The sequence below is a fragment of the Aulonocara stuartgranti genome (genome assembly GCF_965226115.1).
Source record: "Aulonocara stuartgranti genome assembly, chromosome: 13".
NCBI classification, from domain to species: domain Eukaryota; kingdom Metazoa; phylum Chordata; class Actinopteri; order Cichliformes; family Cichlidae; genus Aulonocara; species Aulonocara stuartgranti.
This window is the reverse complement of record NC_138949.1, coordinates 17114005-17227065: the sequence shown is the minus strand read 5'-3', so window position 1 is coordinate 17227065 and position 113061 is coordinate 17114005. Positions and strand designations below refer to the sequence as shown.

At 41.6% G+C, this 113061-nt stretch overlaps 9 protein-coding genes and 1 long non-coding RNA gene across 19 annotated transcripts; 4 read left to right on the top strand and 6 right to left on the bottom strand.

Moving 5' to 3' along the window:
• Positions 1-1025: 1025 nt before the first annotated feature.
• On the bottom strand, positions 1026-13831 carry trim8a (tripartite motif containing 8a). The gene is made up of 7 exons (XM_082557693.1): positions 13332-13831; positions 12205-12793; positions 7178-7273; positions 6607-6840; positions 6340-6371; positions 2414-2529; positions 1026-2307 (listed from the first exon to the last, which is right to left on the bottom strand). The coding sequence occupies exons 2-7, from the start codon at positions 12772-12774 to the stop codon at positions 1667-1669; spliced, it is 1689 nt and encodes a 562-aa protein (XP_082413819.1). The 5' UTR covers positions 12775-12793; positions 13332-13831; the 3' UTR covers positions 1026-1666.
• Positions 13832-14796: 965 nt separating this feature from the next.
• sufu (suppressor of fused homolog) lies at positions 14797-25600 on the bottom strand. 3 transcript variants are annotated; one of them, XM_082557694.1, is made up of 12 exons: positions 25235-25600; positions 24753-24887; positions 24346-24482; positions 22081-22223; positions 21076-21161; positions 20510-20582; positions 19185-19341; positions 18976-19078; positions 18412-18546; positions 16453-16591; positions 16301-16369; positions 14797-16203 (listed from the first exon to the last, which is right to left on the bottom strand). In XM_082557694.1, the coding sequence occupies exons 1-12, from the start codon at positions 25381-25383 to the stop codon at positions 16114-16116; spliced, it is 1416 nt and encodes a 471-aa protein (XP_082413820.1). In that variant the 5' UTR covers positions 25384-25600; the 3' UTR covers positions 14797-16113. The 3 variants fall into 3 exon arrangements, 2 of the variants coding, with proteins under 2 accessions (XP_082413820.1, XP_082413821.1); XM_082557695.1 differs by having other exon boundaries at positions 19185-19338; XR_014280546.1 differs by lacking the exons at positions 14797-16203; positions 16301-16369 and adding an exon at positions 16741-16825 and having other exon boundaries at positions 16486-16591.
• Positions 25601-31377: 5777 nt separating this feature from the next.
• On the bottom strand, positions 31378-34935 carry mettl18 (methyltransferase 18, RPL3 N3-histidine). Its single transcript, XM_082556760.1, has 2 exons — positions 34711-34935; positions 31378-32429 (listed from the first exon to the last, which is right to left on the bottom strand). Exons 1-2 carry the CDS (start codon positions 34813-34815, stop codon positions 31461-31463), a joined length of 1074 nt encoding a protein of 357 aa, XP_082412886.1. The 5' UTR covers positions 34816-34935; the 3' UTR covers positions 31378-31460.
• Positions 34936-35183: 248 nt separating this feature from the next.
• On the top strand, positions 35184-40711 carry zdhhc16a (zDHHC palmitoyltransferase 16a). 4 transcript variants are annotated; one of them, XM_082556758.1, is made up of 11 exons: positions 35187-35321; positions 36229-36486; positions 37039-37233; positions 37330-37418; positions 37750-37778; positions 37889-38022; positions 38193-38276; positions 38376-38461; positions 39548-39671; positions 39817-39887; positions 40020-40711. In XM_082556758.1, the coding sequence occupies exons 2-11, from the start codon at positions 36253-36255 to the stop codon at positions 40120-40122; spliced, it is 1149 nt and encodes a 382-aa protein (XP_082412884.1). In that variant the 5' UTR covers positions 35187-35321; positions 36229-36252; the 3' UTR covers positions 40123-40711. The 4 variants fall into 4 exon arrangements, with proteins under 4 accessions (XP_082412882.1, XP_082412884.1, XP_082412885.1 ...); XM_082556756.1 differs by having other exon boundaries at positions 35184-35321; positions 38193-38461; XM_082556759.1 differs by lacking the exon at positions 38193-38276.
• Positions 40712-43243: 2532 nt separating this feature from the next.
• On the top strand, positions 43244-49973 carry ubtd1a (ubiquitin domain containing 1a). Of its 2 annotated transcripts, XM_082556661.1 has the most exons (5): positions 43244-43548; positions 43895-43981; positions 48113-48340; positions 48821-49006; positions 49125-49973. In XM_082556661.1, the coding sequence occupies exons 1-5, from the start codon at positions 43497-43499 to the stop codon at positions 49337-49339; spliced, it is 768 nt and encodes a 255-aa protein (XP_082412787.1). In that variant the 5' UTR covers positions 43244-43496; the 3' UTR covers positions 49340-49973. The 2 variants fall into 2 exon arrangements, with proteins under 2 accessions (XP_082412787.1, XP_082412788.1); XM_082556662.1 differs by lacking the exons at positions 43244-43548; positions 43895-43981 and adding an exon at positions 44999-45431.
• LOC309720083 lies at positions 49474-50980 on the bottom strand. The gene is made up of 2 exons (XR_014280405.1): positions 50893-50980; positions 49474-50564 (listed from the first exon to the last, which is right to left on the bottom strand). It is a non-coding gene; the product is annotated as an uncharacterized lncRNA (long non-coding RNA).
• A 62-nt stretch (positions 50981-51042) lies between these two features.
• Positions 51043-60932, top strand: rrp12 (ribosomal RNA processing 12 homolog). Its single transcript, XM_082556659.1, has 34 exons — positions 51043-51287; positions 52364-52587; positions 52706-52789; positions 52904-52980; positions 53310-53415; positions 53501-53617; positions 53768-53906; positions 54018-54145; positions 54239-54337; positions 54435-54526; positions 54612-54723; positions 54822-54922; positions 55032-55146; positions 55230-55372; positions 55450-55571; positions 55672-55736; positions 55835-55997; positions 56561-56715; positions 57207-57274; positions 57636-57729; positions 57842-58000; positions 58116-58196; positions 58282-58387; positions 58498-58605; positions 58697-58854; positions 58928-59019; positions 59124-59279; positions 59372-59544; positions 59637-59747; positions 59827-59873; positions 59965-60043; positions 60153-60220; positions 60311-60393; positions 60493-60932. Exons 1-34 carry the CDS (start codon positions 51149-51151, stop codon positions 60593-60595), a joined length of 3867 nt encoding a protein of 1288 aa, XP_082412785.1. The 5' UTR covers positions 51043-51148; the 3' UTR covers positions 60596-60932.
• A 1699-nt stretch (positions 60933-62631) lies between these two features.
• Positions 62632-88827, bottom strand: antxr1d (ANTXR cell adhesion molecule 1d). Of its 3 annotated transcripts, none has more exons than XM_082556300.1 (18): positions 88739-88827; positions 80439-80510; positions 80278-80349; positions 79856-79937; positions 79395-79425; positions 79247-79320; positions 78693-78761; positions 78523-78603; positions 78319-78379; positions 74749-74847; positions 72876-72945; positions 69651-69729; positions 69269-69364; positions 69133-69171; positions 68852-68950; positions 68602-68766; positions 67819-67899; positions 62632-63802 (listed from the first exon to the last, which is right to left on the bottom strand). In XM_082556300.1, the coding sequence occupies exons 3-18, from the start codon at positions 80343-80345 to the stop codon at positions 63491-63493; spliced, it is 1506 nt and encodes a 501-aa protein (XP_082412426.1). In that variant the 5' UTR covers positions 80346-80349; positions 80439-80510; positions 88739-88827; the 3' UTR covers positions 62632-63490. The 3 variants fall into 3 exon arrangements, with proteins under 3 accessions (XP_082412426.1, XP_082412427.1, XP_082412425.1); XM_082556301.1 differs by having other exon boundaries at positions 88677-88766; XM_082556299.1 differs by lacking the exon at positions 88739-88827 and adding an exon at positions 84375-84784.
• znf488 (zinc finger protein 488) lies at positions 86101-89561 on the top strand. 2 transcript variants are annotated; one of them, XM_082556302.1, is made up of 4 exons: positions 86101-86306; positions 87053-87272; positions 87645-87873; positions 87986-89561. In XM_082556302.1, the coding sequence occupies exons 1-4, from the start codon at positions 86296-86298 to the stop codon at positions 89080-89082; spliced, it is 1557 nt and encodes a 518-aa protein (XP_082412428.1). In that variant the 5' UTR covers positions 86101-86295; the 3' UTR covers positions 89083-89561. The 2 variants fall into 2 exon arrangements, with proteins under 2 accessions (XP_082412428.1, XP_082412429.1); XM_082556303.1 differs by lacking the exon at positions 86101-86306 and adding an exon at positions 86953-86962.
• Positions 89562-92339: 2778 nt separating this feature from the next.
• Positions 92340-96778, bottom strand: gdf10a (growth differentiation factor 10a). Its single transcript, XM_082556827.1, has 3 exons — positions 96219-96778; positions 93531-94684; positions 92340-93389 (listed from the first exon to the last, which is right to left on the bottom strand). Exons 1-3 carry the CDS (start codon positions 96460-96462, stop codon positions 93198-93200), a joined length of 1590 nt encoding a protein of 529 aa, XP_082412953.1. The 5' UTR covers positions 96463-96778; the 3' UTR covers positions 92340-93197.
• Between the last annotated feature and the right edge of the window lie 16283 nt (positions 96779-113061).

Genomic DNA, 113061 nt, shown 5'->3' with positions numbered 1-113061 from the left:
TTGGAACATCTGCTCTATGTTTTATTAATAACACACACACACACAGAGCGAGAAGGGACAGTGAACAAGGGGAATGCTAATTGGCTTACACACAAACACACACATACGCACATTGTCAGATTGCCACACTGTAACTAAACCTCAGCTCCTCTCACTCCTCTCCCTCGTGCATTTGCTGCTAAAGGGAGGCCGAGTTATCATGGAAGTGAAACAGATTTCAAAGAAGACAAAAAAACAACAACTAAAAAAACTAAAAGCAGACTGGACCATATAGGAGGGAGCAAGGTTTTATAACCTATAAATAAGTGATGTGCCTTACCATTGCTACTCCCCCCTCGACCCTGACTTTGCTGCCCCCACCATCCCAAGCTCGCTCCTGCTATCTCGCTAAATGGGGGAGGGGAACAATGAAAGGAGTATGAGTGACAGATAAGTAGATCCTCATTAAAACTCTGCGCTTATATCATCCTCCGCTCTAACCCTCCTCTCCTCCTCTGCATCGAGCTCTGGAAAATGATAGAGGAAGGGAGAGAGGAGAGGGAAGGTGCTGCTCATTGGTTATTCCTGTTCTCTGACCTAACTTGACAACCAGCTCCAATAACAAGACAAAGAGGGATGACACAGAGATTTTTGCCAGAGACCAGGATGCTGACAAGGAAGTGAACTGTCCTAAATTGGCAGATAATGGGCCTGCTGTGGGCCGCTCTGTAACCTCCTCCGCCTTTCAGTGTCTTTTTTTCCCTCTCTCTGTTTTACAAGCTTTGCTGGTCAGCAGCAGGGTCGGATGTACCACTGTAACACCTTCTCTTTATTTTTTGTTTTCATGTGTAACTCAGTGAGTCACCCTGGAAAAGCTCTTTACCCAAACAAATCGCACAATTTGCTTCTTAGGACAAATAGACCTCAAACTATAATCAGACACGGCGTTTAAAATAACCAGCGCGTCACCTGATTTAAAGTACACACTAGCATACCCAGCGGATTACTTTTGAAAACCAGTGCTCAAAATACAATGAAAGGTCATGTAATATGCTTTTTTATTTATTCAAAAGATTTTGGTTTATTCATAATCTTCTATAAAAAAAAAAAACTAATGGAAAAACCTGAATCTGGAAAAAAACAAAACATTTGCAGTCCAGTGTTTTTTTTTTTGTTGTTTTTTTCTAAAGCCACATGGACTTTGGAGTGCATGGAGAGGCTCCCTGCATGCTTTCAGCTGCAAACAGGAATTAATCAAGAGTTAGGAAATTGCAAGTACAATACAAGTGTGTTAACAGTCTCTTTAGGCACTGGAGTCTCTGGAGTCCCATGCCAGGACCCCTGAAGAATATGTCATTTCTTAAGTTTGAATGGATTTAAGACTACATTATTCACATTAGCACTTCCAGTCGAACTGAAACAGACAATAAATAATGCTTTCAAATTAGATCATTAGTACTGTCACTGTGATTCGGGGAGTAAACAGAGCTACCCAAGTTAACAGGGCATGTTCTCCCCAAATGGTTTCAAATAAATGTCAAGAGTGATTGTCATAAAGGTGTGTGGAGATATAATCTGGGGTTGCGTCTCTGAATCAAAATGGAAAGGAGAAAAAAAAAAGCAAACATGGAACTTCTTGATGCCAAACGTGATCTAATAAAACAGAACGGATGCTGATTTGGGTTTATTATTTGGTCCCGTAATGCTTGGTTGAAGACTGGCCGTACAGCCCATAGAATTCAGCATGTCTGGCTGTCTGCGATGTTTCCATCAGTCCCCTCATGGGAAAATGCTGCAGTGGCTGACTTGCAGGTAGAGGGGCATGTGGGGCAAACTCCTGAGAGGTCACAGAGGGGAAGGTGTCCGACGCTGGGTACGGAGGCCGGGCGCAAGCAGCAGGGGCCCTGGAGCAGCAAGTACACATCAGTACTTTCCTCCCTTCGTACACGGCTTGTTGTGAGGCACCAACACTTGAGAAGTGGGAGGATGGGAATATGGTTCCTGAGTGGTGGCTAGAGCTGGACCCTAGACCCACCATGTGATGGGCTGAAGTATCTAGGAGCCGACTATGACCAGGGCCAGTGTGAGGATTCTGTGAGAGGACTTCAGAGGCATATACAGATGATGCCCGGTGACCTTGGTTGGCCAGGAAGGGTTTTTTGCTGCTGTAGAGCAAAGGTGGAGGATTCTGGGAGTTTTCTGGGTTAGCCTCCAGGAACGCCATGCTGTATTTCCTCTTCTGTATTCCTGAACTAGTCCCCAACTGGGAGCTAGCAGAGCTGCTGTGAGACTGCACAATCTCCAGAAGAGGCGACTCATTGAACGGTTCTGAGAATGACAAGTAGAGGTAGGACAGAGAGATGAGTGCTAATTCTAATGATAATACATCTCTGAAAAACTCATCTATAGTTATTTTTCTGTAATTTAATCCTACCCTCCAGCATTTTTCGCAAGTTCTTCTCTTTTGTTGACAGGTCGGACAGCAAATGATGAGAGTGGAGCTGGCCCACTCTGACTGGAGGGATAATGCTATTCAGATGTGAGTTTGACCTGTAAAAAGAAACACAACAGTAAAATCATTAGTATCGAATTGTTAGAGACACTCTGCACTTTGAGATTTAAAAAATATAAATATTCTTTTTTAAAGTTGGCTGTGATTAAATTTGGACAAGATGATAGTGCTGCGAAGTTATCAACACTACCTTAGCTAGCTTGGTTATTTCCATTGGTAGCTCACTGCATGATTAAATAGGATGCAAAGTTTGACTGTAATCATTGCACCAGTTTAATCATTATTAAAACTGATACAGCTACAAAATTGGCTAAACAGACAAACCTGTTTTTACAACAGACTGTAAAAGTTCTGGTGCCAAAGGTTGGGCATTTTAAAACCCAGTTTGAAGTGGCCATTGTAAGAACTTTTTGGAAATATCCCCTTGTTGAGTCTGAAAACCAGTGACTTTCAAGTCTAAATGCTCCATCAGTTCCCAAAAGCAAACAAGCACCGACTCACCCCTAACGATAACATGTTGAAATGCTTAAGTTAAAAATAGTCCAACTTCTTTCAACAATAAAATGACTAGTGTGACTTTTCTCCCAGTAATAAGGTCTAGCAGAGTTAGAAGCTAATCTGCCTCAACACAAGATTTGCGAATCGACATGTTGAGCACAGACCTTAGAAAGTTTGTCAACTTCACCTGACTAACCACTGGTGATGTGAAGTCAAGATAAAACAATTTTCTACTTTGAGGGGAGGTCACTACCAATTACTGCACAGAATGGTGGTTATTGACATGTAAGAGCTCAGTAAATACATCGGTCGGTTAGCTATGCAACCGGAACCTGGCATGTCTGCTAGCAATCAACCATCAGCTTTAAGTGCTAATCACTTCCTGTGTAGATGCAGCTTTAGATGTGAACTAGCTGACACCTACAAATGAGATAACATGTTTTTACTGAAGTACGAAAAAAAAAGTACAGCCATGCTATACCTCTTGACATAATACAAACTGCAAACTTAATAATGGATGTTTGAATGTTTAGTCGTAACCACTTGTAGCAGATGGCTGCCCCTCCCTTAGCCTGGTTCTGCCTAAAGTTTCTTCCTGTTAAAAGGAAGTTTTTCCTTCTTACTGTTGCAAAGTGCTTACTAATAGGGGGTTCCTTCATTGTTGAATACTTTCTTGAGACAACTGTTGTTGTGATTTACATAAATAAACCTATACATGAATAAACCATCAATTGACCTGCTACTAGGGTTGCCAACTCCCTGAAAAATAAATAAGGGACACCTCGTGGCCAGGGCCGGGCGACCCAGTTGTCTTCACCCTTCCCAGTGTGGTGAATTTTCTAGCTCTTTTTTTGTGTGTGAAATTATTTTTTTAACCATTTGACTTGAAGTTGATTTAAGTAGATGCATATTCTATTCTTTGTGATATGAACACATGTGAAACAAATGATCATTTAGCCATTTATTTTTAGCTCAAAATGACAACATTAACACATAAAACAGGTCTCTTTCTTAAACAGAAGCCTGTCATGCTTAACTTTTGAGAATATAAGTAAATCTTTCTTTAAAAGAACTCTGTCCTGCTTAACTTAAAATAATAGAAAACAATAGAAAGAAAAATATTCTTGTAACAGTGCACATTTAGTGCATTTAGTACAATTGGCTTCAGTTGAGGTATTATTTCAGCTTTTCTAATGCTAATCAGCTGCTCCTGTTTGTAAACCCGCTTGTTCCCATGATTACGCATCATAACTCATCATCATTATTCATCTATGTATTACTTTTATGTATTAGTCATCAATTTGTTGTAATCATCTATCCTTGCAGTTGTTTATTACACAAAATAAATTATATTATCACACTTCTGGCCACATAGCGCTGATATTCACTGCACATGCCCATATTAACGTTTTCCAGCCAGGTGTTTTCCTTTTCCCATTCTTCCCTTTCTCTGAGGGGAACAAACATTGCTGCTCTAATGCTGGGCTCACACTGTGCGATTTTTGGCCCATTTTGAGCCGATTTTTGAGTGATCGGACCGATTTTGGCCTTCATCGTGCGTCGTGTAGTATACGTGGGGTAACGAGAAGTGATTAACACCTCACGACCAGCTCCCGATCATCAATCGCTCGTGAGGTTCTCACCACAGCCGCTCACACTGCTCGCGCGCAAACGTAAACGTTGGTGAAAAAGACGGCGCAGCACGGCTGTGCAGCGTGTGATCTGGACACAAGCGATGGAGGCACAACTTGTAGAACTTTGGAAAGCTCATCCGAGCCTTTTCGATGTGGCATCACAAAATTATCACGACCACAACAACCGTGAAAATAGTTGGATTTACATTGCTGCTCAATCACAGCTGCCTGATCAATGTTTTTCATTAGCAATTTAGCAAAGTTGATGGTAGTGGTGTGTCTGTGTGAGTGAAAGACAGAGAGAGCGAGCGACAGATTTTCTGTTATAACCTTCATGTTATGGAGGCACAGTGTGAGCACTCAGGTCGCATCAGAGCATCGGGCCGTATAGTGTGAGAGTACATCGTGACATACGAACTTCTAACCCCTGCGAGTCAATCGTGCAGTTTGAGCAGGAGATGAATAACGTGACTGAAAAAAAATCGCACAGTGTTTGCCCAGCTTTAGGTGTACTGTCATCCGAGACTTGCACCGCAGAGTCGGCGTTTGTTCCCCTGTTGGCCATGCTTCTTGTTGTGGTCATCTGTTGTCTTCCGGTATTTTCTCCGCAAGCGACCTTTCCTCGACCAATGAGATGAGCGGTAATCTGAATTGTCATACTCGAATTGTCATAAGTGTGCTGTCAGCTCATTGGTCACAAAGCAGGAGAGGGGCTGGGAATTATGTTTTCCAACAAAGCGTTAATTCCATAAACATTTATAGACTACTTTTGATTCTCACTGTATTACGGGACAAAGTGCGTCCCTTATTAGCTCAATACGGGACGTGTACTTTTGTTTCGAAATACGGGACGATTCCGTATTTTAAGGGACGGTTGGCAACCCTACCTGCTACCTGTAGCTAGCCATGAGGTAGCTAGCTACAGCGCTATGGTTAGGCTAATATTAGCATATTAGGAAGATGTAAGATGAGGCCTAAATTGTTGTGAATAAGACTATATACTGAAAGTCCCCGACAGCCAAAGATAAATGTCACCATATGGCAGAAAGAAGACTATCGGGAAAAACTTTGCAGCCAAGTGAACGTCTGAGGTGAACCCATCCACCTCAGACTGGACATCCACACCAAAATCATGCTGTCCAGGGGACTGTAGATCCATTGGCTGTAGTGTGCAGGGTCAAAGTTTAACTTGCTAAAAACACTATGCATAGTGCTAAAAAAAAGTTGTTGAGGCCAGGAGTGACAAATGAATAGTTAAAATCACTGCAGCATGTTAGAAAACTGTGAGGCTCACCCAGTCCCACCATTAAACAAGCAAATAACATGTGGCAAGGAGACAACCCCTCCTGCTTATGATCAGGTTTTTGAAATAATTCATCACAGAGTATTTTCCATTTATACATCATAGGGGAAACACATGGGTTTATCTGTTCTACTGCTGTTTTCTCTGACCTTTGCTTATATTTCGCTTGCTTGACCTCTGTTGGAGTTGTTGTTGTTTTTTGCCTGCTTTTATTACCAGTACACCCGCTAAAGCTACATTTAGCTAATTCCACTGAAAACAACGCAACAGTTGAATGTTGTACAAGGACATATTTGATAGTTTGGCTGTTTTTCTCACAATGAATAAAGATGATGATCAGTGCACTAAAAAGCTTGCATGAAAACATCACTGAGTTAGTCCAAAGAAATGAATATCTTAGAATAACTTCTTACCTGTCCATGAGGAGCTGATAAGGTTTTGTATTCTGAAATGAAAAAACAAAAGTTTCACGGGTCATTCCCACACACCTTCAAATGTCTCACTAACAGTTATTATAAGATGCATCAGGGTTTACTGCGCATGCTTTCATATCACAACATCATTTTATATCCCTCAAAAGTATCACTGTCTGATGCAGATGCAAGAACTGTGAAAAGGGGTCATAGAGATAAAGGTTCATGTTCGATAAATAGAAAAAACAATTTGCAGATTTGTTGTACCTTCATGAAATTCAAACTGCCTGCTTTTTGGAAGAATGTTTGCACTGAGCTCAGGAGTTTTTCTGCTTCGTGGCGCCTCTCGTTGAGCTGCAGCACCTGCTGGGAGTTCTTCCTCACGTACGAGTTGTAGGTGCTCTCCAGCATCTGCATGGTTTCAGCCTGGTTTGCTTCTAGCAGCGCATGCATCCGCTGATACTGGGCTCTTGCACGCTCTTTCAGTTCAGACACTGCATCCTGTGGTCACAGGATACACAAGTATGCACGTTTACACGCAGAAATGCATTTTTAAATGACTAAAAGTACTGATGTTAACAAACAGATACTACAATTTTTATTAACAGACACACAATTTTATGGAATCTATGCTGTTCTTGTTCAATATGAAAGTGGGAAAGTCGTTTGTTAAATCCATTTTCACTTTGCTGCACCTGCCAGTCATAGTTAAAGTTACATTTACCTTTGATTTCCCAAGAGTGAGAAACGGTAGAGTAATTTCATTACAGCAGACAAAATTATAGCACAAACCCCCATGCTGATAACATTCACATAACATTCGGAATTGAAAATGCACCTTCATCAGTGTCTTGTCTGACTCCAGCTTGTTGAGGTGCTCATCGATGTTCTGAACACGACCTTCCAGTCTGTCTTGCTGCCTCATTAGCATGGCCTGTGGAGGAATGACAGATAGGATGGATTAGATAGGCGAACCACAACAAGATGCCCTGAAAATTAAAAACAAAGATACCCATACATTTAGAAACTCTGAAAAACTTGAGCCTCGGCTGTGACCGCAGCATACCTAGCTGCTTTTCACGAGGCATCGAGACAACTTTCTCCACAGTCAGCTGCCAGCGACATGAACATGCATTTAGGCATTCGGAGAGCAAAGGCAAACATGGCTGCACAAATCATTCTCTGACTGCTCCAAAGTTTGACGCTGACCCTGCTGTGTCAAATGAGCTCCATTGTTGGGACAAGCTTACTTCCTCTGTGGGTACACAAGAGCCAAGAGCCAGTTAAAAAAAATCCACTGAACATAATCCTTCCCCATTTACTGCAGAGGCTGGGAATCAATCTGCTGTCACAGACTGACAACTAACTAGAAACAGGGGAGGGCAGGTAGACTTTTTAATGAACTGTTTCTGCATTGGAAAGGCCGCGTACCCAAATAAGAGAAAACCTGCTGTCATGGCAACAAAGTCTTGTGTATGTAGTCATATGTGAAATCTCATGTGTATGTAGGGAGCGGGGGTGCCTCACTACCCCCCCCCCCCCCCCCCCCCCGCACTTTCTCATTTTGCCACATGCATTGCTCCCATTGTTTGCATTGGCCTGTGTGTCAGTGACAGATTGTCATGTCTGTGTGCACAGCGCCGAGGTCTCCTCCCTCCCTCCCAATGAGCATGCACCCGAGAAAGGGGACGAGAGGAAAGGCGATGCTTGCACATGCCAAGAACGGATAGAAAGAGAGTGAGAAAGACATACAAAAAGAGAGCGAAACCAAAAGAAAAAGGAGAAAAAAAAGTTTCGCCCAAAAGAGAGAGAGATAGGGAGAATGAGGACATTCCTGTGGTCTCGAGTGAGTGAGTCTCAGGGTAGTCACATTGTGGTATCACAGCAACAGGCCTCTTCAGCTGCTTGCAACACTCACGTTGTGCTGTCTAATGGACATCCACAGGCTGGCCACTATAGTTTACCACAGTGAACACTTTCAACAGTGTATATAGTTTCAACAAAATAACAAAGAAAGACTCTAAATGGCATAAAATAGTAGCCAAATGTACCATAATAACTCACTTATGCTTGTTATCAGAACAGTTCTTTTGAGTGAAGAAGACTACTGATTTGTCCACCTAGGAAACAGCAGGAATACGTTTATCTCCCCTAACACTCAAAGGAAGCAGAGTGGATTATATGACATGTATTTTGGGCAGCTGAGAGTAAATGCACTGACATGGGAAAGACCCAAAAGTGGTATTTCTACTGCTTCAGCATATTTTAAGGCTGGCCACAAAAACTGACAAAATTTCTATCCAGGCACTCATTTTGGGACAGCGTAGTAGTCTGGTGGTTAGCACTAGTGCCTCAAACCAAGAGGGTTCTGGATTTGAACCTGGGGCAGGGCCCTTGTGTGTGGAGTTTACATGCTCTTCCTGTGCTTGTGCAGCTTTTCTCTGGGAGCTTTAGCTCTGCACCCGAAGTTAACGCCGCCTATACTGGCCCAGGACACTCTTCCAAAACATGCTAACTCTCGAGACTTCATTCTTGGTTAAATAAAGGTTTAAAAATATTACTAGCCACCAATTTTGCTCTGTTTTTAGTGTACTCCAACCCCTATTTGTCTTCTAACTGCTTGTTACTGTTAGCTAGTCTCTACATTTGTAAACTTTAATGTGACTGAGATACTCTGCTATTTGATGCTGAGCAGGCAGTGGACAGCTGGTTTCTCAAAGCTGTCTACAGCTGTCTCCTACAGCTGGAAAAGTAGTGGATGGGAGTGACCCAAATAAGTAAAACCGGATCAATTAACTGAAAGATGCTCAAAAGCTCAGCTGAACTGAGGGAACTGCCACTGACACTTGAGCTTCGGAGTCATTTCTATCAGCGACATCTCTAACATTACACAGTTTCTGATCCACGGTAGCTATAAAACTATCGATGAGGGAAGCTTTAAGTGCTGAGAAGGAAAGACACTGCATTTCGTTCGTGAATTAACTGCTGCATCACCCTGCAGTGCTGACTATGTTTTTAAAAAATTGGTCCCACAAGTGAAATCAAGAATACATTTTTATGAGTACAGCTTAATGGGCTGTTATACTGACACCTATAGAGTGTGTGTGCAGAAATAAAGTGAACTGTTGAAGTAAGCCCTATATCATACAGCCATGCGGGTGAATGTAATTAACAGCTGCACTTGCAGAGGTTTTCATATCATTCATGGAAAGAACAACAATAAGTTCAGCAAGGGCTGCAGCAAGCCCTGTACCACACACCTCGAAGACTATTCTTCTTAATTCTCCCAATTAAAGTTGAGGCACATTTCTATTAAGGACTTTACAGTTTAAGCATTATTAATGCCTCGTGTTGGTTCATGTTCCAAATGACTTGTCAGAGTCGTTATCTAAAGCTTTTGGTGGTTTCACCATAACATATGAAGTTCTGCTTTGTGCACCAACAATGAGATCACATATAGAAACCACGAGCACACTGTGATGTGTTCAGTTAGTGGATTTTACATGTTCACTAATGAAATGTTGTTTTGAGTGTTTTTCTCAGATGCAGCTAGCACTGAGCGCGAACACTTCTCGTGTAATTGGCAGGGCTTTACGTTGAAAATCAGCAGCGTAGTCTTTAATCCTGTTTCGCACAGTTGTAACACATCCTACACCTGTACTCCATCTCAACACCACATCTTGCTTACACAAGAGGCAGTTTAGTTAAACACTCCTCTTCAAACAACCTGATAGTAACCGTAACAGCTGACACTACCCTGCAAACTGGTGGACTTGTGTCAGTTGGCTGCCTGTGTTTCTTCTTTCCTTCACTTTTTCATGTCCTGCCTCCTCAGTGCCTTTGAACTTAAGACGGTGCACTGGTATTATTCATCACTTTGGTAACACGGCGCACACGAGCTCAGTGTGAATGCTGCATTGACAAAACAGGAAAGAGCACTTTGTTGGGTTATTAGTATCGTAAATGGTGCGTGAGCTGCTTTATGTGAGCTGGCTTCACATTATAGCAGCAGCTTTTCTGTGTCTTGATGCTTCTGCTCAGCAACTCTGTCTTCCTCTTTTTGTCGTGTTTCCTCCAATTCCTTTTTTTTGTCTTGTGTGTTTGAAATAGCACAGAGGGGCTGGGGCAGTGTAGCAGCATGAAAGCCTACCTTTATCAAGCTTAAGCCCGCCAATGATCACTTTCCCCACTGTCCTATTTAGGCATCCAGACACCCACAGGTTGCCAGGAAGCTCATGTTTAAATGAGGAGCCTCAGGCTCAATGAACAGAGAGCCTCTTTCACAATCAACTGACAACTATTCCCTACTTCTGATGTCAGTGGCCTGCCCTCAGTATTCTGGGTATCTGACTCACTCCAGCCCAGATACACGAAGCTTCAAACAGCAGAGCTTCCATGAGCGACGGTTTCCTGCTGAGGTGCCTGAGAAAGCCAAGGTGAGGTTGTGTGGGAGGGCTCCTCCTCCGCTTGTCCCAGGGAGAACATTACTATTATATTACGCTTCTTTTCTCATCTCGAAATTACCAGCATGTCTGCAAAAGGTTAATGTAAAAGTCTCCTTTGAGAGCCAAAGATAACTAAAAGATACAAACATTGCTACGTCGGTTTTGTGTCTTTGTTTATCCCAAAAGCAACAAGAGTGCTGCCCGGGGAATTTAAGACCAAAATAGACCACAGCTCTGCGAAGGAGAACGACCTCTCAGCAAATAATGACGAGAAGACACTGTGGTCTCGTATTACTTTAACAAATGACCCAGCACACAAGGAGCACAACAGTTTTTGCTATTAACACTTTTTTTTCTCAATAAATCACTGTGTATTATATGCCTGAAGGTCCAGGGATGGACAGTGTGACTCCACAGTGCAATATGCTCTGTGAAAATACAGTTGTGAAAGAACAGAAAGATGGCTGGGTGTGTGCATATGAGTGTGCACAGAGAGCAGCTGTGGAAAGGGCTGAACAGACATCTTTTGTCCCAATAATAGCTCTGAACCAGGGTCAACTGATTTAGAACTTACCCTGGAAAGAAATATGTGTAACTTTCCCCAAGTGGAATAATGCCTTCACTAAATAGTATCAAAAAGACGACGAGAGGGCAAACTGTAAAACAAATCTGCTTCTGATTGCGTCCATAGATAGGGAGGAGAAGGGAAGGAATGTGTTTAAGGTGTGGGTGGCTGTTTTTACACCTTGCTACTTGCGTTAGTCTTGAGAAAAGCAAAGAAACAGAAATAAAGTGAGGAAAACCCCACATGGCGGTGGCAGCCATGGCATGCTGGCCCTCGTTTCTTTACGCATCCTGAGGTCAAGGCTGCCAAGACACGCTCATTATTTAATTGTTGCCAATTCGTAACCAGATTAGGATCTATTTTGCTCTTACTCTCAATTCATTTCCACCTCTTCCTCCCTGCTAAATGTGCCTAAAATAGCATTCCAACCCTGGAACCCTGAAACTGATCAGCTAACATAAACAAACTACACGCGTTTCCGCCCCTCACCGCACATAGGTCATCGTTTCCGGTGGATGCAGATTGCATCACAGCACTTATCCGAAGGGCACAGCGCTGCTAATGGGAAGGCGTGGCGGTAAAGAGTGGGTGGTATGATCAAGGTTAAAAGCAGCGTGTGTGTGTGTGTGTGAAGTATGCCTATATATGTGTGTTTGTGTGCTATCCATGTACCCAGAGGGGTGGCTTTCACCTGTCCAGTCCTTTTACATCAGATTAAAGAGGAGGGAAAGAGAGAAGGCCTTTATAGACTAGCGAACTGAAAGAATTACCCATGAATTGTGTGCACCAAATGAAATCTTTTCATTGCCCTGTAGGAGAGTGTGTGTGTATGTGTGTGTGTGTGCGCATTTGTACCTGCATTTGTATGCGTTGCGTATCAACATCGCAGACTGTGTGTCTTTGGTTAGTGCAGTGAGAGATGCAGCAGAACGGACACAGAGCCACCTGCTCTTCCTCACAGTGGAGCAGCCTGTACTCCTCGTGACTGGGACAGGTCCAAGCGCTCAGCTCCTCAGCATCGACTAACAGGTGTCCCGGCGCCGCACACGGCTGCTGTAGGTGCGTCTGGATATGAGTTTGGCAGCAGGGCTCCTTACAACGCAGACAGACTTTCCGCACGGGCAGCGGGGGCCCTCGTCTGCAGAGGACACAGTGCAGCACAGGGGGGGCTTTCTCAGTGTTCAAAGCATTGAAGCGCTTCACTATGTTGGCGAGCTTGAAGTTCTTCTCCAGTGTGGGCTTCTGGTCGTAGTCATGGTTGCACTCTGGACAGCGGACCGCGGCGGTGTCTTTGGCCCAAGCCTCAGAGATGCAACCCTTGCAGAAGTTGTGCTTGCACGGCAGCTGGATGGGCTCGTCGAAAACATTCAGGCAAATGGGACACAGAAGTTCCTCTTCGAAGCAGTTTTTCCAGCTTGCATCCATGACCTCGGCTGAATCCAAACTGATGAAAAACAAAACAAAACAAAGGAAAGGCTTAAGAACTGGTTTAAATGAACCACTGCTTTTTAAAAAAATGAGCCTATTACAGTTTAATTTTTACTGCACTTATATTCAACTAAAATGGCACAGATTGGAAACAGGCCAAACCAACACACAGGGCACTGAGTTACAGGCTTATTAGGAGTGCATTACAGTGGCACAGCAATTAACAAATGAAGCTTAAAGTAAGTAGTAACAACCTGCTTTTCAGAGCAAAAGAGTGCCATTACACTGAAACCCAACACCAAATATATATAAATATATATAAATTACATTTCTTCATATTTCAGGGTAATGTTTGGCTTCGCTGGGGAACAGGACGACACAAGCTGTGGCGTTTTGAGAGCGAGTGGGAACTTGACACTGAACAACAAATGTGACTCTTGTCAAATAAACTGTTACACTGACATTTTATTACGCGAAGGCACTCCTCGGCTTTTCTCACAGCAACCCACAGAAACATAACAGATGTATTCTTAAAAGAAAAGGCGTAACGTTACCAACTATTTCTCTTCCATGTCGTCGGCAGACTCCGGTGCACCTATAATACCGTGGAGCTTGTCATCCAGTCCGCGGTGAGATCCTCGCTCCTCTTGCTTCAGATTACAGCCTTCTGTCGGTCGCAGCGCTCAAAGCCGGGATTTTATAAGAGTCCCCCTCTGGTTTTCTCGTCTGGTTTCGCTTTCCCGTCAACTCTTCTGAGTAATATTTTATGGTAAGTACAGGCAGGATAGTCACTCGTCGGAAGAGAGTGCAGTGCTTCCACACCGACCGACTGCCGACCTCCAATAACGTGACCCGTCACGGAGTTGATACACAGGCGGGGAGGAGCCGGTAGGAGGAAGGCGAATGAACGGCCACAGCAAACTCTACCGGACAGACTGTAAAAGACCAGGAGGCGTTTGTGTGGCTCTTCATGCTTTGAAGCAGAAGAAGAGTCTCTGGCTGGGACAAAGCAGAGCCCGACACCCCCAGCCCCAGGGGCCCGTGACAGGGTTGGTGCATGTGGGGAGGAAAAGAGTGGAAAACATGGGAAGGTAATGTGGAGTAGATTTCAAATTAGTCACTCTTTTTAGGTAAAAAATAAATAAATAAATAAATTTTAGTCTTTTTTTTTTCTTACATAGCGTTGTGAAATGTACAGTGATGAGTGTTAAAACTATGCAGTGACGCAGACATCCTGTAAAAGTGTAATATGAAGTGAGCGTGGGGGCCAGAGGCAGCCCTAGGTTGACTAATAAGATTAGACTTCTTAAGAAGAGTTTGCACAAATATTAACAATCTATTTAAAAGTATATTTTAATAACATCAGACTGTAAAGCTTATTTGGAAGTAAGAATCCCAGCCCGACTATCCATCCATCCATCCATTCGCTTCCGCTTATCCTTTTCAGGGTCGCGGGGGGCGCTGGAGCCTATCCCAGCTGTCATAGGGCGAAAGGCGGGGTACACCCTGGACAGGTCGCCAGTCTGTCGCAGGGCCAACACACAGGGACAGACAATCATTCACACTCACATTCACTCGCACATTCACACCTAGTGGCAATTTGGATTATCCAATTAACCTATCCCCACAAGCTGCATGTCTTTGGACGGTGGGAGGAAGCCGGAGTACCCGGAGAGAACCCACGCAAACACAGGGAGAACATGCAAACTCCACACAGAAAGAATTGAACTCAGGGGCCAGATCAGAACTCCAAAGAGTCCAGTCTGTCCAATTAGGCAACAGTGCTAACCACCGTGCCACCAATCCACGTTTGACACACCTGAAGTAGACCACCAGAGCTTTTTACTCTTCTGGGAGTCTGAAAGTTTGAAAATCGAAACCTAGACATAGCCATAAATAATAAATTTACTTAATTACTTTCAGAAAAAGTGTAATACTGTTGTTTTGCACGTTACAGGAAATCACAATAAAATAGAAAAAAATTATAAATAAAAATTCAAAAATAATGTTCCACAGTACTTCTGAATTAGTGTTCCAGCTTTATTTGTGTAAATACATACATACATACACACTTTAATGCACTTGGGATTACAATCAGCCAGTTCAGTCAATAAGATAGTGCTTAAAAAATTCAGTACAAAAAAAAAATCAAAATTTTATTTGTCATTCTGAATAAAAAAAGAAAACGGTAACATCATGTTTTATGAGTACATTTCTGTAGGAAAATGCTGTAGTAAAAGTAGTCTTCTTTTTTTGGCATGAATATGGAGTGAAATAACAGTATCAGAAAAAGGGAGTGAATGCAGCAGGCTCGATTCAAAATGATGTGTCCAAACAATCCAGGAGCTTCAGGCTGCATTGACAATCACGGAAAATATGTTGGGATTTTTTCCCCCCTTCGGCTGGAGGGAAAGGCACTGTGGAGGTTTACTCATTTTTAAACAGGTCCACTGATCCAAATCATATGTTACATATATGTAGGCACTGGAAACTGCACTTGAGGAGGCCATGATCACAGATTACAGTCTATTAACATCTACAACAGTGACACTACACATGGGTGTTGTGTGAGAAAACCTAACTCATTACTGGAGTTATAATCTTGGCACAGAGGAGCAATCGAGGTGGTTATACCTGCAGCATTTGCCAGGTACTTAAAAAGTGACAGTTAATAACAGGCTATGAGACAATGATTAACTGTCAGACTAGTGTTCCCGAAACATGAAACATTTGAGACAGAAATGGTTCAAACTTTGGCGTGACCACAAACATATCAGAGAAAAATGTCCAGCATTTGTAAATACTATACATATCAGCTCAGTTTAAAAACAACACTGATAAAAAATGTTTAAACTGGTTATTCTTCTTCCCTTTCGAAGGCCACCGGAATAAATAGAAGTGTTTTTGAGAACTGCTGCTCAGTTATTGCTTTAGACAGCATGTCAGGAGATCACAGGATGTATGCTCAACTACATTAGTGATGTATATTTTGAACTACCTGGAGGACTGACAGCATCCAGTTTGACCAACAGGATTGTTCTAACAAGCCAACCATCTGGACTGGCTGGTCTGATAGTCTCAAAAGCCTCATACAGATATTGTAAACAATGGTGCTAGTCTGAGAATGCGGTAACAGTCAGAAATGTTTAGTTCATCCCTCAGATTATCTTTTTGAGTGAAACAGTTGAGGCCAGCCACAGTGGGAACAACGTATCTATAAGCTCTGACAGCCTCTCAGAGTCCAGGGAGGTCTGCTGTTTCTGATGGTCCACTCTGGAAATGTTTACACGTCTTTTTCTTGGCATTTTCAAAAGAGCAAGTGTCTCTGTGTCAGTCTCACTGGAGTGGATTATCAAACACAGAGTCTGGTAGAACAGAGATTTTTAGCTTCTTTTCTGGCCAGCTGTACTCCTTTGGCAACTTTGTCTGCAGAAAGAGAAAACACATGCAAGGTATACCAGGCATGTAGTCACAGTGCCTAAAACTGAAAGTAAAAGGTAACCTGCAAGGGGTTTTTGCTTGCCTCATCACGAGTGTTGAGTTCCTGTAAATCCCCGAGCATCTGCTCCACAAACTCTTCAGTCAACAAAATCTATGAAAGGAGAACAGAATTTAGAAAATGAACTCATTAAACAGGAACGCAACAGCCAGAGGTCAGAGTTTCCGTGTGGGTACCTGAAGCCAGGGGCCATGGGCTGCATAGGGATGCTCTTCAGTAGCAAAAGCACCTTCAACTCCTGTAGACACAAAAGTGATGGCCGTGTCTCCGTTGATACTTTTATATGTGAAGTGTCTCCCGTGGAGCAACCGCCCCCTGTAAAAGATCAAACACAATCCATTATGAACTAACCACATGATTACACTCATAAGTTGTGTTTGTTTTCATTTATGTTTGCCATAAAACAAGATTTCTTATGTCATAAAGAAATTGCTAGTAAGCGTTTAAAATTTATAAGCTTTAACCTTTTATCTTCTGAACAATTTTTTTGTGGTGACTGAGGAAAGGCAGTTTGCCATTTTGCATCAGAGGAAGCCTTAAAGAACTGACCTGTTGAAGATAATAAATCAAGGTCAAAATGCTTGAAATAACCACGAGAATTAAACTAAATCTGTTAGTCGATGCTGAGGAGTTGAGTGCTTTCTAATTCAGAGAAATAACCGTAAACATTTAAAGTCAGTTAATTATTTAAATGAATTTAAATTAAGAGAAACACTATGTTCTGCAGTTTTCAATGGGAGGAATAGAAAAAAGATCCAAAAGATTTGTTTCATTAATATCACAGAGGACAGTTTGTAGGAAATATGACATAATCGCCCTTCATTGCGGTATCATATAACTGGGACATAACACTGTGTTCTCAACACATTTCTCCTCCTTTTACACAGAGCTCTCTCTGTACAGTAACTCTAAGCTTGTTCTCTCCTAAAAATGAGTTTAAAAATAAAGCAGGTTGAAACTGGTGGGAAAGAGACTTCCTATTGGATAGTCCGCTCAGTTGGCATTTTGTTTGGTTACACACATTCCTATAAATGTCACCTATGCCCCCCTCCCACAAAAAAAAAAAAAAATCCAGACGGATTGTAAATTCCACAAGTTACAGAGTATATCAGAAATCTTATTGTTTGCTATTGCAAGTTTGCCATTTGTCACTTCAGCATTAGAGGGAAATGGTACAAAGGAGACTTTCGACCGGATAGTCCGCTTAAATGGCATTTTCTTTGGTTATACACATTCCTATAAATGTCACCTACATCCCCAGTAAAAAGTAAACAAAATCCAGATATTACTGGACTGTGAATTCCAAAACTCACGTTAGAGGCAATAGCTGCATTCTTTTTGTCAATAACGGACTCCTTTCACCAAGTGCAGGCTCTCTTCTCTTTCTCATTTTAAGATTAACATTTTTTTTTCTTTTCAATGTAAGATGGCTGAAATGGTAAGGATTTATAGACCATGTGACTGTCATGAACATATGGAGGTAACTTTAACATTGAATTTATATCTGCTAATCTGTATTAATGTACTATCTTTGTCCTAAATCCTCTTCCTGCTGTTTGATACACTTCTTGCTGTGTAGGCGAGCAGGAAGGAGAGCCAGACATGCTCCACATGCTGTGTTGACAGCACTGATTCAGTTGCTCTGTCAATGTACACTAATAACCTTTGTTGACTTCTCTGTTTAAGAAAAGCTAGGAAATAGATGTAAAAACACCAAAACATGTTAGACAAATCTAGAGGATCAGAGTCTACGTCCAACAGTCCACTGTTAACAAATACTAAATTCCTGAATGTCACTTCTTTGATGTTACAGGTAACATTAATATCGACTTTAAGCCGTTTCACATTCTGCTCACTTATGATAACACTAGGCCCACTAAAAAGCAGCTAACTTGTTATTTTCTTCAGACTTTGAAGTGATATCAAAGTACATGTGGGAGGAAGTTCAACTGATATTTGAGGGTGCCTTTCAGAAAACCTCCTCATTCACCCCTGAGGAACTAGTGGTCCTACATGCCATTATATTCGGCCACACCTGTTCAAAATAAATATCTGGGGTATCCTTTCGGTCTCACATACATTCAGAAATGGTTAATTTGCCCAGCGGTTGTAGGAGAAGAAGACTGGTGCTTTACCGCAAGCAGAGGGGCAACAGTGTGCCTGACTCTTGGTTGAATTTCAAATGGACACTCTCCAACTGCCGTGTTCGGACCAACTCATGAGGAACAATAGCTGCTGAGCTCTCACTCTCCAAACTGTCCTTTCGACTCCTGATAAACACAGAAAGAAGAAGAAAATAATCTCAGTGAGGAAGCAGAAAATGGTATGTTCACTGATGAGTCTGTTAGAAAACAACTAAGAAGGGAAAGGCAGCTTTTTGGCTCACGCACACACACACGTGCGCACGCACACACACACACACACACGTGCGCATGCACACAAACAGATTTCGCAACTCCTTTCATGAAGCAGTTACCTGATACAGCAGAAGACCCAAACTTCCACAGAAAAGCAGCAACAGAATAGCAACACAGCAACATAATATGCTGGTAGCTAAGAAAGAACGATGATGATAGTTCAGATGTCACTGGGGATTTGAGTCACAGCACAAGAGGGAGGGAGTTATCCTGGCGCAACCCTTGTGCTGAGCTGAACCCATGTTAAGATTGTGAGTGCTGGAGTGTAGGAGGAACACTCACTGCAGTCTCTCGTGGCTCTGTTTCTGGCTGTTGATAGGTGGTAGGGCTGCTTTGCTGTTAAACTCCAGTCCTTTTCTCAGAGTCTCCCTGATCTGCTCTGTGTCTGTCAGCCCACAAACAAAGACAGAAACAAGTATTATTTCATTAGGTTAGGCATTTCTGCTCAGCTTGAGTATCTATCGTATGCGCTTCTTTGGAAGCTGGCATACCTTTGTCTGAGAGCCTGCGTGGCTGTGATCCAATGCAGATTGATCGACTGTCCTCCTCATCCTCTGGCGGCCGACTCAGATCGTCCCACACACACTTGGCGCTGACCCCACTCAGGTTCGAGCCTTCTGTCTCGATACCCTGGTCCACTCTCTCCTGCTTAGATAGGCAAGAAATATACACAAATTGTCAATACAAGCTCACATAAAACACAACGTCAACTTCTTCAGAAATGAAAACGATGCATAAATATCTACAGGCAAAAAAGAGGTGATAAAACTTGTGACAGCAAAACAAACCAAAAACAATAATATCAATGAAGAAAAGGTTCCCTTTAAAGTGCTTTGTAGAAGATTTCGCTTCCAATATCAACAAATCATTGACCAGGACCAATTAGCTCTTCAAATGGTTTCTTTTCAACCACTACTACTTCTTTTGGCTGCTCCCTTTAGGGGCCGCCACAACGACCATCTACCAACATCTCACCCTATCACTAGCATCTTCCTTTGTCACACCAACCCTCTGCATGTCCTCCTTCACTACATCCATTAACCTTCTCGGTGGTCTTCCCATTTTCCTACTGCCTGCCAGCTCTATATTTAAAATCCTTTGTCCAATACATCCACTATCCCGCCTCTGCACATGTCCAAACCATCTCGTTGCCTCACTAACTTTGTCTTGAAACTGCTCTTATATGCTCATTTCTAATCCAATGCTCATAGGATATGCTCATTTCTGGTCACGCTCAAAGAAAACCTTTGCATGTTCAGGTCTCCTACCTCCAGTTCAGCCCCTTGTCTTTTTGTTAGGGCCACTACCTCTCCACCAACAGAGTGGGTCTCTTGAACCCATCTATCACTCCTACTGCACACCTCACCCCTGTCTCATTGTCTTCATAAATGTCCTGCACTACCCTCAAATACTTCTCCTCTGCTGACAACCTGACACAGTACCACAGTTTCTCTGCTCACACCCTATTGTATGCTTTCTGTAGATAAGGCGTGCCAAACATAAGGCCTGGGGGGCCAGAGTCTACCCAACAGTGAGTTTGACATCCCTGCTCTAGAGCCACAGGACACAAGACAGTGCTACTTGTTCTAATCTTCTATAGCGTGGCAACAGGTTTCGTTTGAGTCACACTAAGCTTAACTCTTTACAGAAGAGTTAAAAGAAATATAAAACAGTAGATTTTGATCATGCTTAAGTTTCGATGACAAATGTTTCCAAAAACAGAACACAAAATAAATAAATCATTAAAGACCATAAAAATGCCTCTTTATGTCATACTGTATAAAAGCAACATGGTGCAGAATTGAGTAAAGCTTACTTGTAGCTGTGGATCAATTTCAAAAATGGTCTCTCCTCTCCTCATGTCAGTGATTAGCCAGGGGCCACCGGCTCTGTGCACAGGAAAAGCATCACCATTAGTTCAGGTCAGCATTAACTTCAAGTTAAACACACCAAGTTAATAAATTAACTAGTAACTATGCTCCTCACTTGCTGCTCACAATGTACTCAAACTGAGCACAAAGTGGCATTCACATAATGGTGTTTTCTATTCAACTCAGTTCCTACAAGTTGATTGACCATTTACAGGCAACTGTAAAAAAAAAGGAAAGACAGAAAAACAAGAGAAAAATACTGTGACTGAGCAGGTAAATCATTTCGATTTTATCCGCCAGATATGGAGTGCACTAAAAAGGGAAAAAATATGTGTGTAACGCTTAAGTCAAGTTATGCTTTCCACTTCAAATGATGACTTTCATGAGAGTTCTACACAAAAATGACACGCAGGTTTGACTAATCAACACCTACGTGTAAATCCAAGCTAAGCAACAGAATAAAAAGTAAAACTAGCTTTGACCAGATCACCTGCTACACAGTTCTACTCACACTCTGACTCCACGCATCAGCTCCAGGATACCCTGTCCATTCCACTGTTGGGCCGCCTGCAGCTCCTCTGTACATACTCCCACAATCTACGAGACACATATTTTATGGTTTTTACACCAACTGTTGTAAGACACCCCATACCTATTTTATTAATATTGGGTAACATTACATAATATTGAATAAATGCCAAAATATCATCTGACAATTCAAGATGGATTTTTGATACTGCGTTCCTCTCCTCATTTGCCTACAGTCAACTGTTGCAGCCGTTTACCGTCACAAGGGGGCAGTGTCGCAAACAACAGGTCTGCAAGCTACTCTTCGTTGTTGGTCCTTCAGCCATAAAACACAGTTATATCAGCTAAAAAAACAAAAGAATAAAAAGCATCCATTGTAGCCACCTGTCTGTGGCTTTTTTTTTTAATCTTTGATTTCTGCGCTTCTCCTGTTCAACCTGAACTCTGCTGCCACTTTTAAGCCAACAACTATGTGAGCCATGAACAGCATCATCGACATTAAGCTATGTAAAATGTAAATGGACTGGTTCTTATATAGCCCATTTCTACTCTGCCTGAGCACTCAAAGCCCTTTATACAACTTTCCTCATTCACCCATTCACACAAGCACATGGAAGTGCTTTCTAGCTAACATTCACAGACATTCATTTTCAATCCGATGCATCTGAGAGCAACTTGAGGTTAGCATCTTGCCCAAGGATATTTGGCATGCAGACTGGAACAGCCAGTCGAACCACCAACCTTCTGATTAGTAAATGACCTGCTCTACCCCCTGAGCTACAGTCACCGCTATCCTCTGCTGTTGGACTTTTGAAGGACTTCACAACACAATTTTTACATAGGTTGCATAATCCAGCATAGGCAAAAACCTACTCAAAGAGACACAAACACAATACCTCAAATCTTACATTAATTAGCTCAACACAGAATCGTTTTGAGCCTACTGTCAAGTGGATTACACTAGTGACAAGTGACATTAAAAACTCACCTGGAGAAAACTCACTGTGCCAAATGGCGTCTGAACCGGTTGCATCTGTGGGTCTTCTGTAAGCAACATATGCTGGATACGCGATTCACTGTTGTCTAGTGGACTGTGCCACGATACATGGTCACCACTACAAAATGTGTTTTCTGCATGAGTGAAGAGAAAGAAAATACATTATTTTTTAAAATAAAAACAAATCATGGGATTATAATTTGTCTAGCAGACACCCTGTCATGGCTGCTCAAACAATCCTACATTTCATCATCTGACTGTACATAAACATTGACGGAATGGTCCAGCAACATGAGAAGAGGGGAGGCAGATCAGAAAAAGAGGTAGCATGAGTAAGAGGAAAAACAGTCAAAATGAGACCCAAATATGGAAAGAAAACCATAAAAACTACTTTTCCGTAGAAGCTAATCTGACTGTTTGCGAGGTAACACGCGCCCACGCCAGACTTGCTTCAGGAGAAACGAGAGGGGGGTAGATGGCCAGGAATCAGCATTCGTTTAGCTTAGGGGCCTAGCCCACCCACACACAAATTGACCCCAGCTGGAAAGCAGAGAAGGACTGAGTAGAGGTGAGTCTGGAGTAAAAAGTCTTCTCTTTCTGCATGCTCCCTTCTTGTCTATCGAATTACATTATTTACACAAATTTTGGATTCAAAGGAGCTTAGCAACAGTGTATACACCCATGCAGAGTATATATTCACACTACCACAACTGTCTTGTTTGGAACTTGTGAAAACAATCCTACTAAAAACAGCAAAAGATAACAAAAGGGAAATTAGATGTCCTTTCAATACCCAGAGCTACAACATACATAAATGTGTGTTGTAGCTAGAGCAGACTCCTCTAGTTAAGCTTGTTTACATGCATCACTGGGATTTCAAGCTACCTTTACAAAGAACACATTCTTTGGCACACCACCATGTTTTTGCTTGGCCAATAGAGAGTTATCACATTAAAACTTTGCAGTTAAATCATTTGCTAGACCACAAACAACGTGTGACAAATAAGTACACTGTGTTACAAATTTTTAAGTGAATGACCAAGAATTTACAGATGGCTGCAAAATGGAAAAAAACCCAAAACAAAACAAAACAGCAAACTGTCAGATTTTGGGCCACCATGTGCCACCAACCAGTATCAGTGCACCATTGCGTAGATTCTTCAAATCTCTGGAACACTGCTAGAGGCATGATATGCATTTCTTTTAACAAGCTATCCCCTCTTTCGGGAATAACTTTACCTTTCTGTTTCAGTGGCTGTCTTGATACTGTTTATTCAGATCAGTAATAAGAGAACCATGATATCAGCCCCACAGTGCAGTGGCAAGTGAAAGGTTGGTGGTTCAGTTCCAGCCATCTTTGCTCTTTGTCCACTGTACAAGGCTCCAGCGGCTATTTCAAACTCTTGCACATTGATCTGACCAGAAATGTATCATCTAGATAGAATGTATTAACTGCAGCGACATGCACAGTCATAACCTTGTGCGTGTTAATGCAACTCACAATTTAGACTGTGTCATGTCCACAATACATAAACTTAACTTGATCTGCAGTAAGCCTGCAGTTTGAATCTTCATGGCGAACTGACCAGGGTGCACATTCATATATGAAGCCAACATGACGCTATCAGATTAATGGAAGGGTATGCATGTCTGAAAGAGGCGAAACACATCAGTCTAAAAATCTCCCACAGACGCTACACTGGTTTGAGATATGGTAATAGTGAAAGGAATAGTATAACAGTAACGTTATTCCCATTCTCTTTGAGTGACACCTGGTGCTCTATGAATGGAGAAGATATCCCAAAAGACAGCACCCACGTCAAAATAAAATTATGACATCACAGTACAACGATCTATTTATTTTTTTAACCACTTAACCAGTCTTTTGCTGAGTACTGAGTTATTTTCCATACAATGTTTAAATCAACAAAAATAAAACAAAATTTATTTATGAAAATAAATTTATTTTTAGTCTGAAAGGCATTCAATTTGATGAATTATCACAACTTAATATAGTTTGTTTCTGTTGTTTAAGATGGCAGCATGGCGGTGCCCTAAGCATGAATGTTAGCATGAAATGAATGGTTGTCTCTTGTATCAGCCCTTTGCTACTGCACTACTACAAATATTTTTGCTGCAAAACTACCCACAATAAAGTTTTTGACCTCTTCCAATTCTTTTGTTTGATTGTCTTTTAATATGACCTTTATCCATGCAAACATTTTTATAAATTGCAGAACTGCTTTGTGCCCTTACCTGACTGGAAGACATAGCGAGCCAAACCTTGCATTAGCTCAGCTGGCCATGTTGGAGGTGCGGTCTCCCCCACCTCTCTTTTGAGTCTAAAAGTGAGCTCAAAGCCAAACCCACTTGGTCCATCTGGCCCTGTAAATCTGACAAACAAACTTTATGAGAAAATGGACTGACAAAATGTCAGCACTTATACTTTTGTGTTATTTGTATATGCATGAGGGCTGTGAAAAGCCAAATACTTATTGAGATGAACGAACTATTCAGAGTTCACAGTTGGTCAGGAGGGGACATTTAGTAAAGGGCTGAAAACTAAAATATTGTATGGGTCAAAATGACTTCCCACATTCAATAAACGGTCACACAGAGGGGCGTTTAAAAACCAAGATTTGTGTTACTGACACAGTACTTACTCATGAACACGGTTATCCCCATACAGGTCACTGAGTCCAAAGCTCACATAGTGCCAATGCTCCTGGACGTCCTGAGCTGGACAGCCTACGTTTCTATACATACTGATGTAGTCTAGCGGATCTGGTCCACCGAGCCTATGAGAAGCAAAGAATGAGAACCATGTACAGTTTTGTTATTGTTGTGAGTAGACACCCCAATGTAAAGACATCTGGGTTACAATGGAAGTCATTTATACGTGTAAACGTGGTGAGAGACATTTCAAAAGCTGGATTTAAGCCAGTATGGCTTAGAAGAGACATTCTCAAACTTTCCGAATAACAGTAACTACAGTATGGCTTCTGGATGTTGGGTTAGCTACAATGTTAGCTTGGAAGCTAAACTAGTTCTGGGCTAATATTTAGCTATTTTTAGATTAAATATATTGTACAAATATAATGCCCGCACGCATGTCAGACGAGCAACAGCAACATGGGTTACTTACCAATATTTTACAATAGCTGTTACTTGAAGCGGGTTTGCCTGCTCGGGATAAAGTCGCCGACATTCCCCATAGATAGCCTGCAGCCCAGGAGGAAACAGCGGCACCAGCCCGTGGGCTTGTGCACCACTGGTAGGCCGTACCTCATCCATGCCACGACCTCGAATAAACCGGGTTACTCTATAGAAACAACGTATATACAGTTACCGTTGGCAACTACCACTTGTTCAAAATTAGGCTAAACTAAACCATAAAAGCTTCAGACAAGTACTGCTGTGTAATAACAAACGATAAACTCTTTTCTGTTGCCCCACTCGGTAGTCGCCTGTTGCTCATCCTTTACAAAGAAACTACCTTACCATTGGTTGGCGAAAGGCCATTGCGTCAGTGACTGGCAGCATATTGTAGCCAATGAAAATAAAGATAACGGTTGTGTGAATTTGTGGATAAATGTAATTGGCTGAAATGATGCTTATGAAATAGTTAAGGGGACAAGCACTTTCAGGTTTGGGGTATTAATGTTTTTAAGCAGGCAAATTATGGCTAGGTAGTTAAAAAGACAAAAAAACAAAAAACAGCCAACAAAAAAGTAGAAACTCTTTCAAATACATTGCTGAGAAAAAATCTTTTAACTCCCGTGTGACGTGTATGTACAGAATATAACCAGCAAAAAATCTTTCAAATAGAGTATGTAATGTCTGTTACTTGTATAAAGTCTTGCATTAAATTTTAAGATTTTTTCACTTGCCGTTAAATGTGTTAAATGGAAATAATTCAAACGTTTTGGGGGGGTTTTTTGTTTGGTTTTTTTACTGTTTAATCTGTATGTCCTTTAAAATGATAGTCTCCAAAAGTAAATAGCTTTGTGTGAACTATAGTAAGGTAAAACACATCATATAATAGAAATACTGACATGCCTTTAAAATCAACTTACTTGTTTAAAGTACTTACTCGCTTTACTCCCATGCAATAACCATCCACCCACTGTTTAGACTTTATTTATTTACTTTATCAGTTAGAGTCAGAGAGTTCAATCAAAACCAGCCTGAAACGTTATTCCTTTGAAAAGGTCAACAAGTCAAGATGTGACCATGACTGAGCAGTCACTAAGACACTACACTGTGTGTTCCATGTTTTGAATAAAAATGCAAACAGCGAATAGTAATTAAAGTTTATTCAAGATTTTTCTCATTGCAGAAGCTTTCCTGGATTCTAAATGAATGATAACAAGAAGGGAGGGAAGTATTATTTGTTTTAGAGAAAAGTATGAATCCAAAGAGCTATTACATTTCTAAAGAGACTACACAATCATTTCTTTCAATAGAGTGAATGCATGAATAACAAAACACAGTGTTACAGCATAATGCTGTATATAAGATTCCTCATCACTAAGAGGTGGCAACCTTGTTTTGCACATATGTTCTTTGTGACTTATTACACACTTTAGTCTACACATGCAGTGGCACACTTGTAACTACTGCTATATATTATATAACAACCTAAATAACTATATCCTGTGATGCTGTTTATCCAAGTGAAATTTGGTTCAAATGTAGTATAGTATGTTCTCTGTGATTTCAGTCCCACTCTAACCACTGTGGCACAAGTCCCAGAAAAGAGTATAGCCTGAAGGACCCCCCCCCCCCCCCCCCCCCCACACACACACACACCAAAATGGGAGATTTCTTAGTTGAGGTTGGAAATGATGTATTGTCCTGTCATGACGCTTCCAGACATTATCAAAGGACTTTGTGTACAGTGTATGGCTTTTTCCAGACTGACTTTCAGAGACACATCTAGGAGCTGTTTTGAGAGAACGCCTCCACTGCAAATGGCACAAATTAAAACTAAAAAGGACGGTGCATTAACAAAAGGGGACATGGTTTATGCGGGGCGTAGATAAGAAGAGGAAAAGATAGCTAATACACTTTCATTTTGAATGTAGCTTAGATGTAATGATGTGGCAGCCCTGTGAGCACTATGATTCACTTGATATTTACTGTTTCAGTGCTGGTTACAAAGACCCACATCATAATGTCATTTAGTGATAACAGTATTATAGAAATTGCATACGTCTTTCATTCCCACCAAGTGTAACACTACACTGCTTAATTTAACTTGAGATGCCAACGCTGATACCAGAAATGAGTTGCTTTAAACCTGTTCTGGTGTGTCATAACTACATAACTACAATATATGTAGGTGAGCATTCCCGTCCTGAATGACTATACAAAAACGTGGTGTTTTGTAAGTTGTACGTCAGATTTTTGCACTGAAGGCAAAACTTACATTACCGATTAATTAAGTCAAAAAGAAAGCACGTATTTAATACTGACATACTTTTACCAGCTCTTGCAGCATTTTGGAATTATTAAGCTATAGCCATGTTGGAGTTAAAAATGTTAAAAAATAAAATAACATTTATGAGAGGCAACATACGCACACACACACACGCACACACACACACATATGTGTGTGTGGGTGTGTGTTTAACATTTTTAACTTTAGCATGGCTATAGCTTAATAATGCCGAAATGCTGCAAGAGCTGGTAAAATTATGTCAGCATTAAATACGTAGCAGAGCAGCTCTTGAACTTTCAGACGTACTTTTTACCATAATTTTTCCTTTTAAAAAATTGCTATTAATTAATTAAATCCCCACAAATACGGTTGACTTTTGATTGGGTTTATTAACAATACATAATGACACTTTATAATAATACTGAGAAACACATTAGTCATTTCAAAATGTATGCTTTATTCACAGCAATAATATGTGCAATTAAAAATTAACTCCTCATTCACAGGAATCTCCATACAAACTTAACACCAAGCATTATTTTATTGATTTCACACGGTGGTAACTTCGGCATTCTGGTGCTGCGCCGTACGGCTGACAAACTAGTACCATGCCAAAAGAACTGAGCCCATAGATGACACCTGAAGATGTCACCATCTATGGAATTCAGTTCTCATAGTAGAGCACACATTAAAATCTGTTCTTCGGGCACTTCTGGATCCTTGAATGGCTTTATCGATTTACACAGCTCATACTTCAATACTAACTCTTTTCACATCTCATTAAATCTCCCATTAAATAATGAAAAAAAAGCCAAGTATAAGAATAATAAAATTAGTAAACTCTAAAAACTTCACAATAAATGTGGGCTGCAGTTAAGTGACACATGTTGAGAAGCATGTTGGGGTTAGGTTACCGATCCCAATTTCTGAAGAAAGGCTGGGTAATGATGAAATGATAACGTCAGCTGTACTTCTTCCAGAGTAAGATTGAGCAAGAGGTCATTACTGTGGCAACTGAAGGGATTAGTCACATTTAACATTTGCTTAACAAAGTGGTGTATGAAGTCGTTGAAAAAAAAAATGCTGTTAATTTGCAGGGGTTAAGAGGTGTTTTTTTATACGTTGAAAATGAAAGTAAAGTGGGAAACAAGCTCCCAAGAACGGAAACGATTCTGTGGTTAGAGAACATATGGAGAGTTTCAGGATCATTTGAGCAATCCAACTTTTTTTTTTTTTTCATCTGTGTTCCTGGAAATGCTTCAAAACTACTGAAATGCAAGTCTGTCCACTGGAAGCACTGAATCAGATCGTGGTGATAGTACTCTGGTCAAGGCATGAAATGACTCATCAGTTACAGCAGTACACTCCCAGTAAAAGCGCTTTAGGACTGTGTGATTAGTGACATACAGTTAGTCGACGTATCTTTGAACCCTGCAAAGTAAGTATGCTATTAACTGACTGTGATAGACTCGCCTCTTTTATTTAACAAGAGAAAAAGAAAGAAACCCCCCACCACCCCACACCTCATTCAAGGCCTGGAGTCAATGTTGACAGTGAAGATACAGTGAAGATAATTTGTCTGTGTTATCTCAATCCAAGTTTATCCATTATGATGGTGCATTCTTTTAAGGTACAGTACAGCACGATGAACTTTCGAAGGAAGGCCACACCTGAGTATGTTCAGGAAACTCATATCTTTCCGGCAGTTGGACTGGGAAACAACCGGTTCTACGGCCTATCACTAGACAAGGCCAATCCCCTATGAGATCATTAACTGTTTCTTCAAAGTCTACATCAAAAAAAATTCACAGTGTGGCAGGTTTAAAAGCCTTCATTTGCTTTTTGCTCAAAGAATGAAGAAGTTAGCATTTCTTTGACCTAATTAAAAAATGTTCAAGCCCCCCCACACACCCAAAAAACACATGTCATTTTGTATAAGCTTTTTGAAAACCACACACTCGATTTGACCATACTGATAGTTTTCTTTTAATATACTTACCTCGGTTTCATTGATTTCCTTTCCTGATCCTGGTTATGTCATAAACAAACCTCCTCATAAAGGCCTCCCAGGATTATTTCATAGTCAAGCTTTAAAAACAACACACTTTCGCAGTCCCATCTCACCAGAAAGAAAGCAGCAGGCTTCTTCAAACTCGGCAAATATACATTCCTCCTCAAATCACCTGCACATTCTGCTCGCTCCCCAATGTCCTCCAGGTCCCAGGGATGGATGCAGCACACTGTCTGACATTCACAGAAAGAAGCACTTAAATATCTTGCCACCTTTCACATCACCCATCAGCCTCCCTCCTCTCTGTTTTTCATACACTCCCTCTGTACGGTAAGCCCGACAGTCACTTCCCAGTAAGAAGGAAGCAGTGGGAGTGTAAAACACGCCCCCTCACAGTGAATCAACACATAATAGTTTCTGAGGAAAACCATCTGACTTGCCCTGCCCCCTTGTTCCCATAAAGTAAGCAGGGGAAAGGCTGTGTCTACTGGAGGGGCCAGGAATTCCCCCACAGGCCCTGAACAGCTGTCAAGATGAGAGACGATGACGAAGCGGACACAGTGGAAGTTTGCCGGCCAGGCATATGCAAACAGAAACCATGTTTGGTGTATTTTATGTTTCTCTGAGTGAAATAGCGTTTAACACTACAGTATATTTACATAATAAGCTGCTGGAAATTCTGTCCACACACTGTGGGTGTTGAAATGCACAGTCATGTTAGAGCTGGTGACATTATGTTTCCTAAAAGTTTTTCTTTTTTCTTAATCTTTGCTAAATATTATTTTATCAGTGGGTCTCTACAGTGCTGACGTCACGGGTATGTTTAGGATGAGATAGATTCTTGAGAATGTTTGTGTAGCTGGAGTCATCTATTCAGTTGGGGTCTGATAGGGCTGTATTGTAAAAGAACCTTTGTTTGCTTTCCGATCATAGTCAAACACGACACACGTACAGGTTGTATTTAGTCACACGGATGAGACCGGGTCGGCGGGCTAAAACGACAATTTCAGAACAACACATCAGGCAGTGTTATTCAGTTTCATTGCCGAGTGACCCTGTGAAAACCCTCTGACTTCCTCATCCTCTTATTTAGTCACCTCAAATGCGAGAAACTGGTCTGGACTTGAGGCATACTTCCCCAGAAAAAAAAGCCCTATTCGAAAAAAAGTAGACGGATTTCCTTGAGCTGGACAAAAAGGGGATTCCACATGGAGATGGAAAAATTACAGCAAAATTCCCTTTCTTGATTTTGGATGGATATTTGCCCATACTTCCTGCATAGGCATATGTGTAGACATTTTCAAAAATGTTTTTTTTTTTTAATTTTGCACTGTTGCCAGATTATGTGGTGAGCTTCACTGAAAGGAAACCAGTAGAATAAGAGCTACAGAGACCCCACAGAGTCCCACCATTGATGTTCAGTGACTCCAGAATCCACTTTCAAACTACATCCTTGAGCTAGTGGGATAAGTTGCAATTGACATTTTGTGCTGGACTTCAGAAACAAGCCTGGCTTTCATGCTGGTGTTTGAACACTGGGGAAATCACTCGCAAAGGTCACTGAGCCCATTTCCTTTCTTTCCTCTCCATGCATCTAAAGACCTGTAACAGCCCCTTTCAACTGCACTTCAGTTACTGGCAGACATATTCAAATTTCGATATAGGAAGTGAAAGAAGGTGTAGGTAACAAAAGAGCAAATATGAGCCAATAGTGTGTTTTCATTGCAGCTTTTCCTTGTTTAACCACGGCAGTTTTAACATACCAAAATAAAGACAGGAGTCATAACGACACAGCTGGCTGATTCAGGACTGCACACAATAATCAAGCAATAGCCTTGCTCTATTTTTTATTTTCATTCAGTTTTTCATCAATAAATCAATTACAGATAAAACCGATGAGTTCCTGACATTCCTTACTCAAGCGTCCTTTGACTTTTTAAAACGCAGTACTACTACATGTCTCTGAAGTCCTTCTTCTCCATCCCACAGATGATCCACAGAGAAAACATCCCTCTGCTCCACAAATGTTTCAAAGAGATGTAGTCCACCACCTACACCAAAGTAGTGGGATTTGGTGGCGAGGTAGACCAGACCATCTGGTGCCAACAGTTTGCGCAGGGTCTCGTGTAGAGCAGGGTAGTACGCAGTGTTGTAGATAGTCTCTGATGTGAATATAAGATCATATTTGGGTGGTGGATCTGCCTTTAGAACCAAAGCGAGAAATGTGCTCCAGTCACCAGAGTAAAAATGACACGTGGTTAGTAATGGGTGCTGGGCTAAGTCTATGGCTTGCTTCTTAGGAGGTGGGCTGTTTTCTGTGACCTCCTTCTGCCCTTTCGCCTTCTTTTTAGAACCGTCTTCCTCCTTCATTTTTCCCTTACCACTCCCTTCTTTGTCATCTTCACTGTCTACTTCATCATCCTCTTGGCAGTTTAGCATTACATTTGGCACTGTGAGCTGTTCAATGACTGTACTGTTATAATCTTGGAAGTGGACCTGACTGGCTCCCCTCTTCAGAGCCAGTATTCCCAGCAGCCCTGCGCCACAGCCCAAATCCAAAACCGCCTTCCCCCCAAAGGTCTCTCCATCTTTCTCAATCAACTCCAGAAGGTCATACGTGCACGCCCACACCTTCAGCCCTCCCTCGTACACACCAGAGATGAGGTCAGACTTCTGCTCCGCTGTGCGTGAAAGAATTTTTTCGCTGTCCTCTCTCTCTGACGCAGTCTTCTCAAAAACAGTCTCATTGAGGAAGTGCAGAGGAGGAAGAGTTCCAACTGTAACCGTTTCAAAGATGGCATCCATAAGGAGGAACTGTGGATCGGATGGCGGAAAGTGCTCGCTGGCCTCTTTTACTGGTTGTGCTGGTTTGGGGCCGTCCTCTACCTGCAAACAGAAAGCAGTATGCACAGTTGATAATAAAACCACACGCCTCAGCAATGTATGTGGGTGATGGTCACATGTTGTGACATGAGCAAGAGTTTTCCGTTTTACAATAACGCAGTTTTATTTATTAAAGTTAGTGTTAATGAGTAAGAAATATTTTGGTATGTAGCGTTCTAACGTTTTTTCATTTTCTGAAGTGGAGCACAGGCGGCACAGTGGTGTGGTGGTTAACTGTCTTCCTGTTGTCGCACAGGAAGAAAGTCCTGGGTTTGAAACTCCACACACATGGCTTTGTGTGGAGTTTTATGTTAGGTTAATTGGCGATTATAAATTTTGCTGTAGGTGTAAAAACAAGCACGCGTGGTTATTTTTCTTTCTATGTTAGCCCTGTAAGAGAATGGTAGCCTCTCCACAACGCACCCTTCCTCCTGCCCTGTGAAAGCTGGGACAGGCTCCAGCTGCTCCACAACCCTGCTTCAAGCAAAATATGGATGGATGAAGTGGGGCATGCAGGAAAAAAGATGTCATAACTAGTGGTGATGTTAAAACCGCTTTGACAGTTACACTGAAAATGGGGGGTGGCTTGATGTTACTGTAAGAATGGCTAACATCTGCACATAAATGTTGCGAAATCTTCTTTGGGACCTATAAAATGCAACAATGTCAGTTATTAAAACATAAAAGTCTGTTGTTTGGTTTAAAGTTAATTAGTCTATTCAAATGTTGTAACAAAGATTTACTCAATTCTGTGTGTACATACCAGGTATAGTATGCTTTTACCACTGTGATTTGTTTTCTTGTAATAATGATGTAAAAGGTCAGTTGACTGATAAATCACTCAAACATGAGAATGTTATGCATCAGCCATGTGAGTCACCGTGACTGAAATGACGTTTGCTTCTCTGGACTGGTAGGTGTAAATGCTCATGTCGTCTAACTCAGTGGAGCCGAACAGTTTAGATTTAAATGCCAGTAAAGTCTGTTGCATACCTCAGAAGTTTTGTGTCATACATAACAATAACAAAGCACACAGTACTTTAACAATTTGGATTGTTTCCGCTTTAACATGCCTTATCCTGTAATGTTAACAAGCAGATGTTAACAGCCTACGCTCTCTAGTGGATGCACACAAAATTAAAGAATTTTTATTGCTTTTTTAAAGCTCATGCGGTCAGAATTTACAGCATTGTTTAATTGAACAGCTTGTGCTTTAGTGAGGATGGATTTTTACCTTTGTCCCCTTTAACATAAGACAGGTTTATCTTTACAAATTAAAGCTAACTTTGGCTGCTCCCTCGTCACAAGGGGTCGCCGCAGAGTTTAGGGCTGCATGTTTGATTTGGCTTCTTTTTCTGTGGGATGTTTTTACTTGTAACCCCAAAGAGGATTTGTGCATTTCGCTGGAATCAAACCACCAACCTTTGGTTTGTTAAGGGAATGCGCTAACCGTTACACCGACGCCCCTCTATACGTTTATCTTCACAATTGTTTTTGGACTATTCTACACTTTGATTTAATGTTAAATCTTATCTAAATATAATTTTGACAGGGCTGCCATGCAGGCGAAAAAAAAAAGCTTCTATTTGCTTGTCTTTAAAAAAAAAATCTAAATTATTTATTCTACATTACAATTGGTAAATGTTACACAAATCTCTTCTCATTTTTCTACTTAAAGACTTTCGGAATTATTTATCATTTGTAGCAGTAAACTAGATGTATTTTTAATCAATATTTTTTTCATATCAGCTTTTAAATATTTATTCACGTGTTTAGATGTAATCTATTCTAATGTACAGATCACAGAATATATTGAAATGTAGGCAAACCTAGGCAGATTTTGTCTGCTGTACTTGTAGTCAATTGCTTTATTACAGATGATTTTCCACAGTTAAAAAATAAACTATAATGTTCAAGAACCTTATTATTTTTGCTCTCTTTCGATGTTGCCCCGGGCTTATTTGTGATCCTTTGATAAAAATATCAAAGGATCACAAATAATGGGAAGTTATAGGAAAAGAATAGGAAAGCAGTGCTGTTGTTACTACTTACATAAAGGCATTTATGACAGACAGATACATTTCTGGGGCTTTGTAAGTTTTCTGCCTGCAGCCATAAATGTTCTTCCCACACTCTCGCAGAGGGTCCAAGTCTAAACTTGCTTTACAGCACCGCAATTGCTAGCTTGAACGTTACTTCTGCTATTACTAGTTACGCGGCGGTACTTAGAGCACTCTGAGTAACTTAAGCTATGGCACATCATAGGTAAGCTAATGTTACTCACAGATACGACAGCATGATCTTTATTTCCGTGCTGCAATTCATTTCCATCCACGTCTCCGGGGCCTGTTGTTTGTGCTGGAAGGTCGAAGTTAAAACAAAACGACATGCTGACTGACACCACCGTTCACTAAGTTTGAGGATAGAAGATTTGGATCACAGTTTCAAACAGGTTCTACCAAAGGCTGGCTCAACATGGCATGCGTAGCTAGCAAGGCTGCTATGGATAAAAAACTACATGTCCCAAAAGTCTGAGACCCCCCCCCCCCCCCCCACCAGTTATGCTATATGTTATATTTCAGTTATGCATGTAGCCGAATCGTTATACGTATGTGTACGTGTTATAACATAAAATACAGAAAATTCAGAAACATAAATGTCAAGTCCTGAAGTAAAAATAACTGTTGAAATCACTTCCTGACTCAGACTACCACGATGCCGTTCGGTGGTGTTCCAGCGCATGCGCATTAATTGGAGGATTCCGCTCTTAACTGTCACAGGTCCGTGATCCTGCTCCTCCTCGCTAATATGTGGCTATAATCCCGTTTTTTGTCTTCCTTTTGAAAATGTTGACGGGAGTGGTGGTCTCGGTGGGGGTCTCGTCTTCATAAAACAGTGAGTAAAAAAGAAATGTTGTAAAATATCAGTAAAATATGATGCACGGCGCGAGACGAATATTTGAAAAGGAGAGCAGTATGTGACATCCAAAAATAAGGGATTTGGGAGCGCTATGACTCACGGAGAGTATTCACAACAACATGTCTTATGGACACATTGAGTGTTACTTTATTCAGGGAGGTGACAGCTATGGCTGATCGCCATGCAGTGGTTTTTGGCTTGCTTGTCATTAACTGCAGGTGACCAGCCTACTCCACAACAAAAATCATTGTCCCCCTCACACCTTATCTAGCTGCCAAAAGCCTCCACCCAGACTCCACCCTGTCTGGAATGCAGCACAGCAAGACTGGTACATGTTGGAAACACATGTTCTTCTGGTTACCTGTGCATTTCTGTTGTATGTACCTGCAAATGCTCTGGCTCTTTCACTCACGCCTTTAGTCGTACCTAATGAAGTAGTTTAGGTGTCAGCTCTCTGAAACTGATATCACTAGCGGTCAAAACAAATTCACTGGGAAAAAGAAGTCCAAGTTGTCTGGCTCTGAAATTCACCTATTGGTAAGTCAGACATTGCTCAACCGAGCTGATTAGGGCAGACGTGTTCTCTCTTTTTCAGCTGCTGTTAACTATGTATTTATTTTTCTTATAGGTAAGAGTAAATGGAGTATCCTTGGGGCTTGGGTTGTTTGTTATCAACAAACTTATCATTTTCCTTTTGTGTTGCCAAATTGTGTTGAATTCCTTTTTTTATTATTCCTGTTGTACATATGAAATTTGTGTTAGACATAGCAGCATACACATTCCTCACATTTTTTTAAGTCTTGCACATCAGGTTGGGAGAGGTGTGGAAGTGAGAGTTTACGATTGACTTTCATTAATCGTAATGTTTTCTTTCTTCCTGCAGGTGCTTGCATTTTACAAATGCAGAATGCGGTGGTGTTCGAGCTCTGCGTTTCACCTGCTGCGCTGTGTGCGGCTGCGGTTGTGTAGCAGGCGGGGACAGAACAGGCTTCCTTTGTGGATTAGGGAAATATGGGCTTATATGAGACTGCTGGCAAAATCACTCTACTTTAACTCGCTCACAGACTCAGATGTGGTTTTTGACTCAGTCTTTGAACCAGTTTTCCTGACTGTGGATTACGTCACCCGGTGGTTTGGTCTGGTGAGTGTGCTTTTAAATGGTTACGAGAAAGTTGTTGTTGTTGTTTTTTTGTTTATTTTCTGGAGACCACTGCAGTGATGGAAAATAAGGACATTAACCTTCTTGGAATTGGTCAAAATATGATCTTCCATACACAGGTCACAGTTGTTGTTTGTGGTATAATAACAACAAACAATGACATTTTTTTTTTGTGAACGTCTGATTTTGTTAACTACCAAAGCTCCTATGATCACAGTCCCCCTAACTTCAGATAATCATTATTGGTAGTGTCATATCAAGTCTGCACAACAAACATTTCGCGGGGGCAATTCTCTTTCTTATTGGATAGCAACAGATCCTCATTCATTAAAATGTTTCAGATCTGGGGTGTAGACACTCCTGACCTAAATACAAGAGGGGGTAGGCACATACAATCTCTTTGATAGTAGCCTGCACCAAGGGTTTTGACAGTAATGAAAAAAATGTGTGTTCTTGGATGTAGCTTTAAATGTAGATCTAATGTGATTTCCTGCATAACTGCTCACATTGTCTGATCATTCTTTTTTCTTTAAGGTGTTTGTTTACCTGGTGGTGATACTGACCAGCTCCATCGTGGGGATAGCCTATGTGGTCTTGCTGCCTCTGATCCTCAACACTTACTCTCCTCCGTGGATCGCTTGGCATGTTTGTTATGGACATTGGAACCTCATCATGATTGCTTTCCATTACTACAAAGCCGCCAACACCTCTCCTGGGTATCCCCCTACAGTAAGATATCAGCTACAGTTTTTTTTTTTTTGTACTTTAAACTGGCAATTTTGTATTTAAAAAAACAAAACAAAACAAACTTTTATTTTGTCGTAGGAAAAACATGACGGTCCAGTTGTATCAGTCTGCAAAAAGTGCATTATTCCTAAACCAGCAAGAACACACCACTGTGGGATCTGTAACAGGTGAGTTTTTATCTGTTTTATTACATGTTAATAAGTATCAGGTGTTTGAATGTCAAAGCTAAAGTATGTTGGTGGTTGCAAGACCTTTAATGTGGCTACGTCAAATCGCAACATTCAAAATTAAGATGTTTTCATTGACAGTTGACTTCTTGTATCTCTAGGTTAGTTTTTCTAGTATTGCTATCTTCATTCCATAAAATCTTATCATGCTTTAAGTCTTCCCAGACTATTATTTTGCAGTTTGAGATATGATTAGAATACATTCCCTTAAAAAAAATCACACAACTAAAATACCAATTATCAAACTAATGTTTTTCTCTTGCTTTTGCAGATGCATTTTGAAAATGGACCATCATTGTCGTATCCTTTGTGCTGAATTTATTCCAGCTTATTATTTCAGAAGCACGTCAGAAAATGTATATGTTTATAGACAGAGATGGACATAATTTTCCTTAATGTCAGCACCTCAGCCTGGTTGAATAACTGTGTGGGCCATTTTAATCACCGTTACTTCTTCTCCTTCTGTCTCTTCATGACCTTGGGCTGTGTCTACTGTAGCATCAGTGGGAGAAACCTGTTCCTAGATGCATACAATGCACTCGAGGTGAGATAGTCGGGCTGTTGCTGCCTGTAGGTCTGCTGGTGCTTTGTTGTAGTTAGATTTGTTTTAAAGCCTCCATGTCTGGTGTCTTTCTCTTTGGGGCCTTAGCATTTCTTTATTGACTCTGCTTTTTTTCTGTCTTTAATGCTTGGGTTTGTGGGCTGTTCCATTAGCACTTCAAACATTTGGAATTGGAAAAGCCTGGAATACCGGTAACAGGGATGGGACTGCTTATAGGGCTTCTTCCTTCTGGCCAGGTAGCGCTTCAAAAGCCAACACACAGCATTATTGAGTTTATTTATTTTTATTTTTTTTCAGTTACTTATCTTTTTTTGTTTGTTTTTTGTTTTGGAAAGACCCACTATCAGACCCCTGCTCCTCCATACACATTTAAGGATAAGATGATTCATAAGAGCATCATCTACATGTGGGTCCTCACCAGGTAAAAAGTGCATTTTATGTTGCTTTTTCACACATACATGCAAGAAAAACTTTAATAACTGACTTACAAGGATTTCTGATTTCTCATTAAATGTAGTCATGTCGTGTTGTTCACAGTCAGGATTGGAACTTTCCAGTTCATTAGAAGTAAAATTTTAGTGGAGTAGAAAAAAAATCTAAATACTTGGGTATTCATCTATTCACAATAAGAAAGTGTGTACAAATAAATGGTAACAGCCAATCACCTGCAAAATTTGCAATTTTGCAATGCACTTGGATGTTCCACAACACGTCTAAGACACCGATCTGCATTTTATGGGTAGACAAAAAAGCACTAAGCATGGTGGAGCTAGCATCATGATTTGGAGCTGCTTTGTTAGGACCCAGACTGAGAATCCAAAACTGTGGCAAGAAACCTTTTCGGGAGAATGTCAGGACAGAAGCCTGACGCTTAGGAGAGGTTGGATAGTTACAACAAGCAAGTACACATGTAAATAAAAAAAATAAACAACAGAACAGTTGAGGGGAAAAAACCCCCAGAGTGACAGTTAAAGACCTTAACCAGTTGGGATGGTGGCCTGGCTGTCCAGTTAAGACATGCAGAAATATTTACTGGTCCAAAGTTTTTGCTAAAGTCTGATTGAACTGCTAACTTAAAAGGGTTATTCAGCCTGGACTATGGCTTCTTCCTCAACAAAGGAATTAAAATGAGAGTTTTTCAGTCAAGTAATAGATTATATTTGTAATTGTGACATATTTGAATACATAATTTTAATAATCCATTCAAAAATCCTGGTAATTTCAAGGGGGTCACAAACTTCATTTTGAGCATTGAGCTAATGGATATTATTTAAAGATAATTACAAAGAAATATAAAAAAAATCTAACCATTGCTTTAGGAAGATAGCAGGAGGAAAAAAAGAAAGTGTTATCGGTCGAAGGATTCTGGGTATGTAATCTCACACTCGTTTTGCTTCTTACTTCATGTTCAAAGCAGTAGGGTATAAAGGTAGAGTTGAATCAGAGCAGGATTGTTGTCTTTGTCATCCATGCAGAGGATAAAGTGAATTGTGCTTTGTTGTAACAGCACAGTGGGAGTGGCACTGGGAGCTTTGACCTTCTGGCATGCAGTTCTCATCTCCAGAGGAGAGACGAGTATTGAAAGACATATCAACAGCAAAGAAACAAAGCGGATGGCCAAATGGGGAAAGGTAGCCATGAACATAAATAAAATGTGAAGGTTATGTTGTGATAAGACATAGGAGACTTCAAATCCTCAAAATATATATATTTTCCTTTGGTTAAAGTGACGTTGGTCATTTGTAACATGTTCCTGTTCTTTTGTTTTTCTGTCAGGTTTACAGAAACCCCTTTAACTACAGCAGGTTGAATAACTGGAAAATCTTCTTAGGTGTGGAGAAGAGAAGGTTTGTCTCTCTCCCTCTCAGATTTCTGTTTTCTAAGAAACAGAAATCTGTTTTGTTTTCTGCACCTTATGTGACTAATGTTACCTTGTGCTTCTTGTAATTTCTGCTTTTGTTTTTGTCTTTTGGTTTTAGTCACTGGGTGACGCGTGTTCTCCTTCCCTCTGCTCACCCCCCACATGGTGATGGCTTGACGTGGGCTGTCTTCCCAGTTAAAAAGGATTTGATACCTGTATGACAGACTCTGCTAAGGCATCCATTCTTGTCTAATTTACCAGTCTTTTCTCTGTCAACCTACTTGATCGGGTTTGCTTAAAGGATTCCTGCTTGGTGGCTACACCTAAGTGAAAGGATTTACGTCAATCTCCGATACCTCAAAAAACTTGCTGTTGCATTGCTCTTGCTTCTGCAGTCTGTATTGCTCAACAAGGCAATGTGTCACAGTTTGTTCTGTACTGGGTTTTACTTAGTCTTACGAACTGGTTTTACTTGACTCTGAGCATGAATTCGATAGTTTTATAAGCCAAATATACTGACTGAACTGTTAAATAATTTTTTTTAAGCAAACCATCTCAGCTTCGACCTGAGCTGTTTTTTATTTAAAGGAAAAAAAGAAGAAGTAGCAGAAGAAAAACACTAAGGTCATGGACACATCGGGTTTATCTCGGCACCTCCGCCTGTCTTGTTTGCACACCCTAGTGTGATATTATCATTTGATTTGAACACTCACGGGGAATTGCAGTACCATTATGATGTTATTTATCGGAATTTTGTACGTATTAAGTTAATCTTTACAACATTAAATAAATTCTACATTGTTAATATTGTGTTTTTAAGGGGTACTGTCACTGTTTTATAACACTATACAGTAAATACTTAGCTGTGGATATATATCAACATACATGTCAGCAATATATTCAGAGGTTTTTTTGTGGGGGGGGGGGTTTGCCTTTTGTATGTTTTGCTTTAGGGTCACTTCCTAACTGCAGCTCTGGGGTTATGTCACAGTGTTACGCAGAGGGATGCAGCGTGAAGGGGTGGATTATTTGGAAATGCTGGCCAGATTTGAGCTGCAGATTCATATGAAACCTATTACATCACAAATAAGCACACGCTGCAGTTAAGATCCGTCAAGATTTGAGCGAATTCAAAGGTCTAAATAAACAAGATAGTGATAATGAAACTGTTTATGGAAAACATTACAGTTAGAAATAAGTAAATATTAAACATTTTGTGATTCATGCATTTGCTTGGTAAAATGAAAACAGTGCTGGTGTTGTCAGTTATGGGGGGGGGGGTGTAAAATAAAGGCTGGCAGATAAAGAGAGCAGAGATTAAGCAGATTTCATCCTGATTGTAACCCTCGTTCACCCTGCTACTGCAAATCACACCCGCCCACTCACTGAAACACACACAAACACACCTGTCAATACACAGTCTCCCAGCAGATGTCAGCGTTTAACACGTGAAATATGGGCTTTGGACTCTTCATTGTTTAAAAGATCTGAATAATTGATAGTAAAGAGAAAGAAAAATCTTTTTTTTAAATTATTATTATTTATTTATTTCTGTAACAAGTGATAATGTGAACTGCTGAGAGAAATTACTGAGCTAGATTTATGATGGCTGTGGGCCGAGCTTAGCATTGCATGTATGGTACAAATTAGTTGTGGGCAGTTTTGACAGCTGCATATGCAACCAAATGTGTTTTTGTGAAGGTCAAAACAAGGTGAGGGAGATCGCGAGATGAGTGGCTTACATAATCTTTTAGCCCTCAGAGAACTGGATGCTCAATTCTATGTACTCAGTATTCAGGAATTATATGTCATGCCACTGTGGGAGACTGAACCTTGTCCAAAACAAAACACTGATGCATCTCACCTCATCAGACACGTCAGGTTATTTATATTATGTGTTTCTTTTTTTACACTTTCTTGTGTACACTCTAAATGAACTAACGGATAAGCTGTGCTTTTTGTGCCAGGACTAAACTTGGCATGGATTACAGCATAATCGTGACTTTTTGGGCATAGGAACACTAGACAGCCACCTATGGTGTCACCAGCTGGTGAGGTGCAAAAATGGAGTAAAAGCTATTTTTTCATTGCTCCTGATTAACTTTTAAAAGCTATAGCTTGTAAACACTGCTCATCATGAAATAAACCACTGATATAGACAGGAGACTACAAACTATAGGAAACTCTGGAGCAGGCTGACATTTTTAAAGCTTTTGTGACCTCTGTGATTCACTTGGGCGCACTGCTAAGAAAAACAGGTTGGGGATGTTGTCTGCAAATGTTAGCTCACAACACAATAACTTGTAACAGAGATGCCTTTATATTTGTGCAGGTGTGTCCTACAGGTGTGGGTTGATGGGAGTCAGTTGGTTGTAGAATGATGTTCACGCCCTGAAACTGTCACTGATGTCCTCGTATAGCAAATTTAGATATTTCAATGTGGAAAGTCTGTGTGCTGTCACCTAAATATAGGAAGAAAAAAAAAAAAATAAGATGCTTGCGAGAGGTCTACACACAACTGTCTGTGAGTGGTTCATTTTAAAATTCAATTCAATTTTATTTACACAGCGCCAAATCACAACAACAGTCCCCGATTATAAAAGTTAGAAAACGCAAGAATGTTACACACATTTACACATTTTATGCATTCATCCATAGTTATTCATAACTACTAATTACTCACAACACAAATACAGGATTAGTCAGGATTTAACATATTCACAGTTTGTGGACACCTTAGTCAGATGAGCTGTCCCACACTGATTTAGTGTTTCACACTTTGTTAGGCAACATGTTACTCAGATTCAGTGTTGTGGAGGGGAGCACCCACCCACCAAAATAGACCGAACAGGCTGTAAATTTCAGAAGCTTGATTAGTTTTTCTTCGGAAACTTTGTTGAAATAGCATATTTGTATGTGACAGATTGTGCACTTTCATGTAGTTGAAACTGTAGATAGATGAGTAACAGTTGTGCCGGTGGTGTTTTTCTTGAATTAACTAAAACTGCAGTTGTTTGTAGTAGAAATGTCACGTTTTATGGAGACCACAGTATAGCATCAATTAACCTAAGAATGATAAATAAAACTTCCGCCATTCATTTCAGAATAAAACCCCAGTTGAAAAATGTAACAATATATTGTGCAATAACCCAATAAATTCATTTTAAAGGTTTTGTCTTTGACAGGACTTATTTTAGAGACATTTTCCTGTCGTTTCAAACTCTAAATGGTGGTTAAAAGACGGCTAAATTATGTTTCAGCCATCCTATTATCCCGAAGGAGCGGTTTAGCAGTTTCCTGTCTTGTTCTGACGCGATGGCTCTAAGTTACGCATGCGTACAGACTGCAAGTCTTTAATTCTGGATCAGTGTGGACGGATTGTGTTGGTAGGCTGTGTACACTATGATTTGGAGGAAATGTGGATACTGATCGCATATTTTTGGAGAAACGGCTGAGATTTACTAAAGGCTCTGCAGAGGCCACCTGGACACATCGCCTCTGCACAGACACACTGGGTCTGTGCCTGTCCTCCTACTTGGCTGATTACCTCTTCTGCTGATCGTCGCGTGAGACTCTAACTTCACCTGAAGTTCGGATGTGGCAGGCAAACTGCAGACGAATGCATAATCTAGCAGACTGGATTTCCGGTATGTAAAATAAATATATGCATTGATTTGGATTCATTAAAAAAATGTAAGAGTGCAAAAACACAACTCTGGACGCGTGCGTGGGCAATAATCAGCTGGCATTAGCTTCAGGCGCGTGTCCCCGTCAGCTGGCGGTACACGTGACGTAAACACATCAGCTCGTCTGACCTCATAAGAACAAGGCGTGCTGAGCTGTCATTCCCTGATGGTGCTTTTCATATAAGGCACTTAATTTCACATCATTACCAACAGTTTATTTATGTGACATTATTGCACGTTCATTTCAAAGCGTTTATATTCGAAAATATGTAAAATATGACAGATTTCTCCTTGATCTGAAATGTAGGGACAGTGATGGGAGGCTGTGTGGGGAGGAGTAGGATGGATGGACAAGGGAGTGCCCGAAACTCGACAAGGAGCAAAAAACGCGGAGGTAAGAAGCTGGACATTGGCTTCGCAGATGTTGAAATAAGTGCAGCTTCATACTTAGGACATCATGTCCGCAAAGCACAAACCAGCAATGGCTTTCTCTACATCTTTGCTGACTTGCAGTTTGTGGTGATGTAACTCTTGAGCTTGAGTGACCCTTCTAATATTCCTCCTTGACCAGCACTTTTGTATTAAATTATTATTTTCCAATATTACCATCGCGGTAGGGAGATTACTGTATAGTGATGTATTTAAGCACATCAGTTAAACACTACATAATAATGGGACTTACTGTCATTGAATTCAACCAATACAACGAGACACTTTCTGCATTTTTATTTACACTACATATACATTCATGTAGCACCTGCCAGATGGGCTGTAAGATAAAGCCTCAGGGTTTCAGGTGTTGCATCCTAGCTACACCTTTGTTATTCTGAATACTTATAGTTTCAGGTGTTAAATGTGTCGTGGCTTAGTCATGTGTCTAATCTGGGTTTAAGGACCTGGCCTGATAGGACAGATTATATAAACACTGTTCAATCCATTCACAGAGCCTGTGTGCTGTGTGCTGCGCTAGACTGCCATTCATTATGCATTGAGCAGCAGCAGGAGCCTCAACAGAGAGTTTTTCAATCAGAGATTGACCTACTTGGTACATGATGTGCTTTATGTGCAAAACACATTCATATGCAGAAGGAAATACATTACCTGCAAGACAGGCATGACCTCTTAGACATTTCGATCACCATCATAAGCTCAGACCTCACAGTTTGGTGAAATTCAATGAACTGCCTCATTGTCAGTTGTGAGAAAGTAGCATCGTATTTCTATAATTATCACAGCCTTAGAAAAGAAAAAGAATCGCCTGTTCAGGACATTTCCTCGAAGTAGACATTGGCTTTCCTTTGAATCAGACTGTAATTGTCTGACAACGGTTTATTGTGTGCTAATAGGTTTAGCACTTTGCCTCTGAGTATTTTTATCCCAGCTCTAAATAGAGCTGATAGGATTAGGGCTCTTGTGTAAAGACGCCACCTTCTGCCAAGGACACTCAACTTGCTCTCCTCCTATATTCTACCTGTTTCCATGAATTGATTCAAAGTTATTTTGGGGTTGTGGTGTGTTTGTTAGTAGAAGGGGATAAAAGTGGTGGGGGATCAGTCATTTTTCAGCAACTGGGGAAATGTAACAATGATTAGCAGAGCTGTGATTCTTAGTCTGCGCAGCTTGGTGAACTAGATCAGGCATTTGTTTCTTCAAGCTGGTCCGACCGAGCGGAGACTGTCCTCTTCCTCGGGATCGTTCACTGTAGCTCATCGTTAAGGATTTTTGATGTACAGCAGTTTGGCGCATATCAAACCTCAGCGACAGAAGAGCAATGGGAGTACCAAACTCAAGGGAATACAATTACTATCAGGTTCCAAATTCCCCTTTGAAGATTTTGCTTAAAAGTAAGTATAGATTTTTGTCACGGGTGGAAAAAGTTACTCTGGGTGCAATAAAATGCCCCAGAGGGGTATGTGTTATAGTCTTTACTAATGTTTTTGCTGTTATAATCCCATTATGTAGTGGTAATTGGTAAATTAGCATTTGAAGCGCAGCTGAAAAACTGATTTACAATAACAAATGAAAATCAAATTGTATCTTCAGTGCTGCCTTTGACTTTAATACTTTCATGATGATCCATTAAAGCCTGCTTTAATGGATCATCATTTTATTAGTTAAAACATTTAAGGTGTAAAAGCTGCAAAGCTTTTGCACCTTAAGTGTATCTTAAATGTATGAAGACTTTGTTGATCATTTTTTTACTTGCACAGATGTTGACATATCTGACTTTGTGTATTTTTCTATTATCTATTATACAGTTATTATGAACTTAGTATTACACGCACATTTTACAGTAGGTAGATACAACACTGCTCACAGATCCTGCTTATAGTGGTTGTTTAAAATGATATATAAAATCATACTGCATAAGCAGCAGGTCTACATTAGACCTTTTAATCTCATTCCTGTTATTGCAGAGATTTACTTGTACCATTCTTTTTTTCTTTTCTTTCTTTACTTCCACCTGCACATTTTAGCTCAGGAAAGTCAAACTTGCTCACTCGCTTCAGTTTAAAGTGCTAATCTTTCCAGGGAGCTAGTCTTACAGCTAAAGGACATGCTGTCAAATCTGATCTCCCTCTACGCAAACACTAACACTGACAAACTGAGTACAGCAGCGAGGTGGATGAAACATTTTTATATTTTGTAGGTCGTCATCACTAAGCACTGATTGCATCTGCTTCAATCTAGTAAACACAACCAAAGCAAAAATGCTTGTACATACTGTTATGTAACAAAATGTACAACCAGGAAATAAAATCTGGCATGTTTTGTTCTGCACTCTCATTCTGAAAGTCTTAGACTTGCACAATCCCAAAACTGTCACTGTGTATTTTCCCATGTCTACTGGCAGGGTCACTTGTTAGGATTCCAGACAAACAATCTAATTTGCATTTGTTTGGCTGGCATGTTAATTTAGTTTTGAAAGTTTGATATAAATGAACTTGCAAAGCTTTAACATTCTGATGTGCTCAGGCTGGACATGTCTGTTTAATTCAATCCTAAGGGTAATGTGGGAGGAATATAAATCACATGAGACAGAATAAAGTAAACAACTTAAATGTAAAAAATTTTAATGAGTAAAAAACAGTAATAAATGGCAGAATAACTTAATAAGCAGTTCAAAAGAATACATTTAATATAACCATATGTGCTCATTTTGTTATCGGTCTTTAGGATTAAGGTGTCTATGTACAAATTTAATTCAACCAGACAAATTTTGGGGGAATTCACCAACTGAAATTAGCAAATTTGTCATATAACTCAAAACATAATTTTACATTGGAATTTAGTAACAATGTTTTGAGGCCTCTTGTACTGTGTGGTCAGTGTTATAATATTTCAGCTGGTTTCTAGATCAGTGCTACAGAAGATGTCTTTAATATCTATGTCTATTGGGATGTGTATCATTGCTAAATGTTATTTAAGATTTTATAAAGGCTTCCTTTGATCTTGTTGGAAAATCAGGTTTGAAAGGGACAAAACCACGCTTTGCAGCAGTTTGTAAACACTCCGTAATTCGATAAAGTGACAGTGTAATTGAGTTGTAGTGGCTTTGTGTTTGTATTTATGCGTGCGTGCAGTGGCAGATCTGTGTCTGTTGGCTGCCTTTCATTGGCTAAAGGGTTGTCATCTTTCTATCCAATGCCTTAAGGGATAGGCACAGATAAATCCTGTTATGTGGGACCTGCTTACTGCCTATAATCCACTGGTGTTTGCTTGTGAGTGAGCGCCTGTCCGTGCGCATGTGTGTATTACTGGCCACTGCAGTAATCCACAGCACTATAAATAATCACTTTGATTTTCCTCTCTCTGTGAAGCAAATTGACTTTTTGGTACACCAGTACTGCAGCTATACACCAATAGCTAGCAAAGAAACACCTGCAGTAGGTGTACAAAATACTGCTGCTGGAGCTCTGATTTAAAGAAAACGAAAGAACAAGACCAAAAAAAAGCGCATTTTGGTTACTGGCTATAGTCAGCCTATGCAGAAACTGCTAAATATCACAGATAGTGACTGTGGTGTGTGTGTGTGTACAAGGTATTAAGATGAGCTTTTTGTCCCTTTTTGTGTTTACATGACTCAAACCAAGAACATTTAATGCATTCAGTGCATTTATACCTACATTCTTTTAAGGACACTTCACATCAGAGTAAAACAAAAATATTTCCTGACCTTGGCTGTCTGATGTAATAGTACAGAGCTCAGGCGTTTTTTTTGGAGCAGTGATGTCCTTATCCACTTTAGTAGACATCGACGTAATAAGTAGTTTACTACCAGATACCTGGATTCGCACCATGTAATCTCTTTATTATGTAATTAGAATAAATTAGCAACAAAGTTTTTTTTCTTTGTTTGTTTGTTGTTTTACTTTTTATAAACTAGAAGTTGTTTTCAAAAGCGTAGCCCGGATTATTTCTGCGTCACAGTCTCTTGGTCATTTCTTAGAGCAGTCTGTAAAATTAGATTAAACACCTCTCTTTTTTTTTTTTTTTTTTTACCCCTCCCTCTCTTTTTGTTAAGGACGCAATGAGCCTCTAAAGAAAGAGCGTCCAAAATGGAAGAGTGAGTACCCGATGACTGAGGGCCAGCTCAGGAGCAAGAGGGATGAATTTTGGGATACAGCTCCGGCCTTTGATGGACGCAAGGAAATCTGGGACGCACTCAGAGCAGCAGCCCTGGCTGCAGAGTGCAATGACCTGGAGCTAGCGCAGGCTATCGTGGATGGTGCCTGCATTACATTACCACATGGTATGCAAACACACATACACAAAATCCCCTTTGAGATATGAAAGCATAATTTGGCTATAAATTATACGCTGTAAGTGGACTAGACCTCCCATTGTAAATGCAGAGCTCACTGTAATCATTTGTAAAAGTCAAAGAACAGTTTGCTGAATCCCATCAACTGTGCAGAGATTACTGTTGTAGTAGTTACATAATAGTCGCAGTACTGCATGACCACTGTGAGTGGTCTGATGCACTGAAAGCCCTGGTGGTGTTAGCTGGAAAAAAAAAGCAGTCCTCACATAGTCTTCTCACATGCTCATCTGCTTTTAACTGCTACTAATGGAAGAAAAGTGATGCTCAGACAGGATTTCTTAACAGTTGAAATGAGGGGACATGTGTAGCTCAAGGTTAAAGTTGTGTATGTTGTGGAGAGGGATAAGGGTTTTTTTTTTTTTTGGTTTTTTTAACTGGTTGTTTATCTGGGTTATTTCTCTTCTGCAGGCTCTCTCACAGAGTGTTACGATGAGCTGGGCAACCGCTATCAGCTCCCAGCGTACACTTTAGCCCCGCCTGTCAACCTCATCACTGAAACATCCAGCGACAGCAAGGTTTCCGAATCGACGCAAAAACAATCTCAGCCCTCTCCGAGCAGAGAAGAGTTCCAGCTACGGGTGCGATTATCAACTGGTAAGACTTGGAATTATGCATCTGTATATCTCTAAAAATCACGTTATGCATGGATTGTTGGAAATGAGATTTTTTTACCTGGATAAAAAGATCTGTGTCAACTCTACTTCTCCCTTAGGAAAGGATGTGCGTCTCACAGCCAGCATGGCAGACACCATCGCTGAGCTAAAGAAGTTACTAGAAGAACAGGAAGAAATTGATGTGTCCCGCCAGAGGTGGTTCTTTTCTGGGAAGCTTCTGACCGACAAGACTCGCCTGCAAGATACTAAAATCCAAAAGGAATTTGTCGTCCAAGTGATTGTCAATATAAATCCCTCAGTCATAACTAACTGAGGCAAATAAAGCAAGGTGAAGAAAAGATCATGAATGTGCCAGAGGTGGGCTGCTGGAACAGGAGTTGGTGACATTACTGTCCAGTTAATTCTGCGGTGGAATTTTGTGTACATTTTTATATAAAAATATATTGCTTTTTGTATTGCTCCTTTTTCTATTTTTCCTTTTTCCAAATGGGGAAAAAAGCACTGAAACACTTTAGGTGAAAAGTAGAGCCCTAAGATGCACATCCCAGTGTCCGTCTATTTGTGAAGCCATGAACTCACAGCTTTGTTGTTTACATGGGTTTCCCTTCTTGTCATGTTTGTTTGTTCTGGTGCTTATGAATAAATTAAATATGGTTCACCTCAGAATCTAGACAAAAATCTTTCTTTCTAACTCTTTTACTTTCATCTGTTTAGGTAGTAGAAATGTTCACTGTATGTTGTTTGCTCATGTGCACACTGTTTTCATTTCACTACTGTACATTCATGGTAAAGACAGGGAATGTAATGAAGGCACCTTTTTTAAAGGGAATAAGAGATGACCAGACTTGCTTTTTTAATTTTATCACTATGAACAAGAAGGTGTAGTTTGATGTACAAATATGATGCTCACTGTACTTGAATAACTTAATAAATATTATAAATTTAAAGTTGTTCTTTTCATTTATTTATTGGCACCAAGATCTGCAATTGGAACTGGATGTTCCCAATAAGGGTTGGACCCCCTTTTGCTGATGAAAATCTCTCAGTTAACTCACTGTCACTGTGGTCATAATATGGTTAACAATACTGAGGTAGGCGCTGACATTTAAATGATGCTCAGTTGGTGCTAAGGGGCCCAAAGTGTGCCAAGAAAATAACCCCCACATCATTACACGACCAGCAGCAGCCTGAATCATTGATACAAGGCAGGATGGATCCATGCTTTTGTGTTGTTTACGCTAAATTCTGGCCCTACCACTTGAATAACACAGTAGCAACCGAGACTCATCAAACCATGCAGCATTTCTATAATCTTTGATCGTGCAACTTTGGTAAGCCCGTGTGACTGTTCTTGCATCGCAGGATTGTCACCAGCTGGTCTTCTGCTGTTGTAGCCCATCTCTATGTTGTGCCTTCAGAGATGCTCTTCTGCATACATTATCTGAGTTATGTTACCTTCATGTCCTCCATTCTCCCTTGATCTCTGGCATCAACAAGACATTTTTGCTCACTAGATTTTCTTTTTTTCAGGCCATCATCTGTAAGAGAGATGTTTGTGTGAGGAAAATCCCAGCAGATCAGCAGTTTCTGAAATACTCATTCCAGCCTATCTGACACCAAGAACCACACCACCTTCAAAGTCAATTAAATCTCCTTTCATCCCCTTTCTGATGCTTGGTTTAAACTTCAGCAGGTCATCATGACCATGTCTACATGCCTAAATACACTGAGTTGCTGCCATGTGATTGGCTGATAAGATGTTTGTGATAAAGCAGTTGAAAATGTGTACCTAAAATGGCAGACGGGTGTAATGACTGGCTGTATTTTTGTATCATCGTTCTTTTTATATGGTTTTATATGCCACACCTGACAAAGCTATACTTAAATTAAGGTCACGGGTTTCCTTTATCTGCAGAAGAGGTCATATCTCTCTTTAGACGATGGCAGTCAGGGTAGTTGCAGTCATGGACCGTAGGATCGTGTTATTCACGCTGTCTGTGGTGGACAGCGCCATCTTCAGGAAACATAACTTGTGACACGTGAGCAAAGCTGTGACGTAGTTTGGTAGGCGACAGAATCGGGCACAGTTGGTGGTGTAACGTGATTATTTTCAGTCCCGAAAATGGTGAAATCGGGGAAACTTCGCTCTGGGACGGCGTCGAAGCTCAAACGGTGGAAAAAAGGACACAGCAGCGACTCTAACCCGCAGACGAGTCGCTTCCGTCAGGCTGCTAAAAGCCGCTTCTTCAGCCGACCCACCGGTAAGCGTTCCCTCTACACGTGGGTCTCCGGCTAGCGTTAGCCATTTAATCTTTCTAGGTTTTGACACAATCAGCAGCCACATTCAAGCTGCTGGCAGAAACTTTAACGTCATATCGCCACATCTATATCTTTTTGTCAGGTTAAATAACTTGTATGTCAGTTTAGTTTTAGAGCAACAGCTACTTGTGTGTTTGGAGCTCAAAGACCAAGCTATCATCTTTAGTTGTGTAAAAGTATCTGCCCTGCACCTATTAAGCCTAGAAAAGATGTGCTTTACAATAAATGTGCAAAGTTTGTCAGTTATTAGACGCAAATGTGGTTGTTTTGGCTCTGTAGCCAGCTGATTGTATGAGCAACAGCATGTTTAGGTTTGAACATCCAGCTGTGATTTGAGTATTTACATCAGCACACTGGGTGAAGCGTCCCCTTTACTTATCTGGTCTGCTTAATTATGAGAGTCCAAAGTAACTAAAGAATAGTGTAGCAATAGTTAGGATGGTTATTGGTAAGATATTGTTGTCGTCAGTGGTGATCTAAGTTCAGACTGTCAATTCACTTTATTGATTCCTGCTCAGTTTTTTTCCTAAGACTAAAAGGTTGGCCTGTACATATTTTCAGCATCAGCTGTTTTATTATTGAGTCTGAACATATTGTAGAAACAAAATAGGAAAACTGGTTGCATCGGACTAAGGTGTGCAAAGGCTCCAATACTTTGGGATTGTCTTTACTGTTTTGGAAATGTCTGAAAAAGCATGCATGCATGGAAAATTAGATGATAGGTTTGGTGGCATGCAACTATGATTGACTGGTTGATTTGGTAGTGGTTCACAGTTAGCATGCCTAAATAAAAAGCAGCTTGGTCTCCTCCTCTTTGGGAAGGTTAATTGATTTTTTTGTTTTTTTTTCCCAAGTCAACCACATGCTTGTGCAGGTGAGGTTAGGTAATCCGTCAGTCAAAGGGAAAAACTAAAGGTCGCGCTTTCTTGCACATCTGTCTCCATGTCTAATTTGGGGTCAGAATTTGGTGTAATAAGGTTTTAGAATTCAGTTTTTGTTTTTTGTTTTAACCCCACAGGAAAGAGTGATCTCACAATCGATGCTCTCAAGCTTCACAATGAGCTGCAGGCCGGTCCGCTGGAGATCGGCACTCGTAAAGATGCCGCCATGGAAGAAGAGCCAGAAGAGGCTGTATCACAAAGAAGTTCGGGTACCTTCCTCAGTGGCCTATCAGACTGCTCCAACCTTACCTTTAGAAAGGTGCAGCGCTTCTGGGAGTCTAATTCAGCTGCACACAAAGAGGTGGGCATCACTTTTATGATGGGCCATTTATTGATAACATTTTAGTTTGTGTGCTGTTTATATTGTGAGCAAAGCTGGACAGTGAGCTTCCCTGCAGCTCTAACGTTGTCTTCTACAGATCTGTGCCGTGTTGGCAGCCGTTACTGAAGTGATCCGCAGTCAAGGTGGGAAGGAGACTGAAACAGAGTACTTTGCTGCTTTGGTGAGTGCTTTTTAAAAAAAGATTCTTTTAGATTTTATGGTGTGGTTTGCTCGAAAGGCAACGTAAATCAAGGTTTTGTTTTTCAAAATCCACTAAATCTTATTTTCCCCTAAGATGACCACCCTGGAGGTTGTGGATACAGCAGAATCCCAGGCTGCAGTGGCATACCTCCTCAACCTTGTCATGAAACGGTAGGACCCAAATACTTAAATGTTACTCCACTAAGCAGCACTGTTTCCTCACAATAAGAAGTTTCCTGGTTTGAACCCTGGCTTGGGACTTTTTTTTTCTCTCTCTCTTGAGTTTGCACGGTCTCTCAACCGTGGGTTTACTTAGGCTTCTTCTCACAGTTCAGAGACATGCGTGTTAGGTTAACTGATGATATTCTCCACCCGCCATCGACAGAAAGTAGAGAAAGTCCTTAAAGTGTTAAGATATATAAGCGTGGCTTATAATGTCCACAATAAATTCAACTGGTGTGTTGCATTTTTCCATCTGCTTGACGTGTTGCATTCCTTAGTGTTCCTGCTCCGGTCCTCAAGTCGAAGTTTTCCGACACCACCAAGGCTCTGATGGATGTCATGTCCAAACAGGCCACATCTGACACTACCTCGGCACTCAGATGGGTAAGTGGGCTTGTTTCTGTGTCTGTTTGGCTCTTCTTTTGACAACTGCAGCAATGCTTAGCTTTGTTATTTTTCTCCTCTGCAGATACTGTCATGTCTGGCCACTCTATTGAGGAAGCAGGACGCATCTGTGTGGACTTACCCATCTACTCTCCAGGCTTACCATGGCCTTCTCAGCTTCACAGTGCACAACAAGCCTAAGGCGAGTCCCACCAACCTGCTCGTAACTGCTCAGCCACACTAAACAGATGCGTTCAGTCTGTCTTGGATTTACTGCTCATCAGCTGTATTAAACATTCAGTGAAATACTAAAAGTGAGGACATTTGTGCCATTGAATTTTTTTCCTTTCAGGTCCGTAAAGCAGCACAGCAAGGTGTTTGCTCCATTCTTAGAGGCAGTGACTTCCTGTTTACAGAAAATGCTCCAGCCCATCATCCTGCTGCAGTTACCACAGCCAAATTCTGCACAAAAGAAATGGAGCAAGCAGGAGGTGAGACAACAGGTTTATTAGGACCGCGGGTTGTTCTCTATATGATGAAGATTTGTGCGACTCTATGGCTGTCCAGCAGGTTGTGGGTAATGTTTGTGTTTTTCCCCATAGGCAGTAAAGAGGACACAACCGCACTCCATGTGCTTGGCCTTTTGAAGGAGCTGATGGGGACGTTTCCTCTGGGAGCTGTCAAGTCCTGTTGTGAGACTCTGCTGCGAGTGATGACACTCAGTCATGTGGTGAGAACACAAAAATATTCATAGGTGCTGCCAAATCCCCCTTGTTCATCATCGTGGATACTCAAATATAGTTGTCGATGTCTCTGACTGTAGTTGGTGACCGCTAGTGCCATGCAGGCCTTTCATCAGCTGTTCAGCGGGAAGCCCAATGCTTCGACGCTCTCACCAGAACTCAACGCACAGATCATCACTGTGAGTGAACATAAACCAAACAAGATTTTTAAAGTTCGATTTTTAGTTATAATACAAAGCTTGGTGTGAAAACTCAATTGTCATCTCTTATCTCCAGGCTCTGTACGATTACCTGCCCAGTGAGAATGATTTACAGCCGCTGCTCGCTTGGCTTGCTGTCATGGAGAAAGCGCACATTCACCTGGCGAGGTAATAAATGAAAACAGTACAACAGATTCCCATAACTGTGCATTTTCCAGTCCGACTGTTGGTCCACAACATCCTTGTCGTCTAGTTTGCAGAGTTCTCTGAGTTTGGGTCACCTCCCTCGCCTCTTTTCTGCTGCGATGTCCTGCTTGTTGTCACCTCACACTCAGGTGGTTTCTGCAGCCACCAACACATTAAAGGTAAGGGACAATGAAGATGGGTATCTTTAGCAGATGATGATGTAAATGCTTGTGTGCACGCTCCCAGATGAAGATTTATTCCTGGTTATCTCTTCCAGACGTTGTTGACTGAATGTGTTGCCTCTCCTATGGATGAAATGGGCACCGTCACTGGCACAGCATCTTCAGGGAACTCCTCCTATGTCTGCAAAATGTTTCGGTATGTTTCCTAGTGTTAAGCATGCTAGTCTGTCTTTTTTCCTTTTTGTTCTTAGGAACTACATATAAATGTTCATCATTACGATTGTGGCTGTGCATGTGTGTTTCAGTATTGTAGAAGAAGGATTGTCCTATCGCTTCCATGCCTCTTGGCCGTTTGTGCTGCAGATTCTGGGTTGCTTCTATCGAGTTGCAGGGAAACAAGCTCATCCCATCATGACTAAGGTATTGCCACAAAATTTTGCTGATCACTAGGCTGTCAAAGTAAGATAAGTTTGCTTAACTCAATGCTTTTTTGTCCTGGACAGTCTCTGCAATCTCTGGCAGACCTGCGCTCCACTCCTCATTTTGCCTTCAGTGGAGAGTTGGACCTGGCTGTAGGAGGAGCTGTGGAGAGCATGGGGCCCGAAGTGGTGCTAGGTGCCGTGCCTCTCAACATCACTGGCTATGAGTAAGGACACAAACATAGTAGTATTCTTGATGTTTTTATTGCTTAACAAATTAACAAACTTTTTTTTCTTTCTTCAGCGATGACTTGGAGTTCCCACGCAGCTGGCTGGTCCCAGTCATAAGAGATCATGTGAAGAACACTCATCTTAGTTTCTTCACTTCCTATTTCCTCCCTCTGGCTTCTACACTTAAACAGAGAGGTAAACAAAAAGGGGTATGGTCCTTTGGAGGGTTAGGTAGAACAAAGGTGCATTTTCTGGCTTGTGTGTACTGATAGATTGCTCTGTGATTGTGTTGTAGCTGTAGAGTTGGAGCAAACAGGGCAAAAACTGGAGGCCAAAGTCTATGACACCTTACAGCTTCAGGTACTTTTACAAACTTCATGTAAATAAGTAAACAGAACCACTTGATGAATTATTACAATTTTTTAGCGCGTGTTGCTTTCTTCTTTTTCTTTCTTTAGATTTGGACCATGCTTCCTGGCTTCTGTACGTGCCCTGTGGACGTGCTGACAGCTTTTAAAGGCATTGCCCGCACTCTTGGTATGGCTGTCAATGAACGGCCAGACCTGAGGCTCACAGTATGTCAGGCCCTACGCACCATTATCAACAAGAGCTGCTCAACAGGTAGGAAAACACATGGTCAAACAGTAAGAGAACAATATAATCCTATGTCTACTCAATTATGGAAACATTCATAACCCTGAGTATTTTGGTCAATATTAACATCGTGTTTATCCAACATGATTATTCATTAACTTTAGAAGCAACATCCACTTATTGAACTTAAATGTCTCAACAGTGGATCACCTTAAACTTTGAATATAAGTCGATTACAACAAAAATGAAATTGAAGTGAGATGCAGAGTCATAGAGGTAAGATTCAGAAAAAGACCATGAAGCCTGTCACAAAGAGCACATTTGGAGGCCAGTGCCACAGCGCTGGTGGTCAGAGCTTTCAAAATGGGAGGCCTGGAGGTTCACATGAAAAGAAAAGACAGAAGTTGATTTGTATAATTGGAAGAGAAACAGTCCCTTAATACAAGATCATCATTTCTTTATGCCCTTTATCTTGTTGTAATAATTGAAAGATAAAAAGGTATCTGGGGGTTAAATCAAGTCACCCAACACTTGAATCTTCTAAATTTGTTCATTTACAGTGTTTTGTGTCCTTTTTTTTTCCACTGCAGAAGAAGAAAAGGCCGAAGTGGGCCGCTTCTCTAAGAATTTCCTGCCCATCCTTTTCAATGTGTACAGCCAGCAGCCTGCTAATGGAGAGTCTGGAACCTACAGGATGGCTGTGCTGGACACCATCAAAGTGTATTTGGGTATCACTGAAATGCTGGTTAGTACGGCTTATTTTTCTTGCATTCTTTCGCACTAAATTGCATGCAGTTACTGCCATATTGAACACTTTTTGAAGTGCTCCAGTCATTGAGAGCTGATCATGCACTATATGGTCAGAAGTACTGGGCCACCTACACTTTGCCATGAAGCTCCTGGCACACAGTTTTTGTGCTGATGTTAATGGCAGAGGTGGTTTGGATTCTTTTACAGACTATGAGCCTCAGCACTCAGTGTGCCTGCTCTGTAACCTAAATGTTTCCATTTCCAACAATGCCACTTGTAGACATGTAATAACCTGACTTGTTGCAATGAGCTCTTTAATATGATGTGTGGCCCAGTACTTTTCATACGACATATTTCAGCGTATCTAATCTGAATTTGTACAGAAATTAATATATTTATAGGCAATCAAGGCCATCATAGGCCATATTTCTTATGCTGGTTTATCACTAATGATAATAATAAAAAAAAAAAAATATCAACCCTCAGATGATCTGCACATTCCTGCAAAAAGCCACAGAGAGGTTGACCAGCGCAGAATCAAATGAGTTCATACGGTAAGTCATAAATGAGAATCTCTTGCCATCACCTTCTCTCCTTCTGAATCGGTGATTTATATACACTGAGCTACATGAGCCAGAGGATTAAGAAGTGAGTGACATTGGTCATCTTTTTAAAATGTAATAGTCTGCTCAGGGAACCTTGGGTCTTGTCATTCATTTGGATATTATGCAATATCCACTTAGGTATGGGTGGAAAAAACCCCAGTGCACCTCTGATTTCACTCTCTGATGCCAGCAGTCTCCTTCAGCAGAAAATTACACAAAACCTGATCAGGAACAGCTTGAGGAACGAAGCCTCTAAACATCCCCCATTGTCTAATTGATTCTTTTTGTTTTGGCTTTATTTGCATTTTAGGCTGTCAGTGATGGATCTTGTCGTTGCTATGGCTCCCTGTGTTGATGAAGTCACCATGACTAAAACCTTTGAGCTGATAAGGCCATATCTGGAGGTAAGAGCACTTGTAGTTTCTGATTTAAACCCATCAAACTTGAGTAGTATTCTTGTTAACTGTGTCTCTGTTGGTGCATTTTTTTTAAAAAATTGATTTATTTCTTTTTCAGACAAAAGAGCCAAGCATGCAGAAGAAGGCGTACCGTGTGCTAGAGGAGATGTGTGGAGGAGAGAGAGATGCATGTAGATTGTTTGTCATGTCCAATCTGGAAACACTCAAAGTCGTGCTGCTTGAGACTCTGAAAAACGCCTCTTCACCTGCAAAAAGGGTGAGTGTGCTGTTTGAAAGAGAAGTAAAATAAACGAGACACTCAAAGGGACTTTATATTTTGGTTTATACTGCTGTCTGATTTTTATCTTCCTGTTTGTATTGCTTTTCCACAGCCGAGACTTAAGTGTCTGAGCCACATCGTAAGAAGGTTAAATGAAGATCACAAAGACTTTATCACCACGCTGCTGCCAGAGGTATTGTCACAAACAAGTGCTGGCAAACACAGAGAGATGGACTACTGGTTTTTGTCAGTTTTTATAAGGATGTTGTGTCTTTCAGGTGATCATATGTACGAAGGAGGTGTCTGTTGGTGCTCGTAAGAGTGCCTATAATCTGCTGGTGGAAATAGGAAATGCTTTTGTCCGCTTCTGTGGAAATACTAAAGGTAACATACATACATATTGTTTCTGCTAAATTTGCACGGACCCAAATCTTTCCACAAAAAAACTTGATTGTAAAGGTTTGTAATTAGTTGCGCTTCCATCTCTGATCCAGATGCCATGGAGCAGTATTTAGTGATGGTGTATGCAGGACTCACGGGCTCCGTCACCATGATCACTTGCGCAGTGCTGGCTCTCACACGCCTTGTGTTTGAGTACAAAGGTAGGCCTGCTGACTTTCAGCAATTCAGTGGTGTTGATTTCAAGGTTTAGAGTCTCGGACTGGATTCAGTGTGCTTCCTTTTCTTTCTCAGACTCCATAGAGCTGACCACCATGGAGCAGCTGCTGCAAAACATTTGTCTGCTGCTGTCGTCTCATACCAGAGAGGTAGTGAAGGCTGCCTTAGGCTTCATCAAGGTCATCCTCTTCATCATGGACCCCAAGACCCTGGCCTCGCATGTCACTGTCATGGTATGTACTGTACATTGTAGTTAATGGAGTTGCATTATTTTATTTTATTAAATATTTTGTTGTTTTTGTTCAGATGGAAGGCATTGGAAACATTAGGGATGATATGAGAAGGCACTTCAGAACAAAGCTGAAGAACATCTTCACTAAATTCATCAGAAAATTTGGGTAAAGGCACCACATTCTTATAGATGCCATCAGGGCTCTGTCAGCTAGCTCGTGGCTCTAATTGTGTGTTTTGTTTTTGTTTTTTTTCCTTGCTGTGTGCTCAGTTTTGAGCTGGTGAAGAGTATGCTCCCTGCAGAGCACCACAAGGTGCTAGCAAACATCCGCAAGGCTGAGGCTCGGAACAAGAGGCGGAAACAGGCCACAGAGGAGCAGGACGACTCTGAAAGCGAGCAGGAAGCACCTAAAGCAAAGGGTGAAAGGTAGGCCGCTGTTCCCAACATAAAACCCTGCCTTTCATCATGCATTTGCCCATCTCCTTCCTTTAAAAAACCAAAAACTTTCTGCCCTTAAGTATCGAGGAGATTCTCGCTGAGTCGGACAGTGATTTGTCAGAGGATGAAGGAAAGACTCGCGGTGCTCAGAAGAAAGCAGGCAAACAGCAGAAAGGACGGGCTTGGCTCAAAGAGGGAGAGGAAGATGACCCACTTAACTTCCTTGATCCTAAGGTTTCGCAGAGAGTGTTAGGTAAGACCATCTGTTTTGTTTTCAATGGGTGCTTTTTGCCTGCAGTTTAATTTCTGAACAAAAGTATACTCAGTTTTGTTGTCGTTTCATAGCCACAAACCCAGAGCTGAAGAAGAGTGCCAAGGCTGACCACGGCTTTAAAGTGACCTCAGATGGACGGTTGATCATTAAAGAAGATGAAGATGAGGATGTAAAGGACAAAGGTAAGTGAGATCCAGTGCTGATCCGTACATTGCTTAATGTGTGATCAGACAGTGATAACAATTTAAAAAAACCTCACAGATGGAGGTGAGATGGAGGACATCCTGGAAGAGGCTGGAGTCAAAAGTGTGAGTATTTAACCTTCAACCTACAGAGTTTGTCTTCTCTGGGACATTTCAGCACAATTTTATTTACTCTGTCCTTTCAAAATACCCTCAGAAAAAGTCACAGAAGAGGAAGTTTAATGATGACAACTTTGATGATGAAATGGACATCGAACCCCAGTTGAAATATAAAGGTAACTTAAATTGAATTAACTTTTTTTAGCAACTTAAACAAGTTGCTAAAAAAAAGTTTAAGCAATTTAAAACACGTCATACTAATTATACGTCTTCTTTTTTACGCAGCTGGAGGTTCAGGTATCCACAGACCCCTCGGACATGGCCAGGAATTTGGAGCCGATTACAAATCAAAGGTGAGTCTGAGAGCAGTAACTGGACTGTGATGTGGTCCTAGTTGTGAGCTTTAGTTCTGAATGGCTATTCTTTGGTCTTGCATTCCTCAGAAAGGAAAAGGAGATGTAAAGAAAAAAGGGAAGCTTGATCCTTACGCTTACATCCCTCTGAAGAAGGCCCAGCTCAATCGCAGGTATGAGCAGCTGCTGTTACTGTGTAGATCTGTAAAACTCTGAAAGCTCTGGAGTTTAAAAATTTGGTTGGTAACATATTTTTATTTATTCTCTCAAAGGAAACGTGCCAAACTGCAGGGCCAGTTCAAGGGCATGGTGAGAGGAGCCCAGAAGGGGGCGCTGTCTGGAAAGAAAATGCAGAAGAAAAAGAGGAAAGCCTGAAAACAAACAGAGTATTTTCCTCACTGCACTCTAAATGCACTGTGTGCAATGGCATGTTCATGTATATGCCAAACGTTTGACTTACCTAGGATTTGTGTGTGTGTGTGTGTGTGTGTGTGTGTCTGATGAGTGTCTACAAAGGTGAAAGCAGTGTGTTATTAGACTTTGACATCTTTAAATGGTCCCTGACAGCTTTCACAGCAGCAGATGTTTTACAGGCTTCCCCTGCCTTAATGGTTTTTGTTATCCTTTGGCTGTACATCAGAGAAATGTTTCTGCTATGATGAACACGAGTATATTTATGTGCTGAAATATACAAACAACATTGGAAGTGTGATGCGTGTCCTGTTATGTGTTCTTTGGTCCCTTGAGGGTGCTGTAGGCTTCTGAATAGTCGAAAAGCTGCATTCCCGGAGCTTTTACAGCTCAATCTAAATGCACCATTAACTTTGTGGAATATTTGAACCTGTTATTGCTACTTAAGAGACTGAATCAAACAATGTAGGTTGCTTGTGCTATGGGGGTTAACATAAATTACTGTTATGTGATTCATTTTCCTTGGGTTGCTGTGAAATAAGTCGTGTCAGCTACTTAAGACACATAAGAAATTTATGCCAATTAATTGTATTTTAACTTTTTCTTTTACAATAACCCCTAATTCCCAGTGAAACGTGGTTTTACATGTTTTCTAGCAGCATTTATGTGTAAATATATGACAAATGTATCACCTATTTTTAGAATTGTGAATTTGAATAGCACGTAAAGCAGTTGTCAGAATTTAGGAGTTATTTTGCAGATAGCTACACCTGATCAAATATGCCAATTGCATGGCAGTAAATCAGTACACTTAGTTATGTAGACTTAGTCAAGATGACCTGCTGAAGTTCAAACCAAACATCAGGATGAGGAAGAAAATGGTTTTAAGTGACTCAGACTGTGTTGTGGTTGGTGGTGCCAGATGGGCTGGTCTGAGTATTTCAGAAACTGCTGATCAGCTGGGATTTTCCAGCACAACCCTCTCTAAGTGAAAATACTTTCAGAGCTGTTATCTGCTTCAAGCTCATAGGTAGGGAACAGTAACTCAAATAGCCACTTGTTACAGTCGAAGTTGCATCATGTTGCCTTGAAACAGATGGGTAATAACAGCAGAAGACCAAAACAGGTGCCACTTATTTCAGCTAAGAATATAATTTGCACAGGCACACCAAAATTGAAAAATGATGAGTTTCGATTTCTGCTGTAATATTTGGATGGTAGGGTGAGAATATGGTTTAACTAACATGAAAGCATGGATCCCATTCTGCCTCTTTCAAATTCAGGCTGGTGGTGCAATGGTGTTAGGAGTTTTTTCTTAGCACACTTTAGGCCCCTCAGTACCAACAGAGCATGGTTTAATGTCACTGTGTACCTGAGTATGGTTGCTAACTATGTTCATTCCTTTGACCACACTGCTTTCAGTAGCATAAACAATTATGTCACAAAGACCAAATGATCTCAAACTGGTTTATTAAGCATGGCAGTGAGTTCACTGTACCTGAATGGCCTAGATCTAAATCTAATTGGTCACCTTTGGGATGCGGTGGATCAGGTGTGCAGCTGACAAATCAAATCTGCAGCTTCTGTGTGATGTCATCATGTCAATATGTGTCAAAATCTCAGGATTGTTTCCAGCACCTTGTTGAATAAATGTCAAGAAGAATTAAGGCAGTTCAGAAGGCAAAATGGGATCCAAACCAGTACTAGTAAAGCATATCTAAAAAAAAAAAAGAGGCCTGTGGGTGAATATCACAGACAGCTTATTAATGTCTGGAGAGCAGCACAAGTGCAATTAGTTTAAGAGCTGCTTAAAGAGAAATGCATTACATCACCAAATGTTGCACCGGGCAATAGCCAATTAACTAATAAGTGTGTCATAAGGTCCGTGTTGCACTGATCCCGGCGAGGCTAGAAGCTGATTTACAATACGAGTGCAGAAACATTCTTCAAATATAACATGCTTTTAATTACTATGAAAGAATTGTCTGGCAGGAAGGAGATTAAAAAAAAACATTTTTATTAAAGACAGACATTCAAAGTTGTTAATAATGAAATAATGCAAATGATATACAAGAGAACCCTGAAGATACAATTGTTCAGTGGTGTTGATAAGAAGACAAATACATCAGATGCCATGCCACAGTACTTCCTAAAAGCCACCCAGATGCCCCTTGCCCTTTAAAGAAAAAACCCAGGAAAGTATCTGATACTAAAGAGAGCATATGCAGACAGGGCCTGTATTCTAATAAATAAAATGCGGTGTAACTGCCCTGCAGTTTCAATAGGATCACTGAACGTTTAAACTTTAAGAAAGAGCTTTTGTTTGAAAAGTTAAACGATGAATCGGGGTGATTTTTGTAGACACCCAGAAAATAAAAAATGCTAAATTTCAGACCACTCCCTCGCTCAGCATTCTTTCCCTTTGTATTTACCAGCACAAACTGTCATGAGCCAACTTTCAGCCACACACAAGAAACCCCTTTTTTTTACTGGATTGCACTTACTCTAAACCATTTAGTTCACCATTGCATCTAAGACTGGACATACAGACTTAATCTTTAACTACATGCTTGTTTTGTTTTTTGTTTTTTTTTTTTCTAAAACGTTTACCCCCTTTTTTTGTATAAAAAAAAAAGAAACTTGAAAGTCAGTAGCTGATTTTAAAATCAGATAAATACATTTTGCTGTCCAGCAACAAAGCACAGAGCTTCAAGTTTGAGCTCCTGGCTTGTAAGATTTGAAGCCTTTCTGCTGCCTATGAGTCATCAGAGTGAAGAGAGGACATGTTTTGTTTTTTTTTATTTTTTTAATGGAATCGGCTGACCTATCAGCTCTTTATCGTGGGCTCTCTATTTATCATTAGAGCCTGGGTGGGGGTCGAGAAGGCGGGGGTCCTGGTGGACCCGGGGGTGTGCGAGTTGGGGGTGGACACGGAGGTGGTCGTACCATGGATGGGGGTGCCCTTGCAGGTGGTGTGGTGCATGAGGGTGGTGTGGTACGGGGCCCCCTTGACGGAGGCTTCGTGCGGGGAACGGAGTAAGACACCAGAGGTTGCTGTTCAACAACCGGAGGAGCGGGCGGAGCCGAGGGAGAGCAATGTGCACGAGGAGGGGCCCGGTTGTTTGGGGTGGACTCTCCATCTTTGACGCGCTGAAAGCGAATACAGCGGCCCTGCATGACAAACGGAGAGAGATGGTGGTTTAAAAAAAAACAACAACAACTGCTACACATTATCATTTAAAAGCAGAATGCAGATTAAAATACAGTGCATCTCTGTGCACTGGCACTAAGTTTTTAAGAGCCACCAGCCAAGATGGGTTGCGTGAGACTTCTCCCAGCTTTACTAACACAAGGATGTGTGTTTTAGGGCCTGGAGGGCACACAAAGCTGCTTCTGTCTGCTGTCCACACCTGCACTACAATAGCTGTGATTTTAGCAAAGACGCCGAGTTATCGCACAGGCAAGTACACACATACATACACAGAGGGCAGCTTTTTCTGTTTCCCCTCCTCTTCTCTTGCAACCTCAGCAGTGACTAGTCCTTTCTTGGCGTAGAACAGAAAGTGGTTTATGTCTCTTATGTGCTTGACTTGAAGGAATGTAAAGGAGGGATTTCAATATCACCACAATAGTTAACAGAAGCCATTTAGCATTTTAACATAATTTACAAGTCAGGGAGAATGGAACGCTTCTCTTATTGTCCTCTCTGTTCCCCTGCATAGCATCCCTCTGCAGACACACACATGCATGCTCACTTGTCCTGCTCAGTCAGTGTGTGAAGGATGGAGAGTAGGTCTCTGTGTCACAGACCCTTGGTGGTCTGATTATAACACCTTATTAAACAGAGAGGCCCTAAAGTCACACAGGGGCCATTAAGAGGGCCTCAGCAGCGGTAGCTTTGTAACTGCAGGGTCATTGTGTTGTATGTGTGTGTGTATGAAGGGTATGTAATTGATTGGGGGCGGGCCAGGTGGGAGGGGGGTGCTGACTGCTTTGGTGTTGTTGCCGGGCTGCTGTGAAAAGGCCAGTTTGTGAGCAGCAGAGCAGCAGCAAAACACCAGAGAGAGCATATGGACACAATGAGAGCACAAGCTCATGAATATGAGTATGTTTATGTGTGTGTCTGTGTGCGAGAGAGAGAGAGAGACTGTAAACATGCATCCACCAGAACATATGGCCTCAAATGAAACCTCTGGCTCATGAATAACAGAAAGAGAGGTGGAGAAACCTTAATTAAGGTGATATGGACACATAAGAGCTATGTGAGAGGTCAAGAATGAGTCACTTGTGATGGTCACTCTCCCCGTTTGCCCCTGTGACTGTGTAATATCTGTCCCTACTTTATCACCCCTCTTGGCATTTGTTTACTTCTGAGCCTCAACTCCTTTTCAGGAGAAAAACAAAGCCCTGAAACACCTCCAGCATCCCTGCTTGCACCACTCTTCTGACAGACACACACACAAAGCAGATTGTTTTGTACGCTCAAGGGGAACTCTCTTTCTCTTACACACTCACGCACGCACGCACGCACGCACGCACGCACGCACGCACACACACACACACACCGCCATTATAGTAAAGCAAACAGGAAAAAGAAGAGCGGAGGCACATCTGACCTGACAGCTCTGCCTGTCACCTCGCATGACATTACAGCAATTCACTCACATAAGGAAAATGCTGTGTGTGAACTCACGAGAGTTAACACACTTCATCGGCAGTTTAGGGTCGATACAGAGCAGATCTGTAATGTCACATTTTGAGATCCCTCCCCCACATAAATGAACATAAAAGGGCGATAAGCAGTGCATTTAAATGATACCTACCAAACATTTTTGGTTACTGTGGATCAGTGTTTCCCGACAGCCCTATCATTTAATCTCAACTACCCTTCCCAGAAACAACTTAAACTGGGACTAAGAAGTAGTTCCCATGAAAACAGCTGACAACCTTTTCTGTTGATTATTCATAATACCACTGAAATAGATGCTGCTGATAAAAAACTGTTTATTTGCATTTAGACTTCCAGTGAGCAAATGAACTCTGTGATACTGAAACACTGTTGTGGACATACACAGATGTGTGAGAAATTATTGAAGAACTCCAAACCCTAGAATTGACACTGAGGAGTTCGAGGAGCCCTATTATGATTTGAGAAGGATTTTTGCTGAGATTGCTTCTGTGCACTTTCCCTTTAGAGGAAAGAGTGACTGTAAAGTGTATCCTGAGTGGGAATGATCTCCTACTGGATTGTTTGATTTGGATGAAAATGATGCGACCCATGCATCAGCCTAGTAGCCTGTGGGAGATTTGCTGTGATGTGAAGAGACTTTATATTGATTTTTCATGTAACATTTATAAATTTGTGTAAACTAATACTTTCTATAAAGTGGTGAGAAGAAAAAAAGAAAGGGGAGAGGGTTAGAAGAGGAAGTGCTCATTTGTGCAGTCTGTTCATGAGAACAGAGAGTTGGTGACCGCCCTCTGGTCTGGCCTGTACTGTGTGACAAGAGCCATCAGCGCCATCAGCTCCGGGGACAAAAGAAGGGAATCTCATCTGTCACAATATGGCTCGTGGCCTTTCAACTGCCCATCTGTTTGCGTGATGCTTGCTTAGGAGAAGTGACATGCACATTACAGTAGCGCGCACACACACACACAAATACACGGAAATGCACGCACACATGGCAGAAAAAGAGATAAAATGCAAACTTGGAGCGTGGCAGAAACTGGCAGGCCGCTGATGGCTGTTTGCAGAGGCAGTGAAGTAGGAGTAATGTGGGGAGAAAGCAGGACAAGCACCTCCTGAGCTGCTGGTTAACAAGCTGGACTGAGAGGTGTGATAGTTAATGCTATCTACTGCTGTACTTTTTGCCACCACACTGGGGCTTCTTAATAACCAGCTGTGCTGAGGTTTCTGGGTTTTGAAGAGATGCTTGTTGTTTTTCCTGTGTGGAATATCCAAGCCTGGCTTTATCAGCGATGAGCAATCACTGTCGTCTTTCATGTCTGATATGGCTATCAGCACCTATTCTAAACATTCTCTCCTCCTCTGCAGCAAAAGTGAATCCCCTCGTTTTTTTCCATGTGAGAAGTAGCGTTTTTTTATTTTTCTCAGTTAATGGCGCGTGAAAGGAGGTGGGTGGGGGTTATTGTTGAGTGTCTGTGAACCGCAGCCCCACAGAAAGTGTCTAACAAAGACTCGAGAAACTTCTGCCATGACAGAGATGAACTGTTCTGCGCAGTGAAAAAAAAAAGATGTGTAGGATGGAAAGAAAAGATAAAACCAGCGGTGGCGACCACTTTTACAGACGCGAGCAGACACACACTCGCACTGTTGCACAGTAAAGATGAATCATGTCATTGAAGAGCACAAATCGATAAATTTTACAGTGATGAGACCACAGCTATGAGAAGCGACAATGACACCATTTACAACGGAGCAGATGTTTCACCATGACAACCAGTGTGATGAGGAAAACATGTCTTTGGGGGTTACGAGATGCCAGACGCGGGGGTCAAGGTTAGATAAGAGGGACCGCTCTGCTCTCTGTCTCGATCTGTCACACTCAGTTGCAGGAAACGTAGTGATGTCATGATTCAGGACTTTTCAGCAGTGGCAGTAATGTCCAGTAATAGCACATTCAATTATTTTTTTTTGGTTTTTCTCATAAAACATAGCACTTAAAACAAAGAATGACACAATTTGTATATATTTGTTTACTATAATCATGACTTAACAGTAAACAGTGATGGTGAAACATGCTATTTGAAACCTCAACAGAAACCATGTCATTTTCTGGGAGTCAGAGGGAAAAGTACATAATAGCACAGTACGCCTTGTGTGTGAACAATTGCAGCTTTGACAAAGAGAGTCCTGTCTGTACCTCACTATTTCCCCTGTGAATGTTTTTCCACATGTGTTTGTGTGGGTGTGCGTGCTGAGAACTGGGGTGCTGCGTTAAAGATTTTCCTATGTCTTTACGGTGTCGTTATGCAGCGTGGCAGACAAAAGAAGGATGCAGATGCTCTACGGAAAGACAGAAAACCCGCTGTTTAGAAGGCGAGCCCCCTAAATTACTCGTAATCAGCAAATTATAGTTTGTGTCAGCCGTTGTGCATCTTTGTGGTTTCTTAAATTGCAGAAACGGATGAAAATGTAACTTGACTGTAGGTAGAAGCAGGCTCACCTCGTCTCCAGGCTGCGGTCTCATCAGAGATACCTGGTCATAGCCTCTCCTGAACAGAGCCCAGATAGCGTCTAGTTTCCCCTGGGGAGTCAGGAAAGTGAATTAAAAATGGAGGATTTATAATGAAACAAATGTCATATATAAATGAGAGTGATTTAAAACAAAAAAGTTAATCTAAATAAAAATTTTTTAGTGTGTTCTGCCAAGGTCCACAGACAGAGAATGAGACTGATTATAATGCCAAATAATATATGATTTTTTGAAAAGGACCATAATACCTTAATGTCTCGTGTGCCATATTTAATATATGAGTTTTTGTGAGTTTTTGAGAACATCATCAGTGTGATTTTTTTTCCTCCTGAAAACTTACATAAATTGCAATAAATTGCAAAAGAAATAGATAATGTAGTAAATGTGATAAATAAATTAAAACTGCAAATTAATATTTAATTAAGCTTTAAAATGTGTCAGATGGTTCAATAAATGCTCTATTTAAAAAAAACAATTTTAATTTTCTGGCAATTATTTGCTTGTCCAGCTCTTGAAAGGGTTAATGTACCTGTTTATATGTATATCATTTGCTTTACTAGATCCTGAAATATATGATCAATTATTATTATTATGTTTTGATTGTTTGTCATATGATTTTTATTTAGGTTAGGTGCTGTAAATTTTGCAGCTTTATATAAAGATAAATATAGCTGACTTCCTCTCCTGCGGTTGGATAAAGTAAGCTACAAACATAAACGGAACATTTAAAGAGCATTCATATGATAAACTTACCTGAATGGGGGTGTACCACCTCCTCTGTTGTGGGGGTCGACGGGGAGGCTTTCGGGGCTTGGGCTCATAGGGTTCAAATTCCTGCTCCGGCATCTTCACAACAGCATTTTTAGGTTTGTCCAGCTTCGCACCTTCCTCTGTGGATCCTTTCTCCCCCCATCGCACCTTAAGTAAGTAAGAAATTTAAAAAAAAAAAAATTTGTCCGTTTGCCTTTTGCAAATTCTGAAAGTTGAGAGTGAGTGAGTGTACCTCCATGCGCTTGATGCCACCTACTCCTCTTCCTCCATAATATGAAGCATCCACTGTGGGCCACTTTTTCTTGGGTAAACCATCATCATCATCTGACTCCTGTTAGCGAAGCCTCAATGAGGATACAGCTCATATGCTTAAACACTGTTATTACTATTACTTTACTATATTAACTGCAAAAATAAGAAACATTGCAGTAGTCCTGAATTCTTATGCAAATCTTTGAATAGAATGAAAGAAAGGGGAAAGATTGCGACAGGTTCATGTGACAGGTGACTTACAGGCTCTGGAGGAGGAGGTGGTGGAGGCTCTTTGATCACCTGAAGCAGAGAAAAATAAATTAATAATATAGTGTAAACAAAAAAACAGTGTAGTTGTTTTCCTGAAAAACGAGGTCATTTGGTCTGTCAAACTTACCACAGTGCAGCAGAGAGGCCAGAACCACCACATCAGCAGCAGAGCCAACAGCAGGAATACCACGAGCAAGGATATCAACACGATGGTGCCGTCAAACTGCGCAAATGCAGATGGACGGGATAACGGTTAAACAGGAATAAAACACAAGTGAAGTGAAAACAAAGGGAAAGTGAAAAGCAAAAGTACTCACAGCCTCCTCTGATGACAGACGCAACAGAGGAGAATTCAGAGGGAAAGGAGAGATGAAGATAAAAGAGCCAAAAGAGAAATAAGACAGATGAAAGAAAGTTTTTTCAAAAGAAAAAAAAGGCAGCATGCCAGAGATAAATATTACCATCTAATGTTGTGAAGCTGTAGTGTAAGCTACACTGGATCTACTTACACATTCAGTAGTAGTGATGTGAACAGAGCTGGTGATATAGGAGAGGCCTTCGTTCATGCTCACCTGCAGGTAGATCACTCTAAAGAAATACAAAAAACAACACAAGCCGGCTGCTGGTCATCTAACACAGAAGTGCTGACATATCACATCTGCTTGTATGAACACATTCACAGCGTAGCTTCAAGCTACTGTAAAAGTTTAACCAGGTGCCAAATACTTTCTTGCTTTGTCCATACTTGCTCCATTATAAGCACACGAAAATATGCTGACAAAAACGCAGAGCTAAAAGCGTTCGAAGAGGTCAGCGAGGTCTCCACCCACGGGAGGAATCTCTTCTGCTTGGACTGGACGCAGACCTCTGATGTGGAAACCACAGACAGCTAAAATGACTTCTAATTGTACAGCATTCAGCACCGATATGCGTAGCTGTAACTACTCAAGTACAGGAAGGGCGGACACAAGGGTGGGAAAAAGCAAATCATTTTAGATGGGAAGATAACAGGATAGAATGGATGGAAATGAAACTGTAAATAAAATAAAACAAAGGCCAAGACATTTGAGCCACATACGCTGGCAGGGGGTTAAAGAGCAGACTGCTGGAGTGTAGAAGAAGAATGGAGAAAGACTTCTTGTGCTTGGTCTAATGGTTTAGGGCGACACAGACAAGGGGGGTATTGAGCTTTGGGTTAAGTTTGAGGAGGGGGCGGGAAGGCGGAGGTCATTGCAGGGTGGTGGGATGGCTGGGAAGATGAAACAGAGGCGGGGGATGGGAGAAGGAAAGCCTTTCCTCATCCACATCCCCTCAGCGCTCCACGCCACTGTAGCTCGTCTCATAACTCATGCTGACACTGACATGGGAATAGAAAATTGGCAGTGCAGGTGCCACTAATCTTTTCTTCTGCGTCTTCTCTCCTTTTTCTGTCTTTCCTTCCCCATCCTGTGGTCAGCCCTCCTTTCAGGCAAGGGACAGGGTGCTATCAGCTCCACGCTGACAGAGAGATCTCAGCCCCTATCAATCATCAATCTGCCCACTATATATGTCTTTGCCCCACATATGTGTGTGTCTTTGTGTGTGCGCTCAGGAGGGGGAGCTGCATCCGGAAGGTTCCCAGTCAACACAGATTTGTGTGACAGGACCGCCAGTGCCTTCATTCTAACCGACAGTGCGACTTGGGTGAGACAGGAGGAGAGTGAGGGGCTTTTGGTGGAGACCCTCGCTGATGCTGGAAGCCGGAGTCCCTAAGATCTCAAGTAAAGCTGAAGACCTAAAAATTCCTCAACAGGAAGCAGTTCACATATCTAAAGTGTAATAACTTTAGATATGTGAACGAAAAATTTATTTCATCACTGGTTTATAAAATTGCATAAAATGTTTTTTTTTTATAGTTTTAGTATAATCCATTAATCTTTTTTTAAGCTTGTGGTGTGTTATTATTTGATAATAACATGCATATAACATAATAATCACATATATCTACTGATGTTTAAGAAGCTGAATTTTTTTTCCTTAATAAGTGATTTAAAAGAAATCCATCTATTCCCTTCCATTTATCCTGATCAGGGTTGTGGGATAGCCTGGATGATAGCCTGGATGGTAGCCTATCCCAGCTACCATAGGGCAAGAGGCAGAGTACACCCTGGACAGGTTGCCAATCTGACACAGGGCTAACACAGAGAGACAGACAGCCAGTCACACTCATTCACACCTATGGGCCATTTAGAATCACCCATTAACCTAACGTAACCTTTGGACGGTGGGAGGAAGCTGGAGTACCCGGAGAGAACTCGGGGAGAACATGCAAACTCCTCACAGAAAGGCCCCGCCCAGGACTCTCAACTCAGGACCTTCTTGCTGAGGCAAAAGTGTCTACAGTGCATCACCATGCTGCCTGATTTCAGTTCAATGTTTTTTTCCCTTTTACTTTTTTTTTAATGAGATGTTTGAAAAAATGTTCTGTGAAACTGAAAACCTTTGTGATAAGCATTATGATCATGTTAAGAATGCTAAAACAGTCCAATGGGAGAGAAGAAAAAAGTATATAAAAGTGTATAACACCTGTCCAACCTGAACAGTGTCACGCTCGCCTCACTCTACATTTCCACTTCTGTTGCAATGAACTCATCAGCCAGCTGTTGGCCTTCTCTCTGGACCCTTCAGCCACCACAGCTGACTTGCTCTTTAGTAGCACTCAGGGTTTTAGGCAGTATCGACTCTTCTCTCCTCTGTTACATGGAAGGACGCCTCCTTCAGGCATCACTGCAGAGTGTAATGATGCTGCCTGTTTCGATCTGCTCTCAGGAGGAGTAGCTCCACCTGCTACAACAGCACACCAGCAACAAAGATCAGACACTAAAGCAGAGACACGTACAGGGTGTTTGCTGGACTTTACAGTTTGCTCCATATGTCTTTTACATTCTGTCATTATGTCAAACCCTAAACAGTTATATGCCAGTAATATACTACTTTTAATGTTCAGTATTAAAAAAATAGTTTGGTCTGTCAGTTTCGTGAGTTCTTTGGAGAAAAAATATTTCCTCCTTATCTCTGAGCAGTGGTTCCCCATCAAAGCAGTACTTTTCACTGGCGGATAAGAAAAGCTCAAATCATGCTAAAAATCTGAGTGACAGAAACAAGACAGATGATGACTGGGAGGTGTCTGAGGCCACAGGCCTGAGTGTATAATTATGCACAAGACTGCAGGCAGAGAGGATGGAAGGGCTGCTGGGCCTTTATCCTCTCCAAACTCAACCCACAGTATCTCTCTGTCTGCCCCGCAAGGAAATTGTGCTCTGAATTACCAAGGGCAAAGCTGGAATCCCTCAGAGGAAACTTTACACTGCCCCGCTGACTCCACTCACACTTTGTCTCTGCCAAAGTGCCAGACAGAGATTAGGAGCATCACACACAAACACACCGGAGTTGTGAGGTTCTCTCGAGCAGGCTCTCATTAAGTCATGTTCCTGGGCTCTACTCCTGTTGTCCCCTTGTGATTGGTGTCTGGCTTCGTTAGCTGTGACAAACATTGATTGATCACAGACACACAATGACTTTGGCCCTAATTTGTTCAAGGACAGCAGTCTTCTGTGTCCACAACAAACTTGAGAGCAGCTGGCAAATGTCCGCATTACAGCTGTACGGGGATAGTTCAGAGACTGGAGCCACAGCTGAGAAACAATCTGAGGTAAATAAGGGTGGAAAAACAAGATCTGAGATGTGCTACTTACTTCCCCACTTCCTTTACCACAGGAGCAGGGCACAGCAGAAAGGTGTCCTCTATTCCAGCTGGTCTCTCATCTACATGGGGAAAAGCAAAAATCACACTTCTTAAAAACAATTTTTTTTTTTTTTGCTTCTGATACTTATAAGTTTTTCTTTCAATCATGCCAAAAATCATGCCCAATACACAATACTTGGCATTTAAGCATGTTTTGGCCCATCCTTAAAATAGAACCACAAGAATGTTATAAAATGGCAATTTCAGAGCTCACTGGATGGGTTACAGCTGAAACTATTAGGGTGGAAAATTAGTTCTCAGTAGAACTTGAATTTTATCTTAGAAAATGAAAAGCATCTGGCATTAATCCTCAGAGAGGATTCTGGGTGGAACCATTATATTATGGATGGGTTCATCCTACTGCAGGGGTTCATGCCCTTTGTGTTTGGTTTGAGATAAAGTCCTCTTAAAGGGTTTCTGGTTATCAGATAATTATCTGCCATGTAAAAAATTTAAATAAATAAGCAAATAAACCACACCATATTTACCATAAATCAGATTTTTTTTCTTGCTTCAGTGTTGTTTCCTTGTGTAATTATTGAGTGTTTCTAGTGAAATTGCTATTAGTTTTAATCTTTTAACTTTATGCATCAAGCAGAAGTTAAATTATATGCAACATTCTTTGACTGGAAGAAATTTGTTTAACATTTAAACCTATTTTCTGCACATTCCAGCACATAAAATAAAATATTTTTTGTGTTTACACTCACTCTTTCAAATAGATGCAAGTGAAACACAGCAGAAAATAAATTAAATCAAAGACCCAGCGGTCCTGTTGCTCTATTTTCACCTGTAAAGCAGGAGTAGGGTAGGCGGAGGTTTGCCCTGGTGCAGGTGTGCCGCAGCGGTCAGTTGAAGAATCCGCGAGTTTCTGTGAATTTCCCATTACGTCGTTGCGCACTTTTTTTTTTGCTGTAAAAAGAAGTTTTCTTCCCACGCACAACGAACACTAATGTTTTTGTCACTTTTTATGGACTCAAACTCAAAGTAAGGTCAGTACTTCCACGCTTTAAACGCTGCACGCTCATACTCTCCTGCACTCGATATATTATCCATTGTTGATCTGCACACAGCTGTTGCCACGAACGTCGCACTCGCTTACGTCATTGTCATGAGACACTTTCGCAAGAAAATCACGGTTTTAGTAACGCAGCGTGCTTACGGGAAAGTAACAGTAATCTAATTACCGTTTTTGCAATAGTAATCCCTTACTTTACTCGTTACTTGAAAAAAGTAATCGGATTACAGTAACTGCCCATCTCTGGTTATGACCCTCATTTTCAGTGGAAAAAGCCCAAATGGGGCGCACCAGGTTAGTGTACTCATGCAACATCTATAGGGTTTTGAATTTAACCCCACAGAGTCCAACTTTCTGTTACAATGTCCCGAGGACTCTAAGGGAGAACATTCAGTGGAAACAAACCTGACCTGCCATTGTGTGGCAGTGTGTGACAAACTGAAAATGCAGGAATTTTTTGACAAGTGCAACCTTGAAATGCAAAATACCTACCCTTCTTTCCAGATATGTCTTCTTATGACTTTTCCCCAGAAATAAAATTATGAAGAAATAACCATTGTGCAAGCATCACCAGTGCACAATTGCAAGAGATGTAAATAGGGTTTTTTAGTGATAAAAAATAGCAACAGCACTGGGAGCAGCTCAGAGTGATCCAAGAAGGAAGACAGAAGATGGGACATCTGCCACATCTGAACTATTCTAATAAAAGATTCAATCTGGGAACAGGGTCCTGCTTAATGGCAAGCAGGAGAAAAGGATGCATACTATTTATTATAGTGTTCTTGTGTACACCTGCAGAACTTACCCACAGTATGTGTGTCATTTAATTTGAAGCTGCAGAGGACCTGGTTGATGTTTCTTGCATGGAGAAAGCCATTACCTCTCACAACCACCTGGAAACTCTCTGAGAGAAAAAATGGGTCCAGACATCAGGAATGATTAGTTATACAACCACTTATGAGAAACAATGGTAATGCATATATTTTTTTTAGCTGCACAAGAGTTGCAAAAGATCAAATTACTGCAGAAAAAGTATGCAGTCATTGTGGGCCAGACAGCCAGTCCCTTGCTCTGTCGGGCTCAACTTGAGCAGTGAGAACTTGTGCATGCCTCATTACTGCTTGTTTATATCTGTGTGCTTGTGCGTGTATGTGTGGAAAGGCCATAATATGCTCCAGTGGTGCTAATGCTAAAAGTGTTGCTATTCAGAAATATCTCAGACTGTGCAATAGCCAGGAGGTGTGTGCGAATGTGTGTGTGTGTCTTTTGACCTTTAATTTCCCCTAGGCACTGTTAAAGTGCACTGACAGAGGCTTGCCAGCATATGCTGGAGTGTCTATGTGGCTGCTTCCCAGCATATGTTAAAGAGCGGGGAAAAAAAACACTTGCTTAAAAACATGCCTGCTGGGCTGACAACAGCACAGTACTGTCAAAGTAGGTCTGACCTTACCTATGGCACTACCACACGGCGTTAGCTCTTGTGTGTGCCTGTGTGCAGATCTGTGCGTGTGCTGTAATTCTGCTTCTCCGTGGAATGTGCAGGCATTGGCATGTGTTCAGTGTATGCATGAATGAAAGTGTGCACACAAGTGAACTGAGGTTTCCCCTAGCAGTATCCTGGCTAATCGAAGGGAACATTTGCCAGCCACATCTTTAACATTTAAAGCACCAGCGTGAAGATCACTGGATAAAAACATCACAGGTTGCGGGGTGTATATGTGACAGTATTTCTTTAAAGGTCAGACAAGCTGCCATGAAATCCATGAATACAGATACAAAGAAAGAGAAAGAGCTGAGAAGACAATTGAAAAGCAAAGAAACACCAGATGTTTATGTGTTTACAGATTCTGCAAAAATGCTGAGTGCAGATTGAAGTCTGCAGACAATCCACGATTTACATCAACAATGGAAATTAGAATTATACTCGCACAAGCATATTATAATGCATTTGTTTAAAGACACTACAAAAACTGCACCAAACTCCTTGCTGACCTCATACAGCTGTGTATGTGCTTATTGACAGATTCAGTTTATCTTCACTTTGGTTTTATTTAAGAAACTTTATACAGCAAATCAAAGACCCTGTGACATTACAGTAGGCAAAACCCAGTTCACTGACCAAAACCTGAACCAATCACCTCATATATAAGAACGTAGTGGTGACACAATATAATATAATATAATATAATATAATATAATATAATATAATATAATATAATATAATATAATATAATATAATATAATATAATATAATATAATATAATATAATATAATATAAGTTGTGGTCTATGTGGTTTGCAGTCAGACCAAGCAATCTACACCATGGCATAGCTCACACACAAAAACCCACAATCTGATGCTAAATATACTCCAATGAAAGGGATAGATTTTGCTTTGTTCATGGGCATGTAGAAGTATAGAAACCCCCCCCCAAAACAACATAGGAACAAATCAGGACCTCATTTATCCAAAAAATGTGAGAAGTCTATAATATTTCCTAACCTTATTTAAAAATAGATATTTTCAATTGTCATTATCTGACTGATTGAAAACAGCAGTGTTTTCTTAGCTAGAAATGTCTCAGTCACAAAATCTATTATACACACATACCAGGCTTGATGTGTTAAAAGGTCACTCCTGTCAGACACATGGTGGATGAGGACTGGTGGTGCCCCACCACCATGTCCGACACATATGCTGCTGCCCTCTCCTGTCTGCTCTCTGCTTTTCCTGCATGGCAACGTGTCCATTTACATCCACACCTGAATGGCTGGCAGGGATTTTGTTTTGTACGAATATGTGATTATACATACGAATACGCATGGGCACTGAGTGTGCGGAGAAAAGGGGGTACAGCTTGTCCCAACAGTGCCTCTTCAATCACGTTAGTGCAAAAGGACAGTGAAGGACAGGGAGGGGCAAAGGAGGAAGGCACGGCGGGTAGAAAAGGGTCAGACGTTAATGAAAGCAGCTATCTCTCCTGTCATGTTAGATCGAAGGCCGTACTCTCACTGTCCTCAACGTGTGCTTGTGTGCGCGCGCTGGGAATCAGTGCTGTCATGTCTTATAGTGTGGCCCAACGTTCACTGTCTGGTCTGATGGCCTGTTTGCAGGCAGCTCGATCTGGTCACTTCACATCAATGTGAGGGACGTGTTTACACACGTGCCGGGAGATGCGTGTGCGCTAGCAGACTAAAGACCATTTAAATGTGTGTGTTGGGGTAAAGCGTGTACGATATGCTATGTGACTACACGCGGGCCAAGAAAAATAACAGTGAAAGAGACTGTCACAATATAAATGTGGGGTGTCAGTATGTATTCACGCTTCAATGCATGGCCTTGCTGTTCAAATTAAATCACATAGCTAAATGATAAAAACTGCTTTACTTTATAAGAGTTTGGGGCAGGAGGGCTGGTGATTTCTCCACAATCTAAAGCCTTTTCTGGTATAATGTGAAAGCACCGGATGTCTGATTTCCATTGTATATGTGCACAAATCACAACAAAGGCAGACAAAGCGCACTATAAGCATTTGAGCATATTACAATTTAATTAATTAGGCCAGAGTAAGGCCTTGGTTAAAGCGGGTCCCTGCTTTCTTAGTTCACTGACCATTAGGCTGCTCATCAATCGAATAATAAATGAGGCTGCTGAAGGATATTTGGGCACACGTCGAGTGACACAAAGTCTCTTGCGCACTAACAGAAACTGTAATTATCATGTGAGAACAGCTTCTCCTTTTGTCCTTTTACGGCAACATGAATCTTCTCTCATCTCCTCTCTCCACATCCTCTCCCGTCCTTCATATCTCATAATGGATGTTAATCTCCATTGGTTGTCCTGGTAGCAGGGCTGCAAATGCACTCCCTTAAGTGAGTCCTAATAAGGTCATGTCAAAGCTCATCCATCCTGCTGGCTACCCATAAAGGCTCTCTCTTAATGCTTCATCTCTTGCCTCCTACTTCCTTAAACTGCTGTCTAGGAGCAGAAGTGCTGGGCAGAGGAAGTGAGGGAGAGGACAGGGTTTAAACCAACCCAAATGGCTATTTAGCATATACGATGTGGCAAACTAGGCCAGAGATGCAGCCATGCTTGAAGATTCATGGCTAATTCCTCTGACCAACACCCGCAGACCCCTCCTCCTCTTTTTTTTTTTTTTGCACCCATGCTGTGCTGAAGCGGCCATGCTAATTTCCCCCGGCCGTGAATGACAATACGCTCTCTGTCACTCTGCGGTCATAAGCATCCATGCGATTACTCAACCTCATGTTTCACTCCAGAGGCTTTGGATGACTGTCATCTGAAACAATCGCACACCGTGACTGCCCACTCTGTGAACTAGAAAGGGAAAACCCCCGCTCCTCACACCTCTTACCTCCTGCACACACACTGGACGGCTCTGCTGCCAGAATCTCAATGCAGGACTTCTTAATGATCTGAGAGAGAGGGGATGGAAACAAAAAAAAAATAGTTATGTGATACCTCAGTAATTTAATATGATGTAATATGATTTTTATGGCTCTCTTTTGTATGTGTGTGAGTGTTTATATGGTATACATGTGGTATGTGTGTGCCATACTGAGTCAATGATTCCCCTGAGGGCTTGGAAGCCTCCCCATACAGGAAACACATGTTCCACTGTGTCTGCAATAGTTGCAAGCTAGAAAAGCATACAGACACACAGACAAAATAAGATATTTGGATTTTTATGTATTTGGAATATTTCTGATATCTGTCAGTAGATCGTACCTGGGTCTGGTTGAATTCTTTGACTCCTACACAATAAACAATAGCTCCCATAGATCTGGCCCTCTGTGCCTGCAAACAAAAAGAAAGAACAATTGCAAAGAGATTCTTGTGGTCTCGTGGAGCCACTAAAATCTCCCCAAAACCACCATTTTCTCAGTTCACACAGCAAAAATGAAAAAACTGGTGTTTCACAACATGATGCATTCTCCAAAAAAGGGGCATTAACTTTTACGCATCCTGATTATTAATCATTTCTAAATAACTTTAGCAGTATTTATCATCTGTATTTGTAATAAAAGTAAAAATGACCATGGCGCAGCCAAGAGGGCAGGTCTTTTGCCTCCAAATGGCAGATGCACCAATCAAAGCTGGCAAAATATTAAAGTGGTTTAAAATATGAAAACCATAATAAGGGCCACCAAAGAAGAACAGCACTAATAACATAAAGTTAACAAACAGCTAACAGGCACGCAGCCTACAGTAACGGTCCTCAGCCCGGCCGCAATATTTTCTCGACTGGCTCCAAAACGTTTCTACTTTACAGCACGTCTCACCTCTCTCTGTGCTGTGTCAAACTGCCACTCATTCAGCTCTCCGTCAGTTAAGGCGATGATGACGCTGGCAGTCCCTGCAGAACGCACAACTTTCACGTTCTCTGAAACTTTGCACTGCAATGTATGAAGCTTTTGGGTTGAAGCTTACCTTGTTTCTCTTTATAGATCTGTGCATTAGCCTACATTTAAAAAGAAAGGAATTCAACCGTAAGTTCAACAACAACCGAAACTCTCAGTTACAGATCATAGAAGAGTTACAGCCGGTGATCATACAGTCTAACACCTTGATACTGAGGTAGAGTCAAGCCACAGATCGCACTTTGCACACTGTGCTCTGGCAAAGATGGGTGAATGTCTTTAAATGTTTTGCTTAAAAAAAAACCACATTCCTGTTTTCACAAAAGAAAAAAAATTAATAAAAGAGTAATTTCTTTAAGAATGCCTCTCTTAAATACTTAGCTCGGCACTTTCAGGAAGGAGCAAGTAATTCATGGTTTGAGACACACCTCATACTTATCTAATTGCTCTTGGTTCCAGCTGCCAGGCACAATTAATGCTCAGTGGAAGGTTTATGAAGACTCAGATAGTGTGATTTAAACCCAGCCTTACCATCTCCAGGCCTAAGTTCATATACGTGTCTCCACCAGGGATAACCTTCCTCAGAGCCATTAAGCCTCCAGTGATGTCCTCCCTGAAGAATAAACAAACAGCCTTATAAAACATCCTGAAAGGATGTCGCTTTTAAGAAAAGACATGGAGTAAACGGAATAGGAAAGATTCAACTGAGTTGGAAAGTAACGTTTTAGCTTAAGTTTTAACCAAAGATAGTCTCACTTTTTGTATTCGTAAGGTTGCATGAAGCTGCATAAAATCTGTTAGCAATTATGCAATATCTGTTCTGTTGATCTTGAAGGGTCACAAGACCAGTTTAACAGACAAAGATGAGTAAAGATAGCATTTTTGTGCAGTACTTGTACGCAGATACAGACGTAACATAAGGGATTAGTCAGTTACTGATGTGTAGAGTTTACCTGTTCTCGGTCAGTTTCATGATGATTTTTCCTTGTGTTGAGAAGACTATGAAGGACATTCTCAACATAGGGCTGGGAACACAAAGTGCTTTTGCGTTAACATGGACGAAAGGAGAAAACAAAATACTAAAAACACATCAGTGACTAAATCCTGCTGGTACCTAATAAACTTTTCTGCCAGCTGCTCCACAAAGGAGTAGATCTCTATCCAATGATGCTTTACGCTCCCAGACCTGAAAAATACCACAAACACGGACTTGTGTGATGTGATGCTGTAGCATATTATTCCACCTAGATCAAAAAGAAGGAAAAGAGAAAAGCTGAATTTGAGGTTAATAAACTGAGGTTTATTTTCATGCAGTGATTTAGAGGTAGTGTGCCTACAAATACTAAGGGTTTAATGATTTTTTAAGGAACAGCAGTTTATTTCTTACACAGAGAAGACCGTCTTCTGGTCACTTAATCACATTCCCTTGCTTTGGACTGTAACCTGTCGGCTGTGTGCTGCTGATTAGCCCGCTACATGCTTCTGCGTACATGACAGTGTCCTTAATGAAATCGAGTCCCATGGGGCTGCTAATGGGGGCTAATTGCTGCTGGGCCAGAGGGTTGAGGTTAGACAGGGACAGATGTAGCAGTCTGCCTCTAGCAGGGACCACGAAGCAGGCAGCTGGCCTGTGTGTGTATAGTGGACATGCATGTGTATGTGGAAGAGTGCAAGTGTGTGTGTTTGACTGTGAGGGGGAACAGATGGTCCCACTGAGTGCAGCCAGCCAAACAACAGGTTGGGGATGCACGGAGTAAAAAGGCTGCGACATGAACAACAGAGGGACCCAGAAGTGACACTCAGCAGGGGGTAAAAGTGTGAGTGTGTGTGTGTGAAGGATGCAACATCAAACAGCTTGTAAACCAAAACTCTGCAAAGGTCAGGCATCCGTGTGTACACATAACAGGGTCATGAGCAAAGTGAAAGTCTGAGCTGGTCAAATTTACGACAGCTCTTTTGAATCTTTTATTTTCCCCAGAACTGCCTCCTCCACTTTTCCCTTTCCCAAGAAGTAAAGGCATAAAAAAGTCCCTGATACAAAAGTTTACTAGTAAAAAAACCCCCATCTTAATCCTTTCTTGGTGCAGAGCTCCTATTTGGGAGCTGTCTGGGTTTACTTGACCTTACCTGATTAAGTATGAAACCTAAACTTAATCTTTGAACAGGAAGTCATTATTTCATTATATTAAGAAAAAGTGTGTCCTCATATGGGGCCAGTGGGTTTATTTTACAGGCTAAAGATATGAAGATATGCTTCATGAGGAAGCAGGGTGCTCTTTGTTACAAATACACAAAAGAGGTTTTAGTCCAGTGCGCAGGATAGGAAGTTATGTGACACACTGCCAAAAGTAAAAACTGTGTTTCATGTACTGCTCATTAAACTGAGACTAAATCAAAGGGTTCTCTTGTTAGGTAACATTAACATTGCAAACTACAACCAATGAGAGGATGATTGGGCCTCATTTTTGTTACCAGTCCTTTTCCATATACAGAACTTCTGGTTTGTCAGTTGTCCTTTTTTCTTCGTGATAATGAAAATATCTGCCAGGTTTCCCCAAATCCTTTTAGGACATTTATATATAGTAGATTTTTTAAAAAGCAGTTTCTGACATTTTGTTTGAAAACATATTGTTGAGACAGACAATTCTCCATCCACAGAAAAAGCACAACGCATTCAAAGTCGTCTCCTCTGCTGAAAATTAAAGCAATCTTTCTACAATTTTAGTAATTACCCTTGAGTCTTCTACCTGCATTCCTAAACTGTGAGATGCACAGTCCCCTTTTCCAAAACCAATCCAAAGCACTTGGATCGGTCAGCACAAAACTCTGTTCAGAGCCCAGCCATAAAACACAACACCTATTATTCCATTTGTGGGCAACCAGATAGTCCGAAAAAAATGCAGCATGGTATTCGGTGCGGCTCAGACACGGAGAGCAGGAATGTAGGAAGCTGATGGTCGTTTTTCTAATGTTTATTCTGTGTATACTGAGATGCTACAGTGGAGCGTGCACACAGTCTCCCCTTAGCATGTCTCATAACCTACTGGAGAGTGTAGCAAAAGCAAAACCTGCAAACAAGATGAGTATTGATAAGGTGAAGTCCAATTTAGAGATGATTTTGCCCTATTCTTTCTTAAATATTAGTCATTGTGTCGCATTTGATATCAGCCAAGAAATCAGTGCTATCTCAGGAGAAAGATCAACAGCTTCCTGAAGGCCTGCTGGAGCTTGCTAGACAGTCAAAAAAAGAAAAGGGGCGTATCAGAGGTTTAGCCATGCGTGACATGCCGTGCTCCCCAGGCTCCTCCTAAACTTTTTGAAGCAAAGGGTAAAGAGAGAAGAGAGGGGCTGACAGATGTTGCCGTGAACATTAAAAAGATCATCAAATATGTCGAGACCAAAGTAAAATGTCACTCAGCTCGTCCACCTCGCAGCTCATAGGTGGCGGTGGTGCACACGGGTCAGCCGAGGACATAAAGAATTTTTTTTTTTAACCATTACCTCAGCATATTTTCAAATGTTATATACCACATTGTTTAGCTGCTTCACCGCAAAATCACATCACTCCGTCTGTCGAGAACATAATTATTCCACTGAAATTCTAACCTGTTATTCTTTTACACAGGGAGGTCACAAATCCAACCATACCTTATGGCTTTGTTGTCATTCTCTCTCCTTGTATCTGTCTACGTTGCATGTTTAGACTTGCTTGTCTGTGACCATGTGCATAAATCTCACCTTGCCGCTCATGCCAAAATAACAGAAACATGCCAATTACAATGTCTGAAACGACATGAGCTGGAGCGCAGGGTAAAATCATCAGGCTTACACATGCCAGAACAGTGGCAGAAGCATCCACAGTGACCATGCGGCCTGAAAAAATGCTTTGAGTCACTAAGAGTCTGTAGAATTTCATAATGATAAAGATATTTAAAGAGCGTCCTGGTGTTATTCTAACAGTACTGATGTCAGTAATAGGGTAATGGATTAAATTCAGACTGGGGACCTTTGTTTGACATTCCCACTGTCTCAAACTTCATTTCCTGTCCACCCACCAGACAACTATGAGTTGAAAAAAGAAGGAGGAGGAAATACTTGGAAAGAGAAACAGGGACATTTTAGGATTTCTCTAAGACCTCTCTAAAGATGCAGGAGTACCACTTTACTTTAAACAGCAAAGTTTTTGCAGCAAACGTTCAAAGTGGAATTTTAACAAAACAGAGAAAAAAATGACTGAATGATCATCCTGGTGGATGATAAGAGCCAGGCAATGACAAAGAAGATCAGCTGGAGGATGCGCCTTATGCAAGATGTTTCATAACTTACACCAAAGCTGTGCATTTAACTAAAATGCATTAAGAAACCGTTTATCAAGCAGTAATATAACGATCAGCTGAGCCAACATCCAGTGTAAAAGGTGTATTAGAAACAATGTTTTTGTTGTGTTTGCTTTCAGTGCAAAACCCCACTCTAGTCGTGACAGGAAGCCATTAGTTGATGCTTCTTCTCTTTATTTTGATGGAGCCGATGCTTAAAGTGATAACCGGCCCATATAGCACCGCTATGGGGCAGCTGCAGCAGCTGTGTCCGCAGGCGTCATCAGCCTGAAACTCTATCCATCCTGCTCGCCCTGCCCACATCCCCTCGGTAAAGCTTGGTCTTTTTGTCTCACCACTTTAAACCGAACTAAAAAGAAAAGCATGCCCCGATGTCAAGAATATACTTCCAACTTAAATTTCAATCTGATTACTTGCATGTCCCGAAGACACAAAACAGCAAGTTAAAATGATTTTAGGTATGTTTCTTTAAGTGAAGTCATTGCGTTGCACAGATTTAAGATTCAATCTTGTGATTTGGTGCAAAAGCCAGTTTGATTAAAATGAAGACTCTGGGTATTTTTTCGACTTTACACGCTCACTCGCTTTTCTCAGACTCCGTTACATCAGGAGGTCCGACTGACGCGCTCCGCGTTTCCAAACAACTACACGGTTGCATGGCAATGCGCAGCGACCAGAAATTAACAAAGCAATAAATAATATCCGAGACTCACTTGTCCAGAACAAAATAGAGGTCGAAGGCGCCCTGGCAGGACCTCTCCTCCTCCTCCTGTTGCTCTCCCTGCAGCTCTCCTCTGACCGAGACATCGAGACAGAAAATTCCAACTACAGCCAAGACGAGGAACATGCGAGCCCGTGTCCTCGCCATCTTTCCCGGTTACTGTTGACTACTCCGGCACTGCAACAACTAAAGAGCTTCACATCTCCCTATCGTCCGTTTCCAGATGGACTCTGTGCACACACACAGCCCCGTTTCCTGGTTACGTTTTCTTTCACGTTATTTTGAGTGCATTCAGTCTGGAAGAATCTTGTTAAGACCGAGCCGGCCTCTCCAAGTCTTCTCCTTCGATTGAGAGAGGAAGGGGGAAAAAAAGAGAAGCACTAAAGCTGGGCAGGATGAAGGAGAGGAGCGACACCCGAGGAGACACACAAAACTCCACTTTATTTTCCTCAAAAACTGTTACGGGGGGAGAGTGGCTGTGTACATCCTCGTTTTTGGGATGTTCTCTTTGGCCTTATCAGTTTGTCAAAAATAAAGATTCTGGGATGGGGAAAAAGTGTCATGTCCTACTAGTGTGGTTTGATTTTTTGTTTTTCATAGTTGGAAACATCAGACGACCACAAATCAGATGTATTATACATAAATAATTAAATTTATGTCCATGTCTTTTCTAATATACCAGTTACCAAAGGCCTAAAGTCGAATATGGTCTCCTATTCGTCAGTGCAGTCAGTGAATTGTATAGTGTTAATCAAAGAGTTCATAGCTTGTTTTAATTTGTGCATGAAAGAAAACGAATCCAAAGAGCTGCTCAATACCGTCATATCCACAGGACATGGTGCTGCTGAAAGGATGTCCAAGTGTTCCTGTGATTGTGATACGTTGCCACAAACAGAAGAAATTTGAATTCTAATCCAAAGTAAAACACTATTTTTAGTCTATAGTGTAAAAGTGCTTTAACCAGACAGTTGGAGCGCGACCAAAGAGTCCCCCCTTCGAGGCTTCTGCGTCCCCACTTTCTCGTTACACAAAGTTGGCTCACGAACTACCAGGACATTTACTCAAAAACCAAAGCTTTGATGCAGAATAATCATTAAATGCTCATTAGACAGAAACATTTAGTTTATGAATAATGTATTTGCCTGGTGGCAAACCCAGACCACCCTGCATCATGTCATGTAACAGCGGCCAATTTTACAATTTCCCACTGCCCACATTAGACAGTTTCCACTAGTTTCTCGTAGCTAGACACAATGTCTCCAGAAACGTGACCAAGACCTCTCCGCTCAATCCCACATAGCGTGCATGTGCTGAAGTGCAGTCTCGAAGTATTACTCGCGTCTTTCGTTTAAAACCATGACATGACAGATTACCACAACATTATGATTTATATATGATTAATTGCATGCTGGCAAATGTTCCAGCGTGCTGCTTCGCCCAGTTTGTGGTTTTAGTAACACTATAAAATTAACAAATAATCTGTTGAGACCTGATATGAAACATAAGAAAATATGACTTTTGTCCATCAGCGGTGTTCAGGTCAGCTGTACAAGGCATAAATGTGCGTTATTAACCAGCAATCACTGTTCTGTCCAAACAAACACCCACGTCTTCCCTTTTCCACGGAAGGGAACTGTAAACCAGACAAAGGAAAAATTACTAATAAAATACTAATTTGAAGGCGCGTGAGTGAGCGTGTGCGCGAGCGCGCACGCGTTTGCATCAATGCGCCACGCTTCAGTGCGCTCTCTGAAGGGGATAAGTGGGAATGGGAGAGGGGAGAGACGACAGTGCGGAGGAAGATTCAGCCGGATAAGTAACTCGTCAGCAAGAAAAGGGAAGGCTTCGTCACCGAGGTCCGCTGCACCTGCTGCAACTTCCTTGGCTCCCAAACGGCTTAAACATCCTCTTCCATGTCCGGCGGGTGAGTTCGCATGGCAACACAGGCATGTGCGTTTTTACTCTTAAATGTCAACATTAAAGAAGAAGAAGAAGAAAAAAAACAAAAAAACAAATCGGGGATTTTTAGATCGGTACCACATTCTGTCATGATGCTGTGCGGTTCAGCTGTCAATATTTTAAACCATAGCCTACAAACCTAAAAGATTGCATACTTTTAATTGATCGGAGAGAGGGAAAACATTAGTCACGCAATCTAAGAGCGTTTATGCTGTTTATACATTATGGAAAACATACTGAACTTATCCTGCGCGTTGAGCAGGCAGCTGGACTCCACGGCAGATGTGGAGACAAAAGGACTAACCGAGTGAAAAACTGAGACAAAGGACGTTGGTAATCATTTTGCCTCGACACCGGCTGCTCTCACTACGCAGTGGTACCCTCGGTTTTACTAGCAAATGAAAAATAAAATACACTTGGGCAAATTTATTTTCATTACGATTTTGGAATTCTGTGTGTGCTTGGATCAGATCCAAACCGGCTAACTGCACATCGCACAAATCCAACCTTTTTTGAGTTTCATATAAAACACTTGCACTTTTTTGAGACAAGATATAAATTATAATTACTATTCCAGGCTGATTTTAACAGGAAATATAATGAGATTGCTCTACTCCCCAGGTTATCTTGCCATTCTGTTAAACAACATGAATTTTAAAACTATTTTGGAGTAATTCTTCACCTTTACTAACAATAACTATTCCATTACAGTTTAACGATGGATCATACTTTCCTGCCTCGGTCCATCTGGACCGGCGACAGTAAATTCCTCCAGCATTCTTCAGATCTCTACACCAGTGTGGTAGTTGCGCGCAGCATCCCTGCAGGCACATGCTTCGGTCCGTGCGTGCTCCAGAACACTTTCTACGACTCTATCGCTTTCATAGCGCAGAAATCCTGTGACAAGAGAGCGAAATCCTGTGTGTTCAGGGTGCGTATGACAAATTTGTGATAAACTGTCTTGCAGATATACTTTGTAACATCTTTACTGAGTTACTATATAACTCAACGGTGACATGATTCCAAAAGTAAAGGGTTTTTCAGATGTATATAGTTTTAATTGTCATACGTTACATCCAGGTTTTTGTGTTATTATGGGATTGTTTTTGACCAGCTGTATTTTGAGTGTTATTGTACTGACCAGTAAAAGAAAAAAAAGTGTATAAAATCACCTCAGCATTAAAAGATGCAATCTGCCACCAATTAACTATTTAAATTATTTACAAGCAGGCTCTTAGAAAGACAGAATAAAAATCCTCTAAGTCGGGACACTGTGTAAAACATCAGGGGTTGCTATCAACAGGTCGATCCTGAGGCCATGCGTAATTCTGCCCTGATGCTGTCTTGGTTGCGGCTCGTGCAAGCTGCGCGCAACGGCGAGGAGCAGAACACAGAGGCCTTTTTGAAAGGGGGTCAGCTGTACGTGCGGACTACCCGGGACATCCGGCAGGAAGAAGAGCTGCTGATCTGGTACGACCACGAGCTGTCTCATCTGCTGGGCTTCACCGAAATAGCAAAAGAGTCAAACGAAGGTGAGACTGCCCTTTAATGCATGTGCACGATTAAATCAAATTTTATGTCACTCCAAAATCATTGAAATTATTAAAAACAGTCACGTCATATTGTCTTTCGTTTTTCTTTCAGAATTAAAATGTGGGCGATGTAACCAGGTCTTCAAAAACGAGCATCCCTTCCTGGCTCACTGCAGATTCTTTTGTGCTCACGTAAAGACTGACACCTGGAGCCGCGAGCTTTATGAGCACAAGCACGTGGAAATTAAGAGGCAACGCCGAGTGACAGATTTCCACAACATTGCCAGAGATTTGGAACACAAAAGAACTGGAAACAACGACGACGCGGAGACTTCCCCAAAGAAGAGAAAGTATGAGGAAACTCTTTATCCAAAATGGAGAAAAACGGTTCTATTAGAGAAGACTAATATTTCAAATGATGATAATATTACACCACCGACTAAGAGTTACGACCAGCCAGCAGGAGACAGCCCTTCGGGTGAGGGGAAACGGAAAGCTGAGACGTTGAAACTGGATCTTTTGGAACGTAAAAGTGAGGAGCTTGTTCAAGGTGATGAATCCAAGTGGACTTTTACGCACGACAGAGATCTGGACGCGCGGATGGAGACAGGAGGGGAGGGCTCTAGCATGCATTTAAGCAGCAACAGTGCATTTTCTCTGGTGATATCGAACAGCCAGGGCGAACAGAAAAGCGCATTTTGTAAACCGAGTAAAAGAAGTTCTCCTGTTGACCCCCAGGCTCACCCCAGCAGAGGTTCAACAGCCCCCTCTAGCCGCCTGGAGGAGATGACGAATGCATTTACCTCTAGGACGTCTGTGGGATACAATAATCTGATACCATCCAACATCCTGAGCAGTGACTTACAGACTGTACCCTCCCCGGTAGCATTAAACACTGCTTTCCATTACGCGCCGGAGCACTGGTCTAGAAACATAGGCGCTCAGCTGCAAACCACATCGGCCCTCACGATCCTTCCTCCGACTTTTACCACATTCGGCGTGTCGGTGCAGAACTGGTGCGCCAAGTGCAACCTGTCCTTCCGCATGACCTCTGACCTCGTTTTTCACATGCGCTCTCACCACAAAAAGGAGTTCGCCGCAGAGTCTCAGGTGAGGAGAAGAAGGGAGGAGAAACTTACCTGTCCAATCTGCCACGAATACTTCCGAGAGCGGCACCACCTGTCAAGACACATGACATCCCATAACTGAGACAAGAGAAGGGAAAGAAACTCTTTATTTATTACCTAAATGCTTCTCATATTTAACAAGCTTCGACTGCAACCCAAGGCAAGACTTTAGTGTATATCTTTGAATGTAGGTAGCTGTATAATAACAAAACGGATACACATGCCCATCACAGCTTGTCCACTAGATGACGATAGAGGTGCGTGTAAACTGATCTCAGTGCAGTTTGTCCACTAGTTCAGTATGTTAAGTTATTTTGTGCCTTATGGAACTCAGGAGGGACAGAGAGGTTTCAAGGACAGCTCATGATTGTCACAAATATCTCAAAGCAATCCTCTTTAGACCATTTTCTTTTTCCTCGATCTAAATTGTACAGGAGGTATGGGTTGAGTGTGTATGCACATTAGTTTTAAAATCTAAAATTATATAAAGTGGAAATAAAAGCTTGTGATGTATTTTGTTCCATCATCATATGGGTTAAAATCAGAGGGTCAGTTTTTCCAGTTCCAACAGGAGGTGACTGAGACCACCATTTGCCCTGTATTGATCATTCAGTGTGTTTAAATATATATTAGACACGTTTATTGTTTAGTGTATGCACCCGTATAACATTCCTGTGGCATTTGAGATCTGTATCCAGCATTTTAGTCTGCTATTTGAACAAATGAGCTGAAAAATACCATATTAAGCAGCTCATTTAAATAGGATGCCTGCTCCAAAAAAAAAAAAAAAAAAAAAATCAATTATTAGTTTTATAAACTTCTGAGTTATCATTCATCTGCAGACTTGGATGTAATCCAGGTAGACTGCACCACTTTGAACTTGTGATTTTATGTTTATCCACCAATCCTGTGCCGCTTACTTTCCACTAGGGACAGGCTGTGGACAGATGGACATAAATAGTTCTCTGTTGCAGGTAAATGAGCCAAGAAGAAGGCATGAAGTTCATGGAAAAGTCAAGTGTAGACCTTGTCCTGTCAGTCTATAACAAAAGCAGGGATGTAGTTCCCCATACATTGTTTTCTGTCTTATTTGATTAAGTCAGTTTAACTTCCCGGGAAAAAGATTTCCTTCATTTTTTTTTTTACAATCAGAAGAACATCATCCACCTTTTATAACAGAGACTTAAACATGTAGATGACATGAAAACTGCTCAATATCCTCTGACAATTTTATTCCTTTGAATATGTATTGAGTTTTAAACCAGCACTTACATTTAAGGAGCCCAAATACTTGTTTCCCTACTAAAATAATGCTTGATAAAAGGTCCCAAAACGTATTTCAATCTGGTAAAAAATGGAGGTTTTAGAGTTTCTAAAGGAAAATAAGATTTCACAATAAAAAGAAACTTAGTCTATATGATTAAATGGGCAATTAAGAGTCACTCTATTGAAGCCATGTTCTAATAAACAGCACTATTGCTTCTCTGAACTCAGTAACCACGTGAGGAAAGAGCTATTTCAGCCCAGACACAGAAAATCCTCTGTTGTCTAATAATGGCTGTATTGGTCTCCTTTAATTGAACAGTCATCATATGGAAAAACAAATATTGTTCTTGGTCCCCTGCTCGCCTCGTTTCATTTAGGCTTTTAGGCATTTTGCGCTCTGAACGTGAGCCTAGACTACTGTGGTTTTCTTGGTTGGAATTGACCATTGTAAGTACTCTCCTGTGACCATGATTGCGGTTGACATGGGGTTCACTTTCTAATAGCAGACTGTAGGTCCAGACTGTAAATGGGATCAGTTAAGAAATTTGGTGGGGAGGAACAAAAAAAAAAAAATTGAATTTGTTCATTACATTAAAGCCAGCCTATTTTAAAGCTACAACTTCTATTAATGTAAGCATGATTTATATAAGCCCTAATTACAGTCATCATCCTAATTTAAAAGGTGGTTAGGCGCTGTAAATCGTAACATGGTTTTGCAGTTACTGAACATTTCCACTTGTGTGGAGAAAACTGAATCACGCTTTTGTACGTCAGGCATCTCTCCCTCCCCTCCTGTGTCACACGCCGACGTCTTCAAACGTGGATTTAAAGATCATCTTTTTGTGTTTCTTGTCATCTCGTCTTTTCAAATTTCAGTAAAACAGAGCTACACTTTGTATTTTCAAGTTTCATCGTACCACAGACCTCCACCTTTTTTATTGGCTAAAAGGAAATGTTCAGCTGCTTCTACAGGGTGCTCTAAAAAGAGCAGACACAAACATAAAATGCATGTGAGTAAAAATATTCACAATCTTTTATAAAAGACGCATCGCTGTCTATTGTATCTGTTGGTACAGATTTTAATGAGCCTGTCTTATTTGGGAATATCTTGTTTTACTTTAACATTAAAGGATCTTCTCCTGCTGATCACTGTCAAAAAAGCCACATGAACTTGTTCTGATTCATTGCTTTAAGACAATAGAACCTTCCCAAAATGGGTGAATACTCTTGGATGGAAAAGGGAAAAGCTTACAATGGAAAAAGCCATGCTGGAAGGAGGGATGGCACACTTATTATAGCTCCAGTTACATGCAGCACAAGGGTTCGGACTCGCGTCCCCTTTCCCCAAAATTTCTCTGCCTCTGAGACAAAATTGCTGTCCAGTCGCAGAAAACTTCAAAGCCACTTGTGGTTGAGAGCAGATGTGGAAACTGCCAACTTTTGAGACTCAAGGCAATGTAGCCACAGAGTAATGAGTTAATAATTAAATGGTTCCCTCTGTCATTTCAGTGTCAGTTTGACACACTGTTTTGGCACCACATGGGTCAGCTTCCTCCTCCGGCGAATAAAAGCGACAAGCAGTTGAACTGAAGTGGTTGAGATCATCTATCTGTGGCCATCTGTTTAAAAAGAACAAAAATAAATCTGAAGAAAAGAAAACCATTTACTTGGAAGCACTCTGCTTCTGAACATGGATAGAAGAGAGGAAGTGCAGCGGGTTTTGAATTTCAAGTGTCTGACGTCCTAATATGCGCTTGCCTGCTTCCTCCATCAACCATTAACCCGCGGCGGCCGCATCAGTCACATTATTTGAAGAACAACAGACGCATGAGCCTTTGGTGAGGTGTAATAATGGGTTCAAGGGGGCTCTCGGGGAATGTCGGCTATCTTTGAGTGGAACCTTCCTGCTTTTGTGCTCGGCTATTTTGAAACAGCGGTGCCCTTTTAGGATTGTTTTGACAGAAAAGTTCACCCTGACGAATCAAGCATTACGCACGATAATGTCCAAGAATAACAAACTGTGTGAAACAATAATGTTCCAGCAAGAGCATTTGGATTAAATTATGTCTTTATTCTAACTTATAGAATGCTACCTTTTCATAATTTAAACAATACACATGTACAATCTCATCTAATCATACATATAATCTAACCATGAGAAATTATCTTTTTTTTTAAACCAAGTTTCACATTTAAAATAGAAAAATATTTCTGGTTTCATTATAACATTCTTGAAGTGTTATGAGGGGGCGGGTGGGTGCAAATGAATTCCAGATGCTCTCCACAGTTCATTGGATACTTCCTTTTTAAGATATAAAGAGCAATAAAGTACAATATCTTGCAACGTCACATATATGTACAATGTGGCGTGATTAGTTTAAAAGTAGGAACAGCTATACAGAGTATGTAAAAATGCATACATTTTTCATCATCTCCACTGTTTGTATGTTTTCGCATAAGCTGCCTGATGACACAGTAACAGTCTCTTACTTAAAGTCTTTGCATCCAAAGAAAACGTGAACACAAACTCACTGTGAGCTGTTTGAAAAATAAGTACATTCTGCCATTAAAAACAACAAAAAAAATCCCTTAAATATTTCTGTCCATGAAACATCAATATTATTTCAAACAGAATGAAAACTACTGGGCTTTTTATGTATTTCTTTTCTGTTACACATGTGGAGCATCAACTTTACATGTGTGACTCTGTTCCTCTTGCGGGCGCAGATGCCAGACAATGTGTCTCTTCAACTCTGCTGCCCCGGGACAGAAGAGATGGAAGTAATTTCACTATAGCCTATGTTCCTCTAGGAATAATGACAGCCAAAGTGACTCTGTTTTTCAATATCAGGAAACCGCTTAACAGAGGTATGGTTGTGTCCATGTTAGTCCAGTTTTTCTGTTTCTCTTCAATCTGTTTCCAGCTCTTTTTTATCTGCAGGAGCAGGACTGGACAGTCATGTTAGGATAAACCTTGAGCACTGGGTTTCTGGATTCATCCTGGTAGAGCACAGCCAGGGGACTCATATTTTCTGGTACGCAGCAGGGCTCAGGAATCCCAGGGATAATTCCAACTGCCCGGACTATGCTCTGAATGGTGGCATGGTTAGTTGGCTTCACCACCTGGAAAAGTTTGAGTGAAGGAGAAACATGCAAATGAGAAAATAAATACGAGAGATTAGAAAGTGCACATTAAGGTTATCAGTGTAGCTCACGTGAACCAAAAGAACCTACATAACACGGCTTGGATGATTGTGCTCCTACCTTGGGCATGGGAAAGCCACATGTGCCAGCACAATAGTAAGCATCAAAGGCTTTGGGTGCTATGACCCACTCATTCCAGCCAATATCTGTGAAATCCACTCTGAGGTTCCTCCTCGAACAGCCTTTGTGCTGGGTGTTACTCCACTGCCGCCTCCTGGCTTTGCGCATTGTTTGTTCATCAAACCTCAGAACAGGTGACAGTGTATTTGTGCTTCCCTTGTGCTTCTTTCCATCTTTTCCCTCATTTCTCCTCTCATGCATTTGCCCATCACTGACAGTCAGTTTGTGGCTATCTTTGAGATTTTCCACAGTTGAATCATTGGTTTTGATGCCCTGTGATGTTCTTTCTCCATCTTTCAAAACCTGAGATTCATGCGCTTTTCTAACTTGCTCCACATCTTTTTCCTCCTCGCTCTTCCTCTTCTTTTCCTTCCTTCCTGGTTTAGTCTTGTGTTTGAGTGTCAGGTACCATGTGCTCTTCCAAAGGTCATCTTTCCTGTATGAATCAGGTCTGTAGTCAACCTCGGGCAGCTCATTGTTCTGGATGGGGTCAGAGAGCAGATTTGCTTCCCTTCTCACGCGTCCTTTCACCTCTGGTGAGGAGTTAGGTCTGTGCAGGAGCTGAGAGGAATATGAGGGCTCTCCTCCCTCGTTAAACGGGTCATATCTCTGTAGGCTTGCAGCCACACTATTGGGCTCGTCTAAGGCTTGGTCATTTGCATACAGTAACAGGTAGGGCATACTGCCAGCAGAGAGGATCTCCTCTGGTTTCGTCCTGAACTGTTGCCTTAACTCCAGTTCAATTGACACCAACAGATGACCCCTGTCCCGCGCCTCCTTAATGACCTGGGTCACATCTTTCATCTGCCACACCCCTCTCCTGTGGGGGTGGAAGGTTACATTGCCTAGAAATGACCCCATTGACCCAGATCTGACCTCTGACCCAGAGGAGAAGGAATAAAGGAGCAAGCTGATAGACAGAGAAGGGTGCACGGCTGAGGAGCGGCAGGTTGAGCTCTTGAAGCGTTTACAGAACCAGGGTTTTTGATACGAGTGTCTGTTCAGCAGGAAGTGGAATGTGGCAGAGAGGATGACCTCTGAGTCCTGGAGGGTTGTAAGGTTTAGTCGGTACATCATCCTGTGGTCAGCAGAACCTGCAAAAATAATCAATCAGCCAGTCAGTGTGAGGCAGGCAGGTGAAAAGCACTCTGCAAACTTTTGTTTTATTCCATTTCACCGTCTTAAAATCCAGAAATGCTTTTTGCAGATTTACTCAGAAACAGTTTTGCAGTTTTTTTTTTTTTTTAAATCACTCTTAAGCTTTTGAGTGCTGTTTTTTGGAGTGGATAATTTAGCCTAAATTAGTCTGACTTTCTGGATGTTTGACTTTTGGGACAGTACATATACTGTGATTAGAAAATAGAAACATCTGCCAGCACAGGCAATGGCAACAGGAACTGAACCTTATTTGAACTCAGGCATTTGAGCTTTAAGTGATAATCTAGATAAAGTTTGATTGACTCCGATGGAAACGAACATTAATGAATTCCCACATGAAAAGGAAAGGCATTTGGAAAATGGTTAACATATTACAGCGAAAGCCCGTATCTGTGGTAAAATCTAAAAGAAATGTGGGACAATTAAACACCTCTCTTTAAACTGTTGTGTTACATGACTGAGCTCAGTGTCTGGTGCACAACTTCATTGCTTGGTAGGATTTCAGAAGGTGCCCTTAAGAGGAACCAGACTCCGCGGATCTGGCTGGCAAAGGTGGAGGGGTGGAGGGGGCGGCGGGGAACAGAGAGCTACATATTCATGATGAACATTTACTTCAACAGCAGAGTTATTGTTCATTGTGTAAGAGTTCAGCGGAAGTATAGACTGACTCAAAAGATATACATTACCCTGGAATCGCCTGCATATGGAAATGCTTACCTCAGTTTCTCTTAAAGCTTCCCCTTAAGTTTAATACAGCCTGCAGTGTCTACCCAGACACCAAGACATAATCAACTGTTTTAACAGATATTACATTGTTGCAAAAAAAAAAAAAAAAAAAACCTCCTACATCTCTGCTTGGGTTACACCAAGCTTTTGCAGTAAAAATACACTAGTGTTATGATATGTTATCTGAGAGCTATGTAGGATGTACGTGCCTGTGAATTGTGTTTATAAAAACAGCAGACAGAGAGGGACGACTGTGCTTTAATTCTCACGACTCCAGGACGTTACTCTTGTCCTGTATTAACCGCAGAGGCCGACTGTCCCTTAGGTTTCACTGTGATATATTTTACCGGACACTGCACGCAGGGAATCACGTGCATTCTTGCGCGTCTGTCTGGGGTAATTGATCAGACTGTGCGCACAAGGGGCACAGCTGCTACCACAAACACAGCGTGCCCGCAGTGTCCCAAAATCATTTAAATACATTCTCAGACTGTTCCAAAACAATCGCACCTATTTAAAGCATCTGGACGAGACACGCAACCCCAGAGTGTTTGCACTTCTAATGGTGAGGATCAGACACTTCTCCCAACACATTTATATGTTTGTGTTGGATTAGAGTTCCAAGAATAACCCACACCTTTATTTTATTTTTTTAAATTTTTGATTCCATTATTAAATATAAATGAAAGCTTTTGGAGCTCTTCTGATTAAGGCTATAGATTGAACGCTGTTATTTTCACACACCTTGGCTAGCTCTGAAACTCCTAACGGTGTTTCCCTCTTTCAGGCGGTTTTCCTTGTTGTATTTCTCGTACAACCTGTACATGTGCTGAGAGACCACTTCCTCCCCCAGGTCATCCGAGAACTGATTCGACGAGGGCTGGAGGAAATTGCCATCTTCGGTTACTGTCCTAAACGATGCTGCGCCCAGGAAACAGTTAAACATCACCAGGAACAGGTGCGAGGAACTCGTGCCGAGAGCTGCCATTTCAGTGTTGAAATGAAGGCAAAATTTAAAAAAAAAACCCCAAAAAGTCCAAGAGGCAAAACTATCCAAAGTCGCGCCAAAGCAATCCAGACTAGAAAAGCAGTGCGCAAATGCTGCACCTCTCCTCTCACTTTCACCAGCGCGTCTCTCTCTTCTCTGTCAGCTGTGCAGGACCTGGATGCTGAATGTTTTAGTCCGTGGCAACAGTTAGAGCTGCTACTTTTACACTTGAGTCTCTGTGAGCGCCAGAGGCTTGAGGGGGTTATACCGGAGCGGTGAGAGGCGCTGACGTATACTCATGTGAGCCAACGAGTACTCGGCAGAGCGCGGAGCCAGAAGTGGAGGTCATGATGTTCACCCCCCCCCCCCTCCTCCTCCCCCACACGCGCGCACGCACACACAGACTCTGATGGTGTTGTTGTTGATGATGTCCTTATGCTCTTTTGCATTAGTGAAACACAAACACAGATCAAGTTTCAGGAGTAAACTTGAACTCAGTTGTTTAGCAAACTCAACAAACTGTGTTTTTTCTATTTGTGGGCAAAGTAATTCCACCTCACAATTTCCAGCTCACCACATTATTTCCAGTAACTGCTTTTGACACGCTCTCAGTCACACATAATTAGCATAGAAATACCTACAATAATAGTCTGACCAACCACCCAAGGGCTATTGTTAGGACAGTGATCCACATTTTATGCTGTGTGCTGTTTTTCTCCGTGTGCGAGAGAGAGAGAGAGAGAGAGAGAGAGTTGGTAGTGAAAGACTGTGAGATGAAACTCTTTTGAAGGACTTACTGTGATTTTATTCATGGCAAACAGAACATGGCCTCTGCTGGGGTTGGTGGATCTAAACTCAGCAAAGTCCTCTCTCTGCTGTGTATGTATTTTTTTTATTTTGTGTGTGTGCATGTGTGCATACAAGCTATTTCCAGTGTGTGTCTCCACTGTCTGGAGTTCTGTACCAACAATGCTTGTTTTGTGGAAGTGGTGGTCTCCAGCAGAGAGGCTGTAACTAGCTGGGCCTCTCGGGTTATTCTCCACACACGCAAAAACACACACAAACACACACACACACAAAAGCGTGCACGATAACACGTAGAGAGAGCTACTTAGTACCTTTCTGGCCCCCAAGGGCCCCACAGGATACTCTTTTTCAATATGTTACATAGAAGCAATAGGTCCTAAAGTTGGACCCTTCTCATGATTTTCTTGAAATGTGTGTGTGTGTGTTCATACATATTAGTGTGATAGCAGAGGAGCATTCTGTTGGATGTGGCGTGCTTTAGACTTTTGTCATAGCACACAGATACATGAATGCTTTGTCTCTCTTCATACCATGTTGAGTTAAAAAACAAAACATGATAAATGGCTGTGGTCATTTATCTGATTGCAAGAAAACTCATTTTAAAATGTCATCTTTAAAAAATAAGAACTGTGAGAAATCCAGTGAGGATTTAAAAGAGACGTTTTATGAATGACCACTCTATAAATCAAAACTCATGGCTACGCAAACAAACTGAACAATATGCTATTGCTTCTTTGGAAGTTATATCATTAGAAAAAAGTTGCCTAACTGCAAACTGTCTTTCCCTGTTATTAACAAGCCATTAAACACTTCTTTCATTATGACAAAATGGGAGTGTCTTGTTGCTATAATTTAAACCACCACATGGTTATAAACAAAGAGATCTTTTGCATTTAAGACAAAATGAGTGGCTTGAGACAAAATACAGTTATTCCTACTGAAACACGTTAACATCTTGAAAATAACACAGAGAGAGACGGAAAGTGATATGTGGAAAAAGGGCGTTAGGTTCAAAATAAATGATCCCGTGGAGAAAAAAACCCCAGCCCAATCTAAGTTTACGTGTGAGGAAGACAACATGAAATGGCTGTGAACTCTAACGCTGAATATGTAGGGCAGTGTGAGATTAATGTTGGGCATTACATTAATGCTGCTCTCTCCATCATGACTATGAGGACAACAGCCTTGCTATGTGAGAAAACCCCCACAGAGAAACCGCCATAATCTAAAACTAACTGTTCAACCCCACATATGCGAGTAGTCAGACTCACACTGAGATCAGAATTCACACATTTTGATTTTAATAAATATAACCAACTTACATGCATAACAGCCTTTATCAGGATAAGTGTGCTGCAGTGATATGCAGTGAAGTGACCTTAAAACCAGAAGTAGCGTTAAAAACACAAGTAAAACTGCAGAAACCAACACACAGCATGCATCACTGCACTGTCATGGCAGAGTGAAGACATCCCTGCATCTCCTATTATTGATCATTTAATTGTATTTTATCAGAGGGATTCCAAACTCCAGAGCCTTCAGGAACTCGGGGCGGACCTCATCAACACCAGGGGCTCTGCCACCAAGGAGTTGTTTAACTGCCTCAGTGACCTCGCCCCCGGAAATTGGCGGGTCATTCCCCTCATCCCCAGACTCTGCTTCCTCCTCGGAAGACGTGTCAGTGGGATTAAGGAGGTCCTCGAAGTATTCCTTCCACCGCCTGACAATTTTCTCAGTCGACGTCAGCAGCGCTCCGCCAGCACTATACACAGTGCAGGTAGAGCACCGCTTTCCCCTCCTGAGACGTCTGACGGTTTGCCAGAATCTCTTCGAGGCAGCCCGAAAGTCTTTTTCCATGGCCTCTCCGAACTCCTCCCACACCCGAGTTTTTGCTTCAGCCACTGCCCGAGCCGCATTCCGCTTGGCCTGTCGATACCTGTCGGCTGCCTCCGGAGTCCCACAGGCTAACCAAGCCCGATAGGACTCCTTCTTCAGCCTGGTGGCTCCCTTCACCTCTGGTGTCCACCATTTGGTTCGGGGATTACCACCACGGCAGGCACCAACCACCTTGCGGCCGCAGCTCAATGCAGCAGCTTCGGCAATGGAGACGCTGAACATGGTCCATTCGGACTCAATGTCCCCAGTCTCCCTCGGAATGCTGTTGAAGCTCTGCCGGAGGTGTGCGTTGAAGATCTCGCGGACTGGGGCCTCTGCTAGACGTTCCCAGCACACCCTCACTACGCGTTTAGGTGCACCAGGTCTGTCCAGCGTCTTCCCCCGCCACCTGATCCAACTCACCACCAGGTGGTGATCAGTTGACAGCTCAGCCCCTCTCTTTACCCGAGTGTCCAGAACATATGGTCGCAGGTCTGCTGATACGATTACAAAATCAATCATCGACCTACGGCCTAGAGCATCCTGGTGCCACGTGCACTTATGGACACTCTTATGTTCGAACAGGGTGTTCGTTATGGCCAAACTGTGATTAGCACAGAAGTCCAATAACAGAGCACCGCTCGGGTTCAGATCAGGGAGGCCGTTCCTCCCAATCACGCCCCTCCAGGTCTCGCTGTCGTTACCCACGTGAGCATTGAAGTCTGCAATGTTGCGTGGAGATCAGGGGCAGTACCTGTGGACTGGCAGACCGGGGTGGTGGTCCCCATCTTCAAGAAAGGGGACCGGAGGGTGTGTTCCAACTACAGGGGGATCACACTCCTCAGCCTCCCTGGGAAAGTCTATGCCAGGGTGCTGGAAAGGAGAGTTCGTCCGTTAGTCGAACCTCGGATACAGGAGGAACAATGCGGTTTTCGTCCTGGTCGCGGAACACTGGACCAGCTCTTTATCCTCTCCAGGATACTTGAGGGTGCATGGGAGTTTGCTCAACCAGTCTACATGTGTTTTGTGGACTTGGAGAAGGCATTCGACCGTGTCCCTCGGGGTGTCCTGTGGGAGGTGTTGCGGGAATATGGGGTGTCTGGCCCATTGCTACGGGCCATTCGATCCCTATACAACCGTTGCAAGAGCTTGGTTCGCATTGCCGGCAATAAGTCGGACTCGTTCCCGGTGGGTGATGGGCTCCGCCAGGGCTGCCCTTTGTCTCCGGTTCTGTTCATAATTTTTATGGACAGGATTTCTAGGCGCAGCCAAGTACCGGAGGGCTTTCGCTTTGGTGGCCTCAGAATCTCATCTCTGATTTTTGCAGATGATGTGGTTCTGTTGGCTTCATCGGGTGAGGGCCTCCAGCTCGCACTGGAGCGGTTCGCAGCCGAGTGTGAAGCAGCGGGAATGAGGATCAGCACCTCCAAATCTGGTTCTCAGCCGAAAAAGGGTGGAGTGCCCACTCCGGGTCGGGGATGAGTTCCTGCCCCAAGTGGAGGAGTTCAAGTATCTCGGGGTCTTGTTCGCGAGTGATGGGAGAAGGGAGCCGGAGATTGACAGACGGATTGGGGCTGTAGCTGCAGTAATGCGGACGCTGCACCGGTCCGTCGTGGTGAAGAGGGAGCTGAGTGTAAAAGCGAAGCTCTCAATTTACCGGTCGGTCTACGTCCCTACCCTCACCTATGGCCACGAGCTGTGGGTAGTGACCGAAAGAACGAGATCGCGGATACAAGCGGCAGAAATGAGCTTCCTCCGAAGGGTGGCTGGCCTCTCCCTTAGAGATAGGGTGAGAAGTTCGGCCATCCGGGAGGGGCTCAGAGTAGAGCAGCTGCTGCTCCACATCGAAAGGAGCCAGCTGAGGTGGTTCGGGCATCTGACAAGGATGCCCCCTGGGCGCCTCCTGGGTGAGGTGTTCCAGGCATGTCCCACCGGGAGGAGGCCCCGGGGCAGACCCAGGACACGCTGGAGAGATTATATCTCTCGGCTGGCCTGGGAACGCCTTGGTATTCCCCCGGATAAGCTGGAGGAGGTGGCTGGGGAGAGGGAGGTCTGGGCCTCTTTGCTTAGGCTGCTGCCCCCGCGACCCGGCCCCGGACAAAGCGGATGAAAATGGATGGATGGATGGATTCCAAACTCCAAAACATGCAAACATTATTAGAAATTGCCAAATACTTTATGTATAATCTGGATTTTTGTCAAAACTTTTGTAAAAAAATTCGTAGATGCACTGATTCAAAGCTACTAGACTAGACTAGTTTTATAATCCAGGTCTGGAGCGAAAGTTGTTACTGTCTACTGATCTCTGCAGCAGCACTGAACTGTGAAGCCCCACTCAGGCTGTGTTACAGGGCCACGGTGTGTTATAGTTTGTTCAACATGGAGGTCCACTCGTAGGGCCGTCCAAACCAAACAGAACTTGTGCTCTACTCTCTGTGGGGGAATGGAAGAGTGTGAGGAATTAACATGCTTGTGTGTGTCTGAGTCTGTGTGTGGTGCATGGACTGATGGTGTATCTGGAAGTGCTCCTAGTTTAGCACCTTTGCATGTTGGGTGAGAGTTTCTGGTTCCAGAGAATAACACTGTGGGTCTAATGGATGTTTGTGCATCAGCATGGGGAATTTGTTAGGGATCAACTATATGCTAGTCATCCTCTAGTACTGATGTTTTGGTTTCTCAAAAAAACCCACAAAGTGATGTTTATATATTTTTGATGGGCGGGTTAAATGTCATGTCTTACACTAAAATTAATAAAGAATGGTTAGTTTATGGCTAATATTTGTGTGTTGCATGTTTTTAGGCTTGACATGGTATTGATATTCTCCATTTGAATGTTTTAAAGAAAACATTTCAGAAATATATTCAACAATTTTGTTTAAACGCTTCAGTATCTATCCATATAAGTTTTTTTTTTCTTTTAAATTTCGTGCCTGTGTTATTATATTTTCAGGTTGTATGTTAGCCCATATCTCCTATTCTAATGAACACAATATCCCATGAACCTCTGGTGAATTTCTTCACACTTGGACCAAATGTTCTCTTTGACTTAAGGATGAACTGATCATAATTCATTATTTTGTTATATCTTGACATTAATTTATTAATGATTTAGTCTAAAGGGATGAAATGACAAGTTACTACAGCCACAAACTTCAATAAAGGAAACAAACTAGTCTTATTTTTTTTTCTTTAATTCAATCTGTTTTGACAATATAGTGTATGTCCTTCACTGCCATTCTCAGTCACCTGAGGAGTTGCTCTGCTGTTGTGCCTTATACATTGCACTACTACAGAAGCCATTGACATTAAATCATCAAATGTGAAATGTCCACCATGCTAACCTTGTTATCCATCCATCCATCTGTGACCAAAAAAGACCAATTGGAGCACAAAGTGATCACAACAAGTGTGGCTAAACGCCACTCACTTACTGCCATGGACTGCCACCAAACACACTAAACTGTAACAAATTACAGCAAAGCAAAATAACAATGTGCTTCGATGGAAGGGCAGCACAACAACCCAGCTAAAACGCACTAAAGAGAGTTTGCTCAGTCACAGTAAATACCTTAACAAAAAAAACAAAAGAAGAAAAACCAAAAAAGAACCAAACAAAAAAAAAATCCTCTGATGTTTAGGCTTGCTAAAAGAGTCCAAAATATCCCGGACGAGCCCCCATTTATGTTTCAAGCCGGCTCAAAAGCCACAATGTAAAGTGGAGACAAACACCAGACTTTGTAAAAACATTGGTTATATTTTAAATTACTTAATGATCTCATCTAAAAATGACAGCCAAGAGAGCGTGGCGAGATCTGGCGTGAAGAGGCGCCTCCCCTCCAAGCTGATCTTTGGCTTTTATCCGCCTCTCATCAGGTGTAGACAATCAGCAATTAAGCCCAGGCAAAACCCCAAACTCTCAAACTGCCCCTGCAAGGAAAGCAAGGGTTGTAATGGGGCATATAACTATATTTAGCGTCTAGTTGTGTACTGAATTTAGACTAATCAGTGCCAACTTTTATACATTTGCAATTGCATAGCTTACTGGAATTAATATATGAATGAATTATTAGTATCAGCTTTATTGGCCAGCCTTATAGATGCATTAATACATACAGAAACATTTACAGATTATCCAGGGTTGTGATTATTTCCGGAAATATACTGTATTTTGGTCACTGCAAACAAAACCTTCTTCCAATGAGGTGAAGAAGTCTAGTGGCAGAAGAAGGCACATCTTGGGGAGCTACGAAAGGCGAGGAATGTCATCTACTTTGCTTAGTACATGTAAATGAGAGTGAGAGTCAGCATGAGTGTGTAATGTATGTGTGTGACTATGGAGACTGTAGTTATGCTACAGGGTATACCTCTGTGACCCATTCACATGGTTAATAAAACATTCATAGAAGCAGAGGAATGTTATGGTTTGTGCATATGTGTCTGTGTGTGTCTGTGTGAATGTATGTGTAGGCAATCGTTTGTATGTCCTTGTGTCTGTGATGTTGGGCCTCCTGCAGTGACCCCACGGAGTGCACCATTCTGTCCACAAACAAAGAGCCGGCTGTTTCCCCCCGACTTCAACTGCGAACTGCCCCAGCACTGCTGACCGTTTACCGCCGAGCTAACCAAATATTTCCCTTTCTGCTCTGAATTTGTCTCAATAAATAGATTTGCGCTTTGGGGTTTTCTTTCTCCTCTGGCTCTTTGCTTTTGATACAAGACTCTTGAACTCACAGGTGGCCACATACATACAGAGACCAAAGTGGGACATCTTGTTTAAAAAGTGGAGGACAGGACTTCACTTCTCATAATTTCACCTCTTTTGAGATATTGACAGTGTGTGGGGAAAAGGAACCTAGAGTACACCAGACCTCTGTGGGAATATTGCTTCATGTTTAATTGACATGTTTCAGATTCACTTTGGTTCACTTCTGTCTTCACAGCCTGTGGCTTAGAAAGACGTATTGTGCTTAAGATCTCACTGACTGACTATTTTCTCAGAACCTGACTCTGACCACTTGACAGGAGGGCTGATCGGTGATTAAGGAAAATAAATGGAAATGTGTGTGGTGTGTTTTAAACTCTTGCAGGATTAATGTTCTTTCCCAGGTCTGACATGCAGCCGTTGTTCTGTCTTTTTCCACCTCTGAATGGCCACATTATTCACTGTTAGGAACATCTATGCCTAAAGTGTATCTCAACTAATATCTAATAGCTTAGACATAATAATGATAATAATGTTGTTAGTGTGTGTTTGTATGCAAATATCAATTACCCAGTCACCAGTAATTGTCTCCATTCTTTTTTTTCTCCAAGGCTGTCATTGTGTATTCATTCACACAGTCTAAACTCCAGTTATTTTCCACATAGTGCAAAGCAAACAGCTCTGCATTCAGACACCAAGAGTGCAAAATATTCTAGAAAGAGTGTGATTTAAGCTGCGACTGGTGGTGTTGTGTTTACTCTGACGCCCATGATATTCATTACAGGCTGCGCTGTGTGCTGCTACTTCCTGAACACGTCCCATAGGTCCATGACCTTGACCTATACAGGCTGCCTTGAAACCCCATTGGGCTGTAGCCAGGATGGAGGAAATTGCACTGTGAGATTGATTAGCTAAATCCTTTAACTATTCGGATTTCACAATGGGGCCTGAGTGACTGCACCTTTGGTAGGTGACTGCATCAAACAAAGAAGGGAATGTCCGGCAGACCCCACTGTGTTTTTGTTGCTTTATTCCAAAGTTCAAGTGATATTTAGGGTTAATTCGGTGTGTGTAAGTTGTAGCATACTTCTTAATGTTACAGCAATCTTAAACTTATGTGTAAAGCAAATCAAAAACCACTTAGTTTTTTTATGTAGTTCTTAGATTGTATTTTAAGTTCGTTCAGTCATGATCTATAAGTGTAAAAAAGAAAAAGTTAAGTACCTCTGGTTTATCCTGATTTTTATCAAGATAAAAAAGGACCTTCCATCATAAAGACTGTTAAAAGGTTTAGTGTTTCAAATGTAACAGAAATGGGATCTGCACTTAGATCTAATTGATCTGAATCCAATGTAAGTCAGTAGAAGCAAGACAGAACACGTCTGTGTAAAGGACAAGGAGGCAGGTGGTGATGAAGGTGAAGGTGCAAGGAGTAGGTGTAGTGAAGGTGGATAAGTTTAAATATCTGGGGGTCAACAGGGTAGAGGGTGGGCAGCAGCAAGAAGGTTTACAAGAGAATACTGAGACCTGCTATTATGTATGATTTGGAGACGGTGGCACTAACAGGAAGACAGGAGGCCAAGCTGGAGGTGGAAGCTCATGGGAGTGACCTGGTAGGATAGGAATAGAAATGAGCTTATCTATCTTAATTGTCCCTTGGGGATAAATAACGTTTTTTTGACTTTTGACTTTGACTTTGATCAGAGGGACACCTCAGGGTGAGATGGTTTGGACATACAGAGCAGAGAGATAATGAACAAGAGATGCTGAAGCTGCCAGGCAGGAAGAAAAGAGGAAGACCACTGAGTGTTATGGAGGTAGTGAAGGAGGACATGCAGAGGGTTAGTGTGACAGAAGAGGATGCGAGAGACAGGATGAAATGGAGGCACCATTGTGGTGAGCCCTGTCGTAAGGATCCTGTGGCTCTTTCATGCTTTGATGGTCTCCAACTGAACAGTCATGAGAAAGTTTGGATCATTTCTGTCAAAACACTAAATGAAGGAATATCTCTTGGGAGAGTCTTCCATCTCCCCACGGACTTCAACAATCAATCTCAAGTTGCATGGATGCTATTCTGGTAGCACATAGTGGTCAAAAACTCTACTAAGACACTTTATTTTGGAAAGTACATTTAATTTTCCCCCAATATACAATGCTTTCCTTAACCTCTGAGACAAGAAGAATGTATTTCTTCAGTACGATGAGAGGGAGCTGTACATGGAATGTGATATTTCTTGTAAATCTCAGCAGGACATTATAATGAATGCATGTATCGTTTTTGTGCAATTGCTCTTGGGATGCCTTCTGCACGGAGTTCCTAAAAAGCATGTTTTCCTAAAGCTCCATCCCACTAAAGGAAGCAGATACACAATATATGCTGGAAATACGATGGTATGGCCTTTCTGTAGCTTGATGGATCTGTCAGATTGATCCATGCTCTAATTTGCTTCTGTCTCCATCATTTAGCTAGACAACGTGTGACACGTCCCAATAAAACTCTTGTCGAGCAATTACTGCCGTATCTATTTTCCATTAGAGGGGTTTAGGCCTCCTGTTGTGCTTCAGGCTCTTACTGCACATGACCGTTGCTCTGGTGATGTCAGGTCGTGGGTTTAAAAAGTGAAAAAGCTCCTAGTGGCAAGTGACTGACTGGAGAAAGCGAATAGAGTTGAGATTTTAAAGAAATATGTTTTTCTATTTCTAAGTCATGTTGAATCAGTTTGAGATTTCATGATTCTGGCATTCGCTGACATGAGACCAAACATTTCATCCACTGGGATCTTTTGTCTCCAGTGGTGCTACAGGTTGAGAGGCCAACAGACTAAACATACGGTGTGAGAGAGCAAGTCTCATGCACGCTGACACTCTCTGAAAGCCTGCTGTAAAGTCAAGGCCAGAGCAGTGGTGGCCAGTCTCAAAGAAGAGAGAAGGCCTTTTGTTGTACTTTGAGATTTTAAACAACCTTCAAGTTTCACCACATTATTGCTTACATTCAAGCATCAGATTACAGGGAAACATTTTAATTGAAACATATACCAGCACAGTGTGTAAGATGTTTTAGGAAGAGTGCTGCACAGATGCTGTTAAATAAACCAAATATCCCTTTTGCGCTGTGTGACATGAAGCTTTTACTGTCCTGTTTAAAGCCTAAAAGTCACTTTCCTGATTCCTTTCTTCAGAATATTATTATTGTGAAATCCTCCAGCATGAGTTATTCAAACATCATATCATAAAATCATCCAAAGGAAACAGGATATCTATGTATTATTCAGCTATTAGCAAATTATTAATAATACTTCCCTTTCACTTCTTTTCCTTCTATACTCTCTGTATATTTTTTATGTTTTTTTTGCTCCAATTTTCTGTGTTTTTCTCTGTTTATACACAGCTTTTTAAAGAAAAAAAATATTACATCCCACTTACAAAAACGAACCCCATAGTAATTGCCCCCATTTAGACTTTACTGTGTGTCTCTGTGTGAGTTTTGTTTTGATGTGTGTGTGTGTTCATATACAACATAAATCTTAGTGATAGATTGTTTCTGGATGAAGCTCAAATGTGGCTTCTGAACAGGAAATGCTAAAATGGTGGTGGTAACTGATATGTCTGCTAGTTATGTGATTGCTTCTGAGTGGTAGAGAGCCAAAGATGAAATGCTTCACGTTGTTTTGAATGAAACACTGGCGGCTTCAGTTCCAGATGTTTAAAAACTGCATGCTTAAAATTTTACATTTCATGTCACCTCACGTTTATGGTTTGGTGCAGCCTACATCTCTTCATGATTGATGGTACACATCCATCTTATCTTAGACTTAAATATTATTATATAAATATTATTTATGAATGGTTTCGGATGTGGTGGACATAAGCTGTTAACAGCGAGTCTGCCTGTAAACTGAAACCTCAGTCTTGGTTCAGTCTTTCTGATTCACACGGCATTTTTCTGAAATGAATAGACTTCCCCTACTGACACAGTGGGAGCAGCAGGGAAGCGGTGTCAGATGTTACACTGCATGTGTGTATTCTGATTGTGTGCGTGTACTCGTGTGAGTGTGTGTTTATGTGTATTTATATTGCGCTCATTACTGCTTTCAATCCCTTGGCAATAGACCATGAGGTCTTCACATTATGTCTCTTGTTTAACCTCTCATATCATCACAGACTGGCTCCACAACCCTGCCATTCAGACTGAAAGGATCCAAACCATGGGATTTTAAAGGAAAAGCTCCTATCAGGCCTCATGAGCCTCAGACTCTATTATGAAGCCTTAATAAAACTCATATACAGTCATGTGAAAAATAAAGATTTCACAGGACTCTCTGAAGTCATGGGGAAAATACTAAGTGCACCCTTCCTGCTTCCATAGGAATAAGGAGGGTAGGTAGCATCCAAGTGCTGATAATAATATGAATTTGATCAGCAGGTCATTAGTAGAAAGCAGATGTTTTTGTCAGTTTGCTGATCTGAAGCATTCAGGTGTGTGTTAACACAATGTCAAGGTAGATGGACACCAGCAAATATCTCACAGAAGCAGTTGTTGCTGCCCATCAGTCTCAGACATTTCCAAACAATATGATATAAGTGTAGCATTTCACACTGAGAAAGATTATTCACAAGCAGAAAACATTCACAGCAGTTGTCATTGTGTCCTGGAAAATTCACCCCAAGACCGTCAGCCTGTGCAATGCTCAGAGAAACTGCTACATCTCAGACTCTACAGGTCTTGGATGGCATGCTAAATATTAATATTCATGACAGCACAATTAGAAAAGACTGAATATGTGTGGCTTATTTGGAAGGGTTGCTAGGTGGATGCTTCTTCACTATAAAAAAAAAGATACATTTGCAAAATTGCACCTGAAAAAAACGACAAGACTTCTGGAACAATGTCGTTTGAAGACAACATGTCTGGCCATAATGCACATGACCATGTGTACATGACCATGTGCACATGGCCATGTGCATTATCAGCAAAAACACCCCATACCAACCATCAGCATAGGGCTGCAGCAGTGATGGGCTTGTTTTCCAGCCACAGGACCATTAATTTGACCATGAACTCCTCAGTATGTCAAAGTATTCTAGATTTAATTGTGAGGCCACTTGTCCCACAGCTAAAGATCGCTCTAAACTAGGCCATGCAACAGGACAATGATTTCAAGCACAGCAGCAAATCTGCAACAGAATGACTAAAAAGAGTAAAGTTTGCCCTGATCAAAACCCAGACCTTAATCTGATTGAAATGCTGGGGCGGGCTCTTAATGCAACACTTAATTTACATAGTGTTGCATAGAGCTTTCCTTTGTTAACACGACTGTAGATGTTCACTCTTCCTCCTATACTCCCCTCTACCTTCTTGTACCTCAGACATGAGGCAAAGACAGATGAGAGATTTTAACCGGAGATGTCTGATGTCATGGTTGGCAGCAAATAAACTTCAAGCAGGAACAACATTCTGTCAGTACAGTGATCCTAATGGAATGGGAAATAAGCTAATTTTTCTGGAAGTGGAAACACTGTGGATCTGTATGTTTTACCTTCTGAATGCATTGCGTATAAATGCATGGCCTCACTATTCGCAAGAGTTTTGTCCTGGAAAACTCATAAAATATCAATTAAATCATAATTAAGTGGCCATGTGTAAGTGTCAGCAGTAGCTATGATCTCACCAGCACATCCATTTTACAAGCATAATAGAGGTGTGGGGCCAGATTTGGGAGATAAAGCTGTAAGGAGAGTGCAGATTGGTTCATGACAGTGTCAGCGGTGAGACATGTGGCACACACCAGAGTACGTCTCCTAACACCCAGACGTCTGCTGTACCACATAGAGCCGATTGTTCTCCAGCCATGGGCTCTTCCATTCAGCGCTTCTCCAGTCCATCCCAGGCCCAGAGAGGACTCCCCTATCCTGGGGTGACTAATGCTGAATGACAGGCAGACAGTGATCAAAGCTGCTCCTGGAAGCCCTCCTGTCACAGTTCAGAGGGGGCAGAGAGGAGACGATAAGTGAAGAGACAGGAGCAGTATGCCCGATCTGGAGCTGGGCCAAGAATCAAGGATCAGACAGCATGGTTGGACTTTATTAGCTTCATCAGAGACAATGCACTCTCCACAGTGGACCTTCACCATGGCCAGATTATCTCATCTCTTTTTATAGCTCAGTGGCTTGGAGCCACACCACACTGGAGTCCTGTAGCCATGAGGTGAAGAGATGCCTGGCTAATAGATGTAGAGTCTGGTCTGCTATCATCTTCTTACATTGTTAGTAATACAGAAAATCACACCAGGGGGAGAGTCAAAATAAGATTTCAGTTTCATTCATTGTTCTTTATACATTGTAAAGTGTATAAAACAGCAAGGTCTTCAGGGGAGAAGCAAATAACTACGTTCTCCTACATTTGTGCCAATATATGTCTATGCACTGCAGTCCCCAAAACACCCCCTGCATGAATTTTAATGTTAAAATGAACCACTGAGCAATGGATGAAGTAGACTCTGTCTTCCATCTCCCTTAAAAATGTTTATATTTTTATTATAAAGTACATGTCATGGTATATCCTGGGTCCTTTCATCCATGGTACCCGTTCTGACTGGAGCCAACAAAAACACTTTGCTTGGCTCTGACCTGCTCTTTACTGTTAGTACACTTGGTGAAAAGCTGGGGTATAAAGTCTTGTTTTCCAGACAGGAAGCACAATGCCAGCCTTTAGTTAATCTGTTTTGCAAAATGTTTGCTCAAAAACCTTTGTGTGTATGTCTGCTTAAAAGTATAAAGACGAGATTTGTCAAGAACCCAGAACATTCCTTTTGGGTGAACTTCTTCCCACCTCTGGTGACGACAATAGAAATGTCTCTGTTGTATGAAGGAAATTAAAGCTATTGTGCAATCATGGCCTGAATGATATATCCCATCAGGAGAAAACTGCTCAAGGAGTTTCTCAAGTTTCATATTGCCTTGACACCACCTGATGGCTGTTGTTTCCACTACAAGGGTATGGTTAAGATTTAGGAAGTGCTTCATGACCTCTATGGTCTGTGCCTTAAGGCAGCTTTTACACGGAGCAGCACCCAGTGCTATAGCTCAGTGGCATTAATTGCTTGTAGGAGCTCTGCGTTCAGAAAGCCCTTGATGTGATGGATGAATGAAGGGAGCAGAGAAGCACTCTGGGGCCGATTGTGTTTCTCTTCAGTCACCACATTGCCAATACAAACCTGGACAAGCAAAGACAAACAGGAGAAAAGCCAATAACACTCTCCAACTGTCAAAAGAAGGAACTGTGGGTACTAGAAATTGCATGTAGCTTGTAAGACCATGGCGGGAGACAAATTACATTCAATAAACTACTAATAAAATTATGTAAAATTGTCACTGGCAAAGCAGATCCACTTGGGGCACCCTTTGTGTGCATGTGTGAAGTTGTGATTGACGTTCTTGCTTGCCGCTTCGTGCGCCCAAGGTAAAAGAATATCATTCTGCTTTGCGTCTCTCATCATATCTCAGTACGTCATTAGGATTGTTTATGTTTATGTAATTATTTCCTTTTTGTGGAGCCGGAGGGATAGTTCAGTGTTTTAATATTGCATTTGATCTGGGGATCTTCAAACATGTTCCCATAAATCCTGAAATGCAAATCATAGACCCGGAGGATTGCTGTGGTGCCTTGAGGTCTGAGTGCAGTTTTGATGGGGTGAAATTCAAAAGAATAATCATGGTTTTGGGGAATGAAAACTGAAACTGTAGCCAAGCAGGATCCTCTCTGAAGTGCTTCCGTATGCCTCCTGAGTCAAAAGGCCTATTTCATTGTTGAGCCAGTCGGGTTCTGAGTTCATATCATTCCTATTATTATCCATCCACATCCACCTCATTAACTCAGCCTCTCCTTGTTTCGCTGAAATTGTTTCAGTGAAGCTCAAAAGTGGCTTGTTTAATTTAAAACTCCATCCACAACAATAAAACACTGTTGCTGTGGCCTCCAGGGCTGCTTCTAAAATAGTACTCTAAGTGTCTGCTTTAATAGCAGAGATCAGCGGAAGAGTCTTTGAAAATAGATCTAGCTCTGCTGTTTGGCCGACCACAACAACCAGCTTGAACAGAATGTGGTGGCTGATCCAAATAGAACCAAAATGTGTTTTAGAGCATTTACCCTGCGTATGCCTGGTTATGATGTACAAAGATAGGGGACATTATCTCTGTTTTTGCTCATTTTCTTCCAATTTTAGATAATTTGGCCACCTAAATCACAATACAGAAGAAAACATACACAAAGTCTCCACTTAATCTGTTTGTAATCTAGGTGTGCTAATAGTTTGCCCATTTTTAAAAAAAGATCTGTTCTTTGAATTGTCCAGAGTAAGGAACTGGTTCTCGTGGATTTTATACCCTTAAATCTAATTTCTTTATTGCCTTGTGCACTGCAAATCAGCTTAAATTTACCTCCAACATACTTATTATGAAAGTGGCCACAAACTACAGATTATGCAAAACCCCAAAAATCTGTTTGGAAAATGTGGTTAGACTCTTTATTTAGTCAAAACAATGAAGAAGTAATATTATCCTCACCCAAGAATGGTGATGATATATTTCTGTGGCTCTTACTTCCCAGAATGACAAAAAAAGAAAAGATCATTTAAACTCGCCCAATGACACCCTTGAGATCACCTTTCTGTGCCCCCCTGAACATTGATATTTCTACAGTGTTAATTAAATGACCTGTTTTGACTACTTGTATTGCATGTCTATTTTATCCCAGGATCCAAAACTCATGGGAAGAGAATTTAGCACCTTCTGTGTTTCACTTTCTTGCTGACGAGTCTCTCACTACTACCTAAAGACCAAAACAGCCATTTTTCAGTGGAATATCCCAAAGTGTCCAAGCCTGAAGGCAATAAATCTCACAAGGATCATGACCAGGACTAATATCCAAATCTGAAGGAAAACATTCAACACAAACCACCTAAATTGTGCCAGCGTATAGTGCATATAAAGTAGAGCAGTGAGTCTGTGGCCACACCAACACAATTTTAGCTTATCACCTGGCTTTCTTATCAGATATGGCTCTGTGTGACTCCACCAAACTTCTTGTTGAAGGGTGGGTGTTTTGACACAGTGGCTCAAGTCCAGTACAAATGGTCAAAAGTGGACTTTCATGTAAAAATGACAGCTGGAAGCAAAGACAGGAAAACAACTTTAAAGGGTAGTTATGCCCCATTTAA

What these genes read in the sequence shown, in the direction of transcription:
- trim8a (XM_082557693.1), bottom strand. Translation starts at nt 12,774, where the DNA reads ATGGATGCAAGCTGGAAAAACTGCTTCGAAGAGGAACTTCTGTGTCCC. An exon ending in TATCAGCTCCTCATGGACAG is followed by an intron (nt 2,530 to 6,339) that starts GTAAGAAGTTAT and finishes TTCTTTTTACAG; the next exon opens with GTCAAACTCACATCTGAATA. An exon ending in CTTGCGAAAAATGCTGGAGG is followed by an intron (nt 2,308 to 2,413) that starts GTAGGATTAAAT and finishes TGTCATTCTCAG; the next exon opens with AACCGTTCAATGAGTCGCCT.
- sufu (XM_082557694.1), bottom strand. Translation starts at nt 25,383, where the DNA reads ATGGATGAGGTACGGCCTACCAGTGGTGCACAAGCCCACGGGCTGGTG. An exon ending in GGGGATAACCGTGTTCATGA is followed by an intron (nt 24,483 to 24,752) that starts GTAAGTACTGTG and finishes TTTGTTTGTCAG; the next exon opens with ATTTACAGGGCCAGATGGAC. An exon ending in CAGAGCCACGAGAGACTGCA is followed by an intron (nt 18,547 to 18,975) that starts GTGAGTGTTCCT and finishes TGTGTTTATCAG; the next exon opens with GAGTCGAAAGGACAGTTTGG.
- mettl18 (XM_082556760.1), bottom strand. Translation starts at nt 34,815, where the DNA reads ATGTCGTTTTGTTTTAACTTCGACCTTCCAGCACAAACAACAGGCCCC. An exon ending in AAGATCATGCTGTCGTATCT is followed by an intron (nt 32,430 to 34,710) that starts GTGAGTAACATT and finishes TTCTGTTTGCAG; the next exon opens with GTAGAGGACGGCCCCAAACC.
- zdhhc16a (XM_082556756.1), top strand. Translation starts at nt 36,253, where the DNA reads ATGCGGTGGTGTTCGAGCTCTGCGTTTCACCTGCTGCGCTGTGTGCGG. An exon ending in TCACCCGGTGGTTTGGTCTG is followed by an intron (nt 36,487 to 37,038) that starts GTGAGTGTGCTT and finishes TTTTTCTTTAAG; the next exon opens with GTGTTTGTTTACCTGGTGGT. An exon ending in TACATGTGGGTCCTCACCAG is followed by an intron (nt 38,462 to 39,547) that starts GTAAAAAGTGCA and finishes TTGTTGTAACAG; the next exon opens with CACAGTGGGAGTGGCACTGG.
- ubtd1a (XM_082556661.1), top strand. Translation starts at nt 43,497, where the DNA reads ATGTGGCAGGCAAACTGCAGACGAATGCATAATCTAGCAGACTGGATT. An exon ending in TCTAGCAGACTGGATTTCCG is followed by an intron (nt 43,549 to 43,894) that starts GTATGTAAAATA and finishes TCTGAAATGTAG; the next exon opens with GGACAGTGATGGGAGGCTGT. An exon ending in CTGCATTACATTACCACATG is followed by an intron (nt 48,341 to 48,820) that starts GTATGCAAACAC and finishes TCTCTTCTGCAG; the next exon opens with GCTCTCTCACAGAGTGTTAC.
- rrp12 (XM_082556659.1), top strand. Translation starts at nt 51,149, where the DNA reads ATGGTGAAATCGGGGAAACTTCGCTCTGGGACGGCGTCGAAGCTCAAA. An exon ending in AAGAGGCTGGAGTCAAAAGT is followed by an intron (nt 59,874 to 59,964) that starts GTGAGTATTTAA and finishes AAATACCCTCAG; the next exon opens with AAAAAGTCACAGAAGAGGAA. An exon ending in AAGGCCCAGCTCAATCGCAG is followed by an intron (nt 60,394 to 60,492) that starts GTATGAGCAGCT and finishes ATTCTCTCAAAG; the next exon opens with GAAACGTGCCAAACTGCAGG.
- antxr1d (XM_082556299.1), bottom strand. Translation starts at nt 84,529, where the DNA reads ATGGCGAGGACACGGGCTCGCATGTTCCTCGTCTTGGCTGTAGTTGGA. An exon ending in TTGACACAGCACAGAGAGAG is followed by an intron (nt 78,762 to 79,246) that starts GTGAGACGTGCT and finishes TTTTGTTTGCAG; the next exon opens with GCACAGAGGGCCAGATCTAT. An exon ending in GTGGTAAAGGAAGTGGGGAA is followed by an intron (nt 69,730 to 72,875) that starts GTAAGTAGCACA and finishes GTATTTCTTTAG; the next exon opens with AGTGATCTACCTGCAGGTGA.
- znf488 (XM_082556302.1), top strand. An exon ending in CGAAATCCTGTGTGTTCAGG is followed by an intron (nt 87,273 to 87,644) that starts GTGCGTATGACA and finishes TGCTATCAACAG; the next exon opens with GTCGATCCTGAGGCCATGCG. An exon ending in AGCAAAAGAGTCAAACGAAG is followed by an intron (nt 87,874 to 87,985) that starts GTGAGACTGCCC and finishes TTTTTCTTTCAG; the next exon opens with AATTAAAATGTGGGCGATGT.
- gdf10a (XM_082556827.1), bottom strand. Translation starts at nt 96,462, where the DNA reads ATGGCAGCTCTCGGCACGAGTTCCTCGCACCTGTTCCTGGTGATGTTT. An exon ending in GAGTTTCAGAGCTAGCCAAG is followed by an intron (nt 94,685 to 96,218) that starts GTGTGTGAAAAT and finishes TTATTTTTGCAG; the next exon opens with GTTCTGCTGACCACAGGATG. An exon ending in GTGGCTTTCCCATGCCCAAG is followed by an intron (nt 93,390 to 93,530) that starts GTAGGAGCACAA and finishes AAACTTTTCCAG; the next exon opens with GTGGTGAAGCCAACTAACCA.